The sequence below is a fragment of the Bufo bufo genome, chromosome 1, assembly GCF_905171765.1.
Source record: "Bufo bufo chromosome 1, aBufBuf1.1, whole genome shotgun sequence".
NCBI lineage: Eukaryota > Metazoa > Chordata > Amphibia > Anura > Bufonidae > Bufo > Bufo bufo.
This window is the reverse complement of record NC_053389.1, coordinates 789,079,459-789,223,637: the sequence shown is the minus strand read 5'-3', so window position 1 is coordinate 789,223,637 and position 144,179 is coordinate 789,079,459. Positions and strand designations below refer to the sequence as shown.

At 44.6% G+C, this 144,179-nt stretch overlaps 1 protein-coding gene across 1 annotated transcript; it reads left to right on the top strand.

Annotated features, from left to right (window-relative positions):
• Nucleotides 1–77,978: 77,978 nt before the first annotated feature.
• LOC120986403 (beta-1,3-galactosyltransferase 2-like) lies at nt 77,979–139,813 on the top strand. Its single transcript, XM_040414952.1, has 2 exons — nt 77,979–78,173; nt 138,442–139,813. The coding sequence occupies exons 1-2, from the start codon at nt 78,083–78,085 to the stop codon at nt 139,479–139,481; spliced, it is 1,131 nt and encodes a 376-aa protein (XP_040270886.1). The 5' UTR covers nt 77,979–78,082; the 3' UTR covers nt 139,482–139,813.
• The last annotated feature ends 4,366 nt before the right edge of the window (nt 139,814–144,179 follow it).

Here is a 144,179-nt window from a genome sequence, read left to right as displayed (position 1 = left end):
CTCCGGGAAGTCAGTGCTGATCCGTTCAGACAATCTTGTCACGGTATTCTATTTGAACAAGCAAGGGGGCACGAGAAGCAGGCCCCTGCTGCAGTTATGCAAGAAGATTTTCAGATGGGCAGAATCACATCTTGCGGATTTGAAAGCTCTTCATATCAGAGGCTCCTCGAATACTCAAGCGGATCTTCTGAGCAGGAAAATAGTCAACCAAGCAGATTGGGAACTAAATCCTATTGTCTTCCGAAGCATTGTAGCCAAGTGGGGTTGTCCGTCCTGGGATCTGATGGCATCTGCAACGAACAAGAAGTTAAGCAGGTTCTGTTCTCTGAAGATCTCCGACAATCCTGCAGTGGTAGATGCTTTCTCAATGAGTTGGAAGAACCTTTCCGCCTACATTTTTCCCCCACTTCCTCTCATTCCGAAGACGTTACAGAAAATAGTAGAAGAGAAGCCTCTATTTGTAATAATGATAACCCCCTTTTGGCCAAGGAGGTCATGGTTCCCGCTCCTCCTTCATCTGTCCAGGGGAGAATTCTGGAAGCTCCCTCCATGTCCGGATCTACTTCTCCAGAACGGCCTATTTCATCAGAGTCTAGACCGTCTACATCTTACCGCCTGGAAGTTGAAAGATCTAAATTAGAAGCAAAAGGTCTCTCACAGTCCGTCATTAATACTCTTCTTGCCTCTCGGAAAGACTCGACTAACAGGAAATATTCTAAAATATGGAGGAAATTTGTATCCTGGAGTTCTGATTCTGGCCACAATGACCTTGACGTCTCTTCAGTGCTGCAATTTCTACAAGATGGGCTTCAGAAGGGTCTCAAACCAAATACTTTGAGAGCCCATATGACTGCCATTAACTCTATGACAGAAAATAAATTCCTTCATCACCCTCTAATCCTCAGGTTCCTCAAGGCAGTTAGAAGACTGCAACCGGTACATAGGGACCCTACACCTATCTGGGACCTTTCCTTAGTCCTAAAGAGACTTACCTCAGCACCTTTTGAGCCTTTACAAGATGTAGATCTCAAATGGCTTTCTTATAAAGCTTTATTTCTGACGGCCGTCACTTCCGCTAAGAGGCTTGGAGAACTACAAGCCTTGTCGTCCAGATCTCCCTATGTACGCTTTTTACCAGATGGAGTCCTACTGCGTACAATTCCGACTTTCCTGCCGAAAGTGCCTTCTTCAGCTAACAAGAATAGGGAATCATTTCTCCCGGTATTCTTTCCTGATCCGATTAACGAACAACAGATACTTCTGAATACTCTAGATGTTAAGAGAACATTACAGATCTACCTCCAGAGAACTAAAGACTTCAGGAAAACCGAAAATCTTTTTGTTCTCTTCGCTGGTCCAAGAAAAGGACAACTGCCTTCCAAGGACTCTCTTGCGAGGTGGATAAAATCCACAATTATGGAAGCCTATTCTCTTGAAGCCCTTCCTCCACCCTTTCCAATCAGGGCCCATTCCACCAGAGCTGCAGCAACCTCCTGGGCAGAAATGGCGCAAGTTCCCATTGAAGATATTTGCAATGCCGCATCATGGTCCTCGTCTCTGACGTTTGCTAAGCACTATCGTCTGGACGTCAATGCTAGGAGCTCAGCCTTTGGTACTGGGGTTTTGTCAGCAGCCGTGGATGAAAGTCCCTCCCTATGAGATCTATAAAAATCCCATGCTGTGCTGCCGGAGGACGATAGGGGAAAGGAAAAATTCGTACCTGGGATTTTACTTTCCTTAAGTCCGGAGGCAGCACAAGTATACCCTCCCTAATAAATTGTTTTTGTGCATATGTTTGTCTGAGTCTATTTTTTTAAACGCGCCGAGGCATTCTGGGAGGTGACCCTTATAGGGGAGGCTATTAATTTAATTAATTGATTACTTGTTTTACTAGGTGGGCGGTCCTAGAAAGAAGATGTCACACTATTAACCCATGCTGTGCTGCCTCCGGACTCAAGGAAATTAAAATCCCAGGTACGAATTTTTCCTATCTTATGTGATACTGCCTACTAAGTTGCTGTATCTAAGCAGAGAACCACGTAAACTACATTCCCCATCACTTGATGTTACTCAGAGTTGCCAACAGTACCGATTTTGCAAGGAGAATTCCAGGAACCTGTCCGCTAAAGGGGTGTGGCTTACATATGCCCCACCCAAAGTGTGTGTGATACTCAATGTCATTATACAACAATCTCCACTTCAGTTTGGGTGAGTTTTTGGAGATTAGCAAAAGGTGGATTTATTATCGAGTTCAATGGGATCTGTATGCAACTGTTTGCAGCCAGCTCCCCCTAGTGGTGGCTGCAGGAATTATTGTACAAGCAGAGATGAACTAATTGGATTTATCATGAATTTCACAAAAAGTCACCTGCCAAATGAATCCGAAGTTTTTTGATTAGTTAAGCGAAAATTGCGTAAAAACTGTGCCCAGCGCTATATAACTGTGAAGATTGGCGGGGTTAACAGGAGGGAGAAAGAAGATGAAGGATCAAATGACACTGAGAGGAAGTAGGAGTGAGGCCTGATCAGCCAATCAGGGGGAAGTTTGCTGGAAGGTCCTTATGTATATGATACAATGTATTACAGCAATTGCAGACACAAGGCAGTTACTACGGACACTATAGGAGCACTATAGGGCGAGAATATGGAGATACAATTGGCTAGATCACAGAAAGCATAGAGAGTGAGTGAGGGACTGGTCATTGTCTCAGCTGCTTCATACAGCTTGCTGGCAGGTTCTGCTTTACAAAATACTTCAAGCAACTACTATTTTTCTGTATGAACACCCAGATATATATTTTTTGTAAAAAAAAGTTTCTACAGTTCATAGGTTTATTGCCAGCACCCCAATAGCATACATTCTACAGCAAACGCTCAAGAATTCTGCATTGTTACTGAATGCGTTCTGCTGCAATAGCAACATTTATATACCAGTTTAGCACTTTGTATTTAATCAAGATTACTGTGCATTGTTACCGAGGCAGTTTCATTCCACACATTGTATTACCATTGTAAATTGTTGATTTACTGTATGCCTGCTTGCTTATGTACTGACAGGCGTATCATTCACATGAAGCAGTCTGATGATTACTGCATAGCCATGCTTTTAGATCCTCGTTATCAAAGCAATATGGGAGAATGTTTTCCTGTTGTCGAAAGGGAGGAGAATTACAGTGCAGGTGCCTGCCACCTGTGTGTCACAGCAGGTGCAGCCAGTTCAGTGTCAACAATATTATGGAGCAGTTTTTCCATGTGCCACATTATGCTGATGCCAATCAGCAAATGGAGACATACCGCCTGAACAACCAGGTTCAGTCCTACCTGGACTGTGGCCTTTTTTCCAGTGCATACTATGTTCCCTGACCCCATGGACTTCTGGGCAGGCTGATTGTAAAAATGGCCAGAACTAGCATAGTTTACTCTCTCTGTACTGTCTTGTTCAGCCTCCAGTGTCATCTCATAGAGGGATTTCGACACGGCAAATGGTTTCCTCTGCCAGTGTACAGAAGATCACTTTTGTCAAAAAAGGCTGATGAATAGATCTGCCAATGCTGACACTGCCCCCTCATGCCTCTACCTCTGCCTGCTCTGCCACCACCACCACTGCAGGCTAAGCCCTGCTGCTAATTCCTCTACTGCCACTACTATTACTCCCACTCCCACTGCCATTACCGCTACACAGCCACCACTACTACTAGAACCACCCCTAAACAGGCACACACACACACACACACACACATCTAATGCCTTGTCTGTTCCATGCTGTGCTGCTACTGCTGCCGCAACTATTGCTAACAATATAACCCCTACACACCTTAGCCTTTTTACATCCACACTATACAGCTGCTGCTCCCAAGCTTGTTCAACTTCAGAACAAGTCACTTTCTTCTGAGACGTAACAATTGTGTGTATAAATACAGGCAGGTATTCTGCCTCCATTAACACATCATTTTCGTATGCTTGTGCAGAACAAGTCACTGTTTCTTATGATATTAACGTGTGTGTGTGTGTGTATAAACAGGGGAAGGGATCTGCCCCCGTTAAGGCATAATATTTGGACACTTGGTCCCAAAACGCCACTCTTATTTTCCAATAACACCGTTTGTTTTTAACCACCTCAGCTCCCCTAGCTTAAACCCCCTTAAAGGGATGGTTTTATAAGTCCAGGATTGATGCCAGAGGTAAAGTTTTTATTAACTGTAAGCATGCTAGGGAGCTATGGGAAGGGTTAAAAAAGTGAAATGCTGATGGCAGACTCCCTTTAATGCCCAGACCACTTTTTACAATTCTGCACTACACTACTTTCACGGTTTATTGCTCGATCATACAACTTACCACCCAAATGAATTTTACCTCCTTTTCTTCTCACTAATAGAGCTTTCATTTGGTGGTATTTCATTGCTGCTGACATTTTTACTTTTTTTGTTATTAATCGAAATTTTTCACTTTCTTACATTTCTATATAAATTTTTCTCAAAATTTATTGTTCTACATGTCTTTGATAAAAAAAATGCAATAAGTGTATATTTATTGGTTTGCGCAAAAGTTATAGCGTTTACAAACAAATGTGAATTTCCGCATTTTGAAGCAGCTCTGACTTTCTGAGCACCTGTCATGTTTCCTGAGGTTCTACAATGCCCAAACAGTAGAAACACCCCACAAATGACCCCATTTCAGAAAGAATACACCCTAAGGTATTTTTTGTCACAAGTTAGCGGAAAATTATTTTCTTTTTTATTTTTTTCTTACAAAGTCTCATATTCCACTAACTTGTGACAACATTTTTTTTTTTACATGAACTCACCATACCCCTCACGGAATACCTTGAAGTGTCTTCTTTCCAAAATGGGGTCACTTGTGGGGTATTTATACTGCCCTGGCATTTGAGGGGCCCTAATGCGTGAGAAGTAGTTTGGAATCCAAATGCGTAAAAAATGCCCTGTGAAATCGTAAAGATACTTTTTGGAATTTGGGCCCCTTTGCGCACCTAGGCTGCAAAAAAAGTGTCACACATGTGGTATCGCCGTACTCAGGAGAAGTAGGGCAATGTGTTTTGGGGTGTTTTTTTTACATATACCCATGCTGGGTGAGATAAATATCTCTGTAAAAGACAACTTTTCCCATTTTTTTATACAAAGTTGTCATTTTACAGAGATATTTCTCTCACCCAGCATGGGTATATGTAAAAAGACACCCCAAAACACATTGCCCTACTTTTCCTGAGTACGGCGATACCACATGTGTGACACTTTTTTGCAGCCTAGGTGCGCAAAGGGGCCCAAATTCCAATGAGAATCTTTACGATTTCACAGGGCATTTTTTACGCATTTGGATTCCAAACTACTTCTCACGCTTTAGGTCCCCTAAAATGCCAGGGCAGTATAAATACCCCACAAGTGACCCTGTTTTGGAAAGAAGACACCCCAAGGTATTCCGTGAGGGGCATGGCGATTTCCTAGAATTTTTTTTTTTTTGGCACAAGTTAGCGGAAAATGATTTTTTATTTATTTATTTATTTTTTCTTACAAAGTCTCATATTCCATTAACTTGTGACAAAAAATAAAATTTTACATGAACTCGCCATACCCCTCATGGAATACCTTGGGGTGTCTTCTTTCCAAAATGGGGTCACATGTGGGGTATTTATACTGCCCTGGCATTCTAGGGGCCCTAAAGCATTTGAAGAAGTCTGGAATATAAATGTCTAAAAATGTTTACGCATTTGGATTCCGTGAGGGGTATGGTGAGTTCATGTGAGATTTTATTTTAGTGGAATATGAGACTTTGTAAGAAAAATAAAAAATAAAAAATTTCTGCTAACTTGTGGCAAAAAAAAAAATATCTTCTATGAACTCGCCATGCCCCTCAAAAGTGATCTTTATAGCGCTGCAGCGATTTTACGGTGTTTTTGCAGTGATCAGAAAAAATTCTATTTCTGTCACTGCGGTGAGGCGGACCGAACGCAAGTGTGAGCACAAGATCAGGCCTGATCGGGCGAACACTGCGTTTTTTGAAGAGCCTATAGAACATGTCCTATTCTTGTCCGCAATTGCAGACAAGAAAAGGCATTTTCTATATAGTTCTGGCAATGTGTGGATCCGCAAAATGCGGAAAGCACATTGCTGGTGTCCGTGTTTTGCGGATCCGCGGTGTCAGTGTTTTGCGGATCCGTGGATCCGCAAAACACATACGGACGTCTGAATGGAGCCTTACAGGGGGGTGATCAGGGAGTCTAATATGGGGTGATCAGGGGTTAAGAAGGGGTTAATAAGTGACATGGGGGGGGGGTGTAGTGTAGTGTGGTGTTTGGTGCTACTTACAGAGCTGCCTGTGTCCTCTGGTGGTCGATCCAAGCAAAAGGGACCACCAGAGGACCAGGTATATTAGACGCTGTTAACAAAACAGCGTCTAATATACCTTTTTCGGGTTAAAAAAATCGCATCTACAGCCTGCCAGCGAATGATCGCCGCTGGTAGGCTGTAGATCCACTCGTTTACCTCCCGATCCTGTGAACGAGCGCTCCTGTGTGCGCGCGTTCACAGGAAATCTCGCGTCTCGCGAGATGACGCGCCAATGCGTCCAGGAGGAATAACCCAGCCGCCCGCAGGACGCAATCCTGCGTTAGGCGGTCGGGAGGTGGTTAAACACCATCTGCCGCCAATAAGGGACAATTTTTGGAAGGTTTATAATATGAATAAGCATAACACATGCGATGGCGCAGTGTTTTTAAACATGTCAACCATGCATTTATGTATATCAGTGTCATTTTGCTATTCCTGTCATTGTGTTAAAGAGCTTAAAAAGAAGGAGGGGGGGGCAAAAAGAAATAAAAAAAAATTAAAAGATAAGTAAAAGATATAAAAAATCTGAGTATAGTTTCAGGCAAATTGGATCATTTGAAGTAAAAACAAGGGTTTGAAAGGGCACTCAAAATATCTAGATAGAGTATGGATAACAAAGTTTTAGTAAAAAAAAAATACTACTATACAGATTTATTAAATTATGTTAATTAGTGACACATGATTGATACATAATTAATAACACATAATTTAGTGACACATAGTTAATAGCATATAACACTTGCATACAAATAACATCTGCATAAAAATTGCATAAAATTTAGTTTAATGCTTGTGATATGATCATATAATCGCAATATTGGTCATATATACCGTTAATTAGTAACACATAGTTAATAACATATAACACTTGTATACAAATAATACCTGCATAAAAATTACACCTGCATAAAAATTAGGGATCCCGTTAATTAGGTTAATGCTTGTGATATGATCATATAATTGCAATATTTGGTCATATACCGGCAATATCTAAAGAAAAAAAAACCCGCTTGTGGCTGGTTATGGAATTGTAGCAAAAAAGTTTTTCATATAGTCATAATGCGTAGTTGTAAAAAGAACCGTCACAGCAACAGCAATTGGTCAATAGATCATGTTCATAGTGAGACTTAAAATAATAGAAGTGGCCACTTAAAAATTTCTTTAAAAATGTATTTTAAAAAAGTAATGAAAAAAGTCACCAAGTAATGAGTATTTCAAAAGCATTTCAAGCCGGCGGCTTAATTTACCATACCCCCCCCCTTCAGGTTGGGGTGCCCGTCTCTGCTTTGGTATGTGGAGCGGTGCCTGGATGCACTATCCCTCTTGGTTCTGATATGCATATGCGAGGCGATGTGAGAGATGCCGGCGTCTCACGTGGTCTATCACACGGTGTCCCACGTGGCATCCCACGTGATCGGAACTCCGGACTTGAAAAAATGGAGCTCTCGGCGTCTTACTTATTTGATCCCTACACTGAAAAACGTCTGGGCCGTGGCATTAATAAAATCTTCTTCGCAGAGGAGGATTAGATTGAGAGTGATCATCTTCTCACTCCTCTTCTGGGAAAAAGACCCAATTATGCTCCGATTGATTACATGCACAGAAGTCCATGTTAAGCCTCACTCACACTCGATGAAAACCCAACCGATTTCATTAAGTCAATGAGGTCCATCGAGTGATGTTCATTCTTCTCTTTTAACAGAAAAGCTGCTTCCATTATTTTCATTGTAATGCTCCTTTAATGGAACAGAATAACAGAAATAAAAAAGAAAATGTGAACCCAGCCTTACTCCTCTCCTGGGATCATGTACTGTACAGTTCTAGAGGGAAAAGAGCAGTTATGGGTCTCCCCCACTTCCTGCAGTCTGTCAGAAGTGCCCCCTACTCAGTAGGGGACTGGCTACTTAAAGTGGAAAAAAATTTAAGTGGTCCCATATTGTGGGTGGGTCCAAATCGACAGCAGAACTAAATACCACAGTGCAGCACAAAATACCGCCCCAGCAGAACTGAATACTACAATAGCTTCCCCTCTGTGGTGTTCAGCGCCAGCTGGCATGTCCTGCTCTTCTTCTTCTCCAGTTGTCTATAATAAAGATATGGAAGAGGAGACCGCCCTCTTCCTATCTTCAGTTGTCTCTAATAAAGATATGGAGGAGGTGAGATGCGGGCCACAGCACCAAGCCACCCCTATCAAGATCATGCTGTCTGATCTTTCAGTGTTACCAAACATATAGGAGAATCCATTATTAGATACCTGTTACATCCAGTGACATCTCTTCTGATGTACATGTTCTCTTCTTTCACCTTTAGCCCAGACCGCCATGACAACTTCTTTCAGCCATGTCTCGTCAGCCTGCTGTTCTCCCCAATTACCTCAAATACTATACTGCAAAAATAATAGTGTCATACATATAACTGTAGTCTCTCTGGCAGTACTAGTACCATACCAAAGCAGAACACCCTTAACCCTTTCAGTACTAGAGGTTTTTTCATTTTTGCATTTTTATTTTTCTTCCCTGATTTTCCTTGAGCCATCATTTTTTTTATATTTCCGTTCACATAGCATTATGAGGGCTTATTTTTTGCGGGACAAGTTGTACTTTCTAATGCCACCATTAATTATGGCATACAATTGTGAGAGTAATCAGCTCATGTTAAGCAGATATATCTATACTCTTCTCCAATTCATTATATTTCAATATGCTAGCTTCAGTATTGAAAAGAATGTTACCTTTATCATATATTCCACTGTAACAATGACTAGGATTAAGGTAATCTGGAATAAGTGAAGACATCAGTCTGTTAGGAGGGGGGGGGGTATAGTATCCAAATTGGAAACAGGAAAAAGGGAGTTTTTACGTTATTGTTTAAAAATATTTCATGACAATTGTGAAATGGGTCTTGTGATCCTGTGTTCCTGAAATTCCAAGAAATGTGGATATTGATGAGCCAGATGGCTGGGATGTGTCCAAGCCAATTGTGGGAATCTGACCTTTAACTCCTTAAGGACTGGGCTAATTTTCACCTTAAGGACCAGGCCATTTTTTGCAAATCTGACCAGTGATAAGATAAGATAAGATAAGATGCCTTTATTGTCACTGTACAATACAATGAAATGTTGTTTGGAGCAATCCTAGATGCCATGGACAGAGGAACAAGAACTGACATTTAAACTAAAGCATTACACTAGAAGAAAAAAAAACATTGCACTAGAAAGCATTACTATTCCCAGTTCACAGCATATATATATATAGCAAGAGCAAAGTAGGAAGTGCTTATGAGTATATATACACACTGATTCAGACACCACTGCAGACAAGAGATCATCATGGGTTCATGAATGCAGCAGTCACTTTCAGTCTGTGGTAGTTTCTATCCTAGGAAGGGGCAATAGTCTCTGAGCATTTAGGAGACTGATTGTTTTGGGGTAAAAGCTGTTCTTCAGCCTAGTGGTGCGGGCATGTAGGGCTCTAAGACGCCTACCAGAGGGTAGGGGAATGAAAAGGCTGTGGCCGGGGTGAGTTGGATCCCCGCAGATAATTTTGCCAGTGATGATAACTGAGTACCAGTGATTCTGCCAGCCATTCTGAGGATGCGCTTAAGGGTCTTCTTGTCCTCAGAAGAGCAGCCGGAGGACCACCCTGTAATGCAGTATGTGATAACAGATTCTATGGTGCTCCTGTAGAAATTGACTAGCAGCTGTTTTGGGAGTTGTGCTTTCTTCAGACTCCTCAGAAAATAAAGCCTCTGAAGGCCTTTTTTGGTAATTTCTGTTGTGTTTTTTATCCATGACAGGTCATGACTAATATGAACTCCCAAGAATCTGAAACTTTGAACTATCTCCACGTTTCCACCATTAGTGCTAATGGGATGGTGTCCATTTCGTTTCTTCTTCCTAAAATCCAGAATCAGCTCCTTTGTTTTCTTGGTATTGAGTATGAGGTTGTTGTTCTTACTCCATCTCTCTAGGTTCTCAACCTCTTTCCTATAGGGTGTTTCATCATTGTTGGAGATTAGGCCTATCACGGTCGTGTCATCTGCAAATTTTATAATGGTATTGTAGTGTCCCACTAGGTAAAGGTGGGCACTACACAAGGGTTAATGTGTTTATTGCATTTACTGTCATGTGTTGTATTTCCCTGCTTTATCTGGGTGTCAGGCCTGTCAGGGTGCAGTTTAGCCTCCCAGACGTTAGGGGGAGCCAGAGAGCCCTAGATATATATAGGAAGGCCCGGACAGGGGAGAGGTAGTGTATGCCAGGGAACTAGAAGCGACACCTAGTCAACCTGAAGCTCCTGAGGCTAAGCTTAGCTCAGTAGAGACACCCCAGTAGTAGGAGTGCACCTCTAGGGAGAAACCTGCAGTCATCTATTTAATTCAGCAGAGAATCCAGCTAATCAGCAAAGGTACTGTAATAGATAAAGCAAGTGCCAATACTGGAGGAAGGAATTGATATACCAAGGATTCAAGCCAGCAATTAGGCATCCGGGCCTTGGGATCCAGCCAGCTAGAATAGCTGTGGGGATAGAGCAGCATTGTACTGCAAAGCATTAACTGTATACCCTCCAAGTATCTTGCAAGATTGAAACCTGTTGTGCTGTGAAGTAAACCTGCTGTGCATTTGTACTATAAAGGACTGCATCATTATCACCTACTGCAACTGTCTGTATAAAGTTGGACTGTTTCCTAAAGTAAAGCAACGTTTGGTTTACCACCTGTGTACTCCATTAATCCTCCTACAAATCGGTGTGCCACCGTTACAGGCACTGGCGTAACGATTTTTAAAGGGACCTTGCCTCAGGCACTCAAAACACCTGCAACATCCAGGGCACCTGACCCAACATCAGGCCAGGTCTCTCCATACAGAGTGTGCCCCAGAGGAACTTGTGTCTACCTCTCATTCACTGCCACATGCCTGCCCAGGGTTCTCCTCCAAAAAGTGAGTAACCCTCGATTGCCCATAACCGTGACCTCACTGTCGCAATACCCTGCAGGTCTGGCGTGCTGCATAAATTGGCGTCACGAACAGGATACGAGCATATCCGCGCCATTGTTGGATTACAAAAACTGTGTGCCACTATCCACCTAAAAAGTGACCAAGCCCTATTGCTTTATTGAAAAATTGCTGGGCCAAAGAGAACTGTAATAATTTGCGGTGTGACGATTATTGTGCATGGACTGTTTGCCGTTTGCTTAAGCCGCCGCTTGCTGTCAGTGAATAGACAGCGATTCGTCCAAAGATGGCCGCTTAACCTGACTGGATTACAAGTGCGCCTCGTGAGACCCGTTTGGCGCGAAAAAGAACAAGGTGAAGTCACCGCCCAGCCAACAAGGAGGGAAAACGCTGCCCTGTCTGGAAAAAGGAGCCGCCTACCTGAATCCCGGAGCTGCGAGAGGCCGCGCCTACCTGCTGACGCTGTGCGCAGGACGCCCAACGAACGTAGCCACGTATCTCGCGAGACCTCACCGGAGTAAGTACCGACTTTAACTTTCGGCTGGCTCTTTCCGATTACTTTACCGGAGCATTCCCGACCCCTGCCAGGGTACCGGAGAGGGTTCCCTATTAGTGACCAAAGACCTTACCTAAAAATAAATAAATAAAAATATTACATTGTCGCTCCGGTCCGCTCCGCTGACATTTAAGGGGCCATACCCACCTAGTAACGCCATGTCCGCACCTGAAGAAATCGGGCAGGTGGCCCCAGTCGTGCCTTCTGAAGTACCCGCAACCGACCCTAGGGTCCCTGCCGCCGCGGCACCGTCAAGCCTGATGCTGCTAACCATGCCGTATTATTTTGGGGCCCCCTGGTTCCCACGTTATTCAGGGGAAGCCCATAAGTTAAAGGACTTTAGGGACCAGATACTGGCCTTGTTCCGGCTTTACCCCATATCTGCCGAACAACAAATGGAGATCCTCCTTGCTCAGTTGGAAGGGGCCGCCCGCAGGGAATTCATGTCGTGGCCCCGTTCTGAAAAGAGTAGCCTGGAGCAGGTTTTTGATCGTCTCGGCACCACGTTTGAGGCCAGAACGGTGTCCGAAATTAAAATGCATTTCTTCAGCAGAAAGCAGCAACCTGGGGAGTCGCTCCGCGATTTTGCCCTGTCCTTACAAGAGACGCTGAGAGCTGTGGTCCAAGTGGATCCCAAAGAGGCTGAGGACCAGGACAAGACTCTTAGAGAGCAGTTTGTCGCGGGTATATGTACGGAGCATTTAAAGGGCCAGCTGCGGATGTTGTCGGCTCAACACCCCCACTGTACATTTTTGGACTTTAAAGAATTGGCCATCAGTATACTAGGTCAGAACCCTGCTGCAGGGCCAGCAGCCTTCCCTGAACCTCAGGCTTGTCAGCCAAAGACTGTTAATGTGGGGCCCACTGGAGTCAGTCAAGCCACCCAGGCTCCAGTCACAGATGTAGTGGCAGCCCTAATGGAGCAAGTGAACCACCTCACTCTGAGCTTAGAGAAAGTATGCAAGAAAATAGAGTGGGAAAGACCAATACTGCTGGAGGATGAAGGCCCTTTTCCTCCAAGGCTCCCACCTGCATATAGGGATGTCTACCCAAAAGAACCTGATGGATGGCCAAATTATCGGTCTAGAAATCGAAAGCAGCCTGTGTGCCACTATTGCAAAAAATATGGACATACTGAATCAATGTGCTGGCAGTTAAACGGGCAACCCCTGAGGCAGAGGACCGCCCCTCGGGAGGTAGAACAGTAGGTCCAAAAGCTCCAAGCTGGATGCCTAAATATGTGGGATCCCGTCCAAAAATTAAAATATGTATCAATGGGATACCCTTTGAAGCCCTTCTGGATACGGGGTCACAGGTCACCACCATCCACAGACCTGCCTTTGACAAGTTCTGGGATCCAAGTCTCCTCACCCTGCCACCAGAGTCCTGGCTAGACATCATTGCCAGCAACGGGAAGCCAGTGAAAGTCCACGGATACTGGGAACCTACTCTTCAGGTGGGAGAGGCCACCTTACCACAGCAAGGTGTAATTGTGGTGCAAGCAGGAGATAGAGGAGGACACCCTGTGATCCTAGGGACCAATGTCCTTAAAAACTGTTATTCTGAAGTGCTTGAGGCATTGAACCAAACTATATCCTCAGCCTTGCCTGCTTCCAGAAGGGTCATCCAAAAGACTATCAGCGCGCTGAGCGCTCAACAAAGGTTTGCCAACAAAAAAGGGGAAATTTGTACTGTTCGGATCCGGGACAACCGACCAGTAATCCTGCCTCCAAACTCTCAGATCATCCTTTGTTGCCGTGCAGTGTTAGGGATCCAGGGTCAGGACTACCAAGCCCTAGTGGAACCCATCCAGATTGAGAATCACCCCTTCGTACGGACAGCCAAGAGTCTGGTGACCGTGTCCTAAGGTAAAGTGCCTGTCCGTTTAATTAACTTTGGTGATCACCCCATTACTCTTTTTAAGCACTGCCCCGTTGCTCAGCTTTTCCAGGTGTCTTTCCAGGATGTGATCCGTCTGCCTGCCACGGAGGCGTTCCAGACCACACAGAGCAGCAGCCTCATCGCCAACACCTCAACAACATCCTGGTGGGAAGAGCTTCATGTGGGGAACGAATCCACCCCGAAAGAGCAAATAGAGGGAGTTCTAAATCTAGTGAGAGAACATCACAAGGCTTTCAGCAAGCACTCCACGGACTACGGAGAGGTCAGAATAATTAAACACACCATACCCACTGGCTCTTATCCTCCTATCAAGGAGAGGCACAGACCCATACCACCTACTCCTCATCAGTCTGTAAAAGAGATGATACAAGAGATAAAAGACTCTAACATAATCCGGGACAGTCATAGTCCCTGGGCTGCGCCCCTAGTCCTTGTGCGGAAAAAAGATGGTATCATAAGGTTCTGCGTGGATTACAGAAAGATCAATCAAATCACTCACAAAGATGCTTGTCCACTACCACGCATTGAGGAGTCCTTGACTGCCCTGGGGTCATCGGCCTACTTCTCCACCTTGGACTTAACTAGTGGGTACTGGCAAGTACCTATGGCCCCAGAAGATCGAGAAAAGACTGCTTTCACTACACCTATGGGCCTGTTTGAATTTAACTACATGCCGTTTGGACTGTGTAATGCTCCAGGGACATTTCAACGGCTGATGGAACGTTGTTTAGGACATAGGAACTTTGAAACCGTATTGTTATATCTAGATGATGTCATTATATACTCCAAGACGTATGAGGACCACCTAGAACACCTGGCGGAAGTGTTCCAAGTCCTTACCAAATATGGTCTCAAAATCAAGCCATCTAAGTGTCACCTGCTGAAACCAGCGGTAAAATACCTAGGGCACGTTGTCAGTGCCGAAGGAGTACAGCCTGATCCTGATAAACTTGCTGCTGTCCGCAATTGGCCTACTCCTACCACCGTAAAAGAGGTGAGAAGCTTTCTCAGTTTTGCAGGGTATTACAGGCGTTTCATACCCCATTTCGCACAAATTGCGGATCCAATCCAGGAACTCCTGAGGGGGCACCCTAAGAAGAGTTCAAAGACTCCTATTCCTGTTGAGTGGAGTGAAGAACGGGAGATTGCCTTCCAGCTCCTCAAGAAGAAGCTGACCGAACCCCCTTTTCTGGGTTACCCAGATTATCAGAAGCCGTTTCACCTCTACACTGATGCCAGTAAAAGAGGCCTGGGGGCTGTGTTGGCTCAAGTGCAAGATAACAAAGAAAGGGTAATTGCCTACGCCAGCAGATCCCTGAAGGGAGCTGAGAAGAACGACCAGAACTACAGTTCCTTCAAGCTGGAGTTTCTTGCCTTAGTGTGGGCAGTGACCGAGAAGTTCAAAGACTATCTCGCTGCCACGCCATTTGTGGCCTTCACAGACAATAACCCCCTGGCGCATCTGAACACGGCCAAGTTGGGGGCTCTGGAGCAAAGATGGGCCTCCCGCCTTGCCAACTATGACTTTACTGTGAAATACCGGGCAGGCCGCTCCAATGACAATGCCGATGCCCTGTCTCGGCTACCCACTACAGAAGCCCCAGATGAACCAAAAGATGCCTGGGAAGAAGTGGAAATGCCCGCGTTCTACAATAAATTTGCCCAGCAGGATAATATCCACTGAAAACCATCCTGCTGCTGATCCTTCCTCACCAGATGTCCCTGAGTCCAGAGGCGACCAAGAAAGGTGGATTAAGCTCCAGTCCGAAAGTAGAGTCCTCTGTGAACTGCTCGACTTCCTGACCAGTGGGCGAACTCTTGAGAGAGTCCGCAGGAGGAGTGCAGACCCAGAACTGATGAGACTGTGGAGACATCAACACCTACTCGTCCTTCAAAGAGGCCTGTTGCTTAGAAGGAGCCTGGATCCAGTGTCCTGTGATAGGATATACCAAATCCTCCTACCACGTCGAGATGCCAGTCTGGTGCTAGAAATGTATCACAACCAGTCCGGACACTTCAGCGTGCATAAATCTGATGCCACCATTCGCAGAAGATTCTATTGGATTGGGATGAGAGACGATATTGAGAAATGGTGCCGAGAATGCACTGCCTGTGCTGTGGGGCGAGCTGAACGCCATGACCAGAGGGCACCTCTCCATCCTATCGTAAGTAAAGCTCCTTTAGAACTTGTTGCTCTTGATCATGTGAAGTTGGAGCCGAGTCGCTAAGGGTATACTTATGCCATGACCATTATTGATCACTTCACTAAGTTTGTCGTAGCAGTGCCTGTGAAAGACCTGACAGCTAAGACTACAGCAGAGGCGTTCTGGAAGCATTTCCTTCTGCCCTACGGCTGCCCAGAGAGAATCCTCACCGACCAGGGGTCTGTGTTTGAGTCACAGATGTTCCAAGAGATGTGCCTGCTGCATAACTGCCAGAAAGTCCGGACCACCGCCTATCATCCCCAAGGGAACGGACTCTGTGAAAAGATGAATCAAACTCTCATCGAAATGCTGAGAGCAGTACCCCCTGAGACGAGGGGTGATTGGCCTACTCTGTTGCCACAGCTTATGTATACCTATAACAACACCATTCATTGTTCCACCGGTTACACCCCGTTCTATTTGATGTTTGGCTGACAAGGGAGGTTGCCTGCGTATCATTCCCTGGGTGTGCAAGTGCCGGATGTGATTAACCCACTGCCAAGGACTGATTGGGTAGTGGAGCACCAAAGACGTCTCCTCAATGCTAAGGAGATCGTTCAGGAACGCATGGGGAATGCGCGGGAACGACAACAAAAAGACTATGACCAGGCTGCCCACGCGGAACCCCTAGCTCTAGGAGACAAGGTATGGTTGAAAAACAACCACCGAACCAGCAAGTTGGACAGTAAATGGGAAAGGATTCCCTATATTATTTCTGCCATCCCCAATGCTGAAGCTCATATTTACCAAGTCTCCAGAGAAGGTAAAGGTTCTCAAATTATCCATAGAAATCGTTTAAAGCCTTGTATAGAAGGAGAACCGGCGGCAGAGGACATTGAGCCGGAGTCTCCTGAAACCGAATTGCCAGCTCCACCTGTGGACCCTATGCAGGCTGTGGAGAACTTACTCTATGACAAAAAACCGCTTCATTGGTTTCTCACACCCTGGTTGAACTTGATGGTCCCAGCTCCAGTTCCTGTTAGCCCTCAGCCTCAGGACACCTTGCCCCAGAGAGCTCCTGAAGTAGCTCCAGAGGCGGTGGGCTCCTCTGACCTTCCTGAGTCCAGGCAGGAAGAACCTCTGCCAGTAAGGAGGTCCACGCGATCTACCAGGGGGCACCCACCTGTGAGGTTTGGAGACTACATTATGGGCCCAGGTAGCCCCTCACAGGAAACCCCTGTTTAACCCTTTTGCAAGCCTGGGTACGGACTCATGTTATCCTTTGAGCCTCCAAGAACTTTTAATTGTTTTATATTTTCCTATGGACTATCCTGGTTTTTATTGATACGCTGCACCAGGTCAGCGCCCCTGTTCCCTTACATTATCCTGAGAGAAGAGAACGACGCCCCTTTTCACCACCACTTTCAGTGACATTGTCTGTCAGTTTTATATTGCTACTGTGGTGATTGTTGTGCATGCCTGTTCTCATTTTGTCTTTCAGGCTGCGTTTTCCAGTTGGGCGGACCCCTTTATGCTGCGCCGAGGACGGGCAACGTCATAGCGTGGGGGTATGTAGTGTCCCACTAGGTAAAGGTGGGCACTACACAAGGGTTAATGTGTTTATTGCATTTACTGTCATGTATTGTATTTCCCTGCTTTATCTGGGTGTCAGGCCTGTCAGGGTGCAGTTTAGCCTCCCAGACGTTAGGGGGAGCCAGAGAGCCCTAGATATATATAGGAAGGCCCGGACAGGGGAGAGTGTCACGGATGGTGTACAGGAAACAAGACAAAGCAAAAGAATCTATGACTCACTGGATCCAAAACTAAGGAACAAAAGGGAGACCCCTGCATAAGACCTGTCACTCTCCCTGACTGCTCAGCTTATGCGAACACCCCAAAAGTGGATGGTCGCATATCCACGTACCTCGACTATCTACCACCTGAATACCCTACAATAGTGAGGGGACACGACCACCGGCTCCCTACACTAGACACGGAGGGAGTCAGGGTCACCTGAGATCCAGCAAACAGAAAATCACAAATAAAAGTACAGCACTTATCTTTGTAGAAGACTGGGCAATAGGAACAGCATGCATGCACACACACACACACTCCAGGAAGTTGTATAAGCCGCACACTATTGCATTATGGGGAGGAATTTAAAGGGATGCAATCAGTCCAAACATATGACAGCTGAGAGAGGCTAACGAGATGAGGAACTGAAAACCAAAACAAAGAAAACTCAAGGAGGAGGTTCTGAAAGGCTTCTGTCAGAGCTTCTCAGCTGTCTGGTTGTGACAGTACCCCTCCCTCTACGAGTGGACTCCGGACACTCAGAGCCCACCTTCTCAGGATGGGACCTATGGAAAGCCCTGATGAGACGAGTGGCCTTAATGTCCGTCACTGGGACCCACATCCTCTCCTCAGGACCATAACCCTCCCAATGAACGAGGTACTGGAGAGAACCGCGGACAAGACGAGAATCCACAATCCTAGAGACCTGAAATTCAAGATTCCCATCAACCATAATCGGAGGAGGAGGCAAAGGTGAGGGTACAATGGGTTGAACATAAGGTTTCAATAAGGACTTATGAAAAACATTATGGATCTTCCAAGTCTGAGGAAGATCAAGACGGTAGTCAACAGGATTGATGACAGACAGGATCTTGTAAGGCCCAATAAACCTAGGACCCAACTTCCAGGAGGGAACCTTCAATTTGATATTCTTGGTAGACAACCACACCAGATCACCAGCATTCAGGTCCGGACCAGGCACACGTCTCTTATCCGCCACACGCTTATATCTCTCACTCATGCTCTTTAGATTATCCAGAATCTTTTGCCAAATAGATGACAAAAACGAGGAGAATCTGTCCTCATCAGGTAAACCAGAAGACCCCTCTCCCGAGAAAGTCCCAAACTGCGGATGAAACCCATATGCACCAAAAAATGGTGACTTATCAGAGGACTCCTGACGACGGTTATTTAAAGCAAACTCAGCAAGGGACAAAAAAGAACACCAATCCTCCTGATTCTCCGCCACAAAACAGCGCAGATATGTCTCCAGATTCTGATTGACGCGCTCTGTCTGGCCATTCGACTGCGGGTGGAAAGCAGAAGAGAATGACAACCGAACCCCCAAGCGAGAACAGAAAGCCTTCCAGAATCTGGAAACAAACTGCGTGCCCCTATCAGAGACTATGTCTGAAGGAATACCATGCAATTTGACAATGTGATCAATAAATGCCTGCGCCAGCGTCTTAGCATTGGGCAAACCAGGAAAAGGGATGAAATGCACCATTTTGCTAAAACGGTCCACCACCACCAGAATCACAGTCTTCCCCGAGGAACGAGGCAGGTCCGTTATGAAGTCCATGGACAGATGTGTCCAAGGACGGGAAGGAATGGGTAAGGGAAGGAGAGGACCTGATGGCCGTGAATGAGGGACTTTGGCACGAGCGCAAGTCTCGCAGGCTGCCACAAAACCCTCAACCGACTTACGAAGCGCAGGCCACCAGAATCTCCGAGCGATGAGATCCAGTGTGGCTCTTGCCCCCGGGTGCCCAGCAAGGACCGTAATGTGGTGTTCCTTAAAAATCTTGTGTCTCAAAGCGAGAGGCACAAACAACCTCCCAGGAGGACAAAGATCAGGAGCCTCCGACTGGGCTGCCTGCACCTCTGCCTCCAATTCAGGAAAAAGAGCAGAGACCACCACACCTTCAGCCAAAATGGGACCCGGGTCTTCAAAATTCCCACCTCCCGGAAAACAACGTGACAGGGCATCTGCCTTCACATTCTTAACCCCAGGGCGGAACGTGACAACAAAATTAAACCTTGAAAAGAACAAAGACCATCTGGCCTGTCTCGGGTTCAGACGCTTGGCTGACTCCAAGTAGGCCAGATTTTTATGGTCAGTAAACACGGTAATGGGGTGTCTGGCTCCCTCTAGCCAATGGCGCCATTCCTCAAAAGCCAACTTGATGGCCAACAATTCCCTATCTCCCACATCGTAATTTCTCTCTGCGGAGGAGAGTTTCTTCAAGAAAAAGGCACACGGTCGCCATTTGGCAGGAGAGGAACCCTGAGACAAGACCGCACCCACACCTACCTCTGAAGCATCAACCTCAACTATGAAGGGTAAAGAAATATCAGGTTGTACCAGGATGGGAGCGGAAGCAAAACTCTCCTTGATATTAGAAAAGGCCTTACGCGCCTCTACCGACCAGGAAGAACAATCTACCCCCTTTCTGGTCATATCAGTGAGTTGTTTAACAACAGAGGAATAATTCAAAATAAATTTCCTGTAATAATTGGCAAAGCCCAAAAAACGCATCAGCGCCTTCTGATTCTCAGGAAGCTCCCACTCAAGCACAGCGCGGACCTTCTCGGGGTCCATGCGAAAACCAGAAGCGGAGAGAAGAAACCCCAGAAATTGAACCTCTGGAACCGCAAACACACATTTTTCCAGTTTCGCGTATAATTTATTCTCCTGCAGGATGAGCAAGACCTGACGTAAGTGTTCCTTATGAGTTTTGAAATCAGGAGAAAAAATCAAAATGTCATCCAAATACGCTAATACAAATTTTCCCATTAAATGATAAAAAATGCTGTTCACGAAATGCTGAAAAACGGCTGGGGCATTCATCAAACCAAAAGGCATAACCAAATTCTCAAAATGGCCCTCAGGGGTATTGAAGGCCGTCTTCCATTTGTCTCCTTCTCTGACCCTGACCAAGTTGTATGCCCCTCTTAAGTTTAATTTGGAAAAGACTTTAGCCCCAACAACCTGGTTAAACAGGTCCGGGATCAGAGGAAGCGGATAAGGGTCACGAATAGTGATACTGTTCAGCTCCCTGAAATCCAGACAAGGTCTTAAAGAACCATCTTTCTTCTTAACAAAAAAAAAACCAGCGGCAACAGGTGACTTCGAGGGTCGTATGTGTCCTTTTCTCAGACTCTCAGAGATATAAGCACGCATAGCGACCCTCTCAGGTTGGGAAAGATTGTATAAACGAGATTTAGGCAGCTTGGCGCCTGGGATGAGATTAATAGGGCAATCGTACTCCCTGTGCGGAGGCAAACCCTGAACTCCACTCTCAGAGAAGACATCGAAAAATTCAGAGAGGAAAGGTGGTACAGTCTTAGTAGAAACCTCAGAAACAGATGTCGTGAGGCAATTCTCTCTGCAAAAGTCACTCCAACCATTTATTTGCCTAGCTTGCGAATCAATGGTGGGGTTATGTTTAGTGAGCCAGGGTAGCCCCAACACTAGAGGAGTAGGCAAACCGCTAAGGACGAAACATGACACATCCTCAACATGAGCATCACTCACAATTAAACGGATATTGTGAACTATGCCCTTTAATGATTTCTGAGAAAGTGGAGTGGAATCAATAGCAAAAACAGGAATATCCTTTCCCAAAGTGCATACCTGGAAACCATGAGTTATTGCAAATTGATTATCAATGAGATTGACAGCTGCTCCACTATCCACAAAAATCTCACAAAAAATGCTCTTGCTCTCTAGCGCCACCCTAGCAGGCAGGACAAAATGGGAACTACAAGCAAACGGAAAACCTTCAATTTCCGCCTCAACCCTGCCAATAGTAACAGACGGAACATTTTTAAAAGATTTTTTCCTTTTTGTTTCTTTATTACTCCCAGAAAACTGCCTGTATCTCCTAGAGGGACAAACATTTGCCAAATGATTTATACCTCCACAACAAAAACAAACCCTCCCATGCGGGCTGAATCTTCTATTGTCAGAGGCAATCAACCCCAGCTGCATGGGCTCCTGCTCAGAAGGGGCTGACAACGACTGAGACCCCTGCGCACAGAATGAGACCGCTGCACTGTCCCGGGACTGAGTATGACAGGAAGGAGAGATCTCTCCTCTCTCTCTAAGACGCCTGTCAATACGAACGGCCTGATACATAGCAGAGTCCAAGGAGATAGGCCTCTCATGAAAGGAAAATGCATCTTTCAATCCCTCTGAAAGACCATGGCAAAATTGACTTCGGAGTGCAGCATCATTCCAACCAGTATCAGCTGCCCATCTCCGAAATTCTGAGCAGTATATCTCTGCGGATTGTTTACCCTGGCATAACAGACGTAGTCTAGACTCAGCCAGAGCAATACGATCCGGATCATCATATATCTGACCCAGGGCTAAAAAGAATTCATCCACTGAACGGAGGGGCCGTGCCCCCTCCGGCAGCGAAAAGGCCCAGGACTGAGAGTTACCCCTGAGCAGCGATATAATGATCCCCACCCTCCGTTCCTCATCACCAGAGGAATGGGGAAGAAGGCGAAAATGGAGTTTGCAAGCCTATCTAAAACGCACAAAATTCTCACTACCCCCGGAGAACGTATCCGGGAGCGAGATCTTAGGCTCAGAACAAACTCCATGAACGCAAGCTGAACCGGTCACTTGAAACTGAGAAAAAGTCTTACGGAGATCAGCTACCTCCAATAAAAGACCCTGGAAGCGTTCAGCCAAAAGTGAAACCGGATCCATGCTTGAGACGGTTTTGGCGGCTTATAATGTCATGGATGGTTTACAGGAAACAAGACAAAGCAAAAGAATCTATGACTCACTGGATCCAAAACTAAGGAACAAAAGGGAGACCCCTGCATAAGACCTGTCACTCTCCCTGACTGCTCAGCCTATGCGAACACCCCAAAGGTGGATGGTCGCATATCCACGTACCTCGACTATCTACCACCTGAATACCCTACAATAGTGAGGGGACACGGCCACCGGCTCCCTACACTAGACACAGAGGGAGTCAGGGTCACCTGAGATCCAGCAAACAGAAAATCACAAATAAAAGTACAGCACTTATCTTTGTAGAAGACTGGGCAATAGGAACAGCATGCACACACACACCAGGAAGTTGTATAAGCCGCACACTATTGCATTATGGGGAGGAATTTAAAGGGATGCAATCAGTCCAAACACATGACAGCTGAGAGAGGCTAACGAGATGAGGAACTGAAAACCAAAACAAAGAAAACTCAAGGAGGAGGTTCTGAAAGGCTTCTGTCAGAGCTTCTCAGCTGTCTGGTTGTGACAGAGAGGTAGTGTATGCCAGGGAACTAGAAGCGACACCTAGTCAACCTGAAGCTCCTGAGGCTAAGCTTAGCTCAGTAGAGACACCCCAGTAGTAGGAGTGCACATCCTGGGAGAAACCTGCAGTCATCTATTTAATTCAGCAGAGAATCCAGCTAATCAGCAAAGGTACTGTAATAGATAAAGCAAGTGCCAATACTGGAGGAAGGAATTGATATACCAAGGATTCAAGCCAGCAATTAGGCATCCGGGCCTTGGGATCCAGCCAGCTAGAATAGCTGTGGGGATAGAGCAGCATTGTACTCCAAAGCATTAACTGTATACCCTCCAAGTATCTTGCAAGATTGAAACCTGTTGTGCTGTGAAGTAAACCTGCTGTGCATTTGTACTATAAAGGACTGCATCATTATCACCTACTGCAACTGTCTGTATAAAGTTGGACTGTTTCCTAAAGTAAAGCAACGTTTGGTTTACCACCTGTGTACTCCATTAATCCTCCTACAAATCGGTGTGCCACCGTTACAGGCACTGGCGTCACGATTCTTAAAGGGACCTTGCCTCAGGCACTCAAAACACCTGCAACATCCAGGGCACCTGACCCAACATCAGGCCAGGTCTCTACATCCAGAGTGTGCCCCAGAGGAAGTTGTGTCTACCTCTCATTCACTGCTGCATGCCTGCCCAGGGTTCTCCTCCAAAAAGTGAGTAACCCTCGATTGCCCATAACCGTGACCTCACTGTCGCAATACCCTGCAGGTCTGGCGTGCTGCAGTATTGGTATTGTGAATAGGTTTACAGTCATTTGTGAAGAGGGAGTAAAGAAGAGGGCTCAACACACAGCCTTGCGGTACCCCAGTGTTTAGTGTTAAGGATGAAGAGAAGTGCTTGCCCATGCGTACAACTTGTGGTCTTTTTGTAAGAAAATCCAGTATCCAGTTGCACAAGTGTGAGCTGAGACCCAAGTTGTTCAGTTTCGTTGCCAACTTGTTGGGAGGGATGGTGTTAAAGGCCGAGCTGTAATCAATGAACAGCATCCGCACATAGCTGTCTCTCTGCTCCAGTGTGACAGCGCAGTGTGAAGGGCAAGTGAGACAGCATCCTCCTATGTGCTCTGTAAGCAAACTGGTATTGGTCCATGGAGGTGCAGATCTTGCTCTTCATGTGCCTGAGGACAAGTTGTTCAAAGCACTTCATAGCAATAGGAGTGAGAGCCACCGGGCGATAATCACTTAAGGTCTTCACCCCTGCCTGTTTTGGAATTGGGACAATTGTGGAGGACTTCAGGCAAGTGGGGACAAGTGGGGACAATGGCCTGCTCTAGTGAGCTGTTAAACATACTGGTAAACACTGTTTTCAGCTGTTTAGCACAGTTTTTTAGGACTTTTCCAGGAACTTCATCAGGGCCAGCTGCTTTGTGGGGATTAATGTGGTTTAAGGCCTCTTTCACACTTGCGTTGTCCGGATCCGGCGTGTACTCCACTTGCCGGAATTACACTCCGGATCCGGAAAAACGCAAGTGTACTGAAAGCATTTGAAGACGGAACCGTCTTCCAAATGCTTTCAGTGTTACTATGGCACCCAGGACGCTATTAAAGTCCTGGTTGCCATAGTAGGTGCGGGGAGCGGGGGAGCGGTATACTTACAGTCCGTGCGGCTCCCGGGGCGCTCCAGAATGACGTCAGAGCGCCCCATGCGCATGGATGACGTGATCCATGCGATCACATGATCCATGCGCTTGGGGCGCCCTGACGTCACTCTGGAGCGCCCGGGGAGCCGCACGGACGGTAAGTATGCTGCTCCCCCGCTCCCCGCTACACTTTACCATGGCTGCCAGGACTTTAGCGTCCCGGCAGCCATGGTAACCACTCTGAAAAAGCTAAATGTCGGCTCCGGCAATGCGTCGAAACGACGTTTAGCTTAAGGCCGGATCCGGATCAATGCCTTTCAATGGGCATTAATCCCGGATCCGGCCTTGCGGCAAGTCTTCAGGATTTTTGGCCGGAGCAAAAAGCGCAGCATGCTGCGGTATTTTCTCCGGCCAAAAAACATTCCGTTCCGGAACTGAAGACATCCTGATGCATCCTGAACGGATTTCTCTCCATTCAGAATGCATTAGGATAAAACTGATCAGGATTCTTCCGGCATAGAGCCCCGACGACGGAACTCTATGCCGGAAGACAAGAACGCAAGTGTGAAAGAGCCCTAAGGCCCATTCTACCTCATGTGCTCTCAGCATCAGGGAACATGATGGAGCCTCTTGCTGGGCTAATTTGATGATAGGCAGCTCATTGTCTTTCTCAAATCGTGCAAAAAAAATATTTAGGTCATCAGGAGAGAAAGAATTTCCTGTGTTGATAGAACAGGTGTTGCTCTTATAATTCGTAATGGACTTGATACCCTGCCACATGCGTCGGGAATCAGAGCTTGTAAAATTATGTTGTATTTTTGTTTTGTAGCAGTGCTTTGCCGCCTTAATGCCCCTCTTCAGATTGGACCTGGCTGTTTTGTACTCCTCTGGGTCTCCCTTTCGGAAAGCAATGTCACGTGCCTTCAAAAGGTTTTGGACATTTCTGTTTATCCATGGTTTCCTATTTGGGAAGGTCCGAATGATTTTGGTATCAGTGACATTGTCCATGCAAAATTTAATATAGGATAGGACAGAGGAGGCCTATATGTTTAAGTCTGTGTGATTTTCCTTTGTAGCTCCCTGTTTAAACAAATCCCAATCTGTGTCCTCAAAACAATCCTGTAGTCTCATTGTGGCTCCTTCAGGCCAAACTCTGATTGTAAGCAAAGTAGGCTTAATCCTGGTGATAAGAGGTTTGTATGCTGGAGCTAAAAACAAAGACATGTGACCTGACCTGCCAAGATGGGGGGCAGGTGATGCTGTATAAGCATTTGCTATGTTGCAATAAACACGGCCCAATGTATTTCTCCCCCTAGTTGGGAATTTAACAAACTGGTAGAATTTGGGGAGCACAGTTTTGAGATTGGCTTGGTTAAAATCACCCGCTAAGGCTACTTTCACACTAGCGTTCGGAGCGGGTCCGTCTGATGTTTCATCAGACGGATCCGCTCCTATAATGCAGACGTTTGCATCCGTTCAGAACGGATCCGTCTGCATTATAACTTAGAAAATTTTCTAAGTCTGAAAGTAGCCTGAGCGGATCCTTTCAGACTTTACATTGAAAGTCAATGGGGGACGGATCCGTTTGAAGATTGAGCCATATGGTGTCATCTTCAAGCGGATCCGTCCCCATTGACTTACATTGCAAGTCTGGACGGATCCGCTCGCCTCCGCACGGCCAGGCGGCCACCCGAACGCTGCAAGCAGCGTTCAGGTGTCCGCTCACTGAGCGGAGCGGAGGCTGAGCGCTGGCAGGCATTGAGAATGCATTAGGGCCAGACGGATGCGTTCGGGGCCGCTCGTGAGCCCCTTCAAACGGAGCTCACGAGCGGACACCCGAACGCTAGTGTGAAAGTAGCCTAAGATGAACACTCCATCTGGATGGATATTTTGCAGACTGTTCGTAATATCATGCAATTTGGACAGTGCCAGCTTAACATTTGCTTGTGGAGGAATATAAACTACGGTGAGATACACGACTGTGAATTCCCTCGGTAAGTAGAACGGTCGGCATTTAAGTGTCATAAGTTCTAAATCAGCAGAGCAATATTGTTCAGCAATGACTGTGGAGGTGCACCAAGCCTTATGGACATAAATACACACTCCACCTCCCTTATTCTTACCGGACTCAGCGGTTCGATCCATTCGGTAGACAGTCCGATCCGCAAGTTCAATAGCCTCGTCCGGGATGTTAGTATTTAGCCAGGTTTCGGTGAAAAATGAGGAGCAAGTGTTTATCCTATCAGATGAGATCCTCAGTCTCAGCTCATCGATCTTGTTCACTATAGACTGGGTATTTGCGACGAACAGGCTGGGTAGTGCTTGCTTGTTTGGGGGGTTCTTTAATCGAGTATTGATGCCGCCCCTCTTGCCCCGCTTCTGCTTCCTTTCCCGTCTCCTTCTGTGCCGTCGCTTTGACGGTATAATCATCCAGTCGGGCACCGATGTCCTTAGAATCTCATCCGGGATATTAGGGGGTGGTGGTGGAACAGGACCTTTCATTCTGATGTCCAGTAGCTCTTGCACACTATACGCTGTGTGTGCTGTAGCAAACGGAATACTCGCTGTGCTTAAAATTATGTGGTGATAACTTTAAAACGCTTTGACTTATCCAGGCTATTCTGAGATTGTTTTTTCGTCACATATTGTATTTCATAACACTGGTAAAATGAAGTAAAAAAATTCATTTTTATTTATAAAAAAATACCACATTTGCCAAAATTTTTAAAAAATTAGCTAATTTCCAAGTTTAAATTTCTCTACTTCTATAATACATAGTAATACCTACAAAAATAGTTATTACTTTACATTCTCCATATGTCTACTTCATGTTTGGATCATTTTGGGAATGATATTTTATTTTTTGGGGATGTTACAAGGCTTAGAAGTTTAGAAGCAAATCTTGAAATTTTTCTGAAATTTTCAAAAACCCACTTTTCAAGGACCAGTTCAGGTCTGAAGTCACTTTGTGAGGCTTACATAATAGAAACCACCCAAAATTGACCCCATTATAGAAACTACACCCCTCAAGGTATTCAAAACTGATTTTACAAACTTTGTTAACCCTTTAGGTGTTCCACAAGAATTAATGGAAAATAGAGATCCAATTTCAAAATTTCACTTTTTTGGCAGATTTTCCATTTTAATAATTTTTTTCCAGTTACAAAGCAAGGGTTAACAGTCAAACAAACTCAATATTTATGGCTCCGATTCTGAAGTTTACAGAAACACCCCATATGTGGTCGTAAACCACTGTACGGGCACACGGCAGGGCGCAGAAGGAAAGGAATGCCATAAGGTTTTGGAAGGCAAACTTTGCTAGACTGGTTTTTTGACACGATGTCCCGTTTGAAGCCCCCCTGATGCACCCCTAGAGTAGAAACTCCGAAAAAGTGACCCCATTTTAAAAACTACGGGATAGGGTGGCAGTTTTGTTGGTACCATTTTAGGGTACATATGATTTTTGGTTGCTCTATATTACACTTTTTGTGAGGCAAGGTAACAAGAAATATCTGTTTTGGCACCGTTTTTATTTTTTGTTATTTACAACATTCATCTGACAAGTTAGATCATGTGGTATTTTTATAGACCAGGTTGTCACGGACGCGGCGATACCTAATATGTATACTTTTTTTTATTTATGTAAGTTTTACACAATGATTTCATTTTTGAAACAAAAAAATCATGTTTTAGTGTTTCCATAGTCTGAGAGCCATAGTTTTTTCAGTTTTTGGGCGATTATCTTTGATAGGGTGTGATTTTTGCGGGATGAGATGACGGTTTGATTGGCACTATTTTGGGGTGTGTATGACTTTTTGATCGCTTGCTATTATACTTTTTGTGATGTAATGTGACAAAAAATATTTTTTTTTACACCGTTTTTATTTTTATTTTTTTACGGTATTTACCTGAGGGGTTAGGTCATGTGATATTTTTATAGAGCAAGTTATTACGGATGTGGCGATGCTTAATATGTATACTTTTTTTATTTATGTAAGTTTTACACAATGATTTCATTTTTGAAACAAAAAAAATCATGTTTTAGTGTTTCCATTATCTGAGAGCCATAGTTTTTTCAGTTTTTGGGAGATTATCTTGGGTAGGGTATGATTTTTGTGGGATGAGATGACGGTTTAAATGGCACTATTTTGGGGTGCGTGTGACTTTTTGATCGCTTGCTATTACACTTTTTGTGATGTAAGGTGACAAACAATGGCTTTTTTTACACCGTTTTTTAATTTTTTTTTACAGTATTCATCTGAGGGGTTAGGTCATGTGATATTTTTATAGATCAAGTTATTACGGACGTAGCGATGCCTAATATGTACACTTATTTTATTATTTATGTAAGTTTTACACAATGATTTCATTTTTGAAACAAAAAAAATCATGTTTTAGTGTTTCCATAGTCTGAGAGCCATAGTTTTTTCAGTTTTTGGGCGATTAACTTAGTTAGGGTCTCATTTTTTGTGGGATGAGATGATAGTTTGATTGGCACTATTTTGGGGTGCATATGACTTTTTGATCGCTTGCTATTACACGTTTTGTGATGTAAGGTGACCAAAAAATGGTTTATTTAGCACAGTTTTTTTTTTATGGTGTTCATCTGAGGGGTTAGGTCATGTGATATTTTTATAGAGCCGGTCGATACGGACGCGGAGATACCTAATATAAGTTTTACACAATAACAGCTTTTTTAAAACAAAAAAAAATATGTTTTAGTGTCTCCATATTCTGAGCCATATTTTTTTTCTATTTTTTGGGCGATTGTCTCAGGTAGGGGCATATTTTTTGCGGGATGAGGTGACGGTTAGATTGGTACTATTTTGGTGGGCAAAAGCCTCTTTGATTGCTTGCTGTTGTACTTTTTGTGATGTAAGGTGACAAAAAAATGGTTTATTTAGCATTTTTTTTTTTTTTTTTACGGTGTTCATCTAAGGGGTTAGTTCATGTGATATGTTTATAGAGCCGGTCGATACGGACGCGGCAATACCTAATAGGTCTACTTCCCCCCCCCCCCCTATTTTTTACCAATTTTTTTTAATTTTATTTGAGGAAAATGACGTTTTTGTTTATTTTTACTTGAAACTTGAAAAATTTTTGGGGGAAAACTTTTTTTTTCACTTTCTTTTTTGTCCCACTTTGGGACTTCAATTTTTGGGGGTCTAATCCCCTTTACAATGCATTCCAATACTTCTGTATTGGAATGCATTGGCTGTATGAGTAATACTGTGTGTATTACTCATACAGCTTTCAGTTTTTGGGCGATTAACTTAGTTAGGGTCTCATTTTTTGTGGGATGAGATGATAGTTTGATTGGCACTATTTTGGGGTGCATATGACTTTTTGATCGCTTGCTATTACACTTTTTGTGATGTAAGGTGACCAAGAAATGGTTTATTTAGCACAGTTTTTTTTTTATGGTGTTCATCTGAGGGGTTAGGTCATGTGATATTTTTATAGAGCCGGTCGATACGGACGCGGAGATACCTAATATAAGTTTTACACAATAACAGCTTTTTTAAAACAAAAAAAATTATGTTTTAGTGTCTCCATATTCTGAGCCATCGTTTTTTTTTATTTTTTGGGCGATTGTCTCAGGCAGGGGCAGATTTTTTGCGGGATGAGGTGACGGTTAGATTGGTACTATTTTGGCCTCTTTGATTGCTTGCTGTTGTACTTTTTGTGATGTAAGGTGACAAAAAAATTGTTTATTTAGCACAGTTTTTATTTTTTATTTTTTACGGTGTTCATCTAAGGGGTTAGGTCATGTGATATGTTTATAGAGCCGGTCGATACGGACGCGGCGATACCTAATAGGTCTACTCCCCCCCCCCCCCTATTTTTTACCAATTTTTTTTAACTTTATTAGAGGAAAATGAAGTTTTTGTTTATTTTTACTTGAAACTTTAAATTTTTTAGGGGGAAAACTTTTTTTTCACTTTATTTTTTATCCCACTTTGGGACTTCAATTTTTGGGGATCTAACCCCCTTTACAATGCATTCCAATACTTCTGTATTGGAATGCATTAGCTGTATGAGTAATACTGTGTGTATTACTAATACAGCTTCCTGCCTGTGAGATCCAGGGGGCTGGATCTCATAGGCTCGTCACAGGAAGGCAGCGCCGATGGCTATTTCCTGGCTGATTTGAGCAGGCACCTTGTTCCGACCACCGCCCGCAGGGCGGCGGTGATCGGAAATACACATGACGTACCGCTATGTCATGTGTCCTTAAAGGGGTTATTCGAGTTAATGAAAAAAAATAAAAAACTCTTAAAACCCATCAGGATATACATATAATTTGGTTAGCTAGATTTCATCAAGTTAAAACCCATATGTCCACCTTTTCATGGTTCTGTCATTGCTTTGTTTACATGCTGAGGGGCCGTATAACAACAAAGCCTGAGCTCTCCCTCATGAATATTTCTGGGTGTGAACAACCTGACCTTTCCGCCCCCTGCTCTGTATTTTGCATTAAAAAAAACACATGATCATCTCCTAGCTCACACTGGCAGAAGATCTGTCACATTGCAGCTGGAGCTGCCTGCCGGATCCGCCGATCAGTGCGACAACTGACAGCATAATGCGGATCCGTCTAGAAATGCATTGCAAGAACGGATCCGTCTATCCGCTTGTCTGGCAGTCTTTTTCACAGTTTTCATGGTCTGTGCATGCGCAGACCGGAAGGACGGATCCGTCCTTCAGGTCCTTCAGTTGTTTTGCAATGCCGGATCCGGCAGGCAGTTCAGTCGTCGGAACTGCTCGCCGGATCACTCTGCTGCAAGTGTGAAAGTAGACTTAGTCCTGTGACCTCTCGCCATGCTGCACCAGAGCTCCGCACCCGTCCCCATTATAGTCAATGGGGATGGAGCGGCAGTCCAGCGGCACGGCCAAATAGCGGCAGGGCGGATGCGACAGGGTGAACAGCCTGTCGGATACGTCCTGCCGCTAGTGTGAAAATACACTTACGCTAGTGGGAAAGTACCATTATCAGGATCTGTATCTAAGCAATATCTATATTATTCAAACATATATTCAATATGGATATTGTTTAGCTAAATATATATATATATTGGTGGCAGATATGGTTTTTCTATAGCTAAATCAAAAAATATGATGGACTATTATATATTTATTTTTCCCAGGGGGTGGTAACTGTATAATGTGTAGTTGTGGAGGGTAACATGGGTGTAAGTACGATCCCCAGATGCAGAGGGGATCACACTAACTCTAGCCCAGTGAGAAACATACCCTGCTGCCGGAGAAGAGATCGCCTCGGCTCTGGTGCGTACCGCGCATGCGCGATCGCATACCATCGCCGAGGCATAGTGAGAAGAGCTGGAGAGGGGAGGGCACCAGAGGCTCTGACGTCTCGTTTACAGAGCCTGGCCGCTCCCTCAAGCAGGGAGAAGCCTGTAAACGAGACGTCATCACCAGAGCCGGCTTGCTGACGTCGGGGGTCACATGACCCATAAGTGAACTGGCCAAACGGGGAAAGATAGCTAATGTAAGGGATTAGAAGAAACTTTCAATAGACTATAATAAGAGTAATTAGAATGAATTTATTTAAGTCGGATAACCCCTTTAAGTACCGGGACATCATGCCGTACCCAGGGCCGGCCTCCGGCCTTAGGTGTTCAGGCGCCCTGTGCGAGCTAACCTTGTGGCGCCCCCCCCCTCAAAAAAAAAAAAAAAAACACTGCTTGTTGCTGGCATCATGGCATAGGCTGGCGGAAGGGAAAAATTACGTACGGGCCAGTGCTTTTTCCCTACCCTAACCGCTGGTGAGGCTCCCAGCGCATGCGCAGTGTCGGCCGGTGTCCAGCTGAGAACATCCATCCGATCACCGCACCTGTGCACTGGCCCATAATTTTTCCCTACCCTTACCGCCGGCGAGGCTCCCAGCGCATGCGCACTCTGCTGTGAAATTTCCCTAACCCGTCGTTGTGCACAGTGCGCCCCCCCCAATATAATAAACATTGGTGGCGCAGTGCGCCCCCCCCCAATATAATAAACATTGGTGGCGCAGTGAGCCCCCCCCCCAACACCCCAGTATAATAAACATTGGTGGCGCAGTGGGCCCCCCCAATATAATAAACATTGGTGGCGCAGTGCGCCCCCCCAACACCCCAGTATAAACATTGGTGGCGCAGTGGGCCCCCCAATATAATAAACATTGGCGCAGTGTGCCCCACCAATATAACAAACATGAGCGCAGTGCGCCCCCCCAATATAACAAACATTGGTGGTGCAGTGCACCCCCCCACCCAATATAATAAACATTGGTGGCGCAGTGCGCCCCCCCCTCCCAATACCCCAGTATGATAAACATTGGTGGCGCAGTGGGCCCCCCCAATATAATAAACATTTGCACAGTGTGCCCCCGCTAATATAATAAACATTGGTGGTGCAGTGCACCCCCCCCCCCAATATAATAAACATTGGTGGCGCAGTGGGCAGTGCCAATGAGGGTTAAAAAATAAAAAAATAATTAACTCACCTCCTCCAATTGATCGTCTTCTGTTCTTTCTTCATGACCTGTCAAAGGACCTGTGGTGACATCACTGTGCTCATCACATGATACATCACCATGGTAATGGACCATGTGATGAGCTCAGTGACGTCACCACAGGTCCTGAAGAAACAGGAGACCGGCAGCTACGCGATCAACTGGAGGAGGTGAGTTAATTTTTTTTTAATTTTTTTTTAACAGTCATTGGCACTTCCCACTGAGCCACCAATGTTTCTTATACTGGGGTGTTGGGGGGGAGGGGGGGCGCACTGTGCCACCAACGTTTCTTATACAAATACAGGAGGCGGGTGCCGGAATCACATAGCCGGCACCCGACCTCTGTGACAGGGAGCTGCGATCCGCGGCAGTTAACCCCTCAGGTACCGCACCTGAAGGGTTAACTCAACTGCAGCTGATCGCAGCTCCCTGTCACAGAGGTCGGGTGCCGGCTATGTGATTCCGGCACCCGCCTCCTGTATTTGTATTCAGGTCAGTTATCTTCATTGGTGGCGCAGTGGCCACAGCCCCTCCCCTCCTCCTCCCGTCTCTCTTCTTATTGGCAGCGGCGGGGGCAGCAGCAGGCAGGTCAGACACAGGGGAGGAGGAACGAATCAGGTCAGACAGGGGAGGGGGAGATGGAGGGGGCGCCCCGAGGGAGAACTCAGAACACAAGTGCCGCCTCGCCTGCTGCCGCATATTACATTGCGAGCTGTCGGCCGCCCAGCGCCCCTGTTGCTATGGCGCCCTGTGCGGCCGCACAGCCCGCACACCCCAAAGGCCGTACCAGTACATCATGTGTCCGGAAGAGGTTAAATTCGACTTTTTTCAGGTTGCTTTATTGCCCAGTTATATAAGTGTACTTATTGCCAATATGTATCGCGTGGAATTATGTAATTTGTATTGCCCAATTATAGCACTGTAACCACCCTGAATTATCTTGTAACTCCTATAATGAGAAGTGCATAAAATAAAGACGTTAGGGGTGGTCTAACCAGATCTCCTCAGACATATCACTTGCATCTGTCTGTGATTTCTAGGCCGATTTAATTAATCGGTCTTTTTAGGCAGAGACCGATTAATTAAATCGGCCTAGAAATCACAGACAGATGCAAGTGATATGTCTGAGGAGATCTGGTTAGACCACCCCTAACGTCTTTATTTTATGCACTTCTCATTATAGGAGTTACAAGATAATTCAGGGTGGTTACAGTGCTATAATTGGGCAATACAAATTAGTGGGAAGCAGGTAAAAAAAAATCCAAATGCAGTGGAATTGTAAAAAAACCGCAATTCCTCCACCATTTTATGGACTTTGTTCCCACGGCGTTTTGTTTGCAGCAAAACTGACCTGTACCCTTCATTCTCTGGGTCAGTACGATTATAACGATACCCAATATGCATAGGTTTCTTATGTTTAAATAGTGTAAAAATAAATGTAAACTTTGAAAAAAAAAAAATTATATCACCATTAGAGATGAGCAAATTTTTCAAAATTCAAAAAAGTTTGATCCGAATATATTCGCTGTGAATTTCGTTAAAAAATGGCTATTTCCTGGCTGCAGAGAGCCTTTATAGTGGTGTAGAACACTGTGCCTTGCAGTAACACACATAGGGAGTCTGCTGTGGTAGGGAAATAATACTGTGAGTCTGTATGACATGCAGATGACAGGCGTCACTCTCAGAATCACTGCACACTTCACTTATTGGGGCAGTCACGGGGCCAAAACTGACCAAATAACTCAAGTGTAAACTCAGCCTTACAGGTCAATGTTAGCGCCAAGAAGAAGTGCACTCCTTTTGCATCTTCATCAGCTGATTCCACATAGATGTCTACAGAACCTGTTCTATTAAACCAGAGGTGGGCAAACTATTTGACTTGTGGGCCACAATGGGTTCATATACTGTCCTGAGGACGGCGATACAGATGAATATGGAGATGAGCGCTTCCACAATGGAAGCGCTCATCTCCACTCCTGCTGCCTCCGGACAGAAAGGGCCCCTCAGGCGCTGGGCCCTGCTGACGGCGCCCCCCTCTTCTGTCCTCCTCGCCCGGCTATAGAAACAGCCCTGGGAGGAAGCATGGAATCCGGAAGCCGCAATCCTCAATCGCCGCCTGAACTCTTCCCCGGCTCTGTCACTTCCCATCGCAATCGCTTGAGCAGCTCTGCGGGCCGGATAAAAAGGTCCGCCGGGCCATAGTTTGTTCATCACTGTATTAAACGCTTATACAAGTAGAGCCCCCCGACAGAGTGGAGAGGGTGTCAGCAGTAAGTTTGTGTTGACGTCGCTGATTATTTTGCCCTTTCTCTGATCCGTCAGAACAATAACCCACAAAAAACGGATCCTGTCTGTGGAGCATCCGCCTTCAGTCGGTCAGCATTTGGTCAGTAATCCATCAGTACACTGCGTGCAGAATTATTAGGCAAATGAGTATTTTGACCACATCATCCTCTTTATGCATGTTGTCTTACTCCAAGCTGTATAGGCTCGAAAGCCTACTACCAATTAAGCATATTAGGTGATGTGCGTCTCTGTAATGAGAAGGGGTGTGGTCTAATGACATCAACACCCTATATTAGGTGTGCATAATTATTAGGCAACTTCCTTTCCTTTGGCAAAATGGGTCAAAAGAAGGACTTGACAGGCTCAGAAAAGTCATAAATAGTGAGATATCTTGCAGAGCGATGCAGCACTCTTAAAATTGCAAAGCTTCTGAAGCGTGATCATCGAACAATCAAGCGTTTCATTCAAAATAGTCAACATTGTCGCAAGAAGCGTGTGGAAAAACCAAGGCGCAAAAAAACTTCCCATGAACTGAGAAAAGTCAAGCATGCAGCTGCCAAGATGCCACTTGCCACCAGTTTGGCCATATTTCAGAGCTGCAACATCACTGTAGTGCCCAAAAGCACAAGGTGTGCAATACTCACAGACATGGCCAAGGTAAGAAAGGCTGAAAGACGACCACCACTGAACAAGACACACAAGCTGAAACGTCAAGACTGGGCCAAGAAATATCACAAGACTGATTTTTCTAAGGTTTTATGGACTGATGAAATGAGAGTGAGTCTTGATGGGCCAGATGGATGGGCCCGTGGCTGGATTGGTAAAGGGCAGAGAGCTCCAGTCCGACTCAGACGCCAGCAAGGTGGAGGTGGAGTACTGGTTTGGGCTGGTATCATCAAAGATGAGCTTGTGGGGCCTTTTCGGGTTGAGGATGGAGTCAAGCTCAACTCCCAGTCCTACTGCCAGTTTCTGGAAGACACCTTCTTCAAGCAGTGGTACAGGAAGAAGTCTGCATCCTTCAAGAAAAACATGATTTTCATGCAGGACAATGCTCCATCACACGCATCCAAGTACTCCACAGCGTGGCTGGCAAGAAAGGGTATAAAAGAAGAAAATCTAATGACATGGCCTCCTTGTTCACCTGATCTGAACCCCATTGAGAACCTGTGGTCCATCATCAAATGTGAGATTTACAAGGAGGGAAAACAGTACACCTCTCTGAACAGTGTCTGGGAGGCTGTGGTTGCTGCTGCACGCAATGTTGATGGTGAACAGATCAAAACACTGACAGAATCCATGGATGGCAGACTTTTGAGTGTCCTTGCAAAGAAAGGTGGCTATATTGGTCACTGATTTGTTTTTGTTTTGTTTTTGAATGTCAGAAATGTATATTTGTGAATGTTGAGATGTTATATTGGTTTCACTGGTAAAAATTTATAATTGAAATGGGTATATATTTGTTTTTTGTTAAGTTGCCTAATAATTATGCACAGTAATAGTCACCTGCACACACAGATATCCCCCTAAAATAGCTAAAACTAAAAACAAACTAAAAACTACTTTCAAAAATATTCAGCTTTGATATTAATGAGTTTTTTGGGTTCATTGAGAACATGGTTGTTGTTCAATAATAAAATTAATCCTCAAAAATACAACTTGCCTAATAATTCTGCACTCCCTGTATTGCTAATGCCAAAAAAAACAGCAGTGGATCTGCAATGCCCTTTATTACCAGTGTCTGGGGTATCCCTTAACCTTTAAGAGGTTTTTACAATATATGTCCCTTTTGATAGAGCAAGTTGTCGTGGCGCCAGTTCCCTTTCAGCAACGAGGACATGGAGTCCCCTTTAAGATGGAATAAGTGTGTATACCCAAGTGTTGGATTGCCAGAGTGGTGTAGGATGGTGTTGCATGCACATGTCACGGTGCTCCTACTTGGATATTTTTGGATAAACTTTCATCAGAAAACAATTGTAACGGTCACGTACACACACACACACACAGGGGGAGGATAGTGACCACTGCGCTCCACCCTCACCCCTGGCCCTGCCTACTTGCCTCACGAGTCCTGATGACAGGGGACAACTGGACGGCAGTCCCTAACTTAGGATACGTGCGGGAAGGACAGACAATACAAATAACGGATAGTGAACGGACCGGGTCAAAACCAAGAGGACAACGCAGTACAGAGGGATAAGCAATGAATGGTCAGGAGAAGCCGGGGTCATAAATACCAGGAGAGTCGAGAAGTACCAAAGGAGTCTGCAAAGAATAGTCAGGTGGAAGCCGAGGTCAGAATACCAGGAGGGATGCGCAGTACAGGAGGAGCAGGCAAAGGATCGTCAGGGAACAGGATCAGGTAAGTATACAGGTATCCAACAAACGCCAGGAACCTAAATTAACAGGCAACCTGTGGCCAGCAGGCTGCCTGTATTTATAGTGGGGAATGAGGGTCATGTGACGTGGCCAGCGTCACATGACCGACAGACCGACCAGTCGAGCACCGAGAGATCAGCTCGGCGCTCAAGGCAGACCTAGGAGCAGGGAGCCTCCCAGCTAGCAAAGCCGCCCTGGGAACGAGGTCAGACACAGATCCTCGCTCCCGAAGCTAAGCAGCAGGCTTGCAGCTGATGGGAGACCGAGTGTGCCTTCGGCACCCTGTTACAACAATCTTCCAACTTTGTCTTGGTCCTCAGCAGGTTTAGGCATCTCAACTCTCTCAGCTCTAATATGTCAGCTGGATTAAATAAGAACTTTTCCTCTTCTGCTGGAATTTAGCTTTCTGTAGTCTGTCTCTTACTGTAATCCTAGGAACTTCTTCCTGGCTTCAAGCTTACTTAGCTTGACTTTAGGGGGGGGGGGGGTAAGCTAGACATAGGCCTCATGCACACAACTGTTGTGTGCATCCGTGTCCGTTCCGTCATTTTTCACAGTTTAGCGGAGGTCCCATTCATTTCTATGGAGCTGTGGAAAAAAAAATTATAGTCCTCCGGCTACCAAATCATAAGCCAATTCTGATGGTACCATACAGGCCTTACAACTGCTACACAGAGAGGATCCCTTGTGCGTTTCATTTTTCCTTCCTTCTGACAGATCAGAAGAAGGGTCAAATAAATGATGATGTCAGATAAGCCAAAAAGGCTAAATAGTGGCCCAGTCATGAAGTGGGGAGGGTGGGAACAGCATGAGAAGTAGACAGAGTGGCCCTATGACATAGTGGTGATGTGGAAGCAGCATGAGGAGCCCAATGACAGAGGGGCCCAATGACAGAGTCTGGAGGTGGCGGCAGCATTAGAAGGCCACAGAGCGGCACAATGATAGTGTGGAGGTAGCAGCAGCATCAGGAGACCACAGAGTGGTCCTATGACATAGTGGTGAGGTGGAAGTAGCATGAGGAGGCCACAGAGTTGCACAATGACAGTGTGGAGGTGGCGGCAGCATCAGGAGACCACAGAGTGGCAAGGTGACATAGTGTGGAGGTGGCATCAGCATGAGAAGACCACAGAGTGGCCCTATGACATAGTGGTGAGGTGGAAGTAGCATGAGGAGGCCACAGAGTGGCACAATGACAGTGTGGAGGTGGCGGCAGCAGCAGCATCAGGAGGAGGCCACAAAGTGGCACAATGACAGTGTGGCGTTGGCGGCAGCATCAGGAGACCACAGAGTGGCAAGGTGACAGTGTGGAGGTGGCGGCAGCATCAGGAGACCACAGAGTGGCAAGGTGACATAGTGTGGAGGTGGCAGCAGCATGAGGATACCACAGAGTGGCCCTATGACATATTGGTGAGGTGGAAGTAGCATGAGTAGGCCACAGAGTGGCACAATAACACTGTGGAGGTGGCGGCAGCAGCAGCATTAGGAGGAGGCCACAAAGTGGCACAATGACAGTGTGGCGTTGGCGGCAGCATCAGGAGACCACAGAGTGGCAAGGTGACAGTGTGGAGTCTGGAGGTGGCGGCAGCATTAGAAGGCCACAGAGCGGCACAATGATAGTGTGGAGGTAGCAGCAGCATCAAGAGACCACAGAGTGGTCCTATGACATAGTGGTGAGGTGGAAGTAGCATGAGGAGGCCACAGAGTTGCACAATGACAGTGTGGAGGTGGCGGCAGCATCAGAAGACCACAGAGTGGCAAGGTGACATAGTGTGGAGGTGGCATCAGCATGAGAAGACCACAGAGTGGCCCTATGACATAGTGGTGAGGTGGAAGTAGCATGAGGAGGCCACAGAGTGGCACAATGACAGTGTGGAGGTGGCGGCAGCAGCAGCATCAGGAGGAGGCCACAAAGTGGCACAATGACAGTGTGGCGTTGGCGGCAGCATCAGGAGACCACAGAGTGGCAAGGTGACAGTGTGGAGGTGGCGGCAGCATCAGGAGACCACAGAGTGGCAAGGTGACATAGTGTGGAGGTGGCAGCAGCATGAGGATACCACAGAGTGGCCCTATGACATATTGGTGAGGTGGAAGTAGCATGAGTAGGCCACAGAGTGGCACAATAACACTGTGGAGGTGGCGGCAGCAGCATCAGAAGGCCACAAAATGGCCCTATGACATATTGGTGAGGTGGAAGTAGCATGAGTAGGCCACAGAGTGGCACAATGAGAGAGCGTGGAGGTGGCGGCAGCAGCATCAGGAGGAGGCCACAAAGTGGCACAATGACAGTGTAGAGGTGGCGGCAGCATCAGGAGACCACAGAGTAGCACAATGACAGAGTATGGAGGTGGCAGCAGCATGAGGAGACCACAGAGTGGCAAGGTGACATAGTGTGGAGCAGGCCCGTCGCTAACAGACAGGCAAAACAAGCAATTGCTTGGGGCCCCGAGCTGGCCCGGGGCCAAGCAGAGCCGGTGCTTGTTTTGCTTCCTTTAAGGCTGCAGCCGCCTGAGCGCTCTATAGAGAGCCTCAGACGGCTGCAGCACTCCTGGTTACCTCCCGAGTTCCTCCTCTGCTGACTGCTGCTCTGTAGCGTGGCTGAGCTCTCCTCCTCTACCTCCTGGCTGTCACTCAGTCCGGCCGGGTACCGCGCGGTACAGGAACAGGGGATTCAGTTTCCTGTTCCCGGCCGGACTGACAGGAAGTGTACACTGAGTGCTCACTTCCTTTTAGTCAGGCCGCGGCCGGGAACAGGAAACTGAATCTCCTGACCTGTACCACGCAGTTCCCGGCCGCACTGAGTGACAGCCAGGACTGGCGGTAGAGAGCGAGGAGCTCGGCCACGCTACAGGGTCCAGGGAAGGAGCCGGAGGACTGAATTAACTTAGGAACTTATCTAAGGTAGGGTAGGGAGTAAAAAAAAAAAAAAACAGGGAGGGGGAGAGTAAGTAGGACATTTGTTGAAAATGTTCAAATTTCATGCACATAAACAGCAGTATTTGCACTGTAAACCTCCTTTTTTATTTATATAAAGTGTGGGTGAACTTAAACTGTATGGCTATACTGTGGTTCCTGTAGGCTTTGCGTGCGGAAGGTGGGGAGGGCGTGGAGGGGGGCCCTCCATGTCTATTTTGCTTGGGGCCCCCAAATTCCTTCAAACGGCCCTGGTGTGGAGGTGGCAGCAGCACGAGGAGACCACAGAGTGGCAAGGTGACATAGTGTGGAGGTGGCAGCAGCATCAGGAGGCCACAGAGTGGCAAGGTAATGTAGTGTGGAGGTGGTAGCAGCATCAGGAGGCCACAAAGTGGCAAGGTGACATAGTATGGAGGTAGCAGCAGCATGAGGAGACCACAGAGTGGCAAAGTGACATAGTATGGAGGTAGCAGCAGCATGAGGAGACCACAGAGTGGCAAGGTGACATAGTGTGGAGGTGGCAGCAGCATCAGGAGACCACAGAGTGACCTGGTGACAGACTGGGGAGGTGGGGGGCACTAAAATTTCCCACTGACGATGCTGTGTGTAATAAGGAGCACTTGGCATCAGATGTGTGGCATCATGCGGGTGGCAGCATCAGAATAGTAGCTGAGGCAGGTAGCCAGAAGAAACCTGTTTCTTTTGTCAAAGTTTGGGTGAGGCAGCATGGATGATCTAATCTGATGCATCAGACAATGGTCGGTGGAAATCTTGGCTGATCCACGCCTGATTTATCTTGACAAAGAGGTTGATGGAAGCATATTCATCCAAACATCCTTTATTAGTCGTTACTCCATGAACAATGTACAAAAAGGCCAATAAAAAGCAGCAACGTTTCAACTACGCAGTAGTCTTTGTCAAGCATAGTATGAAGTGCTCCCCCAACAAATTTTATAGTACATCTAGTGCCTCCCACAACATCACCTAAACCTATCAAAATAGGTAATAAATAATTACAAATACCCGGCTTAAAAGGCCACCAATAGAAATTCACTGCATTATGATTACTATCGCAATTCACCTTTGCATACAATATGAAATGGAGAATATCCAGCAATGGACACCTTACCTCATGCACATTACTTCAGTTTGGCGTCTCAACATCATCTCTGCACATGTACATTTACACGTATCGATCCACCTAACAATTCATGACAGCAGCAGGTCATGTGATCAAACTGCGATCACATGATCTCTTCGTGCTATTCTATCTGGCCCGGCTATCTTCCGGCCTCACTGGCTTCCACGTAACTATAGTGATCACATTTCCTGCGCTCCTCCCTGTGGTCTTCAGGTCATGTGATTGAACTGCGATCACATGATCGCAACTTACGCTCGTAGCCGGCTAACTTTGTCTCTGACGTAGATCGCATCACGTAGTCATAGAGATAGATCTCACAATCCCATATAGTTACACCTCCACACGTCGGCGCTGCCGTGCACTTTGGCAGACACCGACAGGCTCAAGGACTGGCCCACCTTCTGTTCTACATGTGTGTGCAGGGCTGGTACTGCCTTTTTTGGAAAGAAATGGTGGCTTGGGTCTCTCCACCTCGGCTCAGCACAAGCCATCAGTTCTCTGAAAGGTGCAGAGTCCACCACTTGGAAAGGGAGGGACTGCAGCACCAGCAACTTGGACAGGAGCACATTCATCTTTTGCGCCGTTGGATGAGTGCACACATACTGTTGTCTTTTGGCAATCGCTTCGCTGATCGATTGCTGACAGAATGACTGATGAGGAGAAGGAGGACGAGGAGCAGGAGCATCAGGACCGGTAGATGGGAAGGACAGACAGCTCCGTTCAGCTGAGGTGGTGGAGCCTTAACTCCCTGAAACAGGGTGCGTGCCACTGGGCGATGCAGCGGTTGTCCCAGGCCACTTTATGGTGACGCTGCATATGTTGACGCAGGGCCGTGGTGCCAACATTGGCACCCTGGCCACGCTTCAACATCTGCCCACATATTCTACATTTGGCAATGTTCACCTCCTCCGGTGGCTTAACAAAAAACTGCCACACCACCGAGTAGGTGATTTTACCCCCAACACTCAGGGATTGTTAGGAGGTTGCCATTCCCTCCTCCCTAGCTTTGGGGCCTAGTCTGTTTTCCTGTTGCTGTTTGTTTACTTGGTGTTCCTCTTATCCCCATCTACCGTGACATTATCAACCACCCCTACCGTCATTATTTTCTTTGGTTTGTGCAGATATGGATACTGTTAATGCACTGGTGGATTGCATGCAGGGATTATCTTTGGAGGTAGCTGACCTCCGTCATTCTGTTACACAGTTTCAGATTTCTCAGGCATCTGGTTCCGTCAGTGGGAACCAGGGCAGCCTTGAACCTAAAGTCGCCCTCCCAGATAGGTTTTCTGGGGGGAGTGATAATTTTGTTTGGTTCAGAGAGTCATGTAAACTGTATTTTCGACTGCATCCGCTCTCCTCAGGGGAAGAAAATCAAAGAGTAGGGATTATTATTTCTCTGCTGAAAGGTGATGCTCAGTCCGGGGCCTTTTCTCTACCGATCGGTTCCCAATAGAAAAAGGGGGTCAGTCTGCACATCCCAAAGCGCAGGGGCACGTTGCTATGGCTGAGAACAAGACTGTTAAACAAAACAAGCAATGCAACAGCTCACTGCAAACCAAATAAAGTACAAAATTGCATCATAATTGCAAATGCTGGACCAACAAGCCAGAGATACTTGGCAAATCGTTTTGTACAAAATTATTTGAGCCCGTCTGCCGAACGTCAAGGCAATCTCTAGTTAGACGGGTTCCTAACACTAAATATACCTGTTATGTGCCATAGCGGCTATCATATAATTCAGAAAGTGCAGGTTCCACTTACATGCTGGATCCGCCTGAATTTCTGTCATTTTCGGTGCCAAAATGGCCTCCATTATATCCAGGGAAAACAGTTACCAGCATGCACGCCGGGCCCACTCCACCCCACCCCTGGCGCCACATGGTCACCAAGGACTGCAGTGAGAGTCCACACACTATATCTCTCCTGGTGCCAGATGGCTTCAGTGAGTGAGGGGGAGCGGGCCAAGCTATATACTAACACTAATTAAAATCAACCTGTGGGACAGACGAGCTGGTCAGGAGTGCACGACCGGGGAGCCAGCCACACCCCCAGCACAAACTGCAAAGAAAAAGGGGGTCAGTCAGCACATCCCAAAGTGCAGGGGCACCTTGCTATGGCTGAGAACAAGACTGTTAAACAAAACAAGCAATGCAACAGCTCACTGCAAACCAAATAAAGTACAAAATTGCATCATAATTGCAAATGCTGGACCAACAAGCCAGAGATACTTGGCAAATCGTTTTGTACAAAATTATTTGAGCCCGTCTGCCGAACGTCAAGGCAATCTCTAGTTAGACGGGTTCCTAACACTAAATATACCTGTTATGTGCCGTAGCGGCTATCATATAATTCAGAAAGTGCAGGTTCTACTTACATGCTGGATCCGCCTGAATATCTGTCATTTTCGGTGCCAAAATGGCCTCCATTATTTCCAGGGAAAGCAGTTACCAGCATGCACGCCGGGCCCACTCCACACCACCCCTGGCGCCACATGGTCCCCAAGGACTGCAATGAGAGTCCACACACTATCTCTCTCCTGGTGCCAGATGGCTTCAGTGAGTGAGGGGGAGCGGGCCAAGCTATATACTAACACTAATTAAAATCAACCTGTGGGACAGACGAGCTGGTCAGGAGTGCACGACCGGGGAGACAGCCACACCCCCAGCACAAACTGCAAAGAAAAAGGGGGTCAGTCAGCACATCCCAAAGCGCAGGGGCACCTTGCTATGGCTGAGAACAAGACTGTTAAACAAAACAAGCATCCGATTGATGGATACATTTTTCGGAGCCTTGGGCCTTATTTGTGATGACCTAGATCGGGTTTCTCTGGCCGAATGTAAGCTGCATCGTTTGAGTCAGGGAGAACGTTCTGCGGAGTCATATTGCTCTGAATTTAGGAGATGGGCGACTGATTCAGAGTGGAAAGACCCAGCACTCCGTAGTCAATTCTGTCAAGGGCTGTCTGAGAGACTAAAAGACACCCTGGCATTCCACGAAAACCCTGATTCTTTGGAGGCGGCTATGTCCCTGGCCGTACGGATTGATAGATGCCTGAGAGAGAGGCGCAAGGTTCCCCTCACTCGGGATGCCCTACCATATGGGGAAACAGCCGCTTCTGTCCCGCGGGGTACTCGTGTCTGGTGATGTGTCTATGCAATTGGGACAGGTCTCTTCATGCCCTGGTAATGGGAACTTTAGGGTTCAGAGAAGACTGTTTCTTCTGTGGTAAAGAAGGACATTTTATTAACGTATGTCCTTATATTAAACCTCAAGGTGAAAAAAAAAAAAGGGTCTAGTTCTCTTACTCTTGGTAGTGTGGATGGGGAGTCGGAGAAGGTATTTTTGTATTTTACCGGTAGTACCCGATTTCTCCTGCCTGCCATGGTGGCGCTAGACTTTGAAAATATTGAATTGGAAGTATTTGTTGACAGTGGGGCATAGGTTAACCTTGTGGACTATCAGTTCGTTCAGAGTCATGGTTTTAAAACAAGCACAGTAAACAAGGGGATATCTGTGTTTGCTATTGATTCCACCCCTCTCTCGCAAAAGTATCGGACTCGTATGGTGCATGATATTCATTTGAGGGTGGGTAATTCCCATGTTGAGTCCATTTCTTGTTTTGTCCTGAAGGGGTTGCCTGCTCCTCTAGTGCTAGGTTTACCATGGTTGACCAGACATAATCCTACCATAGATTGGCAAGCAAGACAGATCAGTAATTGGAGTGATTTCTGTATAGACAACTGTCTCGGCGCGTCACTCTCTGTGTTACCCCTTTTGCTTAGTGATTTTTCTGACGTTTTTTCGGAGGGTGGAGATCAGGAGTTACCCCCTCACCGAGAGTATGATTGTCCAGTCAACCTTATTCCCGGAGCTAAATTTCCAAAGTCTCGGTTGTATAATCTTTCCCAACCCGAAAGAGTAGCTATGCGAGAGTATATTACCAAGAGTTTAGCAAACGGACATATTAGACCATCTAAGTCACCGGTGGCTGCCGGCTTCTTTTTGTTAAAAAAAAGATGAGACCCTTAGACCGTGTTTAGACTTCCGGGAGCTAAATCTTATCACTGTCCGTGATCCTTATCGCCTTCCTTTGATCCCGGATTTATTCGATCAGATTGTAGGAGCCAAGGTGTTTTTCAAGTTGGAATTAAGAGGGGCTTATAATCTGATAAGAATCAGGGAATGGGACGAATAGAAGACGGCCTTTAATACCCCTGAGAGCCACTTTGAGAACTTGGTCATGCCCTTTGGGTTGACTAATGCTCCGCCGGTCTTTCAGCACTTTATCAATGACATTTTTCATCATTTGGTGGGGAGGTTTGTTGTTATTTAGCTCGATGACATACTCTGAACCCAAGGCAGGCCAGATGGTCAGTGTTTTTTACCAGATTTAATTTTGTGGTCACTTATCGCCCTGGGGTCAAAAACATGAAGGCGGATGCTTTGTGACATAGCTTTCCTGGGGGAAGGGGGGAGATTCAGAGGATCCTACTCCGATTTTGGCGGATGGGGTGGTGGTATCTTCCCTTTATCCCGAATTTGAGGCGGAGGTGTTGGAAGCTCAAGGTGAGGCACCTGATTCCTGTTCTTGTATGTTCCTGCTGGGCTTTGGCACAAGGTGTTCAAGGAACATCATGATACTGTCCTTTCGGGACACCCTGGGAGCAGATCCACTGTGTATCTTATCTCCCAGAGATTCTCGTGGCCAGGTTTACGTAAAGGTGTGGAGGGTTATGTGGCAGCCTGTGAGACCTGTGCACGTGCCAAAGTTAAGTGACTCATACTCGGCCTTCAGGATCTCTTCTTCCTTTGTCCATCTCATCCCGTCCCTGGACGCATTTGTCCATGGACTTCATCACTGATTTGCCTAGTTCCTCTGGGAAGACGGTGATTTTGGTGGTGGTGGACCGCTTCAGTAAGATGGCGCACTTTATACCATTATCAGGTTTGCCAAATGCCAAAACTCTCGCTCAAGTGTTTATTGATAACATCATGAAATTACACAGCATTCCCTCTGATGTGGTGTCTGATAGGGGGACGCAATTTGTTTTCAGGTTCTGGAGGGCATTCTGTACCCGTCTGGGAGTTCAGTTGTCCTTCTCTTCGGCATTCCACCCTCAGTCAAACGGACAAACTGAGAGCACTAACCAGAATCTGGAAACTTATTTGAGGTGTTTTGCCTGAGTGGTCTTCATTTTTGTCTTTGGCTGAGTTTGCCTAAATAACCGTAGACAGGAGTCCACTGATAAGTCTAATTTTTTTGGTGCATATGGGTTTCACCCTCAGTTTGGTACCTTTTCTGGGACTGTCCTCTGGTATACCTGAAGAGGAAAGATTCTCTTCCTCATTGTCATCTATCTGGCGGAAGATTCAAATCAATTTGAAAAAAATGGGCAAAATATATAAACGTATGGCTGTCAAGAGACGTATGACTGGTCCGGACGTGTGCATGGGTGATTTGGTGTGGTAGTCCACTAAGAACATTAAGTTAAAGGTACCCTCTTGGAAGTTGGGCCCAAGATTTATTGGTCCTTACAAGATAACTGCCATTATTAATCTGGTTGCGTTTCGTCTCAAACTTCCGCAGGCTTGGAAGATCCATAATGTGTTTCACAGGTCTTTGTTGAAAAACTATGTGGAACCTTCTGAACCATCTCCCTTGCCACCTCCTCCTGTCTTGGTAGATGGTAATCTGGAGTTTCAGATCTCCAGAATAATTAACTCACGTATTCTTCGTGGTTCCCTTCAGTACCTCGTGCATTGGAAGGGTTACGGTCCTGAAGAAAGAATGTGGTTTCCAGCAACTGATGTCAGTGCTAGTCGCCTTCTGAAGGCTTTTCACAGGGCGCACCCGGATAAGGTCGGTCCTGGATGCCCAGAGGTCACCCGTAGAAGGAGGGGGTACTGTCACTGCCTGCCCTGTGAGGGATCTGAGAAGATCAGATAGACTTGCAGCACATGAGTCTATCTGACAGGTCTTTCTGTGTTTCCTTTCTGTTTGTTGTTGTGGGCTGGATTCCACCTCTCCACATGTTTTGCTCGTTAGTTGTTTAAGAGGCTCTATTTAAGTCCGCCTCTTACTGATGACTTTGCGGCTGATATTTTCCTTCTATGCTGGTTGTTTGTGGATCCTCTACTTCCCGCTCATTTCAAGCTAGGTTCTCCTGTTTTCTCCTTTGTGCATGTGTTGCATCTAGGTCTCAGGGAGACGCTGGTTCCTTCACTGTGGCTGCTGTCGCATTCCCGACTCCCTAAATTAGGGTTTAAGACATTGTCAGCAGGGCTTAGGTTCCAGTGTATGAGTTCGTTCACCATCAGGACTTGCTCATACTGTCAGCAGTCAGGGAGAGGCTCAGGGATTGTTAGGAGGTTACCATTCCCTCCTCCCTAGCTGTGTGGCCTAGTCTGTTTTCCTGTTGCTGTTTGTTAACTTGGTGTTCCTATTATCAGCATCTACCGTGACATCAGGAGAGTTAAGTTATTTTATTATTTTACAGTCTGATCTGAGGTCTGATATGGAGGTCTTATTGGAGGTCTGGAGAGGTTTAATTGGGAATCTGGAGGTCTTACTGGGGGTCTGAAGTGGTCTGAAGGGGGTCTGGAGAGGTCTCACAGAGGGTCTGGATGTCTGAAGAGGTCTAATGGGGGTTCTGGAGGTCTCATTGGGGGTCTGGGGGGTCTCACTGGGGGGTCTGGAGTGGTCTGACTGGGGGGGTCTGGAGGTCTGACTGGGGGTATGGAAAGGTCTAATGGGGGGTCTAAAGGTCTGACTGGGGGTCTGGAGAGGTCTAATGGGGGTCTGGAGGTCTGACTGGCGGTCTGGAGAGGTCTAATGGGGATATAGACATCTGATTGGGGGTCTGTAGAGGTCTAATGTGGGGTCTGGAGGTCTGACTGGAGAGGTCTAATGGGGGTATAGACGTCTACATCAGAGAAGAGAAGTCACTGGATGGAAGAGGTACATATGTGGGGCTGTATTACCCTGTATGTTCTGTAGCGCTGTAATGAGCCGGACCGTGGGTGTAGTTGCACGGACACCAATTATGCAGTGGGTCAGGATATGTGTATAATAGTCTATGGTTTTTGTTCGTGACGCCAATTGCAGCGTGTGCAGGGTACTAACACAGGGCCCTTTAAGGTGTTGTAATTCACGTACCAGATTAGGAATGCCAGAGTGGTGTAATGTCTCTGTGTTATAGTGGCAATAGTGTCAACGGTGTCTCCTACCTGGGTACGGCTGGACTCCTGGATCCTGGCTCACTTGCAATAAAATGAGTGTTGCTAGTAGGAGTAATTGAGGAACTTGGTAGCAATGAATGAGATCCAGACTTGGAATATAATTCAAACTTGTCTTTACTCTGGTGCAGCAGTAATCCATATGAGGTACAGCAATAGTCTGAAGTCCCAGCAGGTATTGGCAATGTATGGCAGGAATCTGTCTTCTGCTTCTATCATGTGCCTGGAGCTCTCTTGCAGGATAAATCGTCTGCTTATGGCTCTAAAATGTGGCAGGAATCTATATCTTCTGCTTTGTTGGGGACTGACTAGCTGAGGAGGAATTTGGCTTCTCCTGGTCTCTGGACAGTACTCACAGTTATGCTCACAGGATATGGTTCTTCCTGGAGTTCTGGAGGTGGCTGCTTGCTTTCCACCAGCTGAGGCTGAAGGCTCATGCTGGGAATGATCTATGGTCTCAGCCGAGACAAGATACTGGCTTGGGATCCCTAGAACTGGGAGCTCCTACACATGCAGCCTTCCCCATGCAGGGAGAGCTGGCACACTAACTCTAACTTCCTTCCCCACCCATGAGGCAGGATGTGGGAACATTCCACACCTCCTCAAAGAGGGGGGGCGCTAAACTGGAATGTACTATTCCAGTCTAGATACACTAAACTGAACTAAGTCTCTGGTAACACATTGCTGCCACCTGCTGGTGAACATGGAAGTTACAGCAAATACATTTAACAAGGGCCTTAATATGTATAGCTTGGAAGAAAGAAGAGACAGAGGGGATATGATAGAAACTTTTAAATACATAAAGGGAATCAACTCGGTAAAGGAGGAGAGCATATTTAAAAGAAGAAAAACTACCACAAGAGGACACAGTTTTAAATTAGAGGGGCAAAGGTTTAAAAGTAATATAAGGAAGTATTACTTTACTGAGAGAGTAGTGGATGCATGGAATAGCCTTCCTGCAGAAGTGGTAGCTGCAAATACAGTGAAGGGGTTTAAGCATGCATGGGATAGGCATAAGGCTATCCTTCATATAAGATAGGGCCAGGGACTATTCATAGGATTCAGATATATTGGGCAGACTAGATGGGCCAAATGGTTCTTATCTGCCGACACATTCTATGTTTTCTATGTTTTCTATGTAAGGGTTTCAATGCACATTAGTGAGGGTGTGATGTTAAATTACCCAGGATGACAATGCAGATACAACTAACAGGTTGTAGCGGGGTAAAAGCTGGTTGTCCTCTTTTTTATGTAAGAGCGCTGCCTTCTCTGCTCTGTTTACCTGCGCATCACTGCAAATTCTACGGCGAGCAGGTGAACAGAGCAGAGAAAGCAGCTCTCATATGAGCACTGCCCTCTCTTCAAACAGCTGATTGGCGGGGGTGCTGGGGGACCCTGCCGATCTGATATTGATGACCTATCCTGAGGATAGGTCATCGGTAGTAAAAAGAGGACAACCCCTTTAACAGTAGGACTAGAGGGAAGGGGTTAGGTTGAGAATTTGGCATGGGGGGGGGGGGTTTAAATTTTTGCCTCGGGCAGCAGAAAAGCTATGTGTGCACCAGCGCGGAGTGAAGGGGGGGGGGGGGGGGCAAGCTGAACTCTTGCACCAGGGTCCATGAGCCTTTAGCTATGCCCCTGCAAGAACCACTGGGTTGCTGGTCACGACACGACCGCTAGCTGACACTGCGAGCTCAGGCCTCTAGAAGTGACCCCTGCTGCCATGACCCCTTACTCTGCTGCGACCTCTGCCTGCGCCAGAAACATTTACACCTTTGCCACTACCCTGTGCAGGGCCTGGCACTTCTCTGTCTGACATACTGTTAGATCAATGTAAAAAATAAATAAAAAGGAAATTAAAACACCCATACATTACATTAAAACACAAATATTTTTTCTGTTTCTGCTAATACACGCCACAAAAGGCTTTAGAACAGATAACTGCACCGCTGAGGGGCAAATATATTTAACTTTTGCCACTAAGGCTACTTTCACACCTGCGTTAGGTGCGGATCAGTCTGGTATCTGCACAGACGGATCCGCACCTATAATGCAAACGCTTGTATCCGTTCAGAATGGATCCGTTTGCATTATTCTTTTTTTTTAAAAAAAGTCTAAGTCAAAACTTACATTAAAAGTCAATGGGGGACGGATCCGTTTTCAATTGCACCATATTGTGTCAGTGAAAACGGATCCGTCCCCATTTACTTACATTGTAAGTCAGGACTGATCCGTTTGGCTCCGTATCGCCAGGCGTTTTCGTGTCTGCATCCAGAGTGGAATGGAGGCGGAACGGAGCCAAACTGATGCATTCTGAACAGATCCTTATCCATTCGGAATGCATTGGGGCTGAACTGATTCGTTTTGAACCGTTTGTGAGATCCCTGAAACGGATCTCACAAGCGGAATTCAAAATGCCAGTGTGAAAGTAGCCTAATACACGACAAAAAGGGCTGTTATTTTAGCACTTCACCACACAACGGCTAAGGGTACTTTCACACTTGCACTCGCCGGACCTGCCTGCCGGATCCGGAAATCTGTATGTAAACGGATAGCATTTGTTTCTGGATCCGGCTGACAAATGCATTGAAACACCGGATCCAGTATTTCTTTTTTTCTTTTCACATTTTTAAAGGTCTGCGCATGCGCAGATCGGGAAACCGGATCCGGTTTTCTGGAACACTTTATACCGGATCCGGCATTAATACATTTCAATGGAAATTAATGCCGGATCCGGCATTCTGGCAAGTGTTCCGGAATTTGGGCCGGAGAAAATACCGCAGCATGATGTTGCGGAATGATTCCTCCCTATTAGTGTTGATCAAGTACCAAAGTGCTCGGGTGCTCTGGTGCTCGGGTGCTCGAGTAGAACACTTTGGGATGCTCGGGTGCTCTACAGAGCACCAGAGCACAATGGAAGTCAATGTGGGAACCGGAGCATTAAACCAGGCACCCCCTGCTCTGAAGAGGGTAGGGTGTCTGGTTCACAGTAAAAGGTCAGAAATTGATGGAAACACCACTGAAATGGTTCGGGAACAGCATGGGGAGGATGTCTGGATGCATCTTGGACTCCCAGGTCACTGCTGGGAACGATGTTGTCCGAGTAGTACGCCACTTTTACAGACTGACAATAATACGCACAAAACCAAAGATAAAATCGATTTTAGAGGAAAAATTATAAGGAAACATTCTTTCCTGTATATTTACTTGTATATAAAGTGCAAGTGCTGCCAAAAATTACAAGGAAGAGGCACTCCGATACAACCTGTATATAACATAAAGGAGGGCCTCATTCACATTGTGGTACAATTGTTCAGGTAGTAGTACTCCGATCCTCATAAAGCCTATGCACTAAGTGAAATGGGCTGCCAAAAATTACAAGGAACCGGCACTCCAATACACCCTTTATTACACATAAAGGAGGGCATCATACACACCCTTGAAAAATGATGATTGATGGCCTGCTGGTGACCCTCAAAAACATTAGGAGCAAGGGCCTGATGCTGATCTGACCATCTAAAACATTATAGGTCAGGGTCTGCTGCTGAGCTGACCCTCTAAAACATTAGGGGCGAAGGCCTGCTGCTGATCTGACCATCTAAAACATTAGGGGCGAGTGTCTGCTGCTGAGCTGACCCTCTAAAACATTAGGGGTGAGGGCCTGCTGCTGATCTGACCATCTAAAACATTAGGGGTGAGGGTCTTCTGCAGAGCTGACTGTCACGGCTATGCTCTCGGGTTGTTGTACGTCTAGTTGTGGTTCCGTGTCTGGTCAGTGTTTGGTGTACTCTGTCCGGCATGGATGCTAGATGTTCCCCTGTTTGTCTGTACCTCCGGAAGGGGGTCCCTGGGGTTCCCCGGAGGGGGAACCAAAGATCTGTGCACAGCTCTGCCTGGGGCCACCATGCATCCTGTCCGCATGGGGGTCCAGGCAGGTACTGGTGTGCTAGATTCCTGGATTAGTTGTTTGTGCTGTGTCCTGTTAGGTGTTCAGGTGCCAGTACTCATGGAGTTTCATGGAGTCCAGCCGCAATTGTTGCAGCGGCAGGTAAGTGCTTTTTGTTTCTTGGCTCTTGCCTGCCTATCCAGTAGCTGTGCACTATCTGTCTTTCCCAGTTGCTAGGTTTGTGGCAAACTCCGGTTCATCCGTGTTGTGGATGAACCAGTCGTCTCCTTGCCCAGACCTTACTACCAGGGATCATCAGGGATAGTAAGGGCCCAGGTTCTGGTGCATGAGCCCTCCTACCATCTGGGTTCACTCATGCGGTTAGGAGGTCAGGGCGAGGATTAAGGAAGCTATAGGAGGTGACCTGCTCCCTGATCCCAGCATCCAGGCCTAGTTGCTTTCCTTATTTCCCGACATTGTACGTGGGGAGTTTCCCTCTCTCCCCACCATGACACTGACCCTCTAAAACATTAGGGGCGAGTGCCTGCTGCTGATCTGACCATCTAAAACATTATGGGCGAGGGCATGCAGGTGACCCTCTAAAACATTAGGAGCGAGGGCAGCCTAATAAGCATGTTGATATGATGGAGGAGGAGGACAAGAAAAGGAAAATTGTACCATATACCCTTTTTAGTGGTGGAAGGGGTGCATGGGAATACAGTGTATTCAATACACCATAAAAGACACATTTAAAGTGCCTTTATGTTCAGCCGCTTTCCTCTGGTGGAGTAGAAAAGTCAGGGGCAATCAAAGCCTTGTTCATTTTGATAAGAGTCAACCTGTCAGCATTTTCAGTTGACAGACGGATGCGCTTATCAGTTATTATGCCCCCAGCAGCACTAAATACCCGCTCTGACAAAACGCTGGCGGCAGGGCAGGCCAGCACCTCCAAGGCGTAGAGCGCCAGTTCCTGCCACATGTCCAGCTTGGACACCCAATAGTTGTAAGGCACAGAGGTATCACTGAGGACGCTGACATGGTCTGCTACGTACTCCTTCACCATCTTCCAAAACTTTTCTATCCTTGTGACACTAGGCCGCGCATCAGCGTGAGGGTGCTGGCGGGGTGTCATGAAACTGTCCCAGGCCTTGGAGAGTGTTGCCATGCCTCTGTTGGAACTGCTGTGTGTGTTCCCCTCGTCTCCCCTCCTTGGTTGCCCAAGGAAGTACGTACTCTGCTGCCAGGGTTGTCAGCTGGAAATTTTTGGAGCAATTTTTCCACAAGGACCTTCTGGTATTGCACCATTTTGCTAGTCCTCTCCACCACGGGAATGAGAGATGAGAAGTTATCTTGGTAGCAGGGGTCGAGAAGGGTGAACAACCAGTAATCAGTGTTGGCCAAAATGCGTATAATGCAAGGGTCACGGGAAAGGCAGCAAAACTGTATATATACTACAGAGAGCAGTATACTGTATATATACCACAGAGGGCAGTATATTGTACATATACTACAGAGGGCAGTATACTATATATACTACAAAGGACAGTATACTGCATATATACTACAGAGGGCAGTATACTGTATATATACTACAGAGGACAGTATACTGTATATATACTACAGAGGACAGTATACTGTGTATATATACTACAGAGGACAGTATACTGTATATATACTACAGAGGGCAGTATACTGTATATATACTACAGAGGACAGTATACTGTATATATACTACAGAGGGCAGTACACTGTATATATACTACAGAGGACAGTATGCTGTATATATACTACAGAGGACAGTATGCTGTATATATACTACAGAGGGCAGTATACTGTATATACACTACAGAGGGCAGTGCACTGTATATATACTACAGAGGGCAGTATACTTCAACCATTTTGTCACAGACACAAGAGGATTTATTAAAAAGGGGACTGTCATTCGCTCCAACATGTCATTTTGATCTACAGTACAGACCAAAAGTTTGGACACACCTTCTCATTCAAAGAGTTTTCTTTATTTTCATGACTATGAAGGCATCAAAACTATGAATTAACACATGTGGAATTATATACATAACAAAAAAGTGTGAAACAACTGAAAATATGTCATATTCTAGGTTCTTCAAAGTAGCCACCTTTTGCTTTGATTACTGCTTTGCACACTCTTGGCATTCTCTTGATGAGCTTCAAGAGGTAGTCCCCTGAAATGGTTTTCACTTCACAGGTGTGCCCTGTCAGGTTTAATAAGTGGGATTTCTTGCCTTATAAATGGGGTTGGGACCATCAGTTGCGTTGAGGAGAAGTCAGGTGGATACACAGCTGATAGTCCTACTGAATAGACTGTTAGAATTTGTATTATGGCAAGAAAAAAGCAGCTAAGTAAAGAAAAACGAGTGGCCATCATTACTTTAAGAAATGAAGGTCAGTCAGTCAGCCGAAAAATTGGGAAAACTTTGAAAGTAAGGGCTATTTGACCATGAAGGAGAGTGATGGGGTGCTGCGCCAGATGACCTGGCCTCCACAGTCACCGGACCTGAACCCAATCGAGATGGTTTGGGGGTGAGCTGGACCGCAGAGTGAAGGCAAAAGGGCCAACAAGTGCTAAGCATCTCTGGGAACTCCTTCAAGACTGTTGGAAGACCATTTCAGGGGACTACCTCTTGAAGCTCATCAAGAGAATGCCAAGAGTGTGCAAAGCAGTAATCAAAGCAAAAGGTGGCTACTTTGAAGAACCTAGAATAGGACATATTTTCAGTTGTATCACACTTGTTTGTTATGTATATAATTCCACATGTGTTAATTCATAGATTTGATGCCTTCATAGTCATGAAAATAAAGAAAACACTTTGAATGAGAAGGTGTGTCCAAACTTTTGGTCTGTACTGTATATCGAACAATTATACATGTCAACAGGCTAGCACGAATTTTGACTTTAAAAAAAATTTCCAGACCATGAATGATTCTTTTGATAATGTTTTGGATGTCAGTACACAGTATATTTCAATTACATCTATTTCTTCCTTAGATTTCAGGGAATTAGTACAAATAGCTTCTCTGCAGGAAATGCGCCAAGAGCAGGATGAGACTCACAAACAAAATACATCCAATTTTTTTAAAACATCAAACTGTGATTTTTATCCATTGCAATTGAGATCTCCTGCTTTGTAGTGTTGAGTATATTCTAAAAGCAAATTTTTATCGCGAATATCGGCACTTCGAGAATTCGCAAATATTTAGAATATAGTGCTATATATTCGTAATAACGAATATTATATTATTTTTTTTATTTTTTTAACACAGTACACATCAGGTGATCATCCCTCCTTTCTTCTAGCTTGTGGGCCAATGAGAAGGCTTTGTCACAGTTTAGCAACATCCCTAGCAGCCAATAGAAAAGTTGCCTACCCCTTACTACAGTCAGGTCCATAAATATTGGGACAACGACACAAATCTAACATTTTTGGCTCTATACACCACCACAATGGATTTGAAATTAAACGAACAAGATGTGCTTTAGCTGCAGACTGTCAGCTTTAATTTGAGGGTATTTACATCCAAATCATGTAAACGGTGTAGGAATTACAACAGTTTGCATAAGTGCCTCCCACTTGTTAAGGGACCAAAAGTAATGGGACAATTGGCTTCTCAGCTGTTCCATGGCCAGGTGTGTGTTATTCCCTCATTATCCCAATTACAATGAGCAGATAAAAGGTCCATAGCTCATTTCAAGTCTGCTATTTGCATTTGGAATCTGTTGCTGTCAACTCTCAAGATGAGATCCAAAAAGCTGTCACTATCAGTGAAGCAAGCCATCATTAGGCTGAAAAAAACAAAACAAACCCATCAGAGAGATAGCAAAAACATTAGGTGTGGCCAAAACAACTGTTTGGAACATTCTTAAAAAGAAAGAACGCACCGGTGAGCTCAGCAACACCAAAAGACCCGGAAAACCACGGAGGTAGGTGTATGTATGTCAAAGTCAACAATCAAGAGAATACTTCACCAGAGTCAATACAGAGGGTTCACCACAAGATGTAAACCATTGGTGAGCCTCAAAAACAGGAAGGCCAGATTAGAGTTTGCCAAACAACACCTAAAAAAGCCTTCACAGTTCTGGAACAGCATCCTATGGACAGATGAGACCAAGATCAACTTGTACCAGAATGATGGGAAGAGAAGAGTATGGAGAAAGAAAGGAACTGCTCATGATCCTAAGCATACCACCTCATCAGTGAAGCATGGTGGTGGTAGTGTCATGGCGTGGGCATGTATGGCTGCCAATGTAACTGGTTCTCTTGTATTTATTGTTGATGTGACTGCTGACAAAAGCAGCAGGATGAATTCTAAAGTGTTTCGGGCAATATTATCTGCTCATATTCAGCCAAATGCTTCAAAATTCATTGGACGGCGCTTCACAGTGCAGATGGACAATGACCCAAAGATTACTGCAAAAGAAACCAAAGAGTTTTTTAAGGAAAAGAAGTGGAATGTTATGCAATGACCAAGTCAATCACCTGACCTGAATCCGATTGAGCCTGCATTTCACTTGCTGAAGGCAAAACTGAAGGGAAAATGCCCCAAGAACAAGCAGGAACTGAAGACAGTTGCAGTAGACGGCTGGCAGAGCATCACCAGGGATGAAACCCAGCGTCTTGTGATGTCTATGAGATCCAGACTTCAGGCTGTAATTGACTGCAAAGGATTTGCAACCAAGTATTAAAAAATGAAAGTTTGATTTATGATTATTAGTTTGTCCCATTACTTTTGGTCCCTTAACAAGTGGGAGGCACATATGCAAACTGTTGTAATTCCTACACCGTTCACCTGATTTGGATGTAAATCCCCTCAAATTAAAGCAGACAGTCTGCAGTTAAAGCACATCTTGTTCGTTTCATTTCAAATCCATTGTGGTGGTGTATACAGGGAGTGCAGAATTATTAGGCAAATGAGTATTTTGACCACATCATCCTCTTTATGCATGTTGTCTTACTCCAAGCTGTATAGGCTCGAAAGCCTACTACCAATTAAGCATATTAGGTGATGTGCATCTCTGTAATGAGAAGGGGTGTGGTCTAATGACATCAACACCCTATATTAGGTGTGCATAATTATTAGGCAACTTCCTTTCCTTTGGCAAAATGGGTCAAAAGAAGGACTTGACAGGCTCAGAAAAGTCAAAAATAGTGAGATATCTTGCAGAGGGATGCAGCACTCTTAAAATTGCAAAGCTTCTGAAGCGTGATCATCGAACAATCAAGCGTTTCATTCAAAATAGTCAACAGGGTCGCAAGAAGAGTGTGGAAAAACCAAGGCGCAAAATAACTGCCCATGAACTGAGAAAAGTCAAGCGTGCAGCTGCCAAGATGCCACTTGCCACCAGTTTGGCCATATTTCAGAGCTGCAACATCACTGGAGTGCCCAAAAGCACAAGGTGTGCAATACTCAGAGACATGGCCAAGGTAAGAAAGGCTGAAAGACGACCACCACTGAACAAGACACACAAGCTGAAACGTCAAGACTGGGCCAAGAAATGGTGGAGGTGGAGGTGGAGGTGGAGTACTGGTTTGGGCTGATATCATCAAAGATGAGCTTGTGGGGCCTTTTCGGGTTGAGGATGGAGTCAAGCTCAACTCCCAGTCCTACTGCCAGTTTCTGGAAGACACCTTCTTCAAGCAGTGGTACAGGAAGAAGTCTGCATCCTTCAAGAAAAACATGATTTTCATGCAGGACAATGCTCCATCACAAGCGTCCAAGTACTCCACAGCGTGGCTGGCAAGAAAGGGTATAAAAGAAGAAAATCTAATGACATGGCCCTCTTGTTCACCTGATCTGAACCCCATTGAGAACCTGTGGTCAATCATCAAATGTGAGATTTACAAGGAGGGAAAACAGTACACCTCTCTGAACAGTGTCTGGGAGGCTGTGGTTGCTGCTGCACGCAATGTTGATGGTGAACAGATCAAAACACTGACAGAATCCATGGATGGCAGGCTTTTGAGTGTCCTTGCAAAGAAAGGTGGCTATATTGGTCACTGATTTGTTTTTGTTTTGTTTTTGAATGTCAGAAATGTATATTTGTGAATGTTGAGATGTTATATTGGTTTCACTGGTAAAAATAAATAATTGAAATGGGTATATATTAGTTTTTTGTTAAGTTGCCTAATAATTATGCACAGTAATAGTCACCTGCACACACAGATATCCCCCTAAAATAGCTAAAACTAAAAACAAACTAAAAACTACTTCCAAAAATATTCAGCTTTGATATTAATGAGTTTTTTGGGTTCATTGAGAACATGGTTGTTGTTCAATAATAAAAATTAATCCTCAAAAATACAACTTGCCTAATAATTCTGCACTCCCTGTAGAGCAAAAAATTTTAGAATTGTGTCGATGTCCCAATATTTATGAACCTGACTGTATATAAGAACCTCCCCAGCAGCTATTTTCTAAAGTTTATTGCAGTTATGAAGGAGACAGTCATTGCTGTGCTCTGTGCTTTATGTTATTACATTAGATAGTTAACTTATATATATAATTCAGATAGTTAGTGGGAGATACTGTAGTTTAGATAGTGATATAGTGTAGCTGGTTCTAGTGCAGGGTGTTAGGTAGTGTAATAGGTTCTGCTGTCCATACATACATGATACAGACACAGTGCTGTGATATCACAAGTTGCACGTATTGCTAAAAAATCTGCGCATCATTAATTGCCGAAAATTCGCAAGGGCAAATATATTGGAGCACTCTATCTGCATATAAAGCTATTCTAATGTTCTGCCGTGCCAACCATTTTCTCCAGTCTCAGGAAACTTATACCAGCTTGAAAAATGTAGCATAAGTGACCCGCGCCGGTATTTTGTGCGCATTACGTGAATCAAGAATATAATCTTGAATTCTCGAATATACAGTCAGGTCCATAAATATTGGGACATCGACACAATTGTAGCATTTTTGGCTCTATACACCACCACAATGGAATTGAAATGAAACGAACAAGATGTGCTTTAACTGCAGACTGTCAGCTTTAATTTGAGAGTATTTACATCCAAATGCAACTTTTTCTTGCAACTGTATATGTGGAACATCCCTTAGTTTCTATCTTTCATGCTTTACCTAAGATACATAAAGAAGAGTTTCCACCCCCTATGAGACCAATTGTTGCTGGTATTGGTTCTTACTACAGATGAGCACATTTAAAAAAAATTGATTCGCTGGTTCACCAAATTTTTCGGCAAAAATTTGTTTTGATCTGAATATATTGCGGCGAATTATGTTAAAAACTGCTATTTCCTGGCTGCTGAGAGCCTTTATAGTGGGGTAGAACACTGTGCCTTGCAGTAACGCGCATAGGGAGTCTGCTGTGGTAGTGAAATAATACTGTGAGTCAGTATGACAAGCAGATGTCAGGCGTCGCTCTTAGAATCACTGCACACTTCACTTATTTGGGCAGTCACGGGGCCAAAACTGACCAAATAACTCAAGTGTGAACTCAATCTTTTAGGTCGATGTTAGCGCCAAGAAGAAGCGCACTCCTTTTACACCATCATCAGCTGATTCCACATAGATGTCTACAGAACCTGTTCTATTAAACACTTATACAAGTAGAGCCCCCCGACAGAGTGGAGAGGGTGTCAGCAGTAAGTTTGTGTTGACATCACTGATTATTTTGACCCTTCCTCTGATCCGTCAGAATAATAACCCACAAAAACTGATCCTGTCTGTGGAGCATCCGCCTTTACTCGGTCAGCATTTGGTCAGTAATCCATCAGTATTGCTAATGCCAAAATGCAGGAGTGGATCTAAAACAGAGATGACACGTGAATGGAATATTTGCAAGTCTTCTGTGTTTTGTACCCACTCCTGCTTTTGGCTACCAAATCATAAGCCAATTCTGATGAGACCGTACAGGTCTTACAGCTGCTACACAGACAGGATCTGTTCTGCATCTCTTTTTTCCTTCCTTCTGAAAGATAAGAAGAAAGGTCAAATAAATCATGATGTCAGCCAGGCTGAAAGGCAGTCATGAAGTGGGGAGGGTGGGAACAGCATGAGAAGTCTACAGACTGGACCAATGACATAGTGGTGAGGTGAAAGCAGCATGAGGAGACCATAGAGTGGCCTAATGACAGAGTCTGGAGGTGGCGGCAGCATCACGAGGCCACCGAGTGGCACGATGACGAAAGATCGCGAATGTGGCGGCAGCATCAGGAGGCCACAAAGTAGCACAATAACAGATTCTGAAGGTGGTGGCGGCAGCATCAGGAGGCCACAGAGTGGCACACTGACAGAGTCTGGAGTTGGCAGCAGTATGAAGAGGCCACCGAGTGACACAACGACGAAAGATTGTGGAGGTGGCGGCAGCATCAGGAGGCCACAGAGTAGCACGACAACGAGAGATTGTGGAGGTGGCAGCAGTATGAGGAGGCCATTGAGTGGCACATTGACCGAGTCTGGAGTTAGCAGCAGCATGAGGAGGATACCACAGAGTAGCAAGGTGACAAAGTGTGGAGATGGCAGTAGCAGAAGCATCAGGATACCACATATGGTGACGCTGCATATGTTCACGCAGGGCTGTGGTGCCAACATTGGCACCCTGACCACGCTTCACCTTCTGCCCACATATTCTACATATGGCCATGTTAAACTCCTCCGGCGGCTTAACAAGAAAATGCCACGCCGCCGAGTATGTGATTTTCCCGCCAACAGTCCGCACTGACTGACTGTTACCGCTGCTGCTTCTGTGAACCCCTGCACCACTACTCACGGGCAGGTAGGCTGCTGCGAAGCAGGTGGTCTACCCCGGACACATTTGCTCCCGACCTCCCAGTGCTGCCACTCTGCTGACTCACAGGTATGCTTTTAACATATATAACCGCCGAAGTGAACTGAGAATATATTTTTCCTTATGTACTGAGATAGGCCACTAAACGCTTTTGCCACAAATAAGTGTACCAGTGAAGTGCGTATATATATTTTCTTTCTGTAGGCTTTCAACAAATATAACTGCAGAAGTGAACTGAGAATATATTTTTCTTGTTTGAAAAGATAAAAGCCACTAAAAGATTTTCAACATAGCACTTGCACCACAAGAACAAATTGCTGGAATGACAGAGCTGTCTAATGGCTATTTGGATCCCCAAATTATCTTTCCCTGCACTTGTCAATCACTTTCCTATCACTGTCCCTAGCGCCTTCTGACGTCTCTCCCTGCACTAAGATACTGTGAAATGATTCCTCCCTATCCTTTCCCTGCACTTATAAATCGTTTTTTCAGTTGTTTTTTTTTTACGACGTTTTTCCATTTGCTGTCCCTAGGGCTTTCTCACATCTGTCCCTGCACTCAGAACGCTTGAAAATGGCAGAATCTAAAATGGCTGCCGTATTTATAGGGCTGTGACATCCCAGGGCTGGCTGTGATTGGCTGCATGCATGGCATTATGGTTCAGCCCACCTTCCCAAAGTTCCTTGCCCCATGTCCTCACACGTGTAGTCGCCTTTTTAGCCACCATTTTAGGAAAAATTGCGATTCGTTACCACGTTGCTAAACGAATTTTTCCTGAAATTCGGATAGAATTCCACTTTCGCTCATCTCTAGTTCTTACTCTGAGAAATGATCAGAGTGGGTGGATTCTCTCCTGCAACCATTGGTACCGCTAATTCCCGGATATTTGAAAGATTCACGTACTGTAATGCAAGCCTGCGACAGTTTAGATGTAGAATGCTAATTATGAATGGACAACAGCAGATGTGCTATCGCTATATACCGATATTCCCCATCAATTAGCGATACAAGCTTTACAGTGGTTTCTGGTTTCTTATAGTGATTATACCTCACAGCACCAAGATCATATTTGTAAGGTTATGCAATTTTTACTCAAGCATAATTTTTTCATGTTTAATGGCAGTATTATTTGCAGCTGGCAGGAGTCTCTATGGGGGCGAAATTTTCACCTTCCATAGCTAATATTTTCATGGCTTGGTGGGAAAGACAGTTTTTATTTACGGAAGCTAACCCTTTTTTAGATAATATCAAGTGGTATGGACGCTACATAGACGATCTGTTGATGATATGGGTCGGCGATGTGGAGGACATTCCAGCTTTAGCTGAATACTTCAATGAGGGGATAGATACAATCAAATTTAGCATCCATCATGATCCGAAATCTATAGTATTTCTGGACCTGCATTTATATGGTGATGCCGCCAATTCAGTAATTTCAACATCAACCCATAGAAAAGAGACGGCTGGCAATACTACCCTTTTAGCGACTTCATGTCACTCACCTCATGTGACAAGGAACAGACTAAAGGGCGAAATGTTGTGAGCAAGACGCAACTGTTCAGATAGTACTGCATTTATGAGGGAAGCAGATAATATCGGTAGCAGATTACTTGCGAGAAATTATGCTACACGGTCTATAGAGGAGGCCAAAAAATGGGTTCTCTCTTTAGACAAAAATAAATAAATTTTTCCCCAAAGGGTAGTTTTCGATATGAAAATAACAAAAAAAAACATAAAAAAGGGAAGCCAGCAACTTTTGTGACAGGTTACAGTAAGGAATACCCGGAGATTTGTGATATCATACAGCGACATCTCCCTGTATTAAACTCAGTCCAGGAGTGGAAAGGGTTAGTCAATGAGGGGCAGGGGCGTCGTTAGGTCAAAAGATTCGGGCTGGAGCCCCGAATGTTTTGTCCAGTGCCTATAATGTTTTAGAGCGCACTCTTGCTGGAGGCGCCGGCCCGCGCCGCCGCCTCCTAGCTCATTTATTCACTTCACTTGCCTCTGTGTAATCTCGCACAGGCGCACTGGCAGAGGAGGCATCGTCGAGCAAAGTGCGCATGCGCTGTCTTCCAGCGCACCTCGTTTGACGATGCCTCTGCCAGTGCGCCTGTGCGAGATTAAGGCGCTTCTCTGCAATTACACAGAGGCAAATGAAGTGAATAAATTAGCTAGGAGGCAGTGCTGGGCGGGGAGGGGATCTGTGGATGACACTTAGGGGGATCTGTGGATGACACTTAGGGGGATCTGTGGATGACACTTAGGGGGATCTGTGGATGACACTTAGGGGGATCAGTGGATGACATTTATGGGGGATCAGTGGATGACATTTATGGGGGATCAGTGGATGACACTGTTAGCGGTTTTTCTCAGGCAGGTTTATGCTGGTATAAGATGAGGCATCAGACCTCCAACCCATGAATATTTCCCTGTGCAATGAATATCCGGTTTGCTTCTGATCAGGAGATAAATCTCAACCGTGAGTCAACATAGGTTGTTAAATATCCGACATCTTTATTTTTTCAGCACATACTTATAAGGCTTTTTGGGGGTGGGCGCATATTGTCTCTCAAGATCCAATTGGAACAATCCTGGTATTTCTTAGGAGGTCTTGGGAACGTGTGTTGTCAAAATATAGTTGAAACTTTGTTAAACAATGCTGGTATCTGCTATATACAATACTTGCAAAAGAGCTATTTTACATTGAACAGGTTTTCCTCTACATGCTAATAAGTTGAATAGGTTATCTCAGTTCGTTGTCATTGTATGTGAGGTGAGATGTTAAAGAACCTTTTGTTCAGGGATGCTGCTATTGTGTCCAGCAATGGCAGGGTGGGAGATATGTTAATTGGAGGTACTGCATTCTACAAGAGATGAGGCTTGTATAATATATAGGCTGGCTCACAGTATTTTTGCATAAAATTTTAATACTGCACTAAATCAAACAAAAACTAACTTGGTGTCAGCATATCAGCATACATACATGAAATGTGTAAGATAGGTATATAAAGTGCGGAGCTCACGCACAAACCTAAACAGCTGGAGTACTCCTAAAAATACAATAAGACCTAATGGCTAGATTGAGGCTGCAAGAGTTGTTCAATTAGACCGCTCGAATGTCCATAACATTAAATGCCAGTTTACCGGATAGTTGGAACCGGAGAGGTTCTAAAACGTCCTTGCTATAATCTCCCACAAGGGAAACTCAGTATTCAGGTGTCGTCTGGCAAATAATGACCGCACCTCCTCCGATCAGCAGTGCTCCACTTACTTGTTGCTGTGAGCCAGCCTATATTACTATTGATTTATTCTTTTTCTTTCAGCTGGTAACTGAAAGGCTGAGCTCCAGTAGTTTGCTGGTGGAGCCTTTCTAAATATTTAATAATAGTTTTGTATAATATATGTCTAATCTGTGATGTATCAAAAGTAAGATTATGAAAAATCCCTTTCAATCCAACCATTGATCCCAACTTTTATATATATATATAAAAACGGGATCACTGTACGTTTTCCTCCATCTAAGGCCGTGTGTGTGTGTATGTGTGTGTATATATATATTTGTGGGAGGAGCTGAGCGAGGAACAGAATAGGCATGCCTACGTACCGTCCTGACCTAACTGGCTGGAGTGTGCCCGACGCCAGTGACGAGGTAAGGCCTGAATAAGTGGGCCACCCAAGAGGAGAGTAAGAAGAAGGGGATGGGAGGGAGGGGCAAGAACCGGGCGCCCTCCTGCTTGTAGGAGGGGGTTTAAATAGGCTAAGTGCGCTCCTCCCACAATTACAGGCTGCAAGCAGCCTTCAACATTTGTGTGAGGAGCTGAGCGAGGAACAGAATAGGCATGCCTACGTACCGTCCTGACCTAACTGGCTGGAGTGTGCCCGACGCCAGTGACGAGGTAAGGCCTGAATAAGTGGGCAAAAAGAGAACTGGCACGTTGCAGGGTATGGAATATTTATTGAAGCATTGTGCCTACAATGCCAAGGAACAAAAGGCTCTGGATATCTCAGCCCGTGGATTCGGTATGTACCTTGCAAAGCAGGACAACCTCCAATGGCCCATCTTGCGGATGATGTGCGCCGGTACCTGGTGACTAGAAGCTGCGGACGCGGCCCCTATACGAAAGGAGTGCCCGGATATTGTGCTAGGGTTGGAACCCAACCCTGCGGCCAGGGTGCGGATGTTGGAGATGAACAGGGTTGAAGACAGGGGCTTGCTGTTGACCGGGAGCAACGGGTCATCTAAAGCGGGAGATGGAGGGAGGCCAGGAGCTCCTGGAGCACCTTGATAGGACACCAACAGTTGGCCGTAGGGTAAATATTCCACCTCCATGGGAGGACCGGCTTGATTGGCCTTGGAGGACGGAATGGACAGGATGAAGTGGTCGGAGTGCCAGGCGAGATGTCGCCTGAGCAAGGTTGCCCGGGAGATGGCGCTGCAGGTGAACTTCCCGGGTCGGAGGAACCCATAGAACCCGAGGTACATGGCCGCTTGTAATGATGCTTGCTGATTGGCCAAAAGGGAGACCGTCTAGGCCTACAGACAATCTGCGGAAACTCGCCTGACACTGGTTGCCTACGCACCCGGACCGCCGTGCTAACGCTGAGGGCTTGATGCCTCAAGCCTGGCGAAAAGCTGGAGCAACTAGCCCAGCCCGAGGGGACGCCCTGAGGTCCCCTGATCAGGAATCAGGGTGCAGACCGCCCAAATGAGATTGAGCAAACCATGATGTAGCAAAGAACACAAGAATGCCGTTTGAGTGGGAGCAGAGTACAATACCTGATGTAACCATAGTTGTCGAGATAATGGATGACCATGTCCAAACCCCCGTGATGACCCGGATCCAATGCAATCAGGGATTCAAAAATGCGGAACCCGAACCGGATAACAGAAACCACTGGATACTGCTGGAAAACCCAGAGCGTCTCAGGCCAATGTATCGGATCCCGAATGATTCAGGCAAATGTGTACCAGCAGCGGGAAGAGACCTGAGTGATTTCAGGCAAATGCGAACAACCTGCGGGAAAAGAGCTGAGAGAATCATGCAGATGCGAACAGCCTGTGGGCAAAAAGACCTGAGCGATTCAGGGAATACGTAACCTGGGTGAATCAGGAAAACATACGACCTGGAAATACCGCCAACCTGAAAGAGACAGGAAAATACAGAACCTGAGTGATTCAGGGAATACGTAACCTGGGGAAATCAGGAAAACATACGACCTGGAAATACCGGCAACCTGAAAGAGACAGGAAAAATACAAAACCTGAGCGATTCAGGGAAACCTAAACCTGAGCGATTCAGGAAAATACCTGACCTGAGCGATTCAGGGAAAACACCTGACCTGAGTGAATCGGGGAAAACGTAACCTGAGTGACTTGGGCACATACACAACCCGAACGATCCAGAACATGAACCTAGGCGACTCTGGAACATAAACCCGAGAGATCCAGGTAAAACATGGACCCGAGCGATCCAGGAAACACGCAACCCGCGCGACTCCGGGGAATTAGACCTACGTGAAAGGGTAATACGTGAATTTTGAGCTGATCTGGGAAATATATGGCCATGTCCAAACCCCCGAACCTGAGAATCATAAGGAAACAGGAATGAACATGGTATAGAAAGGATCGCAACCCAACCGAATCAACGGACAGCGCTGCCAACTCCCCGGTGATACCGGAGACCTAGGAATGGAGGTTCGTGATGAATGAAGGAAGGCTCTGAGCTGCAGAGAAGCGCCACGCCGCCACTCGGCTGGAACTTACCTGAAACCCGGCACCGTGGAGTGACCGAGCATGGAGGAGCCCTGCGATATAACTGAGGATGGATCGACATTCCGGTGGCCTGAGGCCCTGCTTACAGGAAATAATAAGCTTGCGTCGGTACGAGACCCGGAGAGAGGTGCGATCTGGTGGCACTGGAAAGAGGCGATGGAGAATCGGGATGCAACCTGGGCGTCATGGCCAACTGCTGGGTGACCCTGGACAGCCAGAATCAGAGCCCGAAGTCGCGCCGCATGCAACAAACCTGTGGAAACAGAAATCCAGACACACAGGACACGAATCGGGTAACCAGGAACCAACCGGACGCTGCTGAACAAATCCCTGAGCGTTACAGGTTGATGCATAGAACCTGCGTCATTCGGGCGATGCACTGACTCCTGAGCGGTTCAGGCGACATGGAATCCTAAGCAACGTAGGCAATTACATGCACCTTCATGAAGATGACGGTCACCCGGGAGGGTCGGGCAGTACCTTGAATCTGGTTGGACCTGGCCACTACCTACTCCCTGGGCGACCAGGGAAAAACAGAGACCTGCGTGAATCAGGGGAATACATAACCAGACTGTTCAGGAAAATATGCAACCTGGGAACAACTGACCTGGAAGAGGAAGGAAAACAAAACCTGAATCAGGGAAAACATGGCACCTGAGCGATTTCAGGGAAATACATGACACCCGAGCGAATCAGGGAGCACACCACCCCTGAGCGATTCAGGGAACACACCACACCTGAGCGATTCAGGGAACACGCAAGACCTGAGCAATTCAGGGAACACGAAAGACCTGAGCGATTCAGGGAACACGCAAGACCTGAGCGATTCAGGGAACACGCAAGACCTGAGCGATTCAGGGAACACGCAAGACCTGAGCGATTCAGGGAACCTCACCCCTAAGTGACTAAGGGAGGCAAAACACCAGAGCGATTCAGGGACCTGACCCCTGAGTCACTTAGGGAAGAAATGGCACCTGCGATTTTTGGGAACATGACACCTGTGAATTGGAGAAAACATAACCCTGAGTGATTCCGGGAAGACATGACACATGCGGTTCTTGGGTAAAATGACACCTGTAATTTGGAGAAAATCACGACGCCTGAGCGAATCAGGGAAGACAAAACCTGAATGATTCAGGGAAGACATGACACTTGTGACTCCAGGAACATGACCCCTGCGATCTGAGGAAAACATGACACCTGAGCGATTCAGGGAACATTACCCCCGAGCGGTTCAGGGACGACATTACCCCCGAGCGATTCAGGGACGACATTACCCCTGAGCGATTCAGGGAAGACATCACACCCGAGCGAATCAGGGAGGACATTACCCCTGAGTGACTTTTAGGGGAGACATACACCTGAGTGATTTTTAGGGAAGACATTACCCCTGAGCGATTCAGGGAAGACCTTACACCTGAGCGATTCAGGGAAGACATTACACTAGAGCGATTTAGGGAAGACATTACACTAGCGATTCCGGGAAGACATTTACACTTGAGCGATTCAGGGAGGACATTACACCTGAGTGACTTTTAGGGAAGACATTACACCTGAGTGACTTTAGGGAAGACATTACACCTGAGTGACTTTAGGGAAGACATTACACCTGAGTGACTTTCAGGGAAGACATTACACCTGAGCGATTCAGGGAAGACATTACACTAGAGCGATTCAGGGAAGACATTACACTAGAGCGATTCAGGGAAGATATTACACTATCGATTCAGGGAAAATTTTTATTTATTTATTTATTTATCTTTTAATTTTTATTTTTTATTTTTTTTATTTTTTCTCAGCAGTGCGGGCAGCATGCCAACAGCCGGCGACTCGCCCACACGGAGAAGCGGCGCCCACTGGACAGTGGCGGCTGTGCTGCTAGTCATGCCGCCCGGACCCCCGCACTGGGTAACATGAGCAGGAAGGCATGACTGCCATAGACAATTTTGGGAACATGACACCTGTGAATGGAGAAACAACTGAGCGAAACAGGGAACAAAAACCTGAGCGATTCAGGGAAGCCAGAGCACCGGCGTGCTTCAAGAAATACCACAAAAACACGAGTGCCTGAGCGGTTCAGGGGACGGCCCCTGACTGATTCCAGGAATTCGCAGACTGAAAGAACCCTGGACTGAAACCACCTGCTTGGGTTGAGGCCGCAGCCGGCCGGCAGAACCCACCCCCTGATCTGTGGGGAACAGAGGAACGGCACCCGCCGGGGGCTGGCTGGCAGAGGACTGTGACTCGACGTGCCGCCTGCCAGCCACCCCAAGCTCCCCGGGAACAGCCTGCCCCCCCCCCACGGCCCCTAGGTGACAGGACAGCTGAGGTGCTTGTGGGAGGACCAGGCATGGCCAGCAGGAGCGGCGCAAGCCCAGGAAGACAGGGATTGACCGGGACCCCGCCGCCTGACTGGATAGTTAGGCCATATTTACAGAGAACCTGTCCCTCATTTGAGGACCGCGGCGTCGACTAGTGCCCCAGTGCTGCTGTATGCAGGAGACGCCGCGCGGGTCCCACGACCGGACCTGCTCTAGACTGCAGGAAGAGAAGCGGGGGTGCGTCCGCACTGCCAACAGGGCTCGGCTACCCAGCCGGGACCACTTACCGGAGGCGCCGCGGTCTGGATTCCACGAGGACGCGAAACCGGAAGTGACGTCACAGAAGGTATCGAAACCGGAAGTGGCGTCACGGACGGGCGGAACTTCACAGGCCCTGCTGGCATCCGTCGACACATTGGAAAAAAACATAGCGCTACAGCCCCAGCCGCACAGGTACGCCGGCCGGGAGATACAAAACAGCCGGGAGCAATGCGGGAGGAGGCCGCAGAGAAGCCAGGGCCTCAATTAGTGGCGTCCCGGACCGGAGAAGTTGCGCCAACACTGAAGGGCCTCTGGAGCAGCTGCTACCAGGCAGACCAACCCGCCGCCGACCCGCAGGGATCGAGGAGCGGTGCATGCTGCCGGCCTAAGAACGGGCCCCCCTTTTTTCCTCTGGAAGCCAGGCGGTGGTCAGGACCCGAGATGACGACCGAAGACGCGACCGGAAGTGACGTCAGGTGCTGGTAAGGCAAGAACCGGGCGCCCTCCTGCTTGTAGGAGGGGGTTTAAATAGGCTAAGTGCGCTCCTCCCACAATTACAGGCTGCAAGCAGCCTTCAACATATATATATAACGTGTGTGTGTGTGTGTGTGACACATGAAGACACTAAAGACTATGAAGGAGATAAAAAATAACTTCTGTGTAATTTGGCGCACAGTAGGAAAAAATCTCCTGCATAGTGAAGAGAGAGAAGAAAGAAAAGTAAGAAAGAAGATAAGGCATGCAAGCTCTACACATAGATAGGATATTCGGGTTAGATCGTTTACTGGGCTAACCCCGCCCTCCATGGCACATGGCTGCCCAGTGATATTACAGATAGGCAGGTACATTCCACCTCATGCCTTGACCAATAGAAATACTTTTTAGACCTGGAAGGTACACATTCGCACATTTCCCGAGAGTGGCGGTGGGTGGTGCTCAAACACTCACCATCCACTACCACACCCAGAACATGCGCAAATGCTCCCAAATGAATCAGCCTTCTTTTAAACAAATGTGGCCCTAATCGGACAACATCCATTTAATCTGGTACAAATATGCTACTGACCCACAGTGAATCTCTGTTAGACATGGTTCCGAAAGGGGGGATCAGTCCTTGAGGAAGGTCTTTCAAAACAGGGTCGACCAAGAAAGGTGATATAGCATTCACATGGACACCAGTCCCACCAACCAATGTTCCATGTTGGGGCGCCCATGGTTCAGTGAGACCGGCATCAGTGTGCCATACCCCACCGTTGCTGATGAGGACCCGCTAGTAGCCTTCACTAAGAACATTGCTCTCAGAGCAAGCAGCCATTGGATCCCTCTCAAACCAACGGTGGCGGCTTTCACATGGGAAATAGGGACCTGAGTGCTGATTTATAGAATTTCCCTTGCAATGACCTGACCCGATCATGCTCTCATAACCGTAATCAGGTCAGACCTTACACAGGGAGGCATATAGAAAATAAACCTACATACCATTCCTAAGCTAAAAAGAAAGTCTACTATAGTCATCCTATGCTTAATAAAACTTTCCATGACAGTTCCCTCCTCTCTGTAATATGTCCCCTGTGTTCTTTGAGTCTCTTGCTGAATCTTCGGTTTCCTCAGCTTGCCCTCGTCGATTGTGGTGCTCCTTGGGTGTTATTGCCTCCATGATGATGCTCCATCCTTTGGTTCGATTCTTCGGGGAGTTGACTCTGAGGCAGGTCCTTATGTGGTAAGGTGTGGCGTGGCGATGAACGTTTAGTTAGACATCCTTTCCATCAAAGACATAGGTTGATCCGTGGTGTATCTGGGAGCTGCGATTAGGATGTGATTATCTGCACGTGACTGGGCGATCCGATCGATCAAACAACAGGAGCATCTCACCAGGATATATGATAAAGAGAAAAAACAACAACATGAGGATATATATACTCCTATTTCCTTCAAACAGTTACCTATGGAAAACAGGAAATCTCCAAAACCACCCAAAGCTGTGAAACGATTCTATCCCTCATTTGTAATAGCCCTATCTCAATTACAGTGACCTTATCCATATGGGCCTGGACTTTATCCCTGGTATCTGCAGTCCTCTCCTATAAACTCACAGAAACCCCCCCTAAGAAGCTAAAAGATAATCCAGCGCCATCTTTTCCTGTAAGATGAGGGTTGGGTTGGTGCACCTGTTGGCAAGGGAAACAAGAGCGAAATATCATCATAGTCAATGTTTAATTTCTTAATCAGTTTTGCCACATATTCCTCTTGCATCTGCTGCAAGTCTCTAGGCATCAGAATTAATGGACTCATTGTCCATGGGGTTGGGAAGGATCTTCCCATCCAATTTACTACTCCTCCCTTTGACCATAGACCGTTAAGAGTCTTTGGTCATCCCTTGAATCTTTAATGCCCTTGCATATATTGTTCTACTGGGCTGTGCAGACTGTACAATCGGTTGATTAGCATGCTCAGAGAAAACCTGTTCCTCAGGTTCTGTAAATCCATGAACCTGTGGTAGAGTCAAGTGTGCGCCTATCTCATCATCTGATTCTGTTGTTAATTTTGTTACTAAAGGGTGCAATGGCAGATATGGGGGTGGGACAGGAGTTGGAGTCACAATGGGGGTTTTACTTTGCTGTCTTGTATTTGAACTGCACAAGTCAGTCCAAAACTTTTGCACAGATAGCCATGCTTGGCCACAAGTTTTCATATACATTTTATTCCAATGAGGGTCTCCTTTGCACCATGGAAAGGTGTCTATGTCATTCAGACATAGGCCCTTGATCATGGCCATATGAAAGTCTGAAAAAGACCCTTCTTTTGGGAACGGGTCAGTACATTTCATTTCTTCTGTCCATTTACACATATTATCAACCCAAGGATCAGTATAAAATGGACCTAAACACCTCTGGACAAACATTTTTGGACTTTCCCCCAATCCATTTTTAGGAGACAGTTTCACCGTAGAGTGATTCGCAGCAGATTTTCGGAACATGATTTTCAGTTCTAAATTAAAAATTCAGTTTTTTTTGGATCCTCCTTACCATAAGAATTGCCCATTTTTACTTAGCTAAAATATACAGTGAGATCAGCTGAATTTGGAGCTTTATCAAAGGATGATTATGTTTGTGTTCAGTGCAAAAATACTTACTGATAAACCTTGCTTATCAGTTTATGTGGTTTTTATCCTATTTCTTCTAATTCAGGTTCATAACTACTCCTGAATTTATGGCAGATTTTAAACTATTTATGGCCAATTTTATACCTTCAATTTCAGCATAAACTCACATACAATCTATACATAATCTATACACAGTCTATACAGTAAAATTCAACCTTATCTATATATAACGACTAAATATGCTTAAGCAACTATACAGCAATATACAGTTTTTAGCAAAGGATATTCGTTGCACACAATACTGTTTTTCAGATTAGGGGACTCCAGACCCCATTTTTTTCAGGAATATCAGATTCCTCTGGGACTTCAGATCCCTCTATTTCTTTAGGAATATCAGATTCCTCTGGGACTTCAGATCCCTCTATTTCTTTAGGAATATCAGATTCCTGGGAGACGCTTATCAGAAGCGCTTACCGGGTTCAAATAATCCACTCTTACAGTATAGGGCAGTAATAATATATATCTTAAATATAGAATCACTTACCCGATACTGTATTTTGGTGGATCCCACCTTCTGACACCAAACTGTTAGCGTTTTTTCTCAGGCAGGTTTATGCTGGTATAAAATGAGGCATCAGACCTCCAACCCATGAATATTTCCCTGTGCAATGAATATCCGGTTTGCTTCTGATCAGGAGATAAATCTCAACCGTGAGTCAACATAGGTTGTTAAATATCTGACATCTTTATTTTTTCAGCACATACTTATAAGGCTTTTTGGGGGTGGGCGCATATTGTCTCTCAAGATCCAATTGGAAAAATCCTGGTATTTCTTAGGAGGCCTTGGGAACATGTGTTGTCAAAATACAGTTGAAACTTTGTTAAACAATGCTGGTATCTGCTATATACAATACTTGCAAAAGAGCTATTTTACATTGAACAGGTTTTCCTCTACATGCTAATAAGTTGAATAGGTTATCTCAGTTCGTTGTCATTGTATGTGAGGTGAGATGTTAAAGAACCTTTTGTTCAGGGAGGCTGCTATTGTGTCCAGCACTGGCAGGGTGTGAGATATGTTAATTCGAGGTACTGCATTCCACAAGAGATGAGGCTTGTATAATATATGTCTAATCTGTGATGTATCAAAAGTAAGATTATGAAAAATCCCTTTCAGACACTGATGGGGATCTGTGCATTACACTGATGGGGATCTGTGGATGACATGGTATGCAGCTGGAGAGAGAAAACGTAGCCTGATGTGAGGCACTGGGGGGCTGAAGAGAGGCTACTGGGGGGCTGATATGAGGCACTGGGAGGCTGATATGAGGCACTGGGGGGCTAAAGAGAAGCACTGAGGGGGGTGATATGAGGCACTGGGGGCTGGAGAGAGGCTTCTGGGGGGCTGAAGAGGGGCACTGGGGGCTGATATGAGGCACTGGTACCTGATATGAGGTACTGGGGGCTTAAGAGTGACACTGGGGGGGCTGAAAAGGGGCACTGGGGCTCTCATCTGAGGTCTGATTGGGGGTCATTTATATTGGGGTCTGATCTGAAGTCTTATTGGGGTCTTATTAACATTGGGGGTCTTATTGGGGCTGTCAGCTGAGGTCTGATTAACATTGGGGGTCTGATTGGTGGTCTAACCTCGGGTGTAATGAAAAATATTTTTTTCTTATTGTCCGTCTCTAAAACCTAGGTGCGTCTTATAGGGCGAAAAATACAGGTAAGTTTAAAAATTATTTCTTCTCCCTTCATTATATTGATAGTGTGGGTCTGTATGTATGCATGTAGAGTTTATTTGTGTATATACAGTCAGGTACAAAAATATTGGGACATCGACACAATTCTAACAATTCTAACATTTTTGGCTCTATACACCACCACAATGGATTTGAAATGAAACTAACAAGATGTGCTTTACCTGCAGACTGTCAGCTTTAATTTGAGGGTATTTACATCCAAATCAGGTGAACGGTGTAGGAATTACAACAGTTTGCATATGTGCCTCCCACTTGTTAAGGAACCAAAAGAAATGGGACAGAATAATAATCATAAATCAAACTTTCACTTTTTAATGCTTGGTTGCAAATCCTTTGCAGTCAATTACAGCCTGAAGTCTGGAACGCAGAGACATCACAAGACGCTTGGTTTCATCCCTGGTGATGCTCTGCCAGGCCTCCACTGCAACTGTCTTCAGTTCCTGCTTGTTCTTGGGGCATTTTCCCTTCAGTTTTGTCTTTAGCAAGTGAAATGCATGCTCAATCGGATTCAGTTCAGGTGATTGACTTGGCCATTGCATAACATTCCACTTCTTTCCCTTAAAAAACTCTTTGGTTGCTTTTGCAGTATGTTTTGGGTCATTGTCCATCTGCACTGTGAAGCGCCGTCCAATGAGTTCTGAAGCATTTGGCTGAATATGAGCAGATAATATTGTCCCAAAACACTTCAGAATTCATCCTGCTGCTTTTGACAGCAGTCACATCATCTATAAATACAAGAGAACCAGTTACATTGGCAGCCATACATGCCCACGCCATGACACTACCACCACCATGCTTCACTGATGAGGTGGTATGCTTAGGATCATAAGCAGTTCCTTTCCTTCTCCATACTCTTCTCTCCCCATCACTCTGGTACAAGTTGATCTTGTCCTCATCTGTCCATAGGATGTTGTTCCAGAACTGTGAAGGCTTTTTTAGATTTAGTTTGGCAAACTCTAATCTGGCCTTCCTGTTTTTGAGGCTCACCAATGGTTTACATCTTGTGTTGAACCCTCTGTATTCACTCTAATGAAGTCTTCTCTTGATTGTTGACTTTGACACACATACACCTACCTCCTGGAGAGTGTTCTTGATCTGACCAACTGTTGTGAAGGGTGTTTTCTTCACCAGGAAAAGAATTCTTCGGTCATCCACCACAGTTGTTTTCCGTGGTCTTCCGGGCTTTTGGTGCGTTCCTTCTTTTTAAGAATGTTCCAAACAGTTGTTTTGGCCACGCCTAATGTTTTTTCTATCTCTCTGATGGGTTTGTTTCGTTTTTTCAGCCTAATGATGGCTTGCTTCACTGATAGTGACAGCTCTTTGGATCTCATCTTGAGAGTTGACAGCAACAGATTCCAAATCCAAATAGCACACTTGAAATGAACTCTGGACCTTTTATCTGCTCATTGTAATTGGGATAATGAGGAAATAACACACACCTGGCCATGGAACAGCTGAGAAGCCAATTGTCCAATTACTTTTGGTCCCTTAACAAGTGGGAGGCACATAAGCAAACTATTGTAATTCCTACACCATTCACCTGATTTGGATGTAAATACCTTCAAATTAAAGCTGACAGTCTGCAGGTAAAGCACATCTTGTTCGTTTAATTTCAAATCAATTGTAGTGGTGTATAGAGCCAAAAATGTTCGAATTGTGTCGAAGTCCCAATATTTATGGACCTAACTGTATATATATGTATGTGTGTGTGTGTGTGTGTGTGTATGTGTATATAATATATACATACATACACGTGCGGCGTGTTTGTGCTTTAGGGTGCGCACCCTAATGCAATAGGCTGCGCACGTCTATGCTGGTGGGATTTATTTTTAAATAAGGCTATTCCTAGCCGTCTGGGCAATCCCACAGATCATCCCTCAACCCCCCTTGTACTTGTTCCGCTACTTGCAGGTTGCACGGGCATGAGTTCAGAACTTCAGTCACTTCAGTCCGAAGTTCTGAACTCATGCACGCTCAGCCTCCAAGTAGCGGAACAAGTACAAGGGGGGTTGATGGGTTCCAACTTCTGTGATTAGTTTATAGTTGGGGGGTTTGCTTCATTTTAAATTCGGCTGACCATAGGTTAAGATGATCTGTGGGGTTGCCCAGACGGCTAGGCCCTTCACTGTAGTTATTAACCCCTTTCAGCTGTCCCCCATTCACTGAAGGGGTGACTGCTGAAAGGGGTTAATAACTACTGTGAAGGCCCCCGAAGCCGATGAGGGCGTGTCTTTATGGGGTGGGGGCGTGGCTTTATGTGGGCTCGTGTCCCGGATGTCTTCAGACCCTAGCAACGCCCCTGATGAGGGGGTTAAATGTGTGGCCCGCAGAGCCACAACCATAGGACAAAAAAATCAGCCCCAGCCTTTTCCAGGAATGATCAGCAACTCCACCTATGTGGCTCCCCTATAAATGTGTCAGTAACAGATGTATCCGCTGTAAATACATGTCAGTGTGTCACAATGTGACATCTACTGTGAACGGCAAGAATGACACCATGAGACAATATCTGAACGGTAACACAGATTATGCCGGTTATTTAATCACCTGCAGAGATTGTCTTCTACAATATGTAGGTTGCACTACAAAACAAATAAAAAGCTGAATACACAAACATTTATCAGATATACCACATTATGAAACTCGCAGTGTATCTGCCGACAGTTTTTAATTTGCCCCTGTGCACAAAGGAGATACAAGAGCGTTTTCTGTTCAGGGAGTGGAAAGGGTTACTCTTCCCATCAGAGGAGGAGATCACAAACTCCTCAGCCGTGAGGCACATTGGACGTTTGAATTGGGAAGTTACTTTCTCACAGGTCTGAACAGAAAACGCGATCTGATTTTACAATATCGTTAAAAGAACGATCTTTATAGTTTTTAGTCTTTTCTTCCTGATTGGGTGTTGGTTTTTGTTGTCTGACCAGTTCTCCTCCCCGTCTGAGCATGTGATGCCGAAGTCCTGATTACCTGGTGCACCGTATGTTTAAAGAGAGGGGAACATTCGCTTTTTTGTATGTCATGAGTAAGGACCAAGATTGTGGAGTCCGAAACGCGTAGACATCGTGGATCTTGTATGAGATTTGTGTTTGGATAATATTTTTTTTTATTGTTATTAATAAAGCTATAAGATTTTATGAGAAGCTGGACCACAAGTTTTTTCTTTGGATTACGTTTGTATACAGTCAAGTCCGGACGGGGCCAGAGCTTCTGTGAAGGCAGCAAAGGTGAGAGTTGTCTTATATATATTTGTAAGTTTGATATGTACTACAGAGGACAGTATACTGTATATATACTACAGCGGACAGTATACTATATATATAAATATATACTACAGAGGGCAGTATGATATATATATTACAGAGGACAGTATACTGTATGTATACTGTATATATACTACAGAGGGCAGTATACTGTATATATACTACAGAGGACACTATACTGTATATATACTACAGAGGACACTATACTGTATATATACTACAGAGGACAGTATACTATATATATACTACAGAGGGCAGTATACTGTACATATACTACAGAGGACAGTATACTGTATATATACTACAGAGGGCAGTATTATATATATATTACAGAGGACAGTATACTGTACGTATACTGTATATATACTACAGAGGGCAGTATACTGTATATATACTACAGAGGACAGTATACTGTATATATACTACAGAGGACAGTATACTGTATATATACTACAGAGGACACTATTATTATTATTATTATTTATTATTAAAGCGCCATTCATTCCATAGCGCTGTGCATATGATAAGCGGTGCACATACATAATACAGACAATTGCACTAATCATAAACAAGACGAGTTACAAACTGGTACAGAAGGAGATAGGGCCCTGGCCATGAGGGCTTACAATCTACATGGTATGGGATAAGGACACAGTAGGTGCGGGTGAAGTTGGTCATAGTGGTATGAAGGCAGCAGGGTCACTGGTTGTAGGCTTGTCTGAAGAGGTGGGTTTTCAGGTTTCTTTTGAAGGATTCCACTGTGGGTGAGAGTCTGAAATGTTGGGGTAGCGAGTTCCAGAGTATGGGGGATGCACGGGAGAAATCTTGGAGTCGATTGTGGGAAGAGGCGATAAGAGGAGAGGAGAGAAGGAGGTCTTGTGAGGATCGGAGAGTGTGTGTGGGGGTGTATCGGGAAAGTAGCTCAGAGGGGAAAGGTTATGGACGGCCTTGTATGTATTTGTTAGTACTTTGAAGTGAATTCTCTGGGCAATGGGGAGCCAGTGAAGGGATTGGCAGAGGGGAGAGGCAGAGGAGTAATAGGGTGAGAGGTGGATTAGTCGGGCAGCAGAGTTGAGGATAGATTGGAGGGGTGCGAGAGTGCTAGATGGAAGGATACAGAGGAGAGTGTTACAGTAGTCTAGGCGGGAGATGATGAGGGCATGTACAAGCATTTTCGCAGATTCAAAGTTAAAGAAAGCACGGATGCGTGGGATGTTTTTGAGTTGGAGGCGGCAGGTGGTGGAAAGAGCTTGGATGTGCGGTCTGAAGCAGAGGGCAGAATCCAAGGTCACTCCAAGGCAGCGGACTTTGTTGACCGGAGAGTGTGTGCAGCCATTGATTGTGATAGATAGGTCTGTTGGGGGGGTTGAGCAAGATGGGGGAAAGAGGATGAATTCTGTTTTATCCATGTTAAGTTTTAGAAAGCGAGAGGAGAAGAAGGATGATATAGAAGATAGACATTGTGGGATTCTTGATAGTAAGGTGGTGATGTCTGGACCAGAGAGGTAGATTTGTGTGTCGTCAGAGTAGGAGTGATACTGAAAGCCATGGGACTCTATGAGCTGTCCCAGGCCAAAAGTGTAGATAGAGAAGAGCAGGGGTCCTAGGACAGAGCCTTGCAGGACACCAACAGAGAGGGAATGAGACGAGGAGGTGGTGCGGGAGTGGGAGACGCTAAACGTCCGGTCTGTGAGGTATGATGTGATCCAGGAGAGGGCCAGGTCAGTGATGCCAAGAGATGAGAGAGTTTGCAACAGAAGGGAGTGGTCAACAGTGTCGAAGGCAGAGGACAGGTCAAGGAGAAGGAGGACAGAGTATTGTTTCTTGGTTTTGGCTGTCAGTAGGTCGTTGGTGACTTTGGTGAGGGCAGTCTCAGTCGAGTGGTGGGGTCGGAAGCCAGATTGTAGGCGGTCAAAGAGGGAGCAGGAGGAAAGGTGAGAGGACAGTTCAGAATGGACATGTTGTTCAAGTAGCTTTGAGGCATACGGAAGAAGTGATATGGGGCGATAACTGGACAAAGAGGATGGGTCAAGTGAAGGCTTTTTGAGGAAGGGTGTAATGGTAGCGTGTTTAAAAGCAGAGGGGAAGACACCAGAGGTTAATGATAGGTTGAAGAGATGAGTTAGGGCTGGGATAAACACTGTGGTGAGGTTAGGGATGAGGTGGGATGGGATTGGGTCAAGTGCACAGGTGGTGAGATGTGAACTGGATAGTAGAGTGGAGAGTTTTTCTTCAGTAATGGTGGAGAAGCGGGTTTTGGGAGAAGAGGACCGAGCCGTTGTGTAGAGGGTCTGTGGGGACTGTATAGTGAAGCTTTCTCTGATGTCGACTATCTTTTGTTTGAAATATTTGGCAAAGTCCTCAGCTGAGAAGAGAGGAGAGAGTGGGGGTGCTGGGGGTGCTGGGGGACGGAGAAGGGAGTTAAAAGTGCTAAAAGGTTGTTTAGGGCTGTGGGCCAGGGAAGATATGAGAGCTGAGAAGTAGGCCTGTTTTGCATCAGCGAGTAAGGATTTGAATATGAGGAGGGATTGCTTGTATGCGGTGAAATGATCTATGATCTTTTGAATGGGATTTCTTCCATCTCCGCTCAGCAGCCCTGGAAGCTTGTCTGAGTTTTTTGGTCAGGTTGGTGTGCCAGGGTTGTCTGTTAATTTTTCGGGTTTGGTTGTGTGTGAGGGCGGCAACAGTGCCCAGAGCTGTACTTATTGTGGTGTTATATAGGGTGGTAGCAGCATCTGGGTCTTGGAGGAAAATACAATAGAGATATAAACCTCCTGGCACTCTGGAGGGTTGCTGCTTGGAGTCGGGTTCCCACCCCGTGTAGTAAATAAAATAGAAAACTCCAGCAATGTGCGTTTGTATCAAAGAATATTTCGTTTATTATGAAAATGCGGCGTCGTGATGTGACGTTTCGGCCACTTAGGCCTTTATCAAACTATGTGAAAAATACAAAGGGAGGGTGATAATTACAATCATGTCAGATATCCAACATATGGTGTACAAATAAATCTATAATACATACAGGAGTATAAGGAACACAAGATGTCCCACAGGTCGATTCAACATATTGCAATCCATAACATATTATTTTGAAAAATACGACAAGAGAGGAAAAGAAAGCAGCACGTTTAGAGGGGAAAGGAAAAAAAAGGGAAAAAGAAAATTACAAGTCAGCAGGAGGAAACAGATGGTAGAGAGTTGGAGAAGAGAGTCAGAAAGCAAGCGAAAGTCGAGATGTTTAAGGTTCCTGCGGGGGTGTGCTAGTGTGTGGACCGGGGGAGCAGCAGAAGAGACCAATAAAGAGAAGGTGAGTAGGTTGTGGTCAGATAGGGGGAGAGGCGAATTAGAAAGGTTAGATAGGGAGCAGAGGCGGGTAAAGATAAGATCCAAAGTGTGACCATCTCTGTGGGTGGGAGCTGAAGACCACTGTGATAGGCCGAAGGAGGAAGAGAGCGATAGGAGTTTAGAGGCGACCGAGTGGCAGGTGTCAATAGGGATGTTGAAGTCACCCATGATGATAGTAGGGATGTCGGCAGAAAGAAAGTGTAGTAGCCAGGTTTTAAAGTGGTCCAGATAGATGGTGGCTGGGCCTCGGGGGCGGTAAATGATGGCTACTTGAAGGTTGAAGTGAGAGTAGATGTGAACAGAGTGTACTTCAAATGAGGTGAGCGTAATGGAGGGTGGCAGTGGAGTTAGGCTGTAGGAACAGGTGTCTGATAGGAGAAGACCAACTCCTCCACCATGTTTGCAGCCGGGGCGGGGGGTGTGAGTGAATTGAAATCCACTATAAGAGAGTGCAGCAGGGGAGGAGGTGTCAGAGGATGTCAGCCAGGTTTCTGTGAGACCCAGAAAGGAAAGGTTTTGAGAGATGAAAAGTTCATGAATGTACGACAGTTTGTTACAGACAGAGAGTGCGTTCCATAATGCTCCTGCAAGAGGAACCAAAGGAGCAGGGGTCACAGGAATGGTTGTTAGGTTTAAGGGGTTGCAGGAATTTGGAGAAGGAGATTTGTCTTGGGACGTAGAGGTGATAGTGGGGATTTGCTGAGAGGGGCCTGGATTTGGAGAGATATCACCAGCAGTAAGGAGAAGCAGAGAAAGTGTTAATAGGTGAGAATAGGAGAGGGCAGGAGGTATCTGTGTGTGTTTGGGAAGGAAGTGTTTTATGTTGCCAAGCAGGTTTGTGCAAGCTGTCAGATGAGAAGGTAAGATGGAGAGATGAATAGTTCCTTGCTTGGTGATTGGACGTGGGGGGTTTTCAGGAGGTTGTGGGAAGAGTAAGATGAAAAATTGAAACATTGTTTGCATTAACTATGTCTGTAATTACCTGTGGTCCCCTTCTGGTCCCATTCTGGTATAATTCAGTCTGTGCACTTAAGAGTTGCACTTGAGAGATGTTGCATTTGGAAAGACCAAGGTCTGAAAAGACCTAGGACCTTAGATTTATATCATTCAGTGTTCAATCAGGTGTGACCAAGAGGGGAGGGGGCTACATTTGGCCTAATCAAGGAGGACCAGATACAGGGGTGAAATAGTCTATGTAAACAAATACTCAATAAATCCAGCAGGGAAAGAGACATTAATAGTTCAGACAAGACATACCAGGATTTAGAAGGAGAGATGAGAGGGATGGACAATATCAGACTGTGGAAAAGCTGGGTGTAGCAGTAAGCTTCACTATACTGTATACATACTACATACATACTACTATACTACTATATAATACAGAGGACAGTATACTGTATATATACTACAGAGGACACTATGCTGTATATATACTTCAGAGGACAGTATACTATATATATATATTACAGAGGGCAGTATACTGTATATATACTATAGAGGGCAGTGTACTATATATACTACAGAGGTCAGTATACTGTATATAAATTACAGAGGATAGTATACTGTATATATAGTCAGGTCCATAAATATTGGGACATTGACACAATTTTTGGCTCTATACACCACCCCAATGGATTTGAAATGAAACGAACAAGATGTGCTTTAACTGCAGACTGTCAGCTTTAATTTGAGGGTATTTACATCCAAATCAGGTGAACGGTGTAGGAATTACAACAGTTTGAATATGTGTCTCACACTTGAACCAAAAGTAATGGGACATAATAATAATCATAAATCAAACTTTCACTTTTTAATACTTGGTTGCAAATCCTTTGCAGTCAATTACAGCCTGAAGACTGGATCTCATAGACATCACCTGATGCTGGGTTTCATCCCTGGTGATGCTCTGCCAGGCCTCTACTGCAACTGTCTTCAGTTCCTGCTTGTTCTTGGGGCATTTTCCCTTCAGTTTTGTCTTCAGCAAGTGAAATGCATGCTCAATCGGATTCAGGTCAGGTGATTGACTTGGCCATTGCATAACATTCCACTTCTTTCCCTTAAAAAACTCTTTGGTTGCTTTTGCAGTATGCTTTGGGTCATTGTCCATCTGCACTGTGAAGCGCCGTCCAATGAGTTCTGAAGCATTTGGCTGAATATGAGCAGATAATATTGCCCGAAACACTTCAGAATTTATCCTGCTGCTTTTGTCAGCAGTCACATCATCAATAAATACAAGAGAACCAGTTACATTGGCAGCCATACATGCCCACGCCATGACACTACCACCCCCATGCTTCACTGATGAGGTGGTATGCTTAGGATCGTGAGCAGTTCCTTTCCTCCATACTCTTCTCTTCCCATTACTCTGGTACAAGTTGATCTTGGTCTCATCTGTCCATAGGATGTTGTTCCAGAACTGTGAAGGCTTTTTTAGATGTCTAATCTGGCCTTCCTGTTTTTGAGGCTCACCAATGGTTTATATCTTGTGGTGAACCCTCTGTATTCACTCTGGTGTAGTCTTCTCTTGATTGTTGACTTTGACACACATACACCTACCTCCTGGAGAGTGTTCTTGATCTGGCCAACTGTTGTGAAAGGTGTTTTCTTCACCAGGGAAAGAATTCTTCGGTCATCCACCATAGATGTTTACTGTGGTCTTCCAGGTCTTTTAGTGTTGAGCTCACCGGTGCGTTCCTTCTTTTTAAGAATGTTCCAAACAGTTGTTTTGGCCACGCCTAATGTTTTTGATATCTCTCTGATGGGTTTGTTGTGTTTTTTCAGCCTAATGATGGCTTGCTTCACTGATAGTGACAGATCTTTAGATCTCATCTTGAGAGTTGACAGCAACAGATTCCAAATGCAAATAGCAGACTGGAAATTAACTCTGGACCTTTTATCTGCTCATTGTAATTGGGATAATGAGGGAATAACACACACCTGGCCATGGAACAGCTGAGAAGCCAACTGTCCCATTACGTTTGGTCACTTAACAAGTGGGAGGCACATATGCAAACTGTTGTAATTCCTACACCGTTCACCTGATTTGGATGTAAATACCCTCAAATTAAAGCTGACAGTCTGCAGGTAAAGCACATCTTGTTTGTTTCATTTCAAATCCATTGTGATGGTGTATAGAGCCAAAAATGTTAGAACTTTGTACATGTCCCAATATTTATAGACCTGACTGTATACTACAGAGGACACTATACTGTATAAATGCCTGGGAATAAAAGGGTCATCACCTTTTACCACATTTGGAGTGCTGCCTATTCTTTGGATATACTATATTGGAGTAAAGGTTGTCCACCTTTCCAGAGGAGTTTGCACCCTAACTACTTTTTTCACTGTGCTGCTGTTATTCTTTGTTTTTTATACTGTATATATGCTACAGAGGACAGTGTACTGTATATATACTACAGAAGGCAGTACACTGTATATATACTACAGAGGACACTATACTGTATATATACTACAGAGGGCAGTATACTATATATATTACAGAGGGCAGTATACTGTATATATAGTATATATACTACAGAGGACACTATACTGTATATATGCTACAAAAGGCAGTACACTGTATATATACAACAGAGGGCAGTATTTGCTTTGATCCGAATATATTTGCGGCGAATTGCATTAAAAACAGCTATTTCCTGGCTGCCGAGAGCCTTTATAGTCGTGTAGAACACTGTGCCTTGCAGTAACACGCATAGGGAGTCTGCTGTGGTAGTGAAATAATACTGTGAGTCTGTATGACATGCAGATGACAGGCGTCTCTCTTAGAATCACTGCACACTTCACTTATTGGGGCAGTCAAGGGGCAAAAACTGACCAAATAACTCAAGTATGAACTCAGCCTTACAGGTCGATGTTAGCGTCAAGAAGAATCGCACTCCTTTTACACCGTCGTCAGCTGATTCCACATAGGAGTGGATCTAAAACAGAGATGACACGTGAATGGAATATTTGCATGTCTTCTGTGTTTTCTACCCACTCCTGCTTTTGGCTTCCAAATCACAAGCCAATTCTGATGAGACCATACAGGCCTTACAGCTGCTACACAGACAGGATCTGTTGTGCGTCTTATTTTTCCTTCCTTCTGACAGATAAGAAGTAAGGTCAAATAAATCATGATGTCAGCTAGGCTAAAAGGCAAAATAGTGGCCCAGTCATGAAGTAGGGAGGGTGGGAACAGCATGAGAAGTCAACAGAGTGGACCTATGACATAGTGTTGAGGTGGAAGCAGCATGAGGAGACCATAGAGTGTGGCCTAATAACAGAGTCTGGAGGTGGTGACAGCATCAGGAGGCCACAGAGTGGCAAGACGATGAAAGATTGTGGAGGTGGCGGCAGCATCAGGAGGCCACAGAGTAGCATGACAACGAGAGATTGTGGAGGTGGCAGCAGCATGAGGAGGTCACAGAGTGGCACAATGACAGAGTCTGAAGGTGGCAGCAGCATCAGGAGGCCACAGAGTGGCACACTGATAGAGTCTGGAGTTGTCAGCAGTATGAGGAGGCCATTGAGTGCTACAATGACCAAGTTGGTAGCAGCATGAGGAAACCACAGAGTGGCCCAATCACAGAGTCTGGAAGTGGCAGCAGCAGGAGGCCACAGAGTAGCTCGACGACGAGAGATTGTGGAGGTGGCAGCAGCATGAGGAGGCCACAGAGTAGCACACTGACCGAGTCTGGAGTTAGCAGCAGCATGAGGAGGATACGACAGAGTGGCAAGGTGACAAAGTGTGGAGATGGCAGTAGCAGAAGCATCAGGATACCACATATGGTGACGCTGGATATGTTCACGCAGGGCTGTGGTGCCAAGATTGGCACCCTGACCACGCTTCACCTTCTGCCCACATATACTACATATGGCCATGTTAAACTCCTCTGGCAGCACGACGACGAGAGATTGTGGAGGTGGCCGCAGCATGAGGAGGATACCACAGAGTGGCAAGGTGACATAGTGTGAAGATGGCAGTAGCAGCAGCAGCAGTATCTGGATACCACAGCGTGGCAAGGTGACATAGTGTGGTGATGGCAGCAACAGCAGCATCAGGACACCACATATGGTGACGCTGCATATGTTAATGCAGGCCTGTGGTGCTAATATTGGCCCCCTGGCCACATTTCACCTTCTGCCCACATATTCTACATGTGGCCATGTTAACCTCCTCCAGCGGCTAAACAAAAAAAGCCACACCGCCGAGTAGGTGATTTTCCCGCCAACAGTCCGCACTGACTGACTGCTACCGCCGCTGCTTCCGTGAACCCCTGCACCACTACTTCCTAGGCAGGTAGGCTGCTGCAAAGCAGGTGGTCTACCCCGGGCACATTTGGCTCCCGACCTCCCACTGCTGCCACCCTGCTGACTCCCAGCTATGCTTTCAATACATATAACTACAGAAGTGAACTGAGAATATATTTTTCTTTTTGTACTGAAATAGGCCACTAAATGCTTTTAGCAGAAATAAGTGTACCAGTGAAGTGTGTATATTTTTTTCTTTCTGTATGCTTTCAACACATATAACTGCAGAAGAGAACTGCATATATATATTTTTCTTGTTTGAAAAGATATAAGCCACTAAAGGCTTTTCAACATAGCACTTGCACCCCAAGAACAAATAGCTGGAATGACAGAACTGTATTATGGCTATTTGGATCTCAAATAATCTTTCCCTGCTTTACATGTAAATCACTTTCCTAGCACTGTCCCTAGCGCCTTCTGACGTCTCTCCCTGCACTAAGATGCTGTGAAATGATTCCTCCCTATCCTTTCCCTGCACTTATAAATTGTTTTTTCAGTTGTTTTTTTTACAATGAGGTATTTCCATTTGCTGTCCCTAGGGCTTTCTCACGTCTGTCCCTGCACTCAGAACGCTTGAAAATGACAGAATCTAAAATGGCTGCCGTATTTATAGGGCTGTGACATCACAGGGCTGGCTGGCTGCTGATTGGCTGCATGCATGGCATTATGGGTCAGCCCGCCTTCCCAGAGTTCCTTGCCCCATGTGCTCACACGTGGAGCCGCCTTTTTAGCCACCATTTTAGGGAAAATTGCGATTCGTTACCACGAAGCGTGAGGAAATTCGCATTCGTTGCGAATCGAATTTTTCCTGAAATTCTGATCTAATTCCACTTTGTCTGATTCGATTCGCTCATCTCTAGTTCTTACTCTGAGAAATGATCAGAGTGGGTCGATTCTCTCCTGCAACCATTGGTACCGCTAATTCCCGGATATTTGAAAGATTCACGTACTGTAATGCAAGCCTGCGACAGTTTAGATGTAGAATGCTAATTATGAATGGACAACAGCAGATGTGCTATCGCTATATACCGATATTCCCCATCAATTAGCGATACAAGCTTTACAGTGGTTTCTGGTTTCTTATAGTGATTATACCACACAGCTCCAAGATCATATTTGTAAGGTTACGCAATTTTTACTCAAGCATAATTTTTTCATGTTTAATGGGGAGTATTATTTGCAGCTGGCAGGAGTCTCTATGGGGGCGAAATTTTCACCTTCCATAGCTAATATTTTCATGGCTTGGTGGGAAAGTTTGTATTTACGGAAGCTAACCCTTTTTTAGATAATATCAAGTGGTATGGACGCTACATAGACGATCTGTTGATGATATGGGTCGGCGATGTGGAGGACATTCCAGCTTTAGCTGAATACTTCAATGAGGGGATAGATACAATCAAATTTAGCATCCATCATGATCCGAAATCTATAGTATTTCTGGACCTGCATTTATATGGTGATGCCGCCAATTCAGTAATTTCAACATCAACCCATAGAAAAGAGACGGCTGGCAATACTACCCTTTTAGCGACTTCATGTCACTCACCTCATGTGACAAGGAACAGACTAAAGGGCGAAATGTTGTGAGCAAGACGCAACTGTTCGGATAGCAGATTGCTTGCGAGAAGCAGATAATATCGGTAGCAGATTGCTTGCGAGAAATTATGCTACACGGTCTATAGAGGAGGCCAAAAAATGGGTTCTCTCTTTAGACAAAAATAAATAAATTTTTCCCCAAAGGGCAGTTTTGGATATGAAAATAACAAAAAAAGATAAAAAAAAAGGGAAGCCAGCAACTTTTGTGACAGGTTACGGTAAGGAATACCCGGAGATTAGTAATATCATAGAGCGACATCTCCCTGTATTAAACTCAGACCAGGAGTGGAAAGGGTTACTCTTCCCATCAGAGGAGGAGATCACAAACTCCTCAGCCGTGAGGCACATTGGAATTGGGAAGTTGCTTTCTTACAGGTCTGAACAGAAAACACGATCTGATTTTACAATATCGTTAAAAGAACGATCTTTATAGTTTTTCAGCACAATATACATGTTGTCTTTTCTTCCTGATTGGGTGTTGGTTTTTGGTGTCTGACCAGTTCTCCTCCCCGTCTGAGCATGTGATGCCGAAGTCCTGATTACCTGGTGCACCGTATGTTTAACCACCTCCTGTCTGCACGTTTCTGAACGTCCATTCAGAGACTGCAGCTGCACGCTAATCGTGCAGCTGCAGATCGGGTTGCCCGCTGTCAGCGACAGCAGGGCAACCCTTAGAGAACGCAGGGACAGTGCCCAGGTGTCCCTGCCATCTAGATCGCTGTATACACAGCGCTCACCGAGCGCTGTGTATACAATGCAGGAAGCGCTATGCCTTGTATGACCTTATGGGGGACGAAGGTCTTGTATGACCTTATGGGGGACGAAAAGTGTAAAATAAAAAAAATAAAAAAAAGGTTTCACATGTAAAAAAATAATTCCCCAAGTAAGGAATAAAAAAAAAAGTTAAAAATAGAAAAATAAAATAAAAATAGACATATTTAGTATTGTTGCATCCGTGACGGTCGGCTCTATAAATATATCAAATGATCGACCCAGTCCGATAAACACCATAAAAAATAAAAAATAGCAATTTTTGTCACCTTACATCACAAAAAATGCAACACCAAGTGATCAAAAAGGCGTATGTTCCACAAAATAGTACCAATAAAACTGTCACCTCATCCCGCAAAAAATTATCCCCTACATAAGAAAATCGCTCAAAAAATAAAAAACTATAGCTCTCAGAACATGGAGACAATTAAAACATCCTTTTTTTGGTTTCAAAAATGCTATTATTGTGTTAAAGTGAAATAAAAAAAATAAAAGTATACATGTTAGGTATTGCCGCGTCCGTAACAACCAGCTCTATCACATGACCTAACCCCTCAGGTGAACACCGTAAAAAAATACAAAAAAAACTGTGTCAAAAAAAGCCATTTTTGTCACCTTACATCACAAAAAGTGCAACACCAAGTGATCAAAAAGGCGTATGTCCCAGAAAATGGTACCAATAAAACCTACACCTCATACCACAAAAAATGAGCTCCTACATAAGAAAATCGCTCAAAAAATTTTAAAAAATATAGCTCTCAGAACATGGACACATTAAAACATAATTTTTTTGTTTCAAAAATGCTATTATTGTGTAAAACTTAAATAAATAAGAAAAAGTATACATATTAGATATCGCCAAGTTCGTAACGATCTGCTCTATACAAATTTCACTTGACCGAACCCCTCAGGTGAATGCTGTAAAAATAAATAAATACAAACTGTGCTAAAACAACCAATGTGCTAATAACAACTTGCCCCATAAAGTGTTATAATGAATGATCAAAAAATCATATGTACCCAAAAATAGTACCAATACAACTGGCACCTTATTCCCTAGTTTCCAAAATGGGGTCACGTCTTGAGAGTTTCTACTGTAAGGGTGCATCAGGGGGGCTTCAAATGGGACATGGCATCTAAAAACCATGCGGCGCTCCTTTTCTTCTGCGCCCTGCCGTGTGCCCATACAGCAATTTATGACTACATGTGGGGTGCTTCTGCAAACCGCAGATTCTGGGTAATAAATATTGAGTTTTGTTTGGCTGTTAACCCTCGTTGTGTTAAAGAAAAAATTGGATTAAAACTTCCAATTTTTTTTAAACTTCTAAGCCTTCTAACGTCCTAAAAAAATAAAATTACATTTCCAAAATTATGCCAACATAAAGTAGGCATATGGGGAATGTTAAAGGGTTTATCCGAGTTAATGAAAAAATAAATAAAACCTCTTAAAACCCATCAGGATATACAAACCGGATTCCAAAAAAGTTGGGACACTATACAAATCGTGAATAAAAACTGAATGCAATGATGTGGAGGTGCCAACTTCTAATATTTTATTCAGAATAGAACATAAATCACGGAACAACAGTTTAAACTGAGAAAATGTACCATTTTAAGGGAAAAATATGTTGAATCAGAATTTCATGGTGTCAACGAATCCCCAAAAAGTTGGGACAAGGCCATTTTCACCATGTGTGGCATCTCCCCTTCTTCTTACAACACTCAACAGACGTCTGGGGACCGAGGAGACCAGTTTCTCAAGTTTAGAAATAGGAATGCTCTCCCATTCTTGTCTAATACAGGCCTCTAACTGTTCAATCGTCTTGGGCCTTCTTTGTTGCACCTTCCTCTTTATGATGCGCCAAATGTTCTCTATAGGTGAAAGATCTGGACTGCAGACTGGCCATTTCAGTACCCGGATCCTTCTCCTATGCAGCCATGATGTTGTGATTGATGCAGAATGTGGTCTGGCATTATCTTGTTGAAAAATGCAGGGTCTTTTCAGTACCCGGATCCTTCTCCTACGCAGCCATGATGTTGTGATTGATGCAGAATGTGGTCTGGCATTATCTTGTTGAAAAATGCAGGGTCTTCCCTGAAAGAGATGACGTCTGGATGGGAGCATATGTTGTTCTAGAACCTGAATATATTTTTTTGCATTGATGGTGCCTTTCCAGACATGCAAGCTGCCCATGCCACACGCACTCATGCAACCCCATACCATCAGAGATGCAGGCTTCTGAACTGAGCGTTGATAACAACTTGGGTTGTCCTTGTCCTCTTTGGTCCGGATGACATGGCGTCCCAGATTTCCAAAAAGAACTTCGAATCGTGACTCGTCTGACCACAGAACAGTCTTCCATTTTGCCACACTCCATTTTAAATGATCTCTGGCCCAGTGAAAACGCCTGAGCTTGTGGATCTTGCTTAGAAATGGCTTCTTCTTTGCACTGTAGAGTTTCAGCTGGCAACGGCGGATGGCACGGTGGATTGTGTTCACTGACAATGGTTTCTGGAAGTATTCCTGAGCCCATTCTGTGATTTCCTTTACAGTAGCATTCCTGTTTGTGGTGCAGTGTTGTTTAAGGGCCCGGAGATCACGGGCATCCAGTATGGTTTTACGGCCTTGACCCTTACGCACAGAGATTGTTCCAGATTCTCTGAATCTTCGGATGATGTTATGCACAGTTGATGATGATAGATGCAAAGTCTTTGCAATTTTTCGCTGGGTAACACCTTTCTGATATTGCTCCACTATCTTTCTGCGCAACATTGTGGGAATTGGTGATCCTCTACCCATCTTGGCTTCTGAGAGACACTGCCACTCTGAGAAGCTCTTTTTATACCCAATCATGTTGGCAATTGACCTAATTAGTGTTAATTGGTCTTCCAGCTCTTCGTTATGCTCAAATTTACTTTTTCCAGCCTCTTATTGCTACTTGTCCCAACTTTTTGGGGATTTGTTGACACCGTGAAATTTTGAATCAATGTATTTTTCCTTTAAAATGATACATTTACTCGGATTAAACGTTTGATCTGTCATCTACGCTCTATTACAAATAAAATATTGACATTTGCCATCTCCACATCATTGCATTCAGTTTTTATTCACAATTTGTTTAGTGTCCCAACTTTTTTGGAATCCGGTTTGTACATATAATTTGGTAAAGCTAGATTTCATCAAGTTAAAACCCATATGTCCACCTTTTCATGGTTCTGTCATTGCTTTGTTTACATGCTGAGGGGCGTATAACAACAAAACCTGAGCTCTGCCTCATGAATATTTCTGGGTGTGAACAACCTGACCTTTCCGCCCCCTGCTCTGTATTTTGCATAAAAAAAAACACATGATCATCTCCTAGCTCACACTGGCAGAAGATCTGTCACATTGCAGCTGGAGCTGCCTGCCGGATCCGCCGATCAGTGTGACAACTGACAGCATAATGCGGATCCGTCTAGAAATGCATTTTCTGTACGGATCCGTCTATCCGCTTGTCATGCGGATGGACGGATCCGTCTGGCAGTCTTTTTCACAGTTTTCATGGTCTGTGCATGCGCAGACCGGAAGGACGGATCCGTCCTTCAGGTCCTTCAGTTGTTTTGCAATGCCGGATCCGGCGGGCAGTTCCGTCGTTGGAGCTGCCTGCCGGATCCGCCGATCAGTGCGACAACTGACAGCATAATGCGGATCCGTCTATCCGCTTGTCATGCGGATGGACGGATCCGTCTGGCAGTCTTTTTCACAGTTTTCATGGTCTGTGCATGCGCAGACCGGAAGGACGGATCCGTTCTTCAGGTCCTTCAGTTGTTTTGCAATGCCGGATCCAGCAGGCAGTTCAGTCGTCGGAACTGCTCGCCGGATCACTCTGCCTCAAGTGTGAAAGTAGACTTAGTCCTGCGACCTCTCACCGTGCACTGCCGTGCTGCGCCAGAGCTCCGCACCCGTCCCCATTATAGTCAATGGGGATGGAGCGGCAGTCCAGCGGCACGGCCAAATAGCGGCAGGGCGGATCCGACAGGGTGAACAGCCTGTCGGATACGTCCTGCCGCTAGTGTGAAAATACACTTACGCTAGTGTGAAAGTACCATTATCAGTATCTGTATCTAAGCAATATCTATATTATTCAAATATATATTCAATATGGATATTGCTTAGATAAATATATATATATATTGGTGGCAGATATGGTTTTTATATAGCTAAATCAAAAAATATGATGGACTATTATATATTTATTTTTCCCAGGGGGTGGTAACTGTATAATGTGTAGTTGTGGAGGGTAACATGGGTGTAAGTACAATCCCCAGACGCAGAGGGGATCACACTAACTCTAGCCCAGTGAGTGCTGGAGGGAGAAACATACCCTGCTGCCGGAGAAGAGATCGCCTCGGCTCTGGTGCGTACAGCGCATGCGCGATTGCATACCATCGCCGAGGCAGTGTGAAAAGAGCTGGAGAGGGGAGGGCACCAGAGGCTCTGACGTCTCGTTTACAGAGCCTGGCCACTCCCTCAAGCAGCGAGAAGCCTGTAAACGAGACGTCATCACCAGAACCGGCTTGCTGACGTCGGGGGTCACATGACCCATAAGTGAACTGGCCAAACGGGGAAAGATAACTAATGTAAGTGATTAGAAGAAACTTTCAATAGACTATAATAAGAGTAATTAGAATGAATTTATTTAAGTCGGATAACCCCTTTAAGTAATAAATATTTTATGAGGTTTCACTCTCTGTTTTAAAAGCAGAGAAATTGAAATTAAGAAAATTGCGAATTTTTCTAAATTTAGGGTAAATTTGGGATTTTTTCATAAATAAAGGTGAACTATATTGACTCAAATTTATGACTAGCATGAAGTACAATGTGTCACGAGAAAACAATCTCTGAATGGCTTGGATAAGTAAAAGCGTTCCAAAGTTATTACCACATACAGATATAGCATCGCTGACGCTCCCTTCAGACTCGCGCGAGCGCATAGCGATATCCAATTTCATTAACAAACCCGAAGCGCGTAAATAGAGTGAGAAAATTCAGGGTGCAATTTAGGTTTGTGAACACCAGATGGCGCATGGAACTACATGGCTAACCTTTCTCCCGCACCCTGCTGCTGGCATATAGATGAGATTATAAAAAAAATGTGTACCATTTATTAATATATAAACACAGACATAAAAATTTGTTCTATAATAAAAGACCATTAATAAAAGAAAGATTTAAAAAGTTGTATTCAATAATCCTTATTCAGTATAAGATCTACGGAGGGTTGGTGTAGATACTAATATATTTTTGCTACACATTTGAGTTCCCTTCAAATATATATATATATATATATAGTTATTTGATATATGTAATCACAGCCATATATCTGTATGTCCCGGTTTATATCATCAATCCCTGTATATCTTAATGTTCCATATATAGTTGTGAATGAGTATGAGTCTCTCCGATCCTTAGTCCGGTAATATAGTCTCCCCAGCTTTAGTGTAGATATCCCCGATATCTTAATTATGTGATAGAGAGAAGATCTATATCTTAATTGCAGGAATATCTACACTAAATCTGCGGAGAGAAGGTGTACTGTATATACATCGGCATGTATAGATAACGAAAATATTTAACTTGTCTTTATTTCAATTATAGAAGAGCTGTATGCTGGCGGTATGCGCCAGTGACAAGCGCGATGTGGCAGCAGGAGGAGCGCGGTCCCGCTGTGTGTCTATAATAATATTAATAAACTGTTACTTTATTTAATAGTCAATTCAGCTAAGAAGGAGTTAACATTGGGACTCTGGACCTTGGGAGATGGTGCTATGGTGGGTTCAGGCGGGGAGAGATTTCGATGGGGACTCCAGATGGTAATGCTGCCAGAGAGTGCAATCCTAACTACATAGCAGGATCGCGCTGAGCGCCCGTTGTATGTGTGCTGCGGCAATGGTTAACAGAGGAAGGTGCGCTCATGTCATGAAAGAAAATGCTACATGTGGTAAGAAAGTGTCTAGTGTAGGGGGGCAAAAGTTACTAAATAGTACATATTTTTGTACATATATATCCACTCTAATATTTTTATTAATTAATGATACATTTTTATACATCGATTTTTGTAATCAATAAAATATTGCTATAACAAGCAGGTGTGCACATGCCATGCTGGGGGCTCCAATGCTGCAGTGGAAGGGGGAGGGGACAACCCCTATACAACCACATACACATCTCAGGATCGCGGACTCACTGAAAGTAAAGTATCCATCTTTTATTGTACAGTATGTTGGCACTATTACTAGGGACAAAGCACATTAAACAAGAAAGTATATATATATATGTAAATATATGCAATATAAATATTGTATATATAAAATAATATACAGTGCATAAAAACACAAAAATCCATGTTATTACTACCATAATATAGTACTGTAGTGAGCAGATAACCACTATACAAGATACACGATTGTTCACCACATAAACGGCTATCTATGAAATTATAGGAATGGCCGAACTTGAGACATTCTTACATATACTGTATATACTGTAGATATGCGCATTATATTATATTAATAACTGCACAGAATTGTCCACTACAAAAAAGGCTACCTGCCAAATTAAATGAATGGCATATAACCCTTACAGTACTATTATATGGTAGTAATAAAATGTGCAATTGTATTTTTCTATTTTTTTTTAAATCTTTTTCTATGTTTTTTTAAATAAGGATACAGGGATTTTTGTGATTTTATGCACAGTATATTATTTAAAAAAATAAATAGATTAATATTTTATATACAGAGCCGACCATCGATCCTATATTTAAATATATGCAAAAGGGGGGGGCACAGTACTTTTTTCTTTAATCTGTTTTGTCCATAGTGATAGTGCCAACATCACAATAAAAGATGGACACTTTACTTTCAGTGCGTCCGCGATCCCGAGATAACACCTGGTGTTATCAAAATCCAATCCACTTGTACAGTCACAGATCTAAAGACATACAGTACACTAATTGAGCGGTGTATTAAGTATTAAGGACCGCTTACAGTGTCTCCAAGAAGTCCTGAGAAAGTGATAATAAGGAGACAAGACAAAGGCCAATCGTACTGTAAGCTTTGTACGTTTGTCACAGAGCTCCAGAACACCCAGGGTTAAGAAAAAAAAAAGGAGCGGCATCCCTTCTTCCCATCCAAAAAGAAGTGCCATTTTCTTTTGTGGCTGATCCTTTTATACCTGGAGGTTTGATTTCATTGGTTCCAGAAGTCACATGCCCTACCATGCCCAATCAGATTAAAAACTATGTTTCATTCTGTGAATGAAACCTAATTTTTAATGTGAGTGGGCAAGTGACTTGTGGAACCAATGAAATCAAACCTGCAGGTATTAAAGTATCAGCTTAAGAAGAAAAATGGCAGTGTCACGAGTTGGAGGTCCCAGGAGAGACCACCGCGTCGTCAAGCAATAAACAAACGGAAATCAGGTACAGACACATAAGAGTTTATTGCACACACAAAAACCAGGGAAGGAAGCACAGACAAAACATGAGCTCTATGTACCGTCAGCACAGTGGGAGAAAACCCCCACTGCGCCACTGTCTAGTAATACTCCAGAGGGGCGTGAGTAAGCAACTCCTGGTATTCACTAGAGCCCCAGATGGTAGGGTTAGACTTTGCAGCAGGAAGTTGCCAGGGTCCACTCCAGAGCGTGAACTAGACAGTGACAGCAAGAACAAATGGACAACAGGTACCAGAAGGTACCGACGGCACATAGGCAAACATAACATAGACAGGCAAATACAAAACAGACAGACACAGAGCACAGACAGACACAGATCCCATGGGTCAGCAGCATGGGAGAGTGAGTACAAATAAGGAGCAGGACAAGACAACACACAGCAGGAGAGCTGACACAGAACTGAGGAAACCTCAGCCTTATATACAGGTTCCATGGGTGCAGCAGAGAGGCCACACCCATGGAGCAGACAGAGGATTAACTCCTAATAGGCAAACAGGGGAGTTAACCCATACAGAATCACAAATAACACACAGAAACGAAACTTCAGCGAGGAGCGCCGAACGAGCAAGGATGGAAGGTCACAGCCAGAGATAGTGGCTGTGACAGGCAGTCCATTTTTTTTTGTGGAGCAGAAACGCAGCTCCTTTTTTTTTCTATATATATATATATATATTTTTTTTTTTTTTTTAATTGGCCCTGGGTGTTCTGTGGCATCCCCCTGACCTCCAGTCACACTGCCCATTAACCCTTCCTCTTCCTTTTAACATACCTTTAATAGACACTAAATGGATAGATCAAAACAGAGCAAAACGCACAGCCTGTTATATTAGTATTGTCTATAGGTACTGTTTGTCATATTTTAGTCTGATCAGACTTATTATTGATTGTATTATTATTTTAGGAGTATTCACTATTATTATTATAGGATTTTATCTAATAAGTACCACTTACTCCAGATATAGAGAGTGCCCAGCCCTTTCTTTCTAATATGAATTATGATGTTAACACTGACACCATTAAAACAAATAATATTGTTACATGAAAAACAAAAATAAATAAATAAATCAATACAGCTGCAGCGCTGGGTAAGTTTTAAAATACTCCAAAAGTTTACAGGCAAAAATAGACCAATACATACAGCGTTGCTGCTATATTGATTTATTATATATAAATATATTTATATATATTTTATGTATTTATATTATATATAAATTTACATATAGTATAATTAGTGTAATATTGTATAATTATTTAATAATACAGAGGTTATCTATCTACACTCACCTAAAGAATTATTAGGAACACCATACTAATACGGTGTTGGACCACCTTTTGCCTTCAGAACTGCCTTAATTCTACGTGGCATTGATTCAACAAGGTGCTGATAGCATTCTTTAGAAATGTTGGCCCATATTGATAGGATAGCATCTTGCAGTTGATGGAGATTTGAGGGATGCACATCCAGGGCACGAAGCTCCCGTTCCACCACATCCCAAAGATGCTCTATTGGGTTGAGATCTGGTGACTGTGGGGGCCATTTTAGTACAGTGAACTCATTGTCATGTTCAAGAAACCAATTTGAAATGATTTGAGCTTTGTGACATGGTGCATTATCCTGCTGGAAGTAGCCATCAGAGGATGGATACATGTTCTCATTCTGTTTACGCCAAATTCGGACTCTACCATTTGAATGTCTCAACAGAAATCGAGACTCATCAGACCAGGCAACATTTTTCCAGTCTTCAACAGTCCAATTTTGGTGAGCTTGTGCAAATTGTAGCCTCTTTTTCCTATTTGTAGTAGAGATGAGTGGTACCCGGTGGGGTCTTCTGCTGTTGTAGCCCATCCGCCTCAAGGTTGTGCGTGTTGTGGCTTCACAAATGCTTTGCTGCATACCTCGGTTGTAACGAGTGGTTATTTCAGTCAACGTTGCTCTTCTATCAGCTTGAATCAGTCGGCCCATTCTCCTCTGACCTCTAGCATCCACAAGGCATTTTTGCCCACAGTACTGCCGCATACTGGATGTTTTTCCCTTTTCACACCATTCTTTGTAAACCCTAGAAATGGTTGTGCGTGAAAATCCCAGTAACTGAGCAGATTGTGAAATACTCAGACCGGCCCGTCTGGCACCAACAACCATGCCACGCTCAAAATTGCTTAAATCACCTTTCTTTCCCATTCTGACATTCAGTTTGGAGTTCAGGAGATTGTCTTGACCAGGTCCACCCCCCTAAATGCATTGAAGCAACTGCCATGTGATTGGTTGACTAGATAATTGCATTAATGAGAAATAGAACAGGTGTTCCTAATAATGTGTGTATATCTCTATATGTCCATTATACTGTAAAATACACTATATCTAAATCACCATACCTCATATGGATCATGGAATAAATAATTATACAATATTATACTAATTATACTATATGTAAATTTATATATAATATAAATATATATAAATATATTTATATATAATAAATCAATATAGCAGCAACGCTGTATGTATTGGTCTATTTTTGCCTGTTAACTTTTGGTGTATTTTAAAAATTACCCAGCGCTGCAGCTGTATTGATTTATTAATATACTACTGCCACTATGATCCTGCGATGATACTGCATTAATTAGTTAGACAGATAGATTGATATGTAGAAAGATAGATATGAGATAGATAGATTATTACGGCACAATAGTGATTGCTATTACTGCATTAACCCAGTCTAAAAAGGCACAGTTTAGGCTATAATATGGAGTAGTATTTATTTATTTATTTTTGTTTTTCATGTAACAATATTATTTGTTTTAATGGTGTCAGTGTTAACATCATAACTCATATTAGGTTTCCATTGCACAATTGTGGAGAAAGAGATCCAACATTAAGAATAGCAAGAATAGGTGTGTGAATTGTCCTGGCAGAAGGGGGGGGGGGGGGGGGGGGGGGTGCCATCAAGGAGGAAATAATCAAAAGGCTGTACATGTTGTTTTTCGATACTGTATTAACATTCAGCCACTATAGGAACATAGCTAATAAATACACTCTGTATCCACTACATTATATAACTGTATACTGTACACTGCTCCAATACATATCTGTATACAACACTTCATTATATATCTGTACACACCGCTCTATTATATATCTGTATGCAGTAGGCCGCAAAAAATCCGGTACAATGTATCACCAGGTGTTATCCAAATCTAATCCACTTGTATCACAGATGTAAAGACATAATGGAGCGGTGTATACAGATATATTATAGAGCTACATATGCCAATTTGAAATGATTCGAGCTTTGTGACATGGTGCATTATCCTGCTGGAAGTAGCCATCAGAGGATGGATACATGTTCTCATTCTGTTTACGCCAAATTCGGACTCTACCATTTGAATGTCTCAACAGAAATCGAGACTCATCAGACCAGGCAACATTTTTCCAGTCTTCAACAGTCCAATTTTGGTGAGCTTGTGCAAATTGTAGCCTCTTTTTCCTATTTGTAGTGGAGATGAGTGGTACCCGGTGGGGTCTTTTGCTGTTGTAGCCCATCCGGCTCAAGGTTGTGCGTGTTGTGGCTTCACAAATGCTTTGCTGCATACCTCGGTTGTAACGAGTGGTTATTTCAGTCAACGTTGCTCTTCTATCAGCTTGAATCAGTCGGCCCATTCTCCTCTGACCTCTAGCATCCACAAGGCATTTTTGCCCACAGGACTGCCGCATACTGGATGTTTTTCCCTTTTCACACCATTCTTTGTAAACCCTAGAAATGGTTGTGCGTGAAAATCCCAGTAACTGAGCAGATTGTGAAATACTCAGACCGGCCCGTCTGGCACCAACAACCATGCCACGCTCAAAATTGCTTAAATCACCTTTCTTTCCCATTCTGACATTCAGTTTGGAGTTCAGGAGATTGTCTTGACCAGGTCCACCCCCCTAAATGCATTGAAGCAACTGCCATGTGATTGGTTGACTAGATAATTGCATTAATGAGAAATAGAACAGGTGTTCCTAATAATGTGTGTATACTGTATCTCTATATGTCCATTATACTGTAAAATACACTATATCTAAATCACCATACCTCATATGGATCATGGAATAAATAATTATACAATATTATACTAATTATACTATATGTAAATTTATATATAATATAAATATATATAAATATATTTATATATAATAAATCAATATAGCAGCAACGCTGTATGTATTGGTCTATTTTTGCCTGTTAACTTTTGGTGTATTTTAAAAATTACCCAGCGCTGCAGCTGTATTGATTTATTAATATACTACTGCCACTATGATCCTGCGATGATACTGCATTAATTAGTTAGACAGATAGATTGATATGTAGAAAGATAGATATGAGATAGATAGATTATTACGGCACAATAGTGATTGCTATTACTGCATTAACCCAGTTTAAAAAGGCACAGTTTAGGCTATAATATGGAGTAGTATTTATTTATTTATTTTTGTTTTTCATGTAACAATATTATTTGTTTTAATGGTGTCAGTGTTAACATCATAATTCATATTAGGTTTCCATTGCACAATTGTGGAGAAAGAGATCCAACATTAAGAATAGCAAGAATAGGTGTGTGAATTGTCCTGGCAGAAGGGGGGGGGGGTCGGTGGGGGGTGCCATCAAGGAGGAAATAATCAAAAGGCTGTACATGTTGTTTTTCGATACTGTATTAACATTCAGCCACTATAGGAACATAGCTAATAAATACACTCTGTATCCACTACATTATATAATTGTATACTGTACACTGCTCCAATACATATCTGTATACAACACTTCATTATATATCTGTATGCAGTAGGCCGCAAAAAATCCGGTACAATGTATCACCAGGTGTTATCCAAATCTAATCCACTTGTATCACAGATGTAAAGACATAATGGAGCGGTGTATACAGATATATTATAGAGCTACATATGCCAATTTGAAATGATTCGAGCTTTGTGACATGGTGCATTATCCTGCTGGAAGTAGCCATCAGAGGATGGGTACATGTTCTCATTCTGTCTACGCCAAATTCGGACTCTACCATTTGAATGTCTCAACAGAAATCGAGACTCATCAGACCAGGCAACATTTTTCCAGTCTTCAACAGTCCAATTTTGGTGAGCTCGTGCAAATTGTAGCCTCTTTTTCCTATTTGTAGTAGAGATGAGTGGTACCCGGTGGGGTCTTTTGCTGTTGTAGCCCATCCGGCTCAAGGTTGTGCGTGTTGTGGCTTCACAAATGCTTTGCTGCATACCTCGGTTGTAACGAGTGGTTATTTCAGTCAACGTTGCTCTTCTATCAGCTTGAATCAGTCGGCCCATTCTCCTCTGACCTCTAGCATCCACAAGGCATTTTTGCCCACAGGACTGCCGCATACTGGATGTTTTTCCCTTTTCACACCATTCTTTGTAAACCCTAGAAATGGTTGTGCGTGAAAATCCCAATAACTGAGCAGATTGTGAAATACTCAGACTGGCCCGTCTGGCACCAACAACCATGCCACGCTCAAAATTGCTTAAATCACCTTTCTTTCCCATTCTGACATTCAGTTTGGAGTTCAGGAGATTGTCTTGACCAGGACCACCCCTCTAAATGCATTGAAGCAACTGCCATGTGATTGGTTGACTAGATAATTGCATTAATGAGAAATAGAACAGGTGTTCCTAATAATTCTTTAGGTGAGTGTATATATAAAAGGAAAAAATGTGGCAGCACCAATTCACAGTATAGATGGCGGGTGCTATGTCCAGGGGTGTCACTGCTTACCCATGAAATGTAGACGAAAACGGACAGCACATCCAGTAGAAAAAGTGGAAGTTTATTGGACCACAATGGCACAGTGAGGCGACGTTTCGGCAGAGCCTTTCTCAAGCATCAAACACAAGTGTAACACATGGTATAAATAGGTATAGATAATTAGGGGGTGGAGTGATCAATAAGTACAATCAATATAATAAAAATGTGTATAAAAATCAATACATAGTGATTATCAGGTAACGCAAAATAGTCTTGTGACAAAAATATTGTGATACATGATTATATATAAAAAAGTTGCAAGAAATTCACAATAATACAACATAATCAATGTATAAATATAAGTGGCGCCAATGTGGATCAGCTGCTATACATAAACATGATTACATTAATTTAAAAACAGGAGGAGCAAAAGATAGGAATGGTGACATACCACATGGAATCAGCGTACTGCCACATGTCAGCAGTGGCCAAAATTGGCGTCTAGCTCTAGAGAGTTCGCGGGCGTCAGGGTGCGTCTCAGCAGAATGACGTCACGTCGCGTCCAAGGTAGGCGTCTCGCACCTCAACTCCCCAGTCGGACGCAGCGGGACCGGAAAAGTCTGTCAGCTCTCCAACGCGCATGATCACATGGACCCATGTGTAGAAGCGCCATATTGGACACTGGCAGAGTTACCCACCGTTGTATAATACATATAATAAATGGCTCGCAGGAGGCAAAAGAGGGAGCCGGACACCCCTGTCAAGGGGGTACAGTATCCTCATGTCGGGCATGCAGTATGAGCCCGATCGGCACTGCCGTGTCCATCGTGCATACAAGTGCCGCCCCATCTACGCCTCCTGACTACGCCACAGACAGGGTTCTCCTGACAACCGTTGGATATATAATATATTTGTTCTATTTATTTGTAACAAATCTGTCGAGACACAACCTGAGCCGGAGCACAATAAAATCAAAAGTTAAGATGATATTAGGCAGATGTGGGATCACGGTGTTTTTCAATATGGTAGGTCAGCATCACATGCATATTGCTCTTCTTCTTGTATTATATCAGATCCTCTACAGAAAGAGATGAAAGAAATGAGAGAAAATATTAGGATCATGAGTTAGAACTTATATAAACACTTGTGTCTAACTAACATCACCTACAGCAGGATTTGGGACAGAACAGAGAATGTAGGAGGACACTTTTATTGCAAGAAACTTGAAGTTCTCTCCAACAGATATTCCTTGGATTTTATCCTTTTGAATATACAATATATACAGGAAGAACTATCCTCTACAGCTGTTGAAATGGGTGACATTGAACGGGCATTACAAACATCTTTGTCCATTGAGGAATTTACTCTGTTTTCAGAAGGTGTATCACATCATGTATCCAAACTAAAGGCCGAACTTGAGGAGGGCAAACGCTCAAAATGGACTCGTGATCTGGAGGACTACAAAAGAGGTTCCATCTATGCATGGCAGTTTGAAAACAATATGTCCAATCAGAAAGATAGAAAGAGAAAGAAAAATACACAGACATCAGGATCAGAGCAGTCTGCCTCTGTTTTAGGAAACAGAACCAACAGCCAGCACCAAAAAGAGGCCGCACCAGACGCGGTGGCCGTAGACATCGACGAACCCCCAAAATTGCGCAACAACAAGACCCGTGCACAGGTTGGCAAACCACAGATGCCAAAGAGGAAATAACTGTCATCAATCAATCTGTCCTCTAAGGTTCTTACTCCGATGCAAGTAAGTGTCCTGAATAGAGGATTAACGTTTTGCCCATCGACTCCACTTAATTGGTTTGATTTGGACATTGATTTATCAGCTTTTTTTCGCAGGATTAAGCTTAAAGCTTGGTTTCATAATAAGAAGCGGACTAATACTGCCCAGTTGAGTGAACTCACATAGTCTGCCATTGATGCCTACATTACTGCAGTTAGGTCTGATTTATCACATTACAAAATTTCCTGTGATGCCAGTACACTCAAGAGCCCCAATCTCACACGGTTGGAGATTGAGGCGATTGAACAATTGAGGAATGACCCCCTCCTTACTGTGAAACCCGCAGATAAGGGTGGTGGGGTTGTCGCTCTAGATACTTCCAAATATATCGCGGAGATCAGACGACAGCTCGATGACACTGAGGTCTATTTAGCATTTCAGACCGATCCTAAATTTGATATTGCTAGAGCAATGAATAAATGTTTTAACCAATGCAGTTCTGGCCGGCATCATTGACAATGATCTCGCTGAATTTTGTACTGTCAATCCTCCGGTTACACCGGTACTATATGTGCTTCCAAAAGTACACAAATCATTGGTCGACCCTCCAGGTCGTCCAATCGTATCGGGGTCCGAGTCTATTTTCAGTAATATTTCCATCTTCCTGGATAAACTTTTACAGAATTATGCATGTGGGGCAGAATCTTACATTCAGGACACCACTGACTTTTTATGCAAGTTAGAAAATGTTGATCTTGGTGACACACATACAATTATTCTAGCATCCTTTGATGTGACATCTCTATATACGTCAATCGACCATGACACGACCGTGTCAGTGCGGTTAGACGTATGTTAGATCTGTCATCTCTGACTGCACAAACATGTGATTTTGTTGTGGACCTTCTCAATATCATTCTGAGACAGAATTATTTTCTGTTTCAGGATGTATTTTCTAAACAAATTAGGGGCGTGGCGATGGGGTCCAATGTGGCCCCTACCTATGCCAATATATTCATGAGATGTTTTGAGGAGGATGTCGTCCAAGAATCCCACCACCGCAGTAAGATTCTGAGGTGGTGGAGATACATCGACGACGTCTTCCTCATTTGGACTGGTGACTGCTCTGAACTATTAGATTTCCAGGGTTATCTCAATAATATCAACAAAGAGTTACAATTTACCCTAGTATACTCAGACACAGAAATTCAATTCTTGGACGCTACTGTCAGATATCAGGAAGGTCAGTTGCACACTAGTTTATTCACCAAACCAACTGACAAAAATACCCTCCTACATTTCGAGAGTAGTCATCCACGCAATATGGTTAAGCACCTCCCTTTTTCCCCAATTCCTTAGGGCCAAAAGAATTGTTTCTGACCCTGAGGCTTTGGAGGAATCACTTGATACCATTCAAACAAAGGGGTTACCCCCCCCCCCCCCCCAAGCTATTACAATCCCAAATTGATAAGATCCAAGGTATGGATAGATGTGATACACTAATTAGAAAAGAGAAAAAGGGTCCCCACAATAGGATCCCCTTTATTACAAGATACACTGAACATAGTCGTGTGATTAACCGAGTTATTAACAAACATTGGGGCATTTTAGGTGGTTGCCTGAGCTAAATCCCTGAATTCAGATCTCCTCCCTTATTTTCCTATCGGAGATCTAGGAATTTACGGGATCAATTGGTGCGAGCGGACATTGGTCCTGGCCCTGGACTAGTACAGAGTACATTGACACAGCGGAGCATGGGATGTTTCCCATGTCTCAGCTGTGTCAACTGTAAACATATCTGCAAGGGCAAGACTTTTATACATCCGATGACCAATGTGAGGTACCCTATCTCTTTTTACCTCACCTGCAATTCCAACTTTGTAATTTACGTCTTGAGTTGCCCCTGCAGATTGTTATATGTAGGTGAGACATCCACTGATCTCAAAACTCGCCTAAACAATCACCGCTCCACCATTAGAAAAAAACGCCAGGATTTACCCATTCCCAAACATTTTGTAGAGAAGAATCATTCTGAAAATCAATTAAAATGTTGGATCATTGATCACATTCCATTGCCTAGACGTGGAGGCAACAGAAACTTGCTACTAAGAAAAAAGAAGGAGTTATTTTGGATCCACACACTCAACACTTTGAGACCTAATGGTCTAAATGTAGATTACAATTTAGGGGTATATGCATAAGAGGTGGTTTGCCCCATGGTGTCCTCCTACATTCTCTGTTCTGTCCCAAATCCTGCTGTAGGTGATGTTAGTTAGACACAAGTGTTTATATAAGTTCTAACTCATGATCCTAATATTTTCTCTCATTTCTTTCATCTCTTTCTGTAGAGGATCTGATATAATACAAGAAGAAGAGCAATATGCATGTGATGCTGACCTACCATATTGAAAAACACCGTGATCCCACATCTGCCTAATATCATCTTAACTTTAGATTTTATTGTGCTCCGGCTCAGGTTGTGTCTCGACAGATTTGTTACAAATAAATAGAACAAATATATTATATATCCAACGGTTGTCAGGAGAACCCTGTCTGTGGCGTAGTCAGGAGGCGTAGATGGGGCGGCACTTGTATGCACGATGGACGCGGCAGTGCCGATCGGGCTCATACTGCATGCCCGACATGAGGATACTGTACCCCCTTGACAGGGGTGTCCGGCTCCCTCTTTTGCCTCCTGCGAGCCATTTATTATATGTATTATACAACGGTGGGTAACTCTGCCAGTGTCCAATATGGCGCTTCTACACATGGGTCCATGTGATCATGCGCGTTGGAGAGCTGACAGACTTTTCCGGTCCCGCTGCGTCCGACTGGGGAGGTGAGGTGCGAGACGCCTACCTTGGACGCGACGTGACGTCATTCTGCTGAGACGCACCCTGACGCCCGCGCACTCTCTAGAGCTAGACGCCAATTTTGGCCACTGCTGACATGTGGGAGTACGCTGATTCCATGTGGGATGTCACCATTCCTATCTTTTGCTCCTCCTGTTCTTAAATTAATGTAATCATGTTTATGTATAGGAGCTGATCCACATTGGCGCCACTTATATTTATACATTGATTATGTTGTATTATTGTGAATTTCTTGCAACTTTTTTATATATAATCATGTATCACAATATTTTTGTCACAAGACTATTTTGCGTTACCTGATAATCACTATGTATTGATTTTTATACACATTTTTATTATATTGATTGTACTTATTGATCACTCCACCCCCTAATTATCTATACCTATTTATACCATGTGTTACACTTGTGTTTGATGCTTGAGAAAGGCTCTGCCGAAACGTCGCCTCACTGTGCCATTGTGGTCCAATAAACTTCCACTTTTTCTACTGGATGTGCTGTCCGTTTTCGTCTATATATATATATATTTATACATAAATACAGTAGATACACTGTACAGTATATATACTCTGAACCTACGGTATATAAAAATAATTTAACTCACCTTAATCCACTTGTTCGCGCAGCCCGGCTTCTCTTCTGTCTTCTTCTTTGCTGTGTGCAGGAAACGGACCTGTGGTGACGTCACTCCGTTCATCACATGATCCATCACCATGGTAAAAGCTCATGTGACGGACCATGTGATGAGTGTAGTGACGTCACCACAGGTCCTTTTCCTGTGCACAGCACAGAAGAAGACAGAAGAGAAGACGGGCTACGCGAACAAGTGGATTAAGGTGAGTTAAATTATTTTTTATTCATTTTTAACCCCTCCAGCCCTGAATATCACCTGAGGCTCTCTCGTGAATGGACCGTTCTCATGCTTAGGGGATCCAAGATGGTAGTGGCGGCGGTGTCAAGTGACATTCTGCGCATGCACGAATTGGATGCGGAGTTACTTCGCTCTGCGCATGCCCGGAACCACGCAGATCTCGCGAGATTTGAAAGTTTAAAAGTCCATCTTGTTCTCTAGGTTGCGGAACCCTCTCTGGCTGTAAGGTAGCTTTGGACACCACTCTCCATCCTTGAAAACATGTTACCTGTTTCTCATATTATTTTTTTGTTGACAGATGGATCCTCCTCAGTGTTCGGGGGGAAAGAAAACGAAAATCTAACCCCAATATTTATGATAATTGCCAACAGTGGCGTCGCTACAGGGGGGAGTTAACCCTTCCAACCAGGGCCGGATTAACGTAGGGGCTGATGGAGCTGCAGCTCCAGGCCCCTACCATAAAATAGGCCCATCTGCCAGCCAAAAGGCCATCAGGAGCGGCCTGCGCTAAAAGTCCTCTGTTGTCAGCTGTCACATAGCGCACAGACAATGCAGAGACGCTCACCTCACGCTGGCAGCAGGAGCCTGAGGGAGGGACTCAGGAGGAGCGTAATATGATCCTAGAGTGGAAGCTGCTTCTGCCAGCCCCTCCCCTCCCCGCCCACCAACCAATCAGAGCTGAGGCAAGGCAAGCATTAGCAGCTCTGAGTCCTCTGAGTAGTACAGGGAGTCTTCACAGGTCCTGTAAGGGAACTGCACAGTGTAAAGTGTAGTTCCCAGGTTAGAACAGTGCATCTGCCAGGACCTGTGATGACATCATCACAGGTCCTTCAACCCCTAACAGCAAGTATTAGAAGTTCACAATCAGCTCTGCATTGATCCATACAGACTGGAATGGAGTGGTAAGAGGAGGTCCTCCACTTTTCATCATTTACCCCCCCCTCCATGCCCTGTTTTTACTCATTGCTCACTCATGTATAATACTTCAGACAAGTACAGTGACCACAACCTCATGTACTTCACACACACAGTGACCATAATGCATAACTGACCACATATTTCTATAAACACTGCATCTACAGTATTATACCTTGTATGCCTCACATCTATATATATATATATACACACACACACACACTGCATATATTAAACAGTATTATAGATGCAATATGTACAGATATATAGTATATACAGCAGTGTACTGATATGTTAGGTACGAGGTATAATAGATGGTGTGTACAGGTATATTGTATATACAGTATTGGATTGATATGTGAGGTACGAGCTGTAATTTATACCTCATATATCAGTACACTGCTGTATATACTATATACCTGAACACACTGCATCTATTATACCTCGTACCTCACATATCAGTACACTGCTGTATACACTATACATCTGTACACACTGCATCTATTATACCTCTTTTGTGTGCCAGGCCTGTTTTGTAATCCCAATCCGGCCCTGATGGCATAAATTATAAAACAGCAGCGAACATAGTTCATGGAACAAAGAGAGAGGCCTGGAATGGGTAGTGGGAGGGGCTATGAAAGGGGAATGGGGGCCCAATTTAGATTCTTGCTATGGGGCCCAGTGATTTCTATGTACGCCTTTGACAGGAGCAGGGAGATAAGAGAAGTGACAGATGACACAGAGTTTAGATTACAGGTTGAATTAACCCTTTAGGATCAAATTGGCTTCTCAGGAGATATATATGTTAAAGGCATCTCATTCAGTAGCTATATAACTAAGGCTACTTTCACACTAGCGTTCGGAGCGGATCCGTCTGATGTTTCATCAGACGGATCCGCTCCTATAATGCAGACGTTTGTATCCGTTCAGAACGGATCCGTCTGCATTATAACTTAAAAAAATTTCTAAGTCAGAAAGTAGCCTGAGCGGATCCGTCCAGACTTTACATTGAAAGTCAATGGGGAACGCATCCGCTTGAAGATTGAGCCATATGGTGTCATCTTCAAGCGGATCTGTCCCCATTGACTTCCATTATAACTCTGGACGGATCCGCTCGCCTCCGCACAGCCAGGCGGACACCCGAACGCTGCAAGCAGCGTTCAGGTGTCCGCTCACTGAGCGGAGCGGAGGCTGAGCGCTGGCAGGCGGATGCATTCTCAGTGGATCCGCCTCCACTGAGAATGCATTAGGGTCAGACGGATGCGTTCGGGGCCGCTCGTGAGCCCCTTCAAACGGAGCGCACGAGCGGACACCCGAACGCTAGTGTGAAAGTAGCCTAAGGGGGGGTTCACATCTCCTTTATGGATTCCGTTAAGTGGGGACTGTGGGGACTATTTTATTATCAGCCAGTGACTGTGTTAGGCTACTTTCACACTAGCGTTCGGGTGTCCGCTCGTGAGCTCCGTTTGAAGGGGCTCACGAGCGGCCCCGAACGCATCCGTCTGGCCCCAATGCATTCTCAGTGGAGGCGGATCCACTGAGAATGCATCCGCCTGCCAGCATTCAGCCTCCGCTCCGCTCAGTGAGCGGACACCTGAACGCTGCTTGCAGCGTTCGGGTGTCCGCCTGGCTGTGCGGAGGCGAGCGGATCCGTCCAGACTTACAATGGAAGTCAATGGGGACGGATCCGCTTGAAGATGACACCATATGGCTCAATCTTCAAGCGGATCCGTCCCCCATTGACTTTCAATGTAAAGTCTGAACGGATCCGCTCAGGCTACTTTCAGACTTAGAAATTTTTCTAAGTTAGAATGCAGACGGATCCGTTCTGAACGGATGCAAACGTCTGCATTATAGGAGCGGATCCGTCTGATGAAACATCAGACGAACCCGCTTCGAACGCTAGTGTGAAAGTAGCCTTACTGTAATACTGTTATGAATTCAGCACATAGTTTTCCCTGTGCATTCACATTTCACTTCACTTGGTTCGTTGTACTACTGTCAGTGTCAGACTGTTGTCACTGTGGGTAACAATGCACAACAGACAACAATGCACACCACAGTGACAGCTCCTGAGTCCTCCTGTCCGGCGTCAGCCTCAGCTTCCCTTCACTATCACTATAATCAATCACTCTTCCTGATCCTGACTCACTCATTAGAGAGCTGAAGAGCCGACTGAGTCAGCAGCAGCAAGTGAATCGAATGGATAGCATCTGCGCATGCGCAACGGCACCTAGAGTCTTCGGTTCACTTGCGAGTCAGCTCAGCAGTCAGTGACTCAGCAAGTGAACCGAAGATCCGATTCATGAATCGGTTCATTTGAATGAGCTGATTCAAATGAACCGATTCATCTGAAAGATCCGAACTTCCTATCACTACTGAGGTCATATCCGGCGGGCCGCGGCATTACAGGAACAGCACCAGCTGCTCTGACGTCCTGCCGCCGGATATACGTCACAGGATATCCGGCGGCAGGACGTCAGAGCAGCTGGTGCGGTTCCTGTAATGCCGGCCCGCCGGATATGACCTCAGTACGCCCGCGGTTATCCCTCCTGCACGCTGCGCTGTGTACAACCTACTCAGCAGTTTCGACCAGCACACGGCCCACAGCGCTCAGCCACACCAGCCCGCGAGACAGCAGGAGCTTCTGGAGCAGGGCAGGTATCAGATAAACTCATCCAGTTGGAAGAGAGGGCAATCATAGTGCTGTTATGATTTATGGACAGCTCTCAGCATGCTTAGCCAGCCTTCTATCTGGTTGTTTCTGAGCCTGTGGACTGTGACTCTCAAGAAGCACAGCCAGATAGAAGGCTGGCTAAGCATGCTGAGAGCTGTGTCCATAAATCATAACACAGCTCTATGAAAATTACTGACTGGCTAAGCATGCTGAGAGCTCAGTCTCTATAACATAACACATTAAAGAAATTACTGTTTCTAGCTGCTAGTCCACAGCTAGTCCACAGCAGCTAGAAACAGTAATTTCTTTAAAGGGATTCTGTCACCAGGTTTGACCCCTGTCAGCTAAAAATATGCTGATGTTCAGAACGTCTTCATGATTCCTAATGTGGGCTTATAAATGTCATCTGTGGGCTTATTTAGCTAAAAAACAGCTATTACTAACCTGTCAGTCAAACAAATAAGGTGCCCAAGGGGATGTTAATGGATGCAAGGTGCCCGCCGCACCCACCGCCGTTCGTGCCCAGCACCGCCTTTCCGGACTTCTGCACCGCCTCCTAATCCTCTGTGCCGCCTCTCGCTCTCCCTCCCTCCCCCCTCCTTCTGCTGTAAGATCTCGCGCTTGCGCACAGGGCTCTGCCTGATGCGCCCGTGCAGACTTCTCCATTTGGCTTCTTACAGCGAAGTGCGCATGCGCCGGCACTTCGCTCAACCCCTGTATGCGCGAGATCTTACAGCAGGAGGGGGGGGAGGGAGAGCGAGAGGCGGCACAGAAGATTAGGAGGCGGCGCAGAAGTCCGGAAAGGCGGCGCTGGGCACGAACGGCGGCGAGTGCGGCCGACACCTTGCATCCATTAACATCCCCTTGGGCACCTTATTTGTTTGACTGACAGGTTAGTAATAGCTGTTTTTTAGCTAAATAAGCCCACAGATGACATTTATAAGCCCACATTAGGAATCGTGAAGACGCCCTGAACATCAGCATATTTTTAGCTGACAGGGGTGAAACCTGGTGACAGAATCCCTTTAATGTGTTATGTTATTTAGACACAGCTCTCAGCATGCTTAGCCAGCCTTCTATCTGACTGGCTAAGCATGCTGAGTGCTGTGTCCATAAATCAGAACACAGCTCTATGAAAATTACTGTTTCTAGCTGCTGTTGTCCACAGTCCACAGCAGCTAGAAAACAGTAATCTTCATAGTCCTGTTAAATGATCACTATAGTGTCAGGAAAACAAAGCGGTTTTCCTGACACTATAGTGCCCTGAGGGTGCCCCCACCCTCAGGGTCCCCCTCCCGTGGTTCCCCTCCATGTTGCCAAGATAGACGCCAAATGAAGGGGTAGTTGCAGGAACAAAATACTTTAATGGTATCGATAAAATATATATGTAATTAAGACACTGAGTGCAGTTCCATAAAAAGGCCCAGCAAAATCCTCAGCACCAGGCCCATGATGCTCTTAATCCGGCCCTGCTTCCAACACCAGACAAGGGAAGGAAGCCACTTAAAGGGGAAGTGCACACACAAGCACAGAAAGCTACACGTTGCCGCAGGCAACAACATGCATGGCAACCATGTCACGGCAATCACCCAGAAGGCCGAGACACTGCCACCGCATGCACACACAGCAACACGTTGCCGCGGGCAACCGCAAGTGTAGCAACAGTGGCACAGCACACACCATAGGCCGTGACAACCATGCAGAGATGGTCAGTCTCTGGAGCTTGAGGTCTAGTACTGAGGAGTGGAGCACATGGACTTTTCCTCCTCTCTCCTTTAATCAATCAGTGCATAACCTATTTAAGCCATGACATCAGCCTCTCACTTGTACTGGTCATTTTACTCACCCAAAACTCGTAAGAGTCTTTTTTCACTTTTTGCCCCATAGCGGCTTTTAAAGGAATATAACAAACAGATTGGATTCTAGTAACGAGCGCCGGATAATGACTTGTTTTTTGCATTATTGCTGCAAATGGAGCCGATACGGAATAATTTTTCTCAAGAGCACCCCCGGGATATGCAGAGGTGTGCAAGTGCAGGAGCCAACCTCATTTATTTTTTCTGTATATTCCCCTCAGGTCGGGGAAATACCATAAGCATGTTATACATCTATGTGCAGTGAGCTCCCCCTAGTGGTGGCTGTAAGCAGCCAATGATTATATCATTTAAAAGGGTTGTCCAGAGTCTTTCTGGAAATGCTGAGAGCGCTACAAAATTATTTAAAAAAAGACAATACTCATTTAACCCTAAAGATTTTATCCACTTGACAACCCCTGAAGGATATTTGGAGACCTCAAACCATTTCACAACCCTAGATCACCAGGGCAGTGCCCATTTACCTCTTTACCGTCCTAGACCACCACAGTTTAAACCACTGTTACTTGATGACTGGACCCCGCACAGATAAGGTTGGGGGGTTGCACTAGGTTTGGTTTTCTATGAACACCCCTATCTCGGGAACTTGCTGGATCGTATGAATGCACTTCCTCGGTGTGACCGGTGTATGAGGAGTGCATCCGGCAGCCCGTGTTTAGAGGCCACGTGTAGTGCAGCGGTCTGTAATTATAGCTGAGCGCTGTGATTAAAGACTTTCAGCAAAAAAAAAAAAATTGTTGCTGTGCTGTGGATCCCTGGGGATCTGACATGTTCGAAGCAAAGCACAGAGTCCTGAGCTCATTCTGGAGCTGCTGCTACAGCCAGACACATAGAGAAGGTTGCTTACTCAATACCCAACGATACTACATGATGTATGTCATAGACGTCTGAAAGGTGCATGGAAAGATCACTGCGGTGGAAGGTAAGGGATCGCTTATCAAGTATAAGACACCAGTGATTCTGGAGGAAAGTAGGTGGATCTTGTCTACTAATCCCTGACTCACAGGTGCTCTACTAAAACAACAACTCCCAACGTGTGCAGAGCCACGGCTTATGGAACCTTGCCATAGGTTCAATATCATCCTTATTCTTTCCATTATTAAACATAAGCTCATTTATACAGGAATCGCATATATAACAATTTCCTGTATCTGTAGAGGGGGGTGCTATCCAGGGGTGCACCACCAATGAGGTGAGGTGAGGCGATTGCCCAGGTAGGGGGAAGAGGGCGGCAGCAGAAAGGGGATTATCTGTTGGTGGTATTGGTGGGCACATCATGTGGCACTTTATTATCCTGTATGTTTGTAGTGCTGTACTGTATGTAATGTAGTATGTTTTTTTTAGTAAGGCTGCAGGGAAGGGGTTAAATTAAGAATTTGGCATTGGGGGGTTGGGGCCCCTTTTCAGTTTTCGACTCAGGCAGCAGAAACAGGGCCGGAACCTGCACCCGGCATACCCGGGCCCACTTCTCCTGGGGGGGGGCCCACTGCGCAGTGTGTGTCAAGAGGGGAGGGCTGGGAGGCTGGGAGGGCTGGGAGGCTGGCACTCCCTGGCACTCCCCGGCCCAATCCCTGAGGAGTAGACACACATTCTGCAGGATGCGGTGACGTCGTGTTTGGTAGTAGAAGAGGGGGGGGGGGGGGGGGCGTGTTTAATATTAGCGTAGAGGCATGTTTATGCTGTGTAACCATACCCAACACATTGGAGCTTCTGTCAGGGGGGAGGAGATTCTGAGTGGCCAGCGCTCTGTTTGTCTAGAGTGGGAGTAGAGGAGCTGGGCAACCGGAGCTGTGCTCCCCCGTGCTCTGGAGCTATAAGAGCAGCAGGCAGGTGCTGGATCCGGACACCCTGCTGGACTGGACTGTGACCCTGAGAACCCCTTACTGGGCAGTGCATGGTCTATATCACTTCCAGATCTGGAGATTTCAGGTTGCAATTAAGTTGATAGGGAGCTGAGCTGCGGCTTCCCTGCACTTCAGCAACAATAGATATGTTAGGGGGTCATTTGGGGGAGGGGGGGACATTATACTGTATAAGGGGGCTATTGGGGTGGATCATTATGCTGTGTGAGGGGGCCACTGGGGAGTAATTCTACTGTGTGAGGGCCCTTAACACAGTATAATGACCCCAGTGCCCCCCATACAGAATAATGAACCCCAGTGCCCCCATTTCAGTATAGTGATCCCAATGGCCCTCTATACAGTATAATAACCCCCAGAGCCCCCCATATAGTATAATGACTCCCACATAATAGTGTCATCCTATTCAATATAATGACTCCAGTAGCTACCCATACAGTATAATGACCCCCTTTGGCCCCCTCACAGACTATAATGACCCCTAGTGCCCCCTATTCTGTATAATTACCCCCAGTGACCCCCATACAGTATATTGTCCCCCAGTGCCCCCTCCATACAGTATGACCCCCACTGCAGTTTCATTGCTGAGTACCGTATTTTTCGCCCTATAAGACGCACTCCCCCCCCCCCCAAAAGTGGGGGGGAAATAGCAGTGCGTCTTATGGGGTCAATGCTGCATTTTGCAGAATTTTCAATGATATGCGCGCTGCGGCGGGTGTATCAGCTGAGAGGGAGGAGAGGCTGGGGGCCGGCATCTGGTTTTATAATGACAGCGGGCCCGTGCAGTGACTGTATTCTACTACACGGGCCCCGCTCACTGTATATAATCGTATCTGTAATTGTATAAAAATTCTGGGTAATCAGCGCCTGTAGTACTTACAAGCGCTCGGTAGCAGAGAGGAGGGAGGAGGCAGGACCGGGAGGACCGGCGCTGACAGCGTGAGTCACTACGTCACGCGCCTGCGCCACCCACTTTATGAATGAAGCAGGCGGCGTGGGCGCATGACGTAGTGACTCACGCTGCCAGCGCCCGTCCTCCCGGCCTGCCTCCTCCCTCCTCTCTGCTACCGAGCGCTTGGAAGTAATACAGGCGCTGATTACCCAGAATTTTAATACATTAACAATTACAGATACGATTATATATAGTGAGCGGGGCCCGTGTAGTAGAATACAGTCACTGCACGGGCCCCGCTGTCATTATAAAACCAGATGCGACCCCCACCCCCTGTATTGGGGGTCATTCACACTACAGGGACACTGTTATGGAGGGGATCTGTGGATGACACATAGCATAAGATGCGATATATGTGTCATCCACAGATCCCCCCCATAACAGTGTCATCCACAGATCCTCCATAACAGTGTCACCCACAGATCTTCCATAACAGTGTCACCCACAGATCCCCCATAATAGTGTCACCCACAGATCCCCCATAACAGTGTCACCCACAGATCCCCCATAACAGTGTCACCCACAGATCCCCCATAATAGTGTCACCCACAGATCCCCCATAACAGTGTCACCCACAGATCCCCCATAACAGTGTCACCCACAGATCACCCATAACAATGCACCATCCACAGACCCCCATAACAGTGCGCCATCCACAGACCCCCATAACAGTGCACCATCCACAGACCCCCATAACAGTGCGCCATCCACAGATCCCACACAGATTCACACTACAGGGACACTGTTATGGAGGGGATCTGTGAATGACACATAGCATAAGATGCTATATATGTGTCATCCACAGATCCCCCCCATAACAGTGTCATCCACAGATCCTCCATAACAGTGTCACCCACAGATCTTCCATAACAGTGTCACCCACAGATCCCCCATAATAGTGTCACCCACAGATCTCCCATAACAGTGTCACCCACAGATCCCCCATAACAGTGTCACCCACAGATCACCCATAACAGTGCGTCATCCACAGACCCCCATAACAGTGCGCCATCCACAGATCCCACATAATAGTGTCATCCACAGACCACCATTAGTTCAAAACCCACCAAAAGCACACCTTTTGGTTCAAAATATTTTTTTTCTTATTTTCCTCCTCAAAAACCTAGGTGCGTCTTATGGGCCGGTGCGTCTTATAGGGCTAAAAATACGGTAATTTATGCAAAATACCACAAGGGGGGTCCACAGTGTCTTTATCGCCCAAGGGCCCACATGAACCTGGAGCCAGCCCTGAGCAGAAAGGCTAGGTGCAATCCATACTATATAAAGAACTGTCTCCTCAGGCACGCTGTTCAGAATGACGATCTGTATGCTAGCTTGCTTACGCTGTGACCAGGGCCGTCTTTAACGCGGGGCAAAAGGGGCAGCTGCCCCAGGCCCAGTTGCTCCTGGGGGGCCAAAGCTGGCCACTGGTGACGTGGGGGTGGCGGCAGGGCACAGGGAGATGAGCGCTTCCATTGTGGAAGCGCTCATCTCCATAGTCATCTGTATAGCTGTCCTCAGGACAGCGATACAGATGGAAGTTCTGCCGTGGGGCGCCTCCCTTCCCCGTTGCTCTGATAGGCTGCAGGCACTAGGCCTGCAGCCTATCAAAGGCCGGTGCAGGCAGCACGATTACGTCATCGCGCCGCCAGAGCCGTACAGGGAAGGACACAGGCCGGAAGAGGCCTGCATCGCCTCGCTGCCGGCCTGATGGAGGTAAGTATAAGTGTTAATTTTTTTATATATGGTACTACTACTCGCACATTATTGGGGGGCATCTATGGGGGTACTTGTTATTGGCACCTGATTGGGGGGCATCTTTGGGGACACTTGTTATTGGCACATGATTAGGGGCATCTATGGGGCACTTGTTACTGGCACATGATTGGGGGGCATCTATGGGGGCACTTGTTACTGGCACATGATTGGGAGGCATCTATGGGGGCACTTATTACTTGCACATGATTGGGGGCATCTCTGGGGGTACTTGTTACTGGCACATGATTGGTGGGCATCTATGGGGGTACTTGTTACTGGCACATGATTGGTGGGCATCTTAGGGGGTAATTGTTACTGGCACATTATTGGGGGGCATCTATGGGGAACATCTTACTAACACATTATTTGGGGCACTGTGGGGCCATCTATGGAAGTACTTCTTACTTGCACATTATTGGTGGCACTTTTTACTGGCACATTATTGGGTGGCACTATGGGGGCATCTACTGAGGCCACAAAGAAGGGATATTTTTTATGGGGGAAGGGAAATTAGGAACACTATGGGGGCTTCTACTGAGGCCACAAAGAAGGGGTATTTTATACGGGGGGGCTCTGTATAGGGGAATTTTATACTGGGCACATTATGGTGGGTACTATGGGGAAAGGGAGAGAGTACTATGGGCTCATCTATGGGGGGCACTAAGAAGGGGTATTTTATACTTGCAAATTTTGGGGGATACTGAGGGCATCTACTAGGGCACTATATATGGGACATTTTATACTGGTACATTGTGAGTGGCACTAGGAAGAAGGGGGGAGAGGAGCACAATGAGTTATTTACTGGGGGCACTATATAGGGGAATTTCTTACTGGCACATTATGGGGGCACTATAGGGACATTAGCTCAACTGGGGGCATTAAAAAGGGGTATTTTTTGCAGTGGCACATTATAAGGAGAATTATTACTACTGGGGGGCATTATGATGGGCTTTATTACTACTGGGGGTCTATGGGGAACATGATTACTAGTATGGGCACTATGGGAGCATTATTACTACTGGGGCACAGTGGGGACATGTTGGGGGCACTGTAGGAGCACTATTACTACCATGTGTGCTCTAGCAGAGAATTGTTCCTATTGGTGGGACTTTTGGGAGCACTATTACTGTGGGGGCACCTTGCACATTTTTTTAAAAAAAAAGCAATCTGCAAAATATTTGTGTCAGAAGTTGTGCTTTTTTAATTTTTTGAATAATGATACAGCCATTTTATTCGATATTTTTGTGCTAATTCTAGGGACACTATAGTCACCAGAACCACAACAGCTAAATGTAGTAGTTCTGGTGTCTATATCATGTCTCTGCAAGCTTTTTAATGTAAACACTGTCTTTTCAGAAAAAAAGGCAGTATTTACATTACTGCCAAGGAACACCTCTAGTGGCCACTTATCATTATTAAAGTTTACTACTCTACAAGGTATGTGGATTTTTTTATTTTGTGTGTGTGTGTGGGAAGGCGGGATCCAGGGGGCCCAAGCAAATTCTTGCCAAAGGTCCAATCAATATTAAAGACGGCCCTGGCTGTGACAGGCATGCTGTTGACCTCAAGCAATTATTATTATTTATTATTAAAGCGCCATTCATTCCATAGCGCTGTACATATGAGGAGCGGTGCACATACATAATACAGACAATTGCACTAATCATAAACAAGACGAGTTACAAACTGGTACAGAAGGAGAGAGGGCCCTGCCCGTGAGAGCTTACAATCGACATGGTATGGGAGAAGGACACAGTAGGTGCGGGTGAAGTTGGTCATGGCGGTATACAGGCAGCAGGGTCACTGGTTGTAGGCTTGTCTGAAGAGGTGGGTTTTCAGGTTTCTTTTGAAGGATTCCACTGTAGGTGAGAGTCTGATATGTTGGGGTAGCGAGTTCCAGAGTGTGGGGGATGCACGGGAGAAATCTTGGAGGCGATTGTGGGAAGAGGCGATAAGAGGAGAGGAGAGAAGGAGGTCTTGTGAGGATCGGAGAGTGCGTGTGGGGGTGTATCGGGAAAGTAGCTCAGAGATGTAGGGAGGGGACAGGTTATGGACGGCCTTGTATGTATTTGTTAGTACTTTGAAGTGAATTCGCTGAGCAATGGGGATCCAGGGAAGGGATTGGCAGAGGGGAGAGGAAGAGGAGTAATAGGGTGAGAGGTGGATTAGTCGGGCAGCAGAGTTGAGGATAGATTGGAGGGGTGCGAGAGTGCTAGATGGAAGGCCACAGAGGAGAGTGTTGCAGTAGTCTAGGAGGGAGATGATGAGGGCATGTACAAGCATTTTTGCAGATTCAAAGTTAAGGAAAGCACGGATGCGTGAGATGTTTTTGAGTTGGAGGCGGCAGGTGGTGGAAAGTGTTTGGATGTGCGGTCTGAAGGAGAGGGCAGAATCCAAGGTCACTCCAAGGCAGCAGACTTGGTTTACCGGGGAGAGTGTGCAGCCATTGATCGTGATAGATAGGTCTGTTGGGGGGGTTGAGCAAGATGGGAAAGGGGATGAATTCTGTTTTATCCATGTTAAGTTTTAGAAAGCGAGAGGAGAAGAAGGATGATATAGAAGATAGACATTGTGGGATTCTGGATAGTAAGGTGGTGATGTCTGGACCAGAGAGGTAGATTTGTGTGTCGTCAGCGTAGGAGTGATACTGAAAGCCATGGGACTCTATGAGCTATCCCAGGCAAAAGGGTAGATAGAGAAGAGCAGGGGTCCTAGGACAGAGCCTTGCGGGACACCAACAGAGAGGGAATGAGACGAGGTGGTGGTGCGGGAGTGGGAGACGCTAAACGTCCGATCTGTGAGGTATGATGTGGTCCAGGAAAGGGCCAGGTCAGTGATGCCAAGAGATGAGAGAGTTTGCAACAGAAGGGAGTGGTCAACAGTGTCGAAGGCAGAGGACAGGTCAAGGAGATGGAGGACAGAGTATTATTTCTTGGTTTTGGCTACCAGTAGGTCATTGGTGACTTTGGTGAGGGCAGTCTCAGTCGAATGGTGGGGTCGGAAGCCAGATTGTAGGCGGTCAAAGAGGGAGCAGGAGGAGAGGTGAGAGGACAGTTCTGAATGTACATGTTGTTCAAGTAGCTTTGAGGCATACGGAAGCAGTGATATGGGGCGATAACTGGACAAAGAAGATGGGTCAAGTGAAGGCTTCTTGAGGATGGGTGTAATGGTAGCGTGTTTAAAAGCAGAGGGGAAGACACCAGAGGTTAGTGATAGGTTGAAGAGAGGAGTTAGGGCTGGGATAAACACTGTGGTGAGGTTAGGGATGAGGTGGGAAGGGATTGGGTCAAGTGCACAGGTGGTGAGATGTGATCTGGAGAGTAGAGTGGAGAGTTTTTCTTCTGTTATGGTGGACAAGCAGGTTTTGGGAGAAGAGACCGAGCAGTTGTATAGAGGGTCTGTGGGGACTGTGTAGTGAAGCTTTCTCTGATGTTGACTATCTTTTGTTTGAAATATTTGGCAAAGTCCTCAGCTGAGAAGAGAGGAGAGGGTGGGGGCGCTGGGGGACGGAGAAGGGAGTTAAAAGTGCTAAAAAGTTGTTTAGGGCTGTGGGCCAGGGAAGATATGAGAGCTGAGAAGTAGGCCTGTTTTGCATCAGCGAGTGAGGATTTGAATATGAGGAGGGATTGCTTGTATGTGGTGAAATTATCTTTTGAATGGGATTTCTTCCATCGCCGCTCAGCAGCCCTGGAAGCTTGTCTGAGTTTTTTGGTCAGGTTGGTGTGCCAGGGTTGTCTGTTAATTTTCCGGGTTTTGTTGAGTGTGAGGGGGGCAACAGTGTCCAGAGCTGTACTTATTGTGGTGTTATATAGGGTGGTAGCAGCATCTGTGTCTTGGAGGGAACAGATGGTAGAGAGTGGAAGAAGAGGGTCAGAAAGCAAGCGAAAGTCGAGATGTTTAAAGGTTCCTGCGGGGGTGTGTTAGTGTGTGGACCGGGGGAGCAGCAGAAGATACCAATGAAGAGAAGGTGAGTAGGTTGTGGTCGGATAGGGGGAGAGGTGAATTAGAAAGGTTAGATAGGGAAAAGAGGCGGGTAAAGATATGATCCAAAGTGTGACCATCTCTGTGGGTGGGAACTGAAGACCACTGTGATAGGTCGAAGGAGGAAGAGAGCTATAGGAGTTTAGAGGCGGCTGAGTGGCAGGTGTCAATAGGGATGTTGAAGTCACCCATGATGATAGTGGGGATGTCGGCAGAAAGAAAGTGTAGTAGCTAGGTGTTAAAGTGGTCAAGAAAGATGGTGGCTGGGCCTGGGGGGCGGTAAATGACGGCTACTTGGAGGTTGGACGGAGAGTAGATGCGAACAGAGTGTACTTCAAATGAGGTGAGCGTAATGGAGGGTGGCAGTGGAGTTGGGCTGTATGAGCAGGTGTCTGATAGGAGAAGACCAACTCCTCCACCATGTTTGCAGCCGGGGCGGGGGGTGTGAGTGAATTTAAATCCACTATATGAGAGTGCTGCAGGGGAGGAGGTGTCAGAGGATGTCAGCCATGTTTCTGTGAGACCCAGAAAGGAAAGGTTTTGAGAGATAAAATGTTCATGAATGTACAACAGTTTGTTACAGACAGAGCGTGTGTTCCATAATGCTTCTGCAAGAGGAACCAAAGGAGCAGGGGTCACAGGAATGGTTATTAGGTTTAAGGGGTTGCAGAAATTTGTAGAAGGACGTAGAGGTGATAGTGGGGATTTACTGAGAGGGGCCTAGATTTTGAGAGATATCATCAGCAGTAAGGAGAAGCAGAGAAAGTGTTAATAGGTGAGAATAGGAGAGGGCAGGAGGTATCTGTGTGTGTTTGGGAAGGAAGTGTTTTATGTTGCTAAACAGGTTTGTGCAAGCGATCAGATGAGAAGGTAAAATGTAGGAAGAGATGAATAGTTCCTTGCTGGGTGAATGAACGTGGGGGTATTTCAGGAGGTGGGAACAATAAGATGAAAAATTGAAACATTGTTTGCATTAACTATGTCTGTAATTACCTGTGGTCCCATTCTGGTATAATTCAGTCTGTGCACTTAAGAGTTGCACTTGAGAGATGTTGCATTTGGAAAGACCAAGGTCTGAAAAGACCTAGGACCTTAGATTTATACCACTCAGTGTTCAATCAGGTGTGACCAAGAGGGGAGGGGGTACATTTGGCCTAATCAAGGAGGACCAGATACAGGGGTGAAATAGTCAATGTAAACAAATACTCAATAAATCCAGCAGGGAAAGAGACATTAATAGTTCAGACAAGACATACCAGGGGATGAGAAGGAAAGATGAGAGGGATGAACAATATCAGACTGTGGAAAAGCTGGGTGTAGCAGCAAGCTTCAGACAAGACATACCTGGAGATGAGAGAATTGGGTGATGGTCAGTAGGCAGTGATGACAAAGTCGATTCAATATCCGTAATATTACATTCTGGTATAATTCAGTCTGTGCACTTAAGAGTTGCACTTGAGAGATGTTGCATTTGGAAAGACCAAGCAATCTGATGATTACAGGATAGCCATGCTTAATTTTTGGATGCTTGGTCCCCCAACAAGCCACTTTAAAAAAAAAAATGTAATCCCATAACACAGCGGGTGTTACAACACTATCTGCCCATGAAAATGGACAATTTTTGGAACCTTTGGAATATGAAAAAGCATAACACATGCCTTGCTGAGCTGTGTTGCTAAACACGCTGTATGTTAATGCCATCAAACGTGCGTATAGCCACAGCTATGTATGTCAGCGCCACTCAGACATCATTTACTATTACTGTCAGGGCCGGCCATTGGGGTATGCGACTTGTGCGACGCCACAGAGCACATCACTCCAGAAAGATAAAGGGGTGCCAAAACAGCTGATCAGCACCACTCAGTAAAATGCTGCTGGGCACTGCTGTCAGCCAATATCTGCAGGCTCTGAAGAGGCGCATGCTGACTGCTACTTGTTCCACCTGGGCAGGATGCTGCTTTCTCTAGCAGCCAGGCAGCGCTGCCTCCTTCTCTCTCACTCACAGGCTACAGAGGGTTCCGTGCAGGCATGGGATTCAGCCGGTTCCCTCAGGTTCTCCAGATTCGCTTGGTAAAATTACAGCCGGATCGGAGAACCGTGTTACCAGCTGATTCCCGATCCAGTGCTCTGGCGGCGGCAGCTGGAGATGAGTGCCTCCATTCCATGGTTTAGCTCCTTAGGCTTTTTAAAAGTTGGGTGGTATGTGTGTAGTGTATATAGGGTGTATTTATGTGTACAGTACAGACCAAAAGTTTGGACACACCTTCTCATTCAAAGAGTTTTCTTTATTTTCATGACTATGAAGGCATCAAAACTATGAATTAACACATGTGGAATTATATACATAACAAACAAGTGTGAAACAACTGAAAATATGTCATATTCTAGGTTCTTCAAAGTAGCCACCTTTTGCTTTCATTACTGCTTTGCACACTCTTGGCATTCTCTTGATGAGCTTCAAGAGGTAGTCCCCTGAAATGGTCTTCCAACAGTCTTGAAGGAGTTCCCAGAGATGCTTAGCACTTGTTGGCCCTTTTGCCTTCACTCTGCGGTCCAGCTCACCCCAAACCATCTCGATTGGGTTCAGGTCCGGTGACTGTGGAGGCCAGGTCATCTGGCGCAGCACCCCATCACTCTCCTTCATGGTCAAATAGCCCTTACTTTCAAAGTTTTCCCAATTTTTCGACTGACTGACTGACCTTCATTTCTTAAAGTAATGATGGCCACTCGTTTTTTTTTACTTAGCTGCTTTTTTCTTGCCATAATACAAATTCTAACAGTCTATTCAGTAGGACTATCAGCTGTGTATCCACCTGACTTCTCCTCAATGCAACTGATTGTCCCAACCCCATTTATAAGGCAAGAAATCCAACTTATTAAACCTGACAGGGCACACCTGTGAAGTGAAAACCATTTCAGGGGACTACCTCTTGAAGCTCATCAAGAGAATGCCAAGAGTGTGCAAAGCAGTAATCAAAGCAAAAGGTGGCTACTTTGAAGAACCTAGAATATGACATATTTTCAGTTGTTTCACACTTGTTTATGTATATAATTCCACATGTGTTAATTCATAGTTTTGATGCCTTCAGTGTGAATCTACAATTTTCATAGTCATGAAAATAAAGAAAACTCTTTGAATGAGAAGGTGTGTCCAAACTTTTGGTCTGTACTGTATGTGTGTAGTGTATATAGGGTGTATTTATGTGTATGTGTGTAGTGTATATAGGGTGTATTTATGTGTATGTGTGTAGTGTATATAGGGTGTATTTATGTGTATGTGTGTAGTGTATATAGGGTGTATTTATGTGTATGTGTGAAGTGTATATAGGATGTATTTATGTGTATGTGTGTTGGATATATAGGGTGTATTTATGTGTATGTGTGTAGTGTATATAGGGTGTATTTATGTGTATATGTGTAGTGTATATAGGGTGTAATTATGTGTATGTGTGTTGCATATATATGGTGTATGTATATACACCTGGATCTCACATGAAGCAGGCTGTAAGTGTATTACATTGAGTAATACACTTACAGCCAATGCATCACAATACAGAAGTATTGTGATGCATTGTAAAGGGGATCAAACCTCCAAAAGTTGAAGTCCCAGAGTGGGACAAAAAATAAAGTAAAAAAAAAGTTTCCAAAAAAATTTAAAGTTTCAATTTAAAAAAAAAATGCGTCCTTTTCCCAAAATAAAGTAATATTTTTTTTAAAAAAAATAGGGAAAAAAAAGAAAAGTAGACATATTAGGTAGCGCTGCATCCGTATTGACCGGCTCTATAAAAATATCACATGGCCTAACCTCTCAGACGAACACCGGCAAATAAATAAAATAAAAAGTGTGCTAAATAAACCATTTTTTGTCACCTTAGGCTACTTTCACACTGGCGTTTCTGGGTCCGCTTGTTAGATCCGTTTCAGGGCTCTCACAAGCGGCCCAAAATGGATCATTTCAGCCCCAAGCATTCTGAATAGATAAGGATCTGTTCAGAATGCATCAATTTGGCTGCGTTTGGTCTCCGTTCCGCTTTTGAGGCGGACACTAAAACGCAGCTTGCAGCGTTTTGGTGTCCGCCTGATGATGCGAAGCCAAACGGATCTGTCCTGACTTACAATGATACCCTACCTAAGACAATCGACCCCCCAAAAAAAAGAAATATGGCTCTCAGACTATGGAGACACTAAAACATTAAAAAATAAAAAAAATTATGCATATTAGGTATTGCCACATCCGTGACGACCTGCTCTCTAAAAGTATCGCATGACCTAACCCCTCAGATGAACACCATAAAAAAATAAAAACAATGTCAAAAAAGTATTTTTTTTTTTCACCTTACATTACAAAAAGTGTAATACCAAGCGATCAAAAAGTCATACACACCCCAAAATCATACCAATACAAAACGTCATCTAATCCCACAAAAAATGAGAACCTACATAAGACAATCGCCCAAAAAAATAAAAAAAAATATGGGTCTCAGAATATGGAGACACTAAAACATGATTTTATTTGTTTCAAAAATGCTTTTATTGTGTAAAACTTAAATAAATAAAAAAAAGTATACATATTAGGTATCGCCGCGTCTGTAATAACCTGCTGTATAAAAATATCCCATGACCTAACCCCTCAGGTGAACATCGTAAATACCAAGCGATCAAAAAGTCATATGCACCCTAAAATAGTAGCAATTAAACCGTCATCTCATACTGAAAAGAATGAACCCCTACATAAGACAGTCGCCCCCAAAAAAAATATATATATATGGCTTTTAGAATATGGAGACATTAAAAAAATTTTTTTTTCAAAAATGCTTTATTATGTAAAACTGAAACAAACAACCAAAAGTAGTCATATTTAGTATTGTCACTTCGGTAACAACCTGCTCTATCAAAATACCACATGATCTAACCTGTCAGATGACCATTGTAAATACCAAAAAATAAAAATGGCGCCAAAACAGCTATTTCTTGTTACCTTGCTTCACAAAAAGTGTAATATAGAGCAACCAAAAATCATATGTACCCTAAAATAGTACCAACAAAACTGCCACCTTATCCTGTGGATTCCAAAATGGGGCAACTTTTTGGGAGTTTATACTTTAGGGGTGCATCAGGGGGATCTTCAAATGTGACATGGTAGCTTAAAATTATCCCAGTGAAATCTACCTTCCAAAAACCATATGGCGTTCCTTTCCTTCTGCGCCCTGCTGTGTGCCTGTACATCAGTTTACGACCACATATGGGGTGTTTCTGTAAACGACAGAATCAGGGCAATAAATATTTTTGTTTGGCTGTTAACCCTTGCTTTGTTAGCGGGGAAAAAAATGATTAAAATGGAAAATCTGCCAAAAAAGGGAAATTCTGAAATTTTCATCTCCATTTTCCATTAATTCTTGTGGAACACCTAAAGGGTTAACAAAGTTTTCAAAATCTGTTTTGAATACCTTGAGGGGTGTAGTTTCTAAAATGGGGTCATTTTTGGGTGGTTTCTATTATGTAAGCCTCACAAAGTGACTTCAGACCTGAACTGGTCCTTAAAAAGTGGGTTTTGGAAATTTTATGAAAAATTTCAAGATTTGCTTCTAAACTTCTAAGCCTTCTAACGTCCCCAAAAATTAAAATGGCATACACTAATGGGAATGTAAAGTAATAACTATTTTTGGAGGTATTACTATCTATTATAAAAGTAGAGAAATTGAAATTTGGAAATTTTGCAAATTTTTCCCAAATTTTTGGTAAATTTTGTATTTTTTTATAAATAAAAATGAAATTTTTTGACTCAAGTTTACCACTGTCATAAAGTACAATATGTGACAAGAAAACAGTCTCAGAATGGCCTGGATAAGTAAAATCGTTTTCAAAGTTATTATTACCACATAAAGTGACACATGTCAGATTTTATAAAAATGGCCTGGTCCTTAAAGGGTTTCTGTCACTAGAAATAACATTATGTAGCTGACTAAAATTAGCGATGTGCTAATGTCCGCAGTACATAACAGTGTGCTTTATAACTCCCTGCCTGCCGCCGTTCTCTTAAAATAAAGACTTTTAAAATATGCTAATGAGCCTCTAGGTGCTATGAGGGCGTTGCTTCAGCACCTAGAGCAGGCATGCTCAACCTGCGGCCCTCCAGCTGTTGTAAAACTACAACTCCCACAATGCCCTGCTGTAGGCTGAGAGCTGTAAGCTTTTCGGGCATGCTGAGAGTTGTAGTTTTGCAACAGCTGGAGGGCCACAGGTTGAGCATGCCTGACCTAGAGGCTCGGTTAGTATTTGGCGCAGGGGCAGTGAGTGAAGGACGCGCTTCTGGATGGGCCCCTTCTGAGTTGGGGCCCCAAAGCAGCCGCTTCCACTATAGCTACGCCATTGCTCTAGAATGAAGATCCCAAAGAAAACCCTCCTCCCCTGCAGCACTCTCTTATAGTGGATTTCAATTCACTCACACCCCCCGCCCCGACTGCAAACATGGTGGAGGAGTTGGTCTTCTCCTGTCAGACACCTGCTCCTACAGCCCAACTCCATTGCCACCCTCCATTACGCTCACCTCATTTGAAGTACACTGTTCGCATCTACTCTCCCTCCAACCTCAAAGTAGCTGTCATTTACTGCCCCCCAGGCCCAGCCACCATCTTTCTTGACCACTTTAACACCTGACTACTACACTTTCTTTCTGCCGACATCCCCACTATCATCATGGGTGACTTTAACATCCCTATTGACACCTGCCACTCGGCTGCTTCTAAACTCCTGTCACTCTCTTCCTCCTTCGGCCTATCACAGTGGTCTTCAGCATCCACCCACAGAGATGGTCACACTCTGGATCTAATCTTTACCCGTCTCTGCTCCTTATCTAACCTTTCTAATTCGCCTCTCCTCCTATCCGACCACAACCTACTCACCTTCTCTTCATTGGTCTCTTCTGCTGCTCCCCCGGTCCACACACTAGCACACCTCCGCAGGAACCTTAAACATCTCGACTTTCGCTTGCTTTCTGACTCTCTTCTCCACCTCTCTACAATCTGTTCCCTCCAAGACCAAGATACTGCCACCACCCTATATAACACCACCATAAGTACAGCTCTGGACATTGTTGCCCCCCTCACACACAACAAAACCCGAAAAATTAACAGACAACCCTGGCACACCAACTTGACCAAAAAACTCAGACAAGCTTCCAGGGCTGCTGAGCGGCAATGGAAGAAATCCCATTCTAAAGATAATTTCACCACATACAAGCAATCCCTCCTCATATTTAAATCCTCACTCGCTGATGCAAAACAGGCCTACTTCTCATCTCTCAAATATTCCCTGGTTCACAGCCCCAAAAAACTTTTTAACACTTTTAACTCCCTTCTCCGTCCCTCAGCGCCCTCACCCTCTCCTCTTATCTCAGCTGAGGACTTTGCCAAATACTTCAAACAAAAGATAGTCAACATCAGAGAAAGCTTCAGTACAGAGACCCCACGGACCCTCTACACAACTGCTCGGTCCTCTTTTCCCAAAACCCGCTTCTCTCCACTCTACTCTACAGATCTCATCTGACCACCTGTGCACTTGACCCAATCCCATCCCATCTCATCCCTAACCTCACCACAGTGTTTATCCCAGCCCTAACTCATCTCTTCAACCTATCACTAACCTCTGGTGTCTTTCCCTATGCTTTTAAACATGCTACCATTACACCCATCCTCAAAAAGCCTTCACTTGACCCATCTGCTTTGTCCAGTTATCGCCCCATATCACTGCTTCCGTATGCCTCAAAGCTACTTGAACAACATGTCCATTCAGAACTGTCCTCTCACCTCTCCTCCTGCTCCCTCTTTGACAGCCTACAATCTGGCTTTCAACCCCACCACTCGACTGAGACTGCCCTTACCAAAGTCACCAATGACCTACTAACAGCCAAAACCAAGAAACAATACTCTGTCCTCCTTCTCCTTGACCTGTCCTCTGCCTTCGACACTGTTGACCACTCCTTTCTGTTGCAAACTCTCTCATCTCTTGGCATCACTGACCTGGCCCTTTCCTGGATCACATCATACCTCACAGACCGGACATTTTGTGTCTCCCACTCCCGCACCACCTCCTCGTCTCATTCCCTCTCTGTTGGTGTCCCGCAAGGCTCTGTCCTAGGACCCCTGCATCCCCGATACATCCCCACACGCACTCTCCGATCCTCACAAGACCTCCTTCTCGCCTCTCCTCTTATCACCTCTTCCCACAATCGCCTCCAAGATTTATCGAGTGCATCCCCCATACTCTGGAACTCGCTACCCCAACATATCAGATTCTCACCTGATGACTTACAAATAAGTCACAGGGCCCTGATGGGATACACCCAAAGATATTAAAAGAGCTCAGCGGTGAACTAGCAAAACCATTAACAGATTTATTTAACCAATCACTGGTAACAGGAGTCGTCCCAGAAGATTGGAAATTAGCAAATGTTGTGCCTATTCACAAGAAAGGTAGTAGGGAGGAATCGGGCAACTATAGGCCAGTAAGCCTGACATCAATAGTGGGGAAATTAATGGAAACCATACTTAAGGAGAGGATTGTGGAACATCTAAAATCTCATGGATTGAAAGATGAAAAACAGCATGGGTTTACTTCAGGGAGATCATGCCAAACTAATCTTATTGATTTTTTTGATTAGGTGACTAAAATAATAGATTGCGGAGGTGCAGTAGACATCGCTTATCTAGACTTTAGTAAGGCTTTTGATACTGTACCACATAGAAGGATTATCAATAAATTGCAGTCTTTGGGCTTGGACTCCCATATTGTTGAATGGATTTGGCAGTGGCTGAGGGACAGACAACAGAGGGTTGTACTCAATGGAGTATATTCAGACCATAGTTTTGTTACCAGTGGGGTACCTCAGGGATCTGTTCTGGGACCCATATTGTTTAACATCTTTATCAGCGAAATTGCAGAAGGCCTCGATGGTAAGGTGTGTCTTTTTGCTGATGACACAAAGATTTGTAACAGGGTTGATATTCCTGGAGGGATACACCAAATGGAAAAGGATTTAGCAAAACTAGAGGAATGGTCAAAAATCTGGCAACTAAAATTTAATGTTGATAAGTGCAAGATAATGCACCTGGGGCGTAAAAACCCAAGAGCAGAATATAAAATCAGTGATACAGTCCTAACCTCAGTATCTGAGGAAAGGGATTTAGGGGTCATTATTTCAGAAGACTTAAAGGTAGGCAGACAATGTCATAGAGCAGCAGGAAATGCTAGCAGAATGCTTGGGTGTATAGGGAGAGGCATTACCAGTAGAAAGAGGGAGGTGCTCATGCCGCTCTACAGAGCACTAGTGAGACCTCATTTGGAGTATTGTGCGCAGTACTGGAGACCATATCTCCAGAAGGATATTGATACTTTGGAGAGAGTTCAGAGAAGAGCTACTAAACTGGTACATGGATTGCAGGATAAAACTTACCAGGAAAGATTAAAGGACCTTAACATGTATAGTTTGGAAGAAAGACGAGACAGAGGGGATATGATAGAAACTTTAAATACATAAAGGGAATCAACAAGGTAAAAGAGGAGAGAATATTTAAAAGAAGAAAAACTGCTACAAGAGGACATAGTTTTAAATTAGAGGGGCAAAGGTTTAAAAGTAATATCAGGAAGTATTACTTTACTGAGAGAGTAGTGGATGCATGGAATAGCCTTCCTGCAGAAGTGGTAGCTGCAAATACAGTGAAGGAGTTTAAGCATGCATGGGATAGGCATAAGGCCATCCTTCATATAAGATAGTACCAGGGGCGTCGGTTTCCAGCGCGCATAGATTAATTCAATTTAAGATTCTTTATAGACTGCATTACACGCCTAGGGTCCAAGGGAAATTTCCACAAAATAGGGTCCGGGACTGTTGCTGCCCTAAATGTGGATATGTTAATGCGAACTATGTCCACATGTTATGGAGCTGTAGTAAAATAAGGAAATATTGGGATGAGGTTTTTTCTGCCCTACAAAAGGAATCCTCAATGAACTATAACCCGGGGATCTTGATAGTGATTTTTGGAGACTATGGTTCAGAAACGGAAGTCCCTCCCCGGGTTAGACAGATTTGGATGAGAGGATTGATGGTAGCGAAAGCTATATTGGTCAGGCACTGGGGCTCTGTTTCCCAGCCTTCTTCAAGGGAGTGGGATCTATACCTTCAACAAATTAAAATCTATGAGGATATCGGGAAGAATCGGAGAGTTGCACGCAGAGCCACGTAGACATATTTTGACATGATTAATGTACTTACTGTTTGCTGTATTTGAATGAATTGAGGGGAACGACAGCCAATGGGGGGGGGGGAGGTATAAGGATATCGATGATTGTTCTACTACATAGTTATGTATATATACTGAAGTGGTTTATATTGGTCTATGCACTAATTCTAGGATTGTTATATTACATATACTGTTGCATTAGTATTAATTAATAATAAAAATAAAGTATATTTAAAAAAAAAAAAAAAAAAGATAGTACCAGGGGCTATCCATAGTATTCAGTATATTGTGCAGACTAGATGGGCCAAATGGTTCTCATCTGCCGACACATTCCATGTTTCACCTACAGTGAAATCCTTCAAAAGAAACCTGAAAACCCACCTCTTCAGACAAGCCTACAACCAGTGACCCTGCTGCCTCTATACCGCCATGACCAACTTCACCCGCACCTACTGTGTCCTTCTCCCATACCATGTAGATTGTAAGCCCTCACGGGCAGGGCCCTCTCTCCTCCTGTACCAGTTTGTAACTCGTTTTGTTTATGATTAGTGCAATTGTCTGTATTATGTATGTGCACCCCTTATCATATGTACAGCGCTATGGAATGAATGTCGCTTTAATAATAAATAATAATAATAAAAATAATAATAATAAAGTCGCTTCTCTTGAGACCTGGCACATCAACACAATAACAAAACATGACTTTTTAGGCTTACTTTAAAATTATTTCAACTTGGCTTCTGAAATTGATGGATTTGAAGCCTTAACATTCAGCCATTTGCCTCTCACTGCAGATTCTGTAAGACTTCTTTGAGTTAAATCCATGACCTCGGTCAACCTTATTTGCTCTGTGATGGTGATAGGGTGGGATAAGGGATAATAAAACTCTCCCTGTCTCAGGGAAGAAGGGGAAATGTCATTTGAAATGAATTTTTACAGGAACAGAAGGATTTATGCCTCTGGTTTTCTGGTTTTACAATGGTTAACACTCATCTTCTGTTGAATGCTATTATATTTACAGCTGGCTAGGTATGATTGCCTCTTTATTCTAAAACAATGTACATCTGCCAAATTGTAGCCTGCAGCACTTTGCACAACCCTGCCTACTTTGTATTCATTATGAGCCTAAAGTGCAGATTTTATATTCTACACAGGACAGATCGCTTACCAAATATGCAGCAGGTGTCCTGCACAATTCACCCCCTCCGCAAAGCTTTGATCACGTCTGTTGCATTTGTGTCAATCAAATGGTTAAATTATTCCCGCATCTTCAGTCCTTCTATATAAGAATACTAAAATCATTTTTAAATTATGATTACAATAATTAGATCTCATTTTGGACCATTTTTATATTTATTCAGCCTATGGGAAACGTAAAACCTTATTAACACACCTACATCGAGTGTTAGATGTGCCAATGTAAGAACTATTCCTTCATAAAACACCTTTATCCAAAATTAATCAGGAATCATTTTCAATTAAAATGTAGGTATATAGTTTTTACTATAGGTAGGTGTAGACAGTGATGGATAAGAGCTTGTTGGGACACAAGCACATTATTCTGAGGGCCCACCTTTTATCCATGTACAACATGTGCACGCCCAATCATAAGCACAGGCCATATCATATACACCATCAAGTAGGTTATTTGTGAATTAAGATATACCTATCACGATCAATGGCTGCACACTCTTCCCGGTCAACCAAGTCCGCTGCCTTGGAGTGACCTTGGATTCTGCCCTCTCCTTTTGACCGCACATCCAAGCCCTTTCCACCACCTGCCACATCCAACTCAAAAAACATCTCCCGCATCCGCGCTTTCCTCAACTTTGAATCTGCGAAGATACTTGTACATGCCCTCATCATCTCCCGCCTAGACTACTGCAACACTCTCCTCTGTGGCCTTCCATCTAGCACTCTCGCACCCCTCCAATCTATCCTCCACTCTGCTGCCCGACTGATCCACCTCTGACCCTGTTACTCCTCTGCTTCTCCCCTCTGCCAATCCCTTCACTGGATCCCCATTGCCCAGCGAATTCAGTTCAAAATACTAACAAATACATACAAGGCCGTCCACAACCTTTCCCCTCCCTACATCTCTGAGCTACTTTCCCGATACATCCCCACACGCAATCTCCGATCCTCACAAGACCTCCTTCTCTCCTCTCCTCTTATCACCTCTTCCCACAATCGACTCCAAGATTTCTCCAGTGCATCTCTGGAACTTGCTACCCCAACATATCAGACTCTCACCTACAGTGAAATCCTTCAAAAGAAACCTAAAAACCCACCTCTTCAGACAAGCCTACAACCAGTGACCTTGCTGCCTCTATACCGCCATGACCAACTTCACCCGCACCTACTGTGTCCTTCTCCCATACCATGTAGATTGTAAGCCCTCGCGGGCAGGGCCCTCTCTCCTTCTGTACCAGTTTGTAACTCGTTTTGTTTATGCTTAGTGCAATTGTCTATATTATGAATGTATACCCCTTCTCATCTGTACAGCCCTATGGAATGAATGGCGCTTTAATAATAAATAATAATGATATAGTGGCTCACCTGTCTCAATTTCTGGATATAGGTGCACTGTTATAGGCCTACCCCACAGCCTTTTAGTTCTATGCTTGGAAATATTAACAGGCACTCAATCATCTGGAACTGCCCTGAAAATTCATACTTTAATATACCCCATACATAAAACAAACAATAACAATATAAAAATAAATTAAAAAATTTAAATACTGTTAGAGTACAATATAAGCAGCAATCATAGCCAAAAAAGAAATGCGTATTGTATGCATCAGTACATGACCGAAAATATATCTGATTAGAGATAAAAATGCAAAAATATAAAAAATATAAATATGAAGATCAAAAACATGTTTTCCAAAGGAAATCCCTGATGCGATTAGTCCAAATATTCAATGATTAATAATGTTGTTCAATCCAAAGAATTGTTAATGGTATTACTTGATTCAAATAATTAGTTGATTATTGTCCATAATTCATCCAATAATCGCTGTTCATGATTGTATTAAATTAAAATAATGTAATCATGTAAATATCTCATCCATCTAACATCATGGATAGAATTTTCCCCGGGTTAAATCTCATCTATAAAGTATCAATGCGTATATGTATACACTGCCTGTCCAAAAAAAAAGTCGCCACCTGGATTTAACGAAGCAAATAGTTATGAGCCTCCTATTGGATAATTACTGCATGGGCGATCATCTTTCAGCTGGCAACAAGTTATTTAACCCCAACTGGTGCAATGAGTTGCTTCTCATTTCTTAAACAACCATGTGGAAAGACACATCTCGTGGTCGTGGAAAAGATGTTAGTCTGTTTGAGAAGGGTGAAATCATTGGCATGCATCAAGCAGAGAAAACATCTAAGGAGATTGCAGAAACAAAAAAAATGGGGTTATGAACTGTCCAACGCATTATTAAAAACTGGAAGGATAGTGGGGACCCATCGTATTCGAGGAAGAAATGTGGCAGGAAAAAAATCCTGAATGATCGTGATCAGCGATCACGTAAATGTTTGGTAAAATCAAATTGAAGAAAAACAACAGTAGAACTCAGGGCTATGCTTAATAGTGAAGGTAAGAGCATTTCCACATGCACAATGCGAAGGGAACTCAAGGGATTGGGACTGAACAGCCGTGTAGCCGTAAGAAAACCACTAATTAGTGAGGAAAACCAGAAAAAAAGGCTTGAATTTGCTAGGGAGCATAAAGATTGGACTCTGGAGCAATAGAAGAAGGTCATGCAGTCTGATGAGTCCAGATTTACCCTGTTCCAGAGTGATGGGAGCATCAGGGTAAGAAGAGAGGCTGATGAAGTGATGCACCCATCATGCCTAGTGCCTACTGTACAACGAGTGATCATACCAACACGTGTGACGCCAAACGGAAAGTAACTACACTACTTGACTTACGGGGAACCAGGAGACTTGGCAGGAGGCAGACTTCACCCCCTATACACGGTTGCTCCTGGGAAGACATAGTGGTAACTTAGAGCTGCCAGCAGCAAAAGACAGTTTGCATTAGATAGATGAGAAAATTCTATCCATGATGTTAGATGGATGAGATATTTACATGACCTTGAATAGGGGACTAATGACTACTTGATACTATCACAATTATGAACACTGATTCCTGAATTAAGAATACAATTAATATCTGGATCAACTAACAACACTGATTATTTAATATTATATTAATTTAATACAATCATGAACAGTGATCATTGGATGAATTAGGAATTACAGCTAATGAGGCATTTGGATTAAATGTTACCATCAACATCGTTATTCTAAAGTGAACTTATGTAATCATGAACAGTGATCATTGGATGAATTATGGACAATAATCAACTAATTATTTGAACTAATCCCCATCAGGGATTTCATTTGGGAAATATATGTTTTTTATTTTATTTTTTTATATTTTTTATACTTTTGCATTTTTATCTCTAATCACTGGTCTATACAATATATATATGTATATTTCCGATCATGTACTGATGCATACAATACGCATTTCTTTTTTGGCTATGATTGCTGCTCATATTGTACTCTAACGGTATTTTAATTTTTTAATTGTTTTTTATATTGTTATCATTATTGTGACTGGTTTCTCCTATAGGGTTGTAGCAGAGTCACACTGGGGTTCTTTGTGCCCACCAGAGGAAATTATTCTCAGGCCCATCCACTCTATCATCAATAAGGTCTGATAGTTTTTAAATCAAAGAAATAGACTCTTATGGCAAGTGATTATCTTCAAATGCAGTTTCAAATGGGGGTTTTCTCCTGAACCTTTGGGGCCCACTATTAAATCAGAACCAGAGCCCATCAGTGGATCATCTGTTACTCTTGTGGGTCAGTCCAAGCCTGGTTGTATGGCATTCTTTAATATAAAGTTGTCCCCAGACATTATACTTTCGCTCAGCGTTAAGTTTTCATGAATAGTAGTACCAACCAGGAATATCAATGACCTATCTGCTCCATATATTAAAATGTGGGCATTAGGACAGTCTAATGTCAGCCTAACCTTACAAACTAAAGGTAGCCCACTTTAATGAATGGTTGGAAACATGACCCTCAAAACTTGGATTTCTCTGTGGTTTCCACGGTTCATTTAGGATTTTGGTACTTTGTTAGTCCCATCACTTTAATTTGAGTTGATTGTCCAGTAGCTAGTAGGGGGATAGTGTCTAAAGAAACCAGGTAGGGGAAGGTGTGAGTAGTCACCAGTAACAAGCGGAGGTCTCATAATCAGCAAGCACAGTCAAAACTGTACGGACCAATACAGAACAGAACCAAAATGAGACAAGAAGAATGGTGGTCACAAGACAAGCCAAGTTCAGAGCATTTAATAGTCAGAAGCTGAAGACCATGGAAAGTTGATAACCATGGAGGGTTGCTAGAGTTGGCCTTAGGTCAGGCATCCTCAAACTGCGGCCCTCCAGTTGTTGTAAAACTACAACTCCCACAATGCCCTGCTGTAGGCTGATACCTGTAGGCTGTTCGGGTATGCTGGGAGTTGTAGTTTTGCAACAGCTGGAGGGCCGCAGTTTGAGGATGCCTGCCTTAGGTTATATGATGCCCTGTGCAGTACCTTCTGTTGATGCCCCCTTATAGTGTAACAAATAGTTCCCAAATAATACAGTGATACCATCTACAATTTCTTAAATTGCACTGCTCCATGAAGAAACTACTGAGCAATGTAGCTGGATCCAGTGCAGCTGCCTTTCCATTGGTCGAGACAGGTCAGAATGAAAGATATGGGAGCCCAAGCTATCAGGGCCAATGGCACCCTCTTCAGTAGTGAAAAATAAGATGCCCTAACACATACCCATAAAGGTAACAGTCCAGTCAAGGTGCTTAGGGGTCAGCAGCTAGCACAGTGAGTCAGTTTGTGTCCAAAAAGGGGGACCATCAAACGAAATTCTAAAGCTAACTATAGGGTTGTCAAACTAATGGTCTTAAATAGTGCTCCCGCTAGTGTAATTGGTGGGGCACCAGTGTTTACCACTCCAGGTCAGAGCTGAGTGGTGTCCTGGAATTGACATCCTTGAGTGGACTGCGTTCTGATTTGAAACATTTCATTTATGCATATCTTATGTGATTTGTGATGGGGCATTGATAGCCACAACCAAGCAAGTAAGTGAACATAAGCAAATAAATGTCCAAGATTTACAATTATGTTATGTCTTTGTGTTTTCTAGGAGGCATCATGATAAGAAGACTAAACACTTGGAAAATCTTTAAATCAGGTCTTCTAAGTGTGATATGTTTCGCATTGTTTTACATGTTTGATGGACTCAACATCATGTTGGACACATGGAACCAGTTCCAACATCATGTCCATCTTCATTCCTTCACAAGTCATATCATTATCCTGAACTCTTCACCCTCTGCCACAAATCACTTGCGAGTATATCCTTATCCACATCCTTACAGGTTTCTAATTAACCAACCCAGAAAATGTCTGACACGGAATCCATTCCTACTTCTCCTGGTGATCGGAGAGAGTCAGGATGTGAAAGCTAGAGACACCATACGGATGACTTGGGGAAATGTAAGCAACTATAGAGATGTTGACGTTATGATGCTCTTCTTGGTTGGCATCTCTCCTGTTATGACTGGGGCCATACAGAGGCTCCTTGAAGAGGAAAGTACCATTTATGAGGACATTGTTCAACAGGACTTCCTGGATACCTATCAAAATCTAACTCTGAAAACTTTAATGGGTATGGAGTGGGTGACAGATTTCTGCCCTAATGCCTCCTATGTGATGAAGGTGGACAATGATGTCTTTCTCAATGTCAACTATTTGGTCCACCAACTTCTCCATCCAGACCTTTCACCTCGTACTAATTATGTAACTGGGTATATTCTATGCCATACAGGGCCTGTACGGGACAAAGAAAGCCAATGGTACATATCTGAGGAAGTTTACCCTGGGGACACATACCCACCATACCCTTTAGGGGCAGCATACGTGTTCTCAGGAGATATGGCCCAAAAGATCTATAAAGTAGCTCAAGAAATCAGAGTCTTTGGCATCGAAGATGCTTTTATTGGCATTTGTTTGTACAAACTGAATATTTTACCCACAAACACACCAAGAAATATGTTTAATGGTCGCAAGATCGATTTTCATCCCTATACGTTTTGTAATCTGGTCATGGTTCACAATTATAAGGATAATGACTTGAAAAAAGTTTGGCAACAGTTGTGGAGAAAGGGGGTGTTTGTGTGTTAATTGGGACAGAACACGTAGGTTGTAATTATCTCCATAAGGGATATGCATGATTGGTAGGTGTGGGCTGAACAGATTATTTGGCTTGGCTGCATGGGCATGATGCTTTTATACAGAGAGAGAAGCAGCTATTCTACCTCCATGATGCCAATTATCCCAAAGAACTGAGCACATGATAACCTTTCCGAACTTTGTTTTAGATCCATTATTGGTGGATCCGGATGAAATCAGGGCATTAGAGCACATGGATGTTATCAATAAGCATCCTCTGCTTGGGAACCCTTTCAAGAGCCATAACAAAGAAAATCCCCACTGCAAATGCATTACCAGCTACAGCGACAGGGTTCTTTTTTTATTTTTATTTTTAATCTGTTTATTGTTTGACATTATATCAATATGCAAATACAATGCAACATGACCATTAACAAAGTAGTATATACTAATCGGTATAGACATCAGTGAACAAGAATGTAAAAAAAAAAGCAATGTCCCCCCCCCCCCCCACCCCCCACAATCCTGTGCTCCAACCTTAAGGAACATAGCACTTCAGGACTTCGGGGAACCTCAAGTACCAGCTGAAATTTGAATAGGTGTGCATCCTTGAAGAACTTCATATAAATACCATGTCGTATGCTCAAAATGTTGAATAAGTTTAGATTTGATGGAAGAGTATTCATAAATAAATAAAGACCATTTTTTTTTTTAATCGTTTGGTCATTTTTTCCCTATCTGATAAAGTAAAAATCCAGTCCATATTAAACAGGAAGGTTAGTTTGGCTTGAATAAAAGTGATAGAGGGTATTTCTGGGTTTAGCCATCGATGTAGAAGACTTTTTCTTGTAGCAGCCGCCCAAATGTGTAATAAAGCTTTGTCTCGTCTGGGAAGACCGTGTTGTTCCTCGGATAGCCCACTGAGGAGTAGCAGTGAAGGTTATATTGTAAGTTGCTAATATGTGGGATCGCACTTGCTCCCATAAATCTTGAACATATGTGCAGCCCCACAGATGATGGTATAGATCTGTATCAGGCATATTACATTTAGAGCAAGAATAGGTACAATCAGGAGACATATATCATCAAAGCCATATCCTTATAGCTGCTGACTGGAGAATGTTTGAGTATTTTCAATGTGGCCTCAAGTAATAACATAAAGGCCGAAAAAAGACATTTATCCATTCAGTTCGTCCTGTCATCCTGCAAGTTGATCCAGAAGAAGGCAAAAAAAAAACTGTGAGGTAGAAGCCAATTTTCCTCACTTTAGGGGAATAAAAAATTCCTTCCCGACTCCAATCAGGCATCAGAATAACTCCCTGGATCAACGACCCCTCTCTAGTAGCTATAGCCTGTAATATTATTACACTCCAGAAATACACCCAGGCCCCTCTTGAATTCCTTTATTGTACTCACCATCACCACCTCCTCAGGCAGAGAGCTCCATAGTCTCACTGCTCTTACCGTAAAGAATCCTTTTCTATGTTTGTGTACAAACCTTCTTTCCTCCAGACGCAGAGGATGTCCCCTCGTCACAGTCACCGTCCTGGGGATAAATAGATGATGGGATAGATCTCTGTACTGACCCCTGATATATTTATACATAGTAATTAGATCTCCCTTCAGTCGTCTTTTTTTCTAAAGTGAATAACCCTAATGCTGATAATCTTTCAGGGTACTGTAGTTGCCCCATTCCAGTTATTACTTTAGTTGCCCTCCTCTGGACCCTCTCCAGCTTTGCTATGTCTGCCTTGTTTACAGGAGGCCAGAACTGTACACAGTACTCCATGTGTGGTCTGACTAGTGATTTGTAAAGTGGTAGGACTATGTTCTCATCACCGGCATCTATGCCCTTTTTGATGCAACCCATTATCTTATTGGCCTTGGCAGCAGCTGCCTGACAGCAGCTTAGTTTGCTGTTTATTAAAATTCCTAGATTTTTTTTCCATGTCAGTGTTACCGAGTGTTTTAGCATTCAGTATGTATGCAGCGTCCCACTACGTGTGTGTGGGCACTGCTTAAAAGCACTTTTTACCTTATCAAAAGCACTAGGTTGTAATGTATGATTTTGTGTGTATGTATCTGCAAAATCCCTGTTACCAGGCAGATTAGGTGAAATTCATACATCCCACCACTAGATGGGGATAAAGTTCAGGTCCTATATATATACCTAGGTCAGGCCTAGTGAGAAAGATGAGTTCAGACCAGGTTGTTGAAAATGTAGTTCAGAAGAGAGCAGATCCGAGGGAGTCATATCAGATTAGTGGGAGAAAATGTAGAGTGAAGACTCCATGACACAGATTAGTGAGTGGAGCCAACTTCGCCATGAGGTGGTACTAAGATGTGAGGCGCAGAAGAGCGTTTTCCTTCTGTGGCCGGACTATAGACTTGCATCCCTGACCAGTAGGAGAGAGTTTGCCTCCCTGGAAAAGAAACAAGCTTTCCTAAGGAATCATCGGTGATAAGAGCCATTATTGAGGGCCACAGACACCTTTGCGCATGGTGGAGGACTTATAGCTTCTGGCAGCCACACCATACTTCTGAGAGACAGTTGAGTTTTCCTGTCTAAATATTCAGCTTGTAGGGAGAGTCAAGGAATAGGATCCCACACATCTAAAGGAACCAGGTACACCGAACCCACAGCTCCAAAACTAGAAACCTGAAAAGCCTAGAAACAGTGGATTTGCAGAATTAACTCTGTACCATCAAGAGACTGCATAATTGTACTGCTGCAACCAAAGACATCCAAAGTAAAAGTTGTGAGTTGCATTTCACCACTGTCTACCTTATTATTACCACTACTGGTTGTACCACCATTAACGGTACTGGCGTCACGACAAAAACCATCAAGGGACTCAGCCGCAACAAGCACCCTAAGCACCCCTAACATCAAGGGCACCTCAACCACCATCTTGGCTGATGCCCTGGAGGATTTCGTGCTGTCCACCTCAACACTGTGCTGCCAGCCCAGGGAGGCTATCTGCTAACCGTGAGTAAACTGATGAACTGTGTGTTATATTATTTGGCCCCTCATCGGTCCACCGTGCACCTCACGTGTTCCCCCTGCGACTGGCTGGCTGTATGTACGGGTGACTTGCATTATTCCTTCCCATGTGCATAACTTTATACATTTGTCAGTGTTAAACCTCATCTGCCACTTCTCTGCCCAAGCCTCCAATCTATCCAGATCCCTCTGTAGCAGTATACTGTCCTCTTCAGTGTTAATTACTCTACACAGTTTAGTGTCATCTGCAAAAATTGATATTTTACTATGCAAGCCTTCTACAAGATCATTAATAAATATATTGAAGAGAATAGGGCCCAATACTGACCCTGTGGTACCCCACTAGTGACAGTGACCCCTCCAATACTGACCCCTGAGGTACCCCACTAGTGACAGTGACCCAATCTGAGTGTGTACCATTAATAACCACCCTCTGTTTTATATCATTGAGCCAGTTACTTACCCACATACATAGTGTCTTCTGCGAAATGTGTTGACTTCCAGATTTGGAAAGACTTTGATCCATTTCCTCAGACCCGTGGTGACTACATCCCAATCTATAAGTGGTCTGATGAATCTGTAGATAGTACCAGTGGAGGAAATCTGAGTTTGGACTCTTTTAAGAAATATGTTTATGCATGCCCGTCCCGAGTCTCCCGGAATATTGTTCATACAACGTTGTACAAAACTACGGGCTTGTAGATATATAAACTGATTATGAATAAATGCCGGGAATCGTTGGGAGGCTTCTGTAAAAGAAAGAACAGTGACCGGAATCTATCATATCAAGAATCCAAATACATCCTTGTGATGCTAGGGTGGTATATATCCTGGGCGGTTTGCCCCCCAGAAACCCCGGGTGACCCAAAAAGGGCTGAAAAAAAGTGTGTGTGCCATCTAGGTTACTGAGCTTCCTTACTTTAGGCCAGGCCTGAATAGTATTCCATAGGACAGGAAAATCTCTTATGTTAGGGGGAAGTGTTGTTTTTGGTAAATGCAAGAGTGCCAGAAGGGAGATGTGAGGGAAAAATAGTTTTTCCATATTCACATTAGCAAAATGGGTTTCATCTCGCATCCAATCAATAATATATCGAAAATTGGCAGCCAAGTTATATAGTGAAATGTCAGGGAAGTTAAAGGGATTCTGTCATCAGATTTAACCCCTCTAACCTAAACATATGCTCATGTCCAGGAAGAACAATTGAAAATTAACGTGCTTAATTAGACAACTTGATACCTTTATTAATGAATGGGTATGAGCAAGAGTGATCGATATGCTCAGATGCTCTGATATATAAAAGGAAAAACGAACCTCCTATTGTAGATAGGTGGTGAAATACTGAATCACTATAGGGACGGGGGTAATATTGGGTAAGTCTGTGGAAGGTTGCTCTCCCTAGACGACCCTATGGAACTATGTCCTTAGCACAGGGATGTCCCCTGATGGTGGAGACACCCTGCCCCCGTACCTAGGCCTAGATATGGCCCTAGTGATGCCCTACTTAGAAAAGCTGGATAGGGAAATATTGATCCAGTGAAAAAAACAAAAAGAATAAGTCTAATATGAAAATATATAAGACACAACCCCAACGCGTTTCGGCTGCATATAGCAGCTCATCAGGAGGTGATGACAATGTACTATACGTAGGGAATGGAGAAAGCAAGAAGATGGTGCTTCAAAAAAAGATGATACTTAGCTCCTTAGC

What these genes read in the sequence shown, in the direction of transcription:
- LOC120986403 (XM_040414952.1), top strand. Translation starts at nt 78,083, where the DNA reads ATGAGAAGCTGGACCACAAGTTTTTTCTTTGGATTACGTTTGTATACA. An exon ending in CTTCTGTGAAGGCAGCAAAG is followed by an intron (nt 78,174 to 138,441) that starts GTGAGAGTTGTC and finishes TGTGTTTTCTAG; the next exon opens with GAGGCATCATGATAAGAAGA.